The sequence below is a fragment of the Melanerpes formicivorus genome, unplaced genomic scaffold (genome assembly GCF_026170545.1).
Source record: "Melanerpes formicivorus ecotype bairdi unplaced genomic scaffold, bMelFor1.0.p_v2 SCAF_13, whole genome shotgun sequence".
Taxonomy (NCBI): Eukaryota; Metazoa; Chordata; class Aves; order Piciformes; family Picidae; genus Melanerpes; species Melanerpes formicivorus.
The window spans coordinates 15,506,553-15,650,731 of record NW_027142365.1 but is presented as its reverse complement, the minus strand read 5'-3'; the positions used below and the strand labels follow the sequence as shown (position 1 = coordinate 15,650,731).

Genomic DNA, 144,179 nt, shown 5'->3' with positions numbered 1-144,179 from the left:
TCTGCTAGGAAGAAAGACTGAGAGACCTGGAGCTGTCTAGCCGGGAGAAGAGAAGGCTGAGAGGAGATCTGATCAATGTTTATTAATATCTGAGGGGTGGGTGTCAGGATGAAGGTGCCAGGCTCTTTTGGGTCATGCCCAGTGATAGGAGAAGGAACAATAGGTACAAGCTGGAATGCAGAAGTTTCCACCTCAGCTTCTTTATAGTGAGGGTGCTGGAGCCCTGGAGCAGGCTGCCTAGAGAGGTTGTGGAGTTTCCTTCTCTGGAGACTTTCCAAACCCATCTGGATGTGTTCCTGTGTGACCTGCCCTAGGTGATCCTGCTTTGGCAGGGGGTTGGACTGGATGATCTCTGGAGAACCCTTCCAACCCTGAGCATTTTATGATTCTGTGAATCTCTATTTAATTCTCAAGAAGACTACAACTAAATCAGTCTATTTTGCAGAAACAAAACTACAAGAATATAACTGAGAGATAGTTTATGAAAAATTAAAATCTATTGATTTCTTTGCAAACAGATGGTTTGTGGCTGTCTTCAGTTCTCTTTAATCTGTGGTGGGTTTTGGCCCTCACTGTTGGTCACTGCTTTTACCCTGGATTACAACTGGTCCTTTGACACTCTGTCCATCTGCTTCATTATCTACACTATAGCAAGGAACTACCTCCAGCTCCTTAAACTCTACTTTCTTCTGGGTGAGAAGCCGTGAATGAGCTACTGAAGAAAATGAACTTGAACTCAACAACCTGGTGGCTTGGTTGTTCCAACAGCCTCAGATGGAACAAGGTTTTATTATTTTTGCTGTGGAATGTTCCCAGGGTCTATCATAAGGCTGCTCCTCCTCGTGCTTCCATCAATAAGTTGTACTGAATATAGCAGGCAACTAGTCTTAAAAATGAGTCACAGAGGATATCACTGCTCACTACCAGATTCAGGAATGCTATTTTTGGACTGTCAGTCACACTGACAAATCACAGCTCCCCAGTCTCTCTTTTCTACTGCATTTTCATATCACTGCTTTTCCCGTGTAATTCATAAATCCATACTTTCTGGTAAGTCTTTTATGTGACACCTTATCAAGTGCCATTTTATAAGGCTGATAATATAACTGATATCTTTTACCTCTCTTCTGTCAGGGGAGAAGAGTATTTATTTATTTATTTGTGAAATAAATATATGGGGATTTGAACTCAAGCTTCGGTTTTGTTCTAGAAGTATTCTTGTTGTTGTCGTCATTTTGAGGCATCACTTAAGTCGTACCACTCAGAATTCTTCAGGGCTCTCTGCAGAGAACACCAACATGACTGTTCTCTCCTTTTGAAGATAGAAATTTGTTGCAAAGTCAATAGTGAAAGCAGATACTAGTTTGAAAAGAGAAATATCCAGCTGAGGCAAGTGTGAAGGGGGAGAGACAGACAACTGTAAGGAAACAAAACTGAGTAACAAAGCCTGGAGAGAGGACTTGGAAAGGAAAAAGAAACAAACAAAAAAAGAAGCCTGAGAAAAAGAGGTTTTGCTGGCAATGCTGACTCAATTTCAGATATTTTTACTAGTTTATGTGATGCCTCTCCTCTGTTGGGAGTGCTAAGGCAGCAACAACGTTTTGGGATCTTTCTGATGATAACAAATAGGGTAGTTTGAAAGAGAAAGGCAATTAAACAAAGACATGCTTGTTTATATTAATACAACTGTTCTCCTTGTCAAATCATCTTACTTAAGTCAGCTAAATGATTTCACAGCTGTTCATTGGCTCTTTGGAAGAAAATAGAATTGAGAAAGCCTGCTTCTTAAAATTAATGCAGCTAACAATCAATATCTTTGGCTGAAGCCAGGCAAATTGCCAGTAGGCACTGCATAAATTTTTCTGAGTTCTCCCAGGAAGGTCTCTAATTTGTAACAGGCCTGGTTTTCAGGTGGTGATCTCTGCAGGCTGCTAATCATGCTGTATCACAGGCATGCAGACATCCTCAGGCTGCCTGCAAGACACCTTTACAGAAGCAGCATAGCCCTAGTGTGGTTACAAAGGCAGACTGAGACCACAGGTGGTCAGAAGCAGTTTTCTGCTCTGTGTAGAGCTGCACCAAGAAGAGGGGAGGAAAAACATTGTGGTGAGTAAAAAATGCAAGTGAAATTTGCCACGGAGGCCAATGGCATCCTGGGGTGTATTAGGAGTGTGGTGAGTAGGTTGAGAGAGGTTCTCCCCCTCTACTCTGTGCTGGTGAGGCCCCATCTGGCATATTGTGTCCAGTTCTGGGCCCCTCAATTCAAGAAGAATCTCAGGAAACTGCTTGAAGGAGCACAGAGCCACAAAGATGGTGAAGGCTGTGGAACACCTCCCTGTGAGGAGAGGCTGAGGGAGCTGGAGCTCTTTAACTTGGAGCAGAGGAGCCTGAGGGGTGACTTTCATGTTGATAAAGATGTGCAGGGCACTGCAGGGAGGACAGAGCCAGGCTCTGCTCAGGGATGTCCAATGACAGCACAAGGGGCACTGGGTGCAAGCTGGAGCAGAAGAGATGCCATGGGAACAGAAGGGAAAACTTTTTTCCCTGTGAGGGTGCCAGAGCCCTGGAGCAGGCTGCCCAGAGAGGTTGTGGAGTCCTCTTCTCTGGAGACATTCAAAACCTGCCTGGATGTAGTCTTGTGTGGCTTGCCCTGGGTGATCCTGCTCTGGCAGGGGGGTTGGACTGGATGATCTTTTGAGGTTGCTTCCAGCCCCTAACATTCTGTAATTCTGTGAAAACAAAGTGACTGCAAGCTGCCACTGAAGAGGACCACCTTTACTTTTACTGTGTCATTGCAGTCACACTGTAACAGAAACAAGGCACCTCACCACCTTCCCGGTGTGCAGCAGAGCAGCAGTCAACAACGTCAGCACCCGCTCTGGGTTGTTGGTCCTGGCATCCAAACCTCCCTGCTATTTAAGTTCTCACAGATTGCTTTACCCACAATGCCAAACCATTTCAATTCAATAACTGTTGCAATATGGCATTAGCCAGAGAGAGTGAGGGCAGAACAAGTGGCTCCTAACTAGTTTGCAGCCAGCATGAAGGAAATGCCACAGGCATACCAACTGCAAGCGCTTTCTGAAAGGTCTGTAGAGCGTGGCCTCAAACATGACAGAAGCCCCTAAGTGTTCTCAAGACATTTCTTTGGGAGGAAAGACTACAAGCAGCCTTTGGTGGTTCTTAGTCCAGCGGCAGCACCAGAAGGAAAACTAGCTTCCCTGAAAAACATTCCCCCTTACACCAGCTCTGAATATTAGATTGTGGGGAGAAAGACTTTCATTTTCCTTCTTGTTAAGAGACCAAAAAAAAAGACTGAGGAAAAAAAAGAGAGAAAAGGTAGCAAAAGAGAATAAGCAATTTGACCAATATGCAAAAATAGTCAAGTTGATGAGCTTCCAGGCTCGTCCCTGTACCCTCAGCTAAGTATGATTTTACAGCCACATTACAAAGACCCTGACAATAGGGCCTAACAAGGACAATGCATACAAAACCCTACCCATGGCAGCTTGACTGGCATTTCAGCCCTGCTGTATGCACCTGAGAGCCTTCCAATCAGCCAGAACAGTGGGATCCACCGAGGAATCATGATCGAGCAGCTATTAGGCCAAACGGTATTGTCAGAATTCCTCAATTTATGCAGCTTCTTTCAGAGAGCTGAGTCCTGAAGCTTCCAAATATCAAAAGGGTTCAGTATCGAATAGAACATGTATTTAAGGAAAATTGGGCCCCAAATTACTATGCTATTGTCATTTGTTCTCTTCCAGTTCACTTAAAGGGTAAAGTGGAGACTATTTTTAAAATTCAATATGGAAAAGAAAAAAAAAAAAAATTACAACTGAAGTTTCTTTAGGGGGAGAAGAAAAAAAAAAGTCCATTTAACCAGCTGCATCTCTCTTTTGTACTCTGCTCAGATGTTAACTGGAATTATAGCTTCCATGTAGCTCATGCTTTTTTGTTGTCTGTCATTTACGTTTTGGAAAACTTAGCCCAATTTGGGGTTTGAACTGATTTACTCTCCTCTGGCCAAGCCTGAGGGCCTCCAAACTCTTCTGGAAAAGTACCACATTCACAATCACTCTGGCAAAGGTCTGCCTGGATTCCTTTCAAGTACCACAAAAGCTGTGCGGCGTTGTTATTTAATGCTTTATCCTTTTCACATTGAAGTCTACCGCAGAGCTCCAATTGACTTTGCTGGGAGCGGAAAAGAACCCCGAATGCCAAAGCCATTTGGCTGCTTCTTTAATAAGGGGATTTTGCAGCATGCAGTATAATCCATCTTTGTACAAGCTCACGCACTCTGATGGGCTGCTTGTCTCTTGTTCAGCTGGCCCATGCTTGCTGGCCAGCACATCCAGGAGGATGTCAACACTTAGTTTCTCTGTCTGCAGCGCTGCAAGTGCTTTGGACCAGAGTGAGGAAAAGGCTCTTGGATCCCAGAAAGACAACAATGTCTAATGTGAGAGTAAATGAGCATCCCACACACAAGGGTTGCGTTTCTCATCTGGGCACTCACATAGAAGCTGGTCACGATCTGCTGCTTGAATATTAAAGGACAAGAACTGAGCAGGCTTTACAATCCAAGTTACAAACCGTATGGTACAAACTGCAGCTTTATTTGGCAGAGTTATAAGCTGCTCGTGACACAATCTGTATTTTGTTTCATGAAGTGACTGTATCTACAGGAACAGGAAGGTGAAAGGACTACATCTAGGGAGGGTAGAAGCTGCATTTTTCACATTTTGATAGCTTGCCCTGGAACTTCATTTTCCCACCAGGAAACAGGTCTGGAAAGGTAGAAGCTGGTTCCCTTCTTGCACAGATCCATTTCTGTCTGTGTGAACATGAGTGCTAGTGAAAGTAGAAAGCCTGAGAATCAGGCAAGTTGATAGCAGAGCTGAGCTGGAGCCTTTTCTCCCCCCCAACTACAAGCCTTCAACATAAGGCACATTCATTCTTGACAGCCCCACTAAGGCTAGATAGGCCTGCTGCAATAGAGCTGTGAGATAAAGACACTCAGGAAACAACAATGACCTCTTCAATGGTCAGTTGGCTAAAAGGAGGAAAATCAGTTAAATTTTGGACTTCTCACAATGGAAAACTAAAATGTACACATGAAAATAAGCAATACTATTAAAGAAATAAAATGAAAGCCAAACATTTCCCATGTGTGGAGGTCACTTTTACAGCCTATTTCTATGCTGTGACAAAGTCACTGTGTTCTGGCTTCCCAGATGTATTGTCACCATTAAACAATAAGAGCAACCGTGGTCTCACACAGATTCTCACTCTTACTAATGAAACAACTCTGATTTCTCTAAGAGAAGTGAAACCATACAATTCCTTTCCAGACAGATTCAACCATTCATTCAGATAATCCTTGCCCACACACATATTGAAGCAGAGAATTGTTTGGGTTGGAAAAGCCCTCTAAGATCATCAAGTCCAACCATCAGCCCAACACAACCATGGCCATTAAACCACGTCCCCAAATGCCATGTATGCATGTTTCTTGAACACCTCCAGGGATGGGGACTCCACCACCTCCTTGGGCAGCCTGTTCCAATGCCTCACTGCTCCTCTGTAAAGGATTTTTTCCTAACATCCATTCTAAACCTCCCCTAGCACAGTTTCAGGCTATTTCCTCTTATCACCTGATATCAGGGAGAAGAGACCTCCCTTCAGGTAGTTGTAGAGAGCAATGCAATGATTGTCAATGATGCAGCTTTACTGAATGTTGCCAAGACTCCCAAATGCTGTAAAAATGTTACATTAAGTCAGAGTAACAATTAATAATTGTATTGGTGAAGCACTGTTCCTCTAAAATGAATGACCATTGGGGTGCTGTAAGGCATATTTCCAAAATTGGACTTAAAATTAGTCAGATTGCTTCTGCAAGGGAAGTCCAGTGGAACATTCCCATCTCCCCAGGCCAGGGAATGTGCCAATAACAGTCCACACTCTAGGGCTGCCAAGATTTCCGCTCCTGGGGGGGAAATTAAGAACGAAGACAAAGACAAAAAGCAGCTTTTTGCACCTTTTCACCAAAATAAAAGAAGCCAGAGAGGAATCCTGGTTGAAAAGCAATTCCAGGTGGAAAAATCACTTATTTTATTGGCCATTACTATAGAGATGTGTACAAAGCAGTTGAAGATAACGTCTCCCAAAACTATCACAAAAGAGGTATGACTTCCAATGGTAAGTTAATGTATTGCAGCACTGTGGTCATGAAGGTTATGCCATCAGTTAGCAGTTATCTTGTCTGCAGAGGGTATTATATCAATTGTCTGCTTTTCTTTATTAGCCTCATGCAAATATGAAATCAGAGAGCGCTGATCCAGAGCTTCAAAGGCCCATCACTTTCCCTAATGTGCAATAAAACCTACTTTAATTAATTTTACTATCTGTCTCCTAGAGACAGGCTGACAGGGGTAGAAAAATGTGGGCACCTTCAGTTAAAGAGGCATTTGCATGTATACAGGGAGCAACACAAGCTGGTAACTGCTGCCTCAGTGAGCCTGAATCAGCTGTAAACTGTTGTGCTTGCCCACACTGCTGCAACCCCTACTAAGTGGTGACAGTGGAAATAAGTGTCAGACACAGGTCACTCACTGGGAAAGAGCTGGTGACAGTGGAAAAGAGTGACAGACACAGGTCACTCACTGGGAAGGAGCAAAAGTAGCCTATGGATTTGGGATCCACTTACTATGTTTTAAAGTAATCATGCTTCAATGAAGAGATCATCTTCAAAATAATCCTCCCTTCAGTGTGGTTCTCTTTGTCTTCCAGTGAAGACAGCAGCGGATGGTAAATTTTTGGGGAACAATTTTGGTCTATTAACAAACAGAAGGAAGAAGAAAAGAGAAATGATAAAGCCAGTTTGCACAGGCTGTGCCACTGGTCACAACTTCTTTGCAAGAGGAGTGATGAAACAACAGATCCTCAAACAGAGCTGCATTGACTTCAAGAGAACTAACAGCTAAGGAGCTGGGTGAAAAAGTCCTGCTTTCTCTCCATTTTCATGAATATGATATTATTCAGTGTTTATTTTTGCCTTTGAATGGTCCCTTCCAAGAATATCACCTGTAAATAGATTTATCACACTGCTGAAACATTAGAGGATACAAAGATTAAAGGGGGATACCAAACAAGGGTCACAACAAGGTCATTGTGTGCTGTTAGATTGGTCCACCCTTGTTCTTGTGACTTGCTCCAGTAATTCCACTGAAAATACATGTGAAGGCAGAAATACAACTGAGTATCTTCAAGAACTGCAAAGGATGTCATGTAGTGATTAGAAACAATCTTTCCTATCTCCAATTAGCCAGATCCAATTTTTTAGCATGCTCTGAACGGGACTGAATCTGGCAATGTGCACAGCCTGTTTGAAATGCCTCAACAAGTCTCCAGTACAGAGCCTGAGAGATGATAAAAATCTCCCACAAAATTATTTATCTGTACTGCACAGACTGAAGAAAGCTTTGTCCTTTTTATTTGGGACAGTTTAATCAGATGTCTTTGAATATGCTGGATAGAATAAAATGAGCTTAATAAACATGCACTGGCTGAAAACTTCTTTGCAAAAGCTTGGTATTTGTTTCCCTTTCTTTTCATAATGCCTTTGAAAGAAAGCATTTGAAGCTCTGTGGTGTCTGAACTTCTTCTGCACTGAAGTGCACATAGAGATGAGAAGAAAAGCCAAGCTATTGTGATCATGCTTTTCTTTTTGGCTTGAGAGATAAGGCTCCACAGAAATCTGCCATGTGGTACTGAATTTAAGAAGATGAGCAAAGCAATGGCACGAAGCTTCAGGCTTTGAATAATGCTGCTATATTTATATGAAGATACAATAATAGCAAGGAAAAAAAAGGCTCTGTCCCAGTAAAAAATAAAGGAACTAATCCTGCACCACTGAGTACAATGGGAGTTTTGTTATTTACCTCATCAGAATCAGAATATAGCACAGAGAATTCTGTCCTATAGTAAGTTCAGTGCACTTGGATATGAAGGTTAAAAATAGCCTCTGTAAAAATGCCTCTAAGACTCACAGATTGAGATGCAGCAGGTTTTTATAGCACTTTTTCCTTTATCTCTACAGTTTAAACATCTAAACTAAGCAAAAATAGTTGCACCTTGTAGTTTTATTTTTATCAAATGAACCAGATTCTGATTCTGCTTTCATTTGGTAAGCCAGTCCCAAGAATTACTTCCCTAAAGTAACCTGTTTTACTGACACCTTCAAAAAAGCCTAACGTTGCATAGAGGCACATTTATACATTGACTTTTTATATTTGTAGTTCTCTACCTGCCCATCAGCTGCACAGGAAAACTGAAACTGTTTTACACATTGCCCACCTTTCAAGGCTTTTAACCTGTGAGACAGTCATGGGCAATGTTTTTGAAATACACATGTTCCAGCTAGCAGAAGATGTTTGTTTCTGGATCCCAGATTTGTGGAGGCTGCATATGTAGAAAAATGGGTTCTAAAATAAACTTGCTTTTATATCACCTGCAGAGGGATATAAGATTTCATTTTGCTTAAAGGAGGTATTAGAAGGTCGTTGAGATGTTTGTGCAAAAGCCACATGTAGTGTACATGAAACTAATGCAAATAGGAACTGAATGCACGGCTTCAAAATGTGAACAAAATCAGACTGGATCTCTGCGGCCTGCTGACAGATTTCTTGTCTGTCTGGATTTGTTCTCCATCACCTCTCCAAGAAGCTTTGTAGTTTTCATCAATCATGCAAATATAGTTGGATTTCTGGAAGTCAAACCAAACCTTAACCTGTAAATGGTCCCATTACTAAATATCATTAGCAGAGCATAAGGTTCTACGAACATCTATGATATAGTCTGAAGGTCTGGCACAGAGTCAATGATCTGTAATCCTGGCAGGGTTTGTTGCAGAATCACATATGGGTGTAGGTTTTATCTCTGTTAAGAGTGAGCAGAAGATTGTGCCTGTTAAATTAGCCAGATCTCATAGAACCAGACTTTATGGTCATGTTATGTTCTTTGTGGAACAACAAACAGTACTTGATTTGCCACAGAGTTATAGCAGTATGGATGGACGATCACACTTAACCTCACCCACCTTGCTCTGATAAAAAGCAAATATTTTCTTGTTAACAGCTGAATACACTGAACTCTTACCATGTGAGTGCTCATGCAGTTACCTGTGTTATTCCTGGACTCTAAAATGGTATTTATTTCACTGCTGAGCACCAGCCTGTTTGCAAGCTGCCAGTACAAAACAGCCAGAGTGGACACTGCTGCCCAAGGAGAAGACGATGAAAGCTGGAGACCAAAGACAGGCTGAGGTGTACCTTCAGTGACCATTTCAAATGACCAATCAAGCTACTATCTTGATGGGGTGCTTGGTGCCATGGCTTAGTTGATCAGATGGTGTTGGATGATGGGTTGGACATGATAATCTCAAAGGTCTCTTCCAACCTGGTCTATTCTATTTTATTCTATTCTATTCTGTTCTGTTCTGTTCTGTTCTATTCTGTCTTAACCCTGCCCATGTCTCATGACCCATTTCAGTCCTCCAGCTCCCACAGCATCTCCTAAGCAGGCAGATGTTCCACTGCCTTTATCATGAGGTATATATTGAATACACAACTTCAGCATCTCAAGCTCTGTCTCTGCTGACAGGATTCTTTTCTGTATCTGCAGAGAAAGACAGTGTATTTTGACTGCCAAGATATGTAAGATGTTCAGTACATAAGGAATATTTTTTTACCTCCATGCATGCTGGCATCTTACACATGGAAGTTCTGGAACAAGGCTCCTTTTTAAAAGGGAATATCCAATGAATATTTGCAAGGAAAAGATAACATTTGCTAATCTTGTTTTCCAATGTTTTTAATAAGGCTACCTAAACTACTCATGTTTTCAGTGAGGTGGTACACAGAATTTATAAACACTGAAAACCATCAGGAAATTCAAAACTGAAAGAAACATCCCTTTTATCCTTTTTTCTTTTCTATTTTTTTTTTCACAGATGATGCTAAAAAAAAGTAAGCCTTAGGCATGTTTCTAATACCCTCTGATGGAAGCAGGAAGCATTACAACTGCTTCACAGCACCTCCTTAACTGTAAAGACAGTTACAGGTACCTTTTGTAACTATATACACAGCTCAAACAAACAAACAAACAAATTCTTAGCCAATAGAATAACCTCTTCTTTGGAATCATAGAATTGTTAGGGTTGGAAGGAACCTCAAAGATCATTTCTTTCCAACCCCCCTGCTATGGGCAGGGACACCTCACACTAGATCAGGTTGCTCAGAGCTGCATCCAGCCTGGAGAGGTGCTCCAGCCCTTTAATTTAGGTCTAGTTTCCTCAAGTAACAATAATATGATTTCAAAACAAGCCACAATTTGAGTTCTTTCCAGATAATCAGGGAGAAACCTTCCTAAAGATACAGTTTTGGTCTATTGGCTTGACACTACAGCAGGCTTTAGTTCTGTTTCACAAGAATTAGAAAATCCATGGTATTTTTAACATTCTGCTCATTGGGTTACCTATCAGTATTCATCCCTTTTGTTCAGATAGATCATTAATATCTGTCATAGGTCAAGACTAGAGATTGTCATAGAATCATGGACTCCTAGAATGACTGAAGTTGGAAGTGACCTCAGAGATCATCTCCTCCAACCTCCCCACCACGGGCAGGGATGCCTCTCAACTAGACTTGGCTGCTCAAGGCCTGATCCAACCTGACCTTCAACACTTCCAGGGAGGAGGAATCTACAACCTTCCTGGACAACTATTCCATAGTCTCATTGTTGTCAAGGAATTTTTAAGAAAATGTAAATTAAAACTATCAGACAATTAGCTTGAACAATCTGTACTGCTTTTAAGGTTTGCAGTATCAGAGCAAACACACCATCATTTGGTGTTTTTTTCCTTGTCACTGACTCATGAACCACTTCAAAATGAACTTTCATCACTAACTGGCAGGTCACTGGTGAAGTATTTTATGTACTGACATCAGCAGGGGGGCTGGTCTCTTCTCCCAGGCAACCAGCACCAGAACAAGAGGACACAGTCTCAAGCTGTGCCAGTGAGGGTTCAGATTGGATGTTAGGATGAAATTCTTCACAGAAAGAGAGATTGGCCATTGGAATGTGCTGCCCAGGGAGGTGGTGGAGTCACCATCCCTGGAGGTGTTTAGGAGGAGTTTGGGTGGGGTGCTTGGTTGCATGGTTTAGTTGATTAGGTGGTGTTGGATGATGGGTTGGACATGATGATCTTGAAGGTCTCTTCCAACCTGGTCTGGTCTATTCTATTCTATTCTATTCTATTCTATTCTATTCTATTCTATTCTATTCTATTCTATTCTATTCTATTCTATTCCATTCCATTCCATTCCATTCCATTCCATTCCATTCCATTCCATTCCATTCCATTCCATCTTTGACTAAAACTCCACTCCAATGCTTAGCAAAGCTTTCATTAAGAGAAACAGCCAGCAAACGATTCTCACCAGATCATGGCTGATGGGCCCTGTTCTACAAAGCATTCAAGCTGCTGGCTAAGTCTGTTTTCTCTAGGAAAATATCATAAACTGATGACTAAAGATCAATAAACCACTGACAGTTATGAGAAATAGAAACTTTAAACCTATTCCATTTGTGGTGGAATTAGGAACTTGCTATGTTTACAGCAAACAATAAATACCTGATTCTTTTAAAATCCAAGACTAGAGCAAAGGAAATTCACTTTTAATTTGAGCTCATACCTCTTCCAAAAAGCATTGTTATAGTTTTTTCATTGGGAAATCTATGTCTATTTAACCACCAGACACTGAGAGAAAGAAAAAAAATACCTATTTCACACAGATTCACATGTTTCAGCTTCATGGTGGGCAATCACTTGAGTTGAAAGAGTGGTTTTTATATTACCAGTTGTCAGCCTTTAGGGTGAGGCTTCAAATAAACTGAAGATAACAGTTTTACTGTTGTGGCTACAACCACAGCATGGGGCCCGGATGTGCCTCCTACTCTTGCCTGAAAAATAATGAAGAAAATCTACAGCAGGATTGACTTAACGGTCTTCATTGGATTACCAAGATGATTTCCTAGCTCACCAGTTTAGTACAGCAATTTGGCTGATCTCTAAGTAAGAATTTATACCAAAATGACTGCTTTTAAATCGCCATATGTTGGTTTTCTGCTCCTAGGGAACAGACTCAGCTCTCCCAGGAATCTGACAAGCACCAGGAATGGCACGAGGGAAAGGCTGTTCTTAAGAGTAGGAGACTAGCTAAGCACTAGCACAAGAGTGAGCTGCTAGGTCAGCCAAAACACACTATTAAATTCACCCTAAGAGAGAATTGCCCATCAGCATATATTCACCTCCATGTTTATATTGCAAAGATTACACTGCAAGATCCATGAGAGGAAAGATCAATCAAAATATACATCCTACATGCTCACCTAATCCAATTGGAGGTCAGCAGAAAAAAGGGAAAGGCACTGAAGATTTACTTCATGTGATTAAGCAGGGTTCCATGAAAAATACTGTGGCAGAAAATAAAGAAGTAGGTGAGTGATCAAGTTCCTTAGGAAGTGGTCAGCAAAACTGCATTAACAGGAACAGCTCTAGCAGAATTAGTGAAAATGGAGTATGCAGAAATCCTGAGAGCTCTGGAGTTCCTGGAAAAGGTAGAACTGTGACTTTATTCAGTCAAGATCAAGTAATTTAATCTTGGTTAGGAGTTCATCACCATAAAATGTATATGTCTGGGAAATTAAATGAAGTAGATACATTGCCTGTGGAAGGGCTTGCAAAGATCTTAGCAGAGCTACCCCACTGAGATCTGAGTATAAACATTTGGAAAGGCTCAGCATTTTCAGTGATATGATAGGCATGGAAGAAAAGGGGTTCCTATATTGAAATACCATTAGTGTGCATTCCCACTTTTTCTTGGACTGGGTATGCTGCCATAACTGGCATCCTTCAGTTACTACTACAAATTGCTCACATTGCGAGGGACCATCTACTCCAACATCACTGCCATGGGCACGGACACCTCTCAACTAGACTTGGCTAATCAAGGTCTTATCCAACCTGGCCTTCAACACCCCCAGGGAGGAGGTAGACACAGCCTCCCTGGGCAGCCTATTCCAGAGTTTCACCACCCTTCTACAGAAGAACTTCTTCCACAGATCCAGTCTAACCCTGCTCTCCCTCAGCTTCAAACCATTCCCCCTTCTCCGGTCTCTAGACACCTTTATGGAAAATCCCTCTGCAGCCTTCCTGTAGGCTCCCTTCAGGTATTGGAAGGCAGCTCTAAGGTCTTCCTTAGAGTCTTCTCTTCTCTAGGCTGAACAACCCCAGCTCCTTCAGCCCACCCTCATAGCAGAGGTGTTTCAGCCCTTGGATCAGCTTTGTGGCCTCCTCTGGACTGGCTCCAACAGCTCTGTGTTATTATGCTGGGGACAGTAGAACTGGAGGCAGTTTTGGAGGTGGATTCTCATCAGAGCAGTGTCAAGGGCTCACCTAGCTGCCTTCTGGGCTGCATGGGAGCACTGATGGGTCATGGTGAGTTTCTCATCAATCAATACACCCAAGTCTCATGATAAATAGAAGAAGGCACTGTCACAGTCAGTGAAAAAGGAAGAGAGAGGAAACGATTACTTATGGCTAAGAGGAAAGAACTCATTGACATAATAGGTACAAAGCTGGATCATAAAACATTTTCAGGGTTTTGGTGTTTTTCAAAAGACATGGTGAAAAAAGAGAATCAGGCTTTCACAGGTTTATAACCTACTTACAAAGTTGTACAAATAATACACTAAGAACTGGAATCAAGGGAAGCTGGAAGATTTGAGTATGTTTGTGTTCGTACAGTGAAGAGAAGACTACCCAGCAGATAAAAACATTGGATGTCACATTCTGACTGAAATACAAAGGTGTGCACTAGTCTCTCACCAGAAATAGTTTATGAATAAGAGAAGGAAATAACATAAAACAAAGGGAAGATTGACAGTTTGGAACAGAATCAAAGCATCAAAGCATGAAAAAAAAATAAAGTATACTTTCTTCAGCCATTAATCTGACTTTCTAGTAAGCAGAATAATGAGATTCTGTGTAGCATTATGTTTGGATCTTTCAGAAATCCAGTCAGTGCTTAACAAGAAGATGGCAAAAGTCAGGTCTCCAAATCACAAAGGAATATTACTAAAATAATCTCTGCAGCAGCATTCACCCTTATAAACATCTAAAAGCAATCAGCATCATATTTGGATTGCAGAGTTCTGGAGGTGCCTGGATATAGGACTCCACAGATGCTGACACCACCCATGACTGCAGCCAGCTGCTGGAAGTAATGGTGTAAGCCTTTTGTGGATAAGATTTATGAAATATTCCTTCTGGTCTGTGAAAAACTAGTGGGAGAAAACCTATTGTTTTCCTTATACAGGTTCAAGATCTTCAAGAAAGTAGTCAGCAGGTTACATTTTCTGAAGGCAAGTTTTAAAGTCAATATAGCAAAAAGTGGATCCTTTTGTACCTGGTTTTCCTGACAATGTACAGAGCAGAACTATCTTTGGGCTCTTTCCCTGCTCTATAAAAAGCCCTCAAAGGCAAGACTGAACTGCATCTCCCTTTTAGCACAAGATGGGCATAAGGCAGGGAAAGCAACATTTGTAGGCTTCATCTATACCAGTAAACTGAGCAAGACCAGAACAGGAATGCATGGAGGGGTCATCATCAGTAGTTTAAAACTGCCAGCATGCTCCCTGGCTCAGCCTTAGCCTTCACTAACTGGAGTTCTACAAGGCAAACCATGGACATGTCATGAAAGAGAAATCACAAACAGATAACTCTGTAGCTTGGTGGTCTGTGGAGACAGATGATTCTCACTCATTCATTGTTTTAGTTGTTGCTTTTAACCTGATATGACAGGCATAAAAACTAGATAAGCACCAAAAGCAGAGAACACCATGAAGTTGCTTGCACTATTCAAGAGATTGCTTTCCATTGGTAGCAAAATCTTTTGATGTGTGGAGCATCAGTCAGATCCCAGAGTTACTCTTTTCTTTCCAGCACTAGAAATGGAATCAAGTGTCTTACTGACCTCCTGAAACAGATGTGAAATGGATCTCTGACAACTTATTTATGTTGCATTAAATAAGGTACTCTGGAGCTAGGCTGCTAGAAGGGAAACTGAATGAAGTTTCCTATAGCATGGCAAATATATCAGAATCCACTGGATCACAGAAGAAACCTACACAGATTAACAAGAGAACTACAAAGACAACACATGTTCCAGAAAGAGACAGCTAAGAATACTTCTCTGATTCATACACTCAACACCTTTGTTGTTCTTCAAACTCATGGGGAGCACATTAGATTAGCCTGGTGGGTATGGTCCCCTTGTGTGACTGGCATATAGGAAGCAACTAATCCAAGTCACTTAGTTTTCCCTCCACTGAAGTGCTGATAAACTCTCCATTAGGATTGTAAGCCCCTCCAGGCTCTGTCAGTCTCATTGTGATTTAATCCTAAATGCAGTATGTCTTATCAATTCATTCCATGCCATGACCTTGGTCAAGGTTAGATGAGGGTCCAGCTATAAAAAAGCAAAAAGAATCAAAAAGTGTTGGTTTTCCTTGACCAACTAGGACAGCAGTGATGTGCACAGAGGTAAAAATTCTTCACTGCAAAAACATCTCCCCCAAATATATTCCATTTGCTCACTAGAAGAATATTTTCATTCTTCAATGACATTTTAAAATGCTGGAAGATCAGAGTAGGCTTTACCGTTCCTCTACTTCTTGCAGATGAGATTAAGGCAAGGGTTTGAAATATTTTAAAGACTATTTTTTATAGGAAATCCTGTTTATGGGAAATCCATGTAAGTGAATGCCACTCTTTTTACAGAGGTCCCTTAGAGTCAGAGAGGAATTAAAAAAAGTGAATCACATGATAAAATCACCCTGCATGCTACTAGGAGATGAGGCAGCCCTCCTGCTGTTTGCTGGTGCATCTGTGTGGTGAAGAGGGGGGGAAAAGAACACAGAGAAAAAAATCCCTATGTTGGGGGAACTGATTAAATCACACCTGTTTGTAAAAAACCAAGAGCCAGATAAAAATTACTTCCTGGGAGGTGTGTAACGGTGCTGCAGCCCCACTATGAGCTCTTCCCTGTGGCTATGAAAGTCCAAGCCCGTTGCACTTGCTGATTAACCAGCCATCAGGTGGAACAAACCACCCACTGTACTTGTGACCACCTGTGAAGTAGAATAAGGCCAGGAAAGTACTAAACTGTTGCAACTTCTAAGGACCTTCTCACTTTCTGCTACAGGGAGAAAACAGCAACACATTTTATTTCATAGAGCTCCAGGCTAAATTGCCCCTTGAAAGCTGCGGGATTGTGATCAAAGGTGTCAGCAGGATTTTACCAAGGCTACCCACTTCGTGTGAGGCTGCTTTGTGCAGCTTTGCTGACTTGTGCAACCAAACAGAGAACACAATCAAAGCTGCCTTCAGGTGATGTCCAGCATTACTAGAATCAAGGCTGCCAGTTATAAAGTCTCAGCTTAACCCTCATTACTATGAGGGAAACTTGACAGCTGGATTTATACCTAGTACAAGCTTCAGCTTGTTGGTTGGATGTGGCCAGCAATTTAGTTTATACCATGGTCCTAAGTGACAAAACTCTGTTAACAAGAGACCTAAAAAGAGAGAGGTCATGCTGGGAAAACTATCTGAAATGAATGTTTTCCCAAAGCACTTAGTCAGTTTGGACAACTACATCGTTTACAACCTTTATCTTAGCTGTCCTGGCAATGTCTTGCTATCATGAACAAGTGGAAAATGATATCAGAATCAGAGCCCTGTGAATCAACCAGACTTCCCAGTAAAGCAAAGCTTGCTACAGTCTGGCATTTAGACACCAAGTAGCTCATAAAATTAACTGTTCTGAAAAAAAAGGTGGAAAAGTTTTGAGGGGAAAACAAATCTAAATCAGCAGGGGTCATGGTAGCTGATTCATTAGATCCTTGCACTTCAAAAATATCAATTGTCAGCATCAAAACAACTATGCTTTGTGTTGGGCCTGTGATTGACAGAAGCCCATGACATTCTTCTTAGGGAGTCTGGATCAAGTTATAACTCCTTGTCCTCTGTTCTCTTTCCTTCTTCAATCCTTATTTATGAAGCCAACCAGATTTTGCCCCAAGAAAGGCTCTTTGACCAGCTACTTTACAAACAGGGCATGGAAGATCTATTTAAGTTTATTCCAATGGTAGATTCCTATCCATGAGCTCCTAATACTAGTTTTTTTGTGAATAAATTTGATGAAATCCCAGTTGTACAATGGAGCTTTGGGCACCTGAACGATATCTATGCCATGGAATGAAGCAGTGGAAAGATGTGCACTGTTATGACCAGAAGGTGCAACACAGCTTTGGGTAGGCTCAACCAATCTAAGCCATGAAAACCAACAAGTACCATTCACACAATGGTCTGTGAACACTTTGTTGGAGTGCAACAACTAGATCATGAGAAGGGAATGCCAGGGAGGAAACACTGGAGAAGGAGACTCCTCTTTAATGGTCTGTCAAGAAATCTTCATGTAGCATGAGGGAGCTGGGATTGTCTAGCCTGGAAAAGAGGAGGCTGAAGGGAGGTTGTAGCCAGGAGGGAGTTGGTCTCTTCTCCCAGGCAATCAGCACCAGAACAAGAGGACGCAGTCTCAAGATGCACCAGGGGAAGTTTAGGCTTGAGGTGAGAAGAAAGTTCTTCACAGAGAGAGTTATTAGCCATTGGAATGTGCTGCCCAGGGGGATGGTGGAGTCACTGTCCCTGCAGGTGTTCAAGAGAGGATAGGACGTGGCACTTGGTGCTATGGTTTAGTAGGCATGAGGTCTTGGGTGACAGATTGGACTTGATGATCTTTGAGGTCTTTTCCAATCTTATTGATTCTATGATTCTATGATTTGGGAAAATAACTTTCTGTAACAACACACCACAGGACAGGTAAGGCTCAGAGCTCAGCAATCCTATAAATTCTGCATAAAGCAGAATAAAAACCAAGAGGAGAACTGGCAGTAGAGCAGTTGAATGCAGATAAACACTTGCTCTGTATATTGATTTATTGCAGGGGATTCCTCCATGCATCAGAGACAGTCAGTCTAAGGGAGTCCCAGGAGTGGCAGAGCCAGTGGGCTTGAAGGGTGTGAAGGAAGAGGAGCAGCATTGTCAAGACTCAGTAATGGATTTTCCTTCTACTTATCTGTCAGTGGTTTTATAAGACCCTCATTTACTCCAATAATTAAAAATAGTAATTGAAACACTGGAAGAAAAAATATAAAATAAAGGGGGGGGGGAGGGGGGAATGACTCATTAATGAGAAGTGAATTTTCAATCCAGAGCAGGTTTGATGCTGTGCAGTATCATTGCATGATGAAAATATCAAAGCTGGTTTTGATAGAGAAAGAAAATGTAAATGATTCCATCTCAGCTCTTCAAACACAAAGGCATTTAGAAAGCTGTAGAGGAATGCCTGTGCTATGCAGAAGACAGCAGCAATAGCAAGTCTGCTACTATCAGTTTCTTCTTTTAATGATTTGGTACAGTTGTTATTAAATCAGGAGAAGAAAATCTCTTTCCCCTCTCTTTTGTTTATAAAGCATGTAGGTCTCTTTCACAACATTTCACTCAGAATATTCTCTTTCAAACTTCCCCAGTGTTGGATAGTGACATGAAAATCTTTTGCAAACATAATTAAATGGACTCAAATGCTTGGAAAATAATTGTTTTGAAGAAAAAAACTAAAAAGCTACAAGCATCTGAGGGTCATAGCAATGTTCTGCCTTTTTGCTACTTCATCAAAACTAAGATCTACTGGAGGATAACCCTGCTTGCTGCAGGGGGGCTGGACTAGTTGACATTGGAATGGGCTGCCCAGAGAGGTGGTGGAGTCACCATCCCTGGAGGTCTTCAAGAGGGGATTGGAGGTGGCACTTGGTGCCATGGTTTAGTCATGAGGTCTGTGGTGACAGGTTGGACTTGATAATCTTTGAGGTCTCTTCCAACCTTGGTGATTCTGTGATTCTGTGTGATTCTGTGACTTCCAACCTAAACCATTAAGCCTAGAGAAAAGACTGGGGGACCTTAGAGCTGCCTTCCAATACTTGAAGGGATCCTACAGGAAGGCTGCAGAGGGACTTTTTCATAAGATAGCAATAAGAGAAAGGGGAATGGTTTGAAGCTGAGGGAGAGTAGGGTTAAACTGGATCTCTTCTCCCAGGCAGCCAGTACCAGAACAAGAGGACACAGTCTCAGGCTGCACCAGGGGAGGTTTAGGTTGGATGTTAGGAAGAAGTTTTATACAGAGAGAGTGATTGCCCATTGGAATGGGCTGCCCGGGGAGGTGGTGGAGTCACCATCATTGGAGGTGTTCAGGAGGAGACTTGATGGGGTGCTTGGTGCCATGGGTTAGTTGTTTAGGTGGGTTGCATTGGTTGATGGGTTGGATGCAATGATCTTGAAGGTCTCTTCCAACCTGGTTTATTCTGTTCTATTTCAGGAGGTTCTTTTGTGTTTGATGGTGAGATTCTGGAATAGGTTGCCCAAGGAGGCTGCGGCTGCCTCCTGCCTGGGGGTGTTGAAGGCCAGGTTGGATGAGGGCTTGAGCAGCTGAGTCTAGTTGAGAGGTGTCCCTGCCCATAGTGGAGAGGTTGGAGTGGATGAGCTCTGAGGTTCCTTTCAACCTGAACCATTCTAGGATTCCACAATTATATTCTATGATTATTTCCCTTGAAAGCAGCTGTGCCCATGGTAGGCACACACAGAGCAGTAAGAACTGTTATAGACAATACTTGCTGAGCCACAGGTGGGCCCATTTCTCCAGCTAGCTGCCTGATTTATTCACGGAAGCTTTGGATGTGCATATATAATTGATATCACATGAGAAACTACATTACTTCATGCAAATGGATATCAATCTGAGTGAAATAACATGGTGAGACTACAAACAATGTTTATTCTATTTTAACACACAAAGTAGCTCTCTCTAAGGGCAAAGATGTTGATTTACTAGAAACAGAAACCCAACACTGCTTCTTTGTCTTTTAATCATCCAGCATTACACAAGGGAAGAGCTAACTCTGTGTGCATATCTCTGTGTGTATATGTATATAATTAATATTTAATAGCATGAAAGATGAACTCTAGTGACTCTTGTTGCAACAGTTTTAGAAATTACCACTCATGTCTGCTCCAAAGCCCTCCTGGAGGATACTACCCTTATTGCAGAATAGTCAGAAGAAAATACGCGTCTGAGCTGCAGGAGCTCTAGTCAGACTCATTGGTTCAATCCCACCTTTATCAACAAAGTTGATCCAGGGACTGAAACACCTCTGCTACGAGGACAGGCTGAGGGAGCTGGGATTGTTCAGCCTGGAGAAGACTCCAGGGTGACCTTAGAGCTGCCTTCCAATACCTTAAGGGATCCTACAGGAAGACTGCAGAGGGATTTTTTGTGAGGGTATCTAAAGACAGGACAAAGGGGAATGGCTTGAAGCTGAGGGAGAGCAGGGTTAGACTGAATCTGTGGAAGAATAAACTTTATTAGAATAAACCAAACCAGGTTGGAAGAGACCTTCAAGATCATCGTGTCCAACCCATCAACCAATCCAACCCACCCAAACAGCTAACCCATGGCACCAAGCACCCCATCAAGTCTCCTCCTGAACACCTCCAATGATGGCGACTCCACCACCTCCTTGGGCAGCCCATTCCAATGGGCAATCACTCTTTCTGTACAGAACTTCTTCCTAATATCCAACCTGAACCTCCCCTGGCGCAGCCTGAGACTGTGTCCTCTTGTTCTGGTACTGGTTGCCTGGGAGAAGAGACCATCATCCGCCTGTCTAAACCTCCCTTCAGGTAGTTGTAGAGAGTGATAAGGTCACCCCTGAGTCTCCTCTTCTCCAGGCTGAGCAACCCCAGCTCCCTCAGCCTCTCCTCATAGGGCTTGTTCTTGAGTAGGAGGGTGATGAGACTCTGGGATAGTCTGCCAGGGAGGTTGTGCATGACTCCACTCTGGGGATGTCGAAGGTCAGGTTGGATGAGTCCTTGAGCAGCTGAGTCTAGCTGGGAGGTGTCCCTGCCCATGGCGGGGAGGTTGGAGTAGATAAGCTCAGCAGTGACAGAAAGACTAACAACTGCAAAGTCCCTGCTGGACTTCAGGAATTCTTCAGAACATCTTTCCTGGAGTTGTAACTCTGCTTAGGGAACACAGCTTTTGTGTTACAGCATGTGTGTGAATAGAAAGAGAGGATTTCCAGCTACAGAATATAATTTTTTGTTGTTTAAGCTTTATCTGATCTTCTGCTTTCAGTGGGGTTTGGCTCCAGCTCTCTTTGATCCCGTAGAGAAAGTAGTTAATTAAAAGAACTCCGAGTACAAATAGGTTCAAAGTATTCTATCAGAAGTCAATGACTACAGCTTATGGCTGATCCTTAATCATCTGCATTTCCTGCTTAATGAAATAGGGCACAGTGTGAATTCCAAAATAGCTAAAGACTCATTTTTTACAGTTCTGGAAATGAATGTTTTCAATTATTGACCAAAGCCATAACAATTTACATATTTCTGATTTTTTATTTTGATATACATGTCTCAAAGGATTTTTCATCTAGATAAGTTATTCACAAATGAAAAATGAGTGGCACTCAGTCATACTCAGTTCTTTGAAAGAGAATTTAGTCATGCACATTAGCATCTCTGTATTCCTTGTCACTCACAGGCATTAAAGGCAAACCTACTTCTACTTAGAATTCATGGATGGAAAACTCTTGCTCATCCAGTCTCTGCAGTTTCCAACCAGTAACCATTATGTGGAGTTATGCTTTTGCTCTTCATCTTGCTCTCGGGATACACACACACACACCTTTATTAGAATAAACCTTTATTAGAATAGAATAAACCAAACCAGGTCGGAAGAGACCTTCAAGATCATCGTGTCCAACCCATCAACCAATCCAACCCACCCAAACAACTAACCCATGGCACCAAGCACCCCATCAAGTCTCCTTCTGAACACCTTCATTGACGGCGACTCCACCACCTCCCCGGGCAACCCATTCCATAGTGCAATCACTCTTTCTGTATAGAACTTCTTCCTAACATCCAACTTGAACCTCCCCTGGTGCAGCCTGAGACTGTGTCCTCTTGTTCTGGTGCTGGCTGCCTGGGAGAAGAGACCATCATCAGCCTGTCTACAACCTCCCTTCAGGTAGTTGTAGAGAGTGATAAGGTCACCCCTGAGTCTCCTCTTCTCCAGGCTAAGCAACCCCAGCTCCCTCAGCCTCTCCTCATAGGGCTTGTGTTCCAAACCCCTCACCAACTTTGTTGCTCTCCTCTGGACTCGTTCCAGCAAGTCAACATCCTTCCTAAACTGAGGGGCCCAGAACTGGACTCAGTACTCGAGGTGTGGCCTAACCAGTGAAGTGTACAGGGGCAGAATCACCTCCCTGCTCCTGCTGGCCACACTGTTCTTGATGCAGGCCAGGATGCCATTGGCCCTCTTGGCTGCCTGGGCACACATACTGGTCACTCACTGCTCAGGTCTGAGGTCTAGAGTGACACTTGCCATCCTTCTGAGATGCCCATATAAAGAGTGTAATTTTCAAGATCTCCAAAAGAAATTACTTGAAGATGTAGGCTGTGCTCAGGAGACACTCTTCCTGAAAACTGATGATTAGAAGAGTTACTTCATCAGCTTAGAAATTACAAAAGTGCATTGCTTTTTGGATTGAGCTCCTAAAGAACCCTCTGTGCACTTGTCTTTGAGATGTTTCCAAATGACTGACCCAGTGGGCCAAGAACAAAAAGGGGAATGTTAGGATAAAGAATCAAAAACTGTCATCTGCCTTCAGTAAGACGCCTAACCCCTGAATGGTAAAACCCACCAGTCTCATACCATTTCCACCCAAAAAGTCAACTGCAGGGAGGATGCTAACTGTGTAATCAGCACATGCTGGCATTTAAAAGAAGTAGCTGAAAAAGGCTTCATTGTTATACCCTTCATAATGAAATCATGGAAAGGCACTAGTCCAAAAATGATTACAACCAAGCCTTGCTGAACCACTGTAGGTACAGGGTTGAGTGTATGGAGAGATTAAAGCCTTGTGCAATCACTGCCTAGAGCCTGCATGTCATTTCACATCAATTGGCATGATGAATCTTTTACATAATGTGAATCACAGCCTAATTGTGAGTTTGATTGCATCTACTGTTGTTCTGATCACATAACCTCAGCACACAGAGGCGAGCAGGGAACTGAGCTATTGTGCAGAGTTAAAGGAAGAAAGAGAAGCTGTGTAGCATGAAATGAAAGTGACATCTTACAGGATATATATTACTAAAAGTTGCTGAGCAATTTAACAGCTACATGGAATATATATATTGACATCATCAAAAAAAGGCAATTAGGGGAGCATCTCTTCCACCAATAGAAATACATCATCTCTGAAATCAGCAGGCTGCTGCCAGGAAACTCAGACTGGAAGCCTTGTTGCCAGTGAAGATGCATGTAAGACAATAAACTCTCCATTAGCTGCAATACAGGGAGAATGTAACTAACTCAGGACTCTTATAAGAGATGGCAGGGGCAAAAAAATGGTACAATATGCTTCAAAGATATTTCTAAAGATCAGGCTCAGTCCTGGATTTGTCATATTGCAAAATAATGCCAAAATCTGTGGAAATTTTATTGCTTCTATTACCACGGGAGCTGAGACATACAAAATCTGTAAGGCATGCATTTCCCAATACCATTACAAGTATTGCCTTCACTTTATTAAAGTAAAATAGAATATCAGTTAAATAAGGAACTTGTCCCAGACACTACAGGAAATCTACAGAATAGCAATCCAGATGGCCAGGTAGAAATCCATCGCTCTAGTTTTAGTCCTCTAACTTCAGCCCCTACTTGCTTGTCTGTGAACCACCTGGATATAGGTTACAGGACACTGTTACACTCAATACAGAACCATTCTACTTCTCAGTCTGGCAGAAAGAGGATCTACCACCCAGTACTACCTGCCTGATGGCACAGATATCAAGCACCAGCTTGATTAATGTGGTATAGAGATATGAAAGAAATGTGATTAAGGTGGAAAACATTGGTGGTAATGTGGACTTCATCAGGCCAGCAGCATTTCTCCTCAATAATTTAATTGCTGCTGTCTTGTAAGGAATCAGTATCTTGATAAGAACTGAAAGCACAGTCTTTTATCAGGACCAGAACATAGAATAGGCTAATAGGTGGCACAAAAATACAGGCCTGCCAAAAGCAACCACCTGAACTTCTGAATTTTAAGAAAGCTTAAACTTCCCCAAAGAAGTCACTCTCCTCACATTCATGAAAACCTTCCCCACAAAAGGCTCAAGGAATAACACAGCTATACCCTACAGTCTTAGCAGACAAAAAGGCCTTTTCTACAACAGACATTACTCCTTCCAAGTGCCATTTGACTTCTCAGGTATTGAAGGGAGATTCACACCTCCAGCTGTAAACAGAGGGCACTCATTAATTAGTTTCCCAACACAAAACCACAATGAGATGCAGACTCGAGTCAGTGGCTCATGCCAAATGCACAGGTAACAAATCAAAGAACTGAGCACATCTTGAACCATTATTGTTGACATAAAAGCCAGGGAGCCCCTGAGAGGCAGCCAGTCAACCTAGACAGACTCATTACTGCAAGTAGCATTAAATTAAATGGTAGCTTAAAGAGTCACACGATATCTCAAACTCTTAACACATTGATAAGCTGATTACTTAAGCAAAATCCCAGAGAGGGCTGTGTGTGCCAGTGTACATGCATTTAAAGGGCCATACATGCACAGGTCACTCAGATACTGCATTAAATTCAATAAATTAAACATGAATCGTTGGGCACGTTAAATGAATTGCAACCCATAATCATCTAAGTAGCAACAAGGCATTCATTCAAACTGACCTAGATGGATTGTATAAAGAGTTATTAAATATAATGGGAATACAAATTACAAGTTAGAATCCCTGGAACTCTTTTCTGGTTGAAGGGATTTTTATATGAAGCCAGTAACTGAAACTATGCATGTGCCTGATGCTTTGGGACCTCCTCCACTAGGCACTGGTTTATTGGGTAGTCTATATGCAAATAAGACAACGTGAGACTGCAAATAATGTACCTGTCTGATGGTCCACTCTGAAATCCTGTGCCTTCTCTGGGATAGTAGGGTGGTAGAATACAGAACAGCGTAGAAGAGGAGTGTACAAAATGGTCAGCTGAGTCAAGCAGCTGCAGAATTTCTATGCAGGCATATTTGGCATAAGTATGTGAGGAGGAAAAGGTTTATTTGAACTTATTCTGGAATGCACCACAGTTAGTTAGATTTGCTTTATCTTCTTATTCAGAATGATTTCATGGTCCAGAGAGAAAACCATGGCTACTTTAGTCAAAAGATTTAAGGTGGAATGCATCTGACTGAATGCAGAGGCTTGCTCTTAATCTGAGCTGCCCCAGTCTTCACCTATCATCAGTAGAAGTCTACTCACCGGAGATTATGAAGTGAAGACAGGATTCCTCTAATTCTAAAGCAGACATTCCCAATACATCAGACAAATTGAATCCTAAAAAGGCCTATTTCTGCACACCAAATACAGGGGGAGGTTCAGAAATAGCTGTCGATGTTACATCTGTCTAAGGAAGATGAGGGGACTCCTGTTCCAAGGATCTGCTCTTGGCTTTCCTGCTAACCTGCTCTATGGCTCTGGAAGTCTAACAGCTATTAAAAATAAACCCAAACATCAAGCATGCTATTTGAGAATCACAGAATCAACCAGGTTGGAAAAGACCTGAGAGATCATCAAGTCCAACCTATTACCTAACATCTCATGACAACTAAACCATGGCTTCAAGTGCCATGGCCAATCATTTTTTGGACACAAGGATTGGATGTGGCATTTCAGATTTTATTACTCTATTGATGACATTTATTAGGCATTATGTGTACCTTTTAGACATATGTGTTTACTCACAGTGATTCTCTCACCTCTTTGAACTTCTACCTAGCCTCTCATTCTGTGTGGTTTGGATTCTGTCTGTGTTGCCTTTAAACAAGAACTGGCATTTTTGCATGCAAGATGTAACAGGACAGAACCTCAGTATCAGATGTGTCTCATACAGATAGCTAATACTGAATCATTTTTGGCATCATCTGAGGTTAGAGAAATGTAAGTGTATTTGTAGAATTCATCCTCCCCTTCCACGGGCTATCTACCACTAGACCAGACTTCTTGAAACCCCATCCAATGTGGCCTTGAACACTTCCAGGGAGGGGACATCCACAACTTCTCTGGGCAGCCTGTTCCAGTGTCTCATCATCCTCAGAGTGAAGAACTTCCTAATATCTCATCTAAATCTACCCTCTTTCATTTTAAAACATTACCCCTCATCCTATCACTACAGACCCTGGTAAAAAGCCTCTCTCCATCTTTCCTCTAAGCCCCTTCTAAGTGCTGGAAGGCTGCAATAAGGTGCCCCCAGAACCTTCTCTTGTTTAATATTAGAGAATACTGTAAAGACAAGGTATTCAGAAGGGTCACCAAAACCAAGCATGGTGGCAGAAGAAATGCTGTGGCAGTAACTGTAATGTTGCACATTCAAGGCAAGAATAACTTTTGACTGTTTCATTGTGCTATAAATCATTACTGAACAGAAATCAGCCAGAGTAATGACCTACGTGCCACTGCATGACCTTAGTCAAGTTCAATGTCCCTGCAAGCAAATCAAGCAATATTGCACCATTAAAAAAGAAATGATGATTATTACAACGTTATTATAGGTGCCAGGACTTCACCAGCTGAATTCATTCTAGATCACTAGTGCTAATGGATGAGGAATACATGCTTTGCCCACCCAGGTTGTGTAGCACAGCTTGGTAAACAGCTTGGTTACCAAATAACATCCCATTTAAGTCACTATTAAAACTTGTATTACCCAAAGCAAATTACTGCAAGGCTCCGAAATAGCCTATACCATGTAGTCCCCCTTCATGGTAGGGTATTATTTGGAGCTACATTCTATATTGCTGTGAAATTAGATTGGACTTAGGGAAATTGGATAGTTTAAAACTATCTTGGGTGTCTTTTTACTACAGTATAGTCATCCTGAGGGGTACAGCTCACAAATTCAGGCATCTAAATTTAGACGTTCCAATGCAAGCTAAGCTCCCATTACAATCAACAGAGCCCTAATCAGTTCAATTTAGTGAAACCTAACCCTGAAACACACAGTTACTTCTGGATAATTATTTTAGGCCCTCCACAGAATGGATGTTTAGCACCACCAGTCCCTGTGGAGCACCGCTCCTTACTTGTCTCCACTTAGACATTGAGCCATTGACCATTATTCTTTGAGTGTGATCACCAAGCCAGCTCCTTATGCACCGTGTGGCCCACCCATAAAATCCACGTCTTTCCAGTTTAGAGAGCAGGATGTCATGAGGGACACTGCCTAGGCAATCCACATCCATTTGCAACACTTAGGGCTGCTTTTCCCTGTTAATGTGTTCCTTCAGCAGGACAAAAGATACAAAGCTGAAATGAGAAACTGAACAGGAAACAGTGACTGAGCAATTCATACAGGCTTGCAGCATTTAGGAGCAGTGAATGCCTGTCCATATTGATTTTGGAAGAAAATAATTTCATTCCAATGAATGCATTAACTCTTTAATAAGATCAGTTTTAAAGAAAACCAATTCTAACAGCAGTTTTGAAGGCTGCTGGAACCAAATGACCCAAATCTATTTTCAATAAGCATGGGGAAAAGAAATCTTGCTTTGCTAGAATTTCTGCCTACATATTACAAGAAAATTAGCTGAAGAAGTGACAAGTTATCATGTGATTATAAGTTAGCAGGTGATTATCAGGTGAAGAGTTTTACCCAGTTAAGTTCAATGCACATTGCTCTGATTGCATTGGAGGCAGCATATTGTGCCTGTGATTGCCTGCCAATGATTCCACTGGCAGAAGGATCAAGTCCTAATTTGTTTCAGAAGGCTGCCAACAGCATGACAATCCAGCCTTGTGTTTTAGCATTGACTAGAAGATTAGCCTGCCACCAGAGAAAGGTATTTGACTTGCTAGGTACAAATCATTTACAATGCATTTTGAGCCACCTTTATATATACATTATACACTTTATCTCCCTGATTCATTCCTCCAGTTTCTCCTTGTTTGAAGTCATGGCAGCATTTTGCCTCCATCAGGGAGAGCAGGTGAACAGCTCCAGCCATTCTATGCACCTGCATTAATGCTAAATCAGCTCTCATGAATTGTGCATGAGATCCAATATGTTATAGTCATTAACTCTGGCACAAGGTAAGAAAGCTTCTTTAGGCGAGACTTTCCTTTACCATGTCAGGCCAGAAGTAAAAACTACAGAAGGTAGCAAATCAGACCCTAAAGATTGTTTTTTTCCCCTTTTACTTGCATTGAAGAAGGAACATGTTTAAATTAGGAAACATCAGTTGCAGAAGAAAGGAAGAAAAGATGAAACCATGACATGCAAGAATTACCTGTGCTTAGCTTAATATATAATTTGCTCCCTTGTGCATGATCCATACCAGTAACTGAAGATTTAGAGTAAATTTATGCCCATTACAGAAAGAATCACAGAGTTCTACAATGCCCCACCATGGGCAGGGACTCCTCTCAACTAGACTCAGCTGCTCAAGGCTTCATCCAACCTGGCATTCAACACCCCCAGGGAGGAGGCAGCCACAACCTCCCTGGGCAGCCTATTCCAGAGTCTCACCACCCTCCTGCTGAAGAACTTCTTCCTAAGATCCAGTCTAACCCTGCTCTCCCTGAGCTTCAAACCATTCCCTCTTCTCCTGTCTCTAGACACCCTTAAGAAAAGTCCCTCTGCAGCCTTCCTGTAGGATCCTTCCAGCTATTGGAAGACAGCTCTAAGGTCTTAGAGTCTTCTCTTCTCCAGGCTGAACAATGCCAGCTCCCTCAGCCTGTCCTCATAGCAGAGGTGCTCCAGCCCTTAGATCGTCTTTGTGGCCTCCTTTGGCCTCACTCCAACAGCTCTGTGCCCTTATGCTGGGGACACCAGAACTAGAGGCAGTATTCAAGGTGGGGTCTCAGCAGAGCAGAGCAAAGGGGCAGAATCACTTCTTTTTATCTACTGGCTACACTCTTCTTGATGCAGCCAGGATCCATATCAGTAATTGAAGTTTTGGAGTCAATTGATACCCATTATAGGCTTCATAATCTACATCCATTTCCTTAGTCCACTAATTGTATTTTGTCCCCGAGAAGATTTAAATCCTCATTAAATGAAGGAGTCCATCAGCAGGGCGGCAGCGCTTCTTTCGCTCCAGCGCCGTCGCCGGCTCCAGCCTAGTGCAGTGCTGCCATCTAGTGGCCACCTGCATTGCTTACACCATTCGCAAGCAGTGGGGATGAAGCGATTCCGGTTTCAGAGGGGTTCCGCTCATTTCACTGAGTGTCGAAGACTCAGGTTCGACAGTAAAGATAACAGGGCAAGCTTCATAGATTAAATTCTTCACCCACCAAATTGTAATGTAATATATATATATTTCCCTTCTTATATATTCGGTTTTGTATCAAAATGTAACCACTATTAATCTCCTTGATTTTTAAAACAATTTTTCTTTTAAAAAACAAAATGCCACACTCCATTTTATTTTAGTGATTCCAGCTACACTGGTGACATCTTCTCCATTAACCTTCCTGTAGGTCCCCTTCAGATATTATGACTACATTTCAATATCTGAAAGGGGACCTACAGGAAGGCTGGGGAGGGACAATCTAGAAGGGCCTGTGGTGATAGGATGAGGGACAATGGTTTGAAACTGGAGCAGGGCAGGTTTAGGCTGGACATCAGGAGGAAGTTCTGCACAATGAGAGTGGTGAGACACTGGATCAGGTTGCCCAGAGAAGTGGTGGAGGCCCTGTCCCCAGAGACATTCAAAATCAGACTTGATGTGGCTCTGGGCAGTCTGATCTAGTTGGAGGTGTCCCTGCTGACTACAGGGGAGTTGGGCATTTGAGGGTCCCTTCCAACCCCATGCAGCCTGTGAATCTGTGAATCCTTCTACATCATGAGGTTATCTAATGTGAAGTTACAGATACAACAAACATCACATGCAACTTTATGCAGCACAGCTAAGCAGCCAGGTTATTAAACAGCCATGCTAACCGAAGCAGTGAACTGATTTTTATGTCTCCCCAGGCAAATCTGCACTGTCCACTTTCAGCAAAAAATAAACTCAACCTTGCTTCACTTTCTTGAATTGACCTAGAATGATTCATTTGGAGTCAATTACATAACAAAATGCCTTGCTCCACATTGGCACTTTGTTTCACCCGAATTAAAGCTGGAATTTCCATGTCCTTCTTTTTCCTGTGGTTATTTACATCTTCTAATGAACACTATGCAAGTGAGCTTGACATCTGTGTGCGTTATGTCAGCTGTCACTCTTCAGAAAGACTGGCCAGCAGAGCCAGCATGGAAGCACAATTTATAGCAGCTCAGAGGTAGCCTGCTGACAGAGCAGTGTAACTGAGCCACTGTATTCTGCAATTGTTTTCTTGAGTCAACTCAGAATTAAGTGCATTGGCTCAGTTCAACCACCTGAAAAATGTTCTGTTTCAGATCAAAAAAGTCAAAGCAAATTATCACACAGAATCCCAGAATGGCTCAGGTTGGAAGGGAACTCAGAGATCATCAACTCCAACCTCCCCACCATGGGCAGGGACACCTCTCAACTAGACTCAACTTCTCAGGGCCTCATCCAACCTGGCCTTCAACACCCACAGGGAGAAGGCAGCCACAGCCTCCCAGGGCAACCTGTTCCAGAATCTCACCATCCTCCTACTGAAGAACTTTCTGCTAAGCTCCAGTCTAACCCTGATCTCCCTCAGCTTCAAACCATTCCCTCTTGTCCTGTCTCTAGATACCCTCATGAAAAAGTCCCTCTGCAGCCTTCCCATAGGATCCCTTCTGCTATTGGAAGATAGCTCTAAGGTCCCCCTGGAGTCTTCTCTTCCCTAGGCTGAATAACTCCAGCTCTCTCAGCCTGTCCTCATAGCAGGTGTTTCAGCCCTTGGATTACCTTTGTGGCCCTCCTCCGGATTCACTTTAGAAAGCAGAACAGGATCTAGAAAATAAGACTTTCCCTAGCAGCCAGTTTCAACTGTGTGAAACACTGATTTTCAATTGCAAGCCTTGCTCTGGCAGAACATACTTATGCACTTCAACACTACAGGCCTCTTAGCAGACAGATATATTATGATCACTTTTGTGCTAATGATTATTTAGCCTCCTAGCAACTTCCAGCCAGCATACTGAGGTTCTTTAGATCATAGTGCTCCTTCATAGTCACAGTCTACAGATACCAAGTTTGTGATGGATGTATGTGTAGATGTGTGTGAGAGAAAGAGGGAAGCAATGGCTTTGAAAATCCAACTTGCCTTTAGGTAACAGATTTCTGTCTTATTGGCCTTTCCTGTTTCTTTGTGCACTTGTCTGGGAATTTTATTAAGTCAGTATTTTCCTGTACTTGCTGAAATAGCAAAGTTTCTGAGTTTCATAAAACACAAATGCTACTGCAACTGAAAAAATGGCAACAATGGGCACAGAAGGCAAGGAATTTCAAGTCCCAGTTCAAGTATGTAAGTTTTACCTGCTCAAGAGTATGATGCTGTGAGAAACAGAGGGAATAGGGGGAAAAGAGAGCTTACAACTGTGGAAAAAATTTTGCTTCTTAGTGATTCAGCTGAGTCTTAGAAAAAAACACTGCATGCTGAAGAGGATTCAGAAGAGATTTTCTTGCAGTTTCAGTTACCTTTATAACATTATCTTTCTATGCAAGGTGTACTAGATGAAGAGCTATAAAAAAAAACCTAGTGCTCCACTGCTCTGGATGTTCTTTTCTCTTTGTTTCTTCCTCAGTTCAAAGAACAAAGCTTATGTGACTGTCCTGTGGCAGTCCTTGGATAACTATTTCAAGCTAATTTCAGTTAATAAGGGAGAAGAGGCCTAAAAGTTATGAAGGACTTGCAAGCATTATTTAAAATAAAATAAATTAGTAGCTTGAAAAGGAAGAGAGAAAAAATTATCATCCCTGTAGAAGGAAAGACTTCTGTGCACAAGATGCATGAGATCATGAGCTTAGAATAAATCTTCAAACAATCCAAATGTGCATCTCAGAGCTACAAGCAAGATGCATGCTTAGACAGTGCCTGCCAACACAGCAGATACATGGGCAACAGGAGATACAGAAGAACCTGGAGGTACCAGAGAACATTGTCAAGAAAGAGAGAAGTGTCATGGAGCATCAGAGTAATTATGAAATAGAAAATGGTAAAGCTTGTCAAAGGTCATGTTTCCTTAAATCTGCTGCTCATGGATTGGCAATTTGCTAAATTCAGATGAAGGCTCAATGGAGGATCCAGATTCTGATGTCTTCATGGTGTTTTCTTAATGACAAGGATTGTTTTTCACAGTCTTGAGAGGAAATAGATTCATCAGCAATTACCCTTATTACTCTTTGTATGGAGCTCTGAAATTTCCTTCCCCCAGCAGTGCTCAGGCATCCAAGAACAGGACATAGCCTAAGAAGTATAGTTGCTCTAAAACTGAAAAGGACATAAGAGACAGAACTGTGTGGGGAGGAAGAAGAGGTCCAGTGGGGTGTAGAGTGGAGTAGAAGGCTATAGAGTGAGACAGGATTTGAGTTCCCTTCCCACATGACTTTGGACAAGTCAAAGTTTCCAAGTATCTATTTCCTTCAGAATGGCAGCTAGCTACACTAGATCTGAGCCATAATTAAGGTACCCATCCCTAAAATCAGAATGAAAGCATTTCTGTCACAGAAATTGTGTTTAAAAATGTGTGTTGATGACAACGAAGCAATCACACTGCTGTAATCAGTGCCTTCAATTGTATTTGGAATGGCTGATGCAGCCACTCCAGAGGCAAGCAACAAAGAAGTGTGAAAGATATTCTCCATATGAAATTACTATTTAAAGCTACCATTGGGCTTCCTCTGGCAGGAGGTGATCTGAGTCTTGGTCCTACACTACACCAGTTTCATGTTGCTAAGGTCTGATTTCTTACATCCCCTTCTCCTTGCCATAGCTCATGTAACCTAACTTTGGCTCTCTCAAGCTGTACTACATCCAGACAAATCAGCAGCTTTCTTCTGTGCTCCACTGGTACCTATGTGCCCAGAGTCTGGTCAGCTGCACTCAGAGCCCTGCACACATCAAGTGCCTGGCAAGCACACACGGTGGGTGCTCACCTGGTAGGCTAAGGAGGACATCAGCCATTCTCCCACCTTTTCTCACTGGGTATTATTGGTAATCTCTCTTGTCCTGTTTCTGAATTCCTAACCTTCAAGTTGAAATTCAAAAGTTAGTAAGGGAAGAGTCCTGTGGCCCAGCAGCCCCATAAATGTATCATTGTCATTGCTACTAACAGGATACAGGCCTTGAAATGGCTCTTTAAGGTCCCAGGACTGAGGCTCAGCAGACTTTGTTTGATCTCGGCCTGCCAGGACTTCTGTTTTAGCTTGTTTAGATGAAATAGCAACTTTTCAACGTGAACAGGTGGCTATGCCACTTACCTTTTGATGGTACAACCACAGCTCTTCTATTGACAGAGCAGCGAGTAATTCCCCTGTGCAGCATGCAAAATGTACCACTCCAGGATAATGATGTAGTGGTAGAGCAGCACAAGAATGTTATGCTAGTATTGTGAACACAGGATACAGTAGAGGGGACTACAGGTAGCAAGAAAGAGGCCACAGGGTAGCACTGGAGACCTTAGGGATGTAGACACTTCATCACTGGTCAGTTAAAGAAATAGACATGGAGCTGGACAAAACCAGTTTTAAAGGTCACAAAGAAAACAAAGACAAGGCATTTAACATCTACAAACCAGTCTGAATGCAAAGTGTGGATTTAATATGATATTGCAGGCATTAACAAAGGACAAGATGCAAACCTGGGCCAGAAAACATGAAAACAGCCCAAAGTGAACCCAGAATGAAGAAGAAACCATGAGTATTGTAATTCCCCAGCACAGGGAAAGAAACTCCACCACCACCATCTCTCCTCTCAGCAAAGAACAATGGGACACTGAATCCTTCTGCAACCCCTTGCTCCCTGCCTTCTTTATGGAGAGAGACTGGAGCCACTGATCCAGGGCACAGTGGATGGGTGTGCATAACAATTTAAAGCATATTATTACTAAGGAGACCTATTTGTAGTAATAGCTTGTTCTTTTTTTCCTTTCCCCCTTCTCCCCCCCAGCTTTCATTACTACAACAGTTCTTTTGATTATTCTGTTGATATTTCAATCACATTGACAATAAACTCCTGAGCTGACTTACAAGGTGTGTTTCTTTTTTGCATTACAAGCTGTGAATTTAGCAGAGTGACAAATAAGTGCAATGATTCCATGATCTCTTTCTTCAGAAGCCAGGTTTAGAATTTAAATCCAATTGTATCAACAGAGTGGAATGCCCTCAACAGTCTCTCTCTTGTCTTCTTTTTGTTGGTGGTTTCTTATTTTTCTTGATGCAACTCACTGCTACTGAGCAGAGGGCTGGAGCACCTCTCCTACGAGGACAGACTGAAGGAGTTGGGGCTGTTCAGTCCGGAGAAGAGAAGGCTCTGAGGTGACCTGATTGTGGCCTTCCAGTATCTGAAAGGGGCCTACAGGAAGGCTGGGGAGGGACTTCTCAGGATCTCAGGTAGTGATAGGACTAGGGGGAATGGAATGAAGCTGGAGGTGGGGAGATTCAGGATGGATGTGAGGGGGAGGTTCTTCACCATGAGAGTGGTGAAGCCCTGGAATGGGTTGTCCAGGGAGGTGGTTGAGGCCCCGTCCCTGGAGGTGTTTAAGCCCAGGCTGGATGAGGCTCTGTCCAGCCTGATCTAGTGTGGGGTGTCCCTGCCCATGGCAGGGGGGTTGGAACTAGATGATCCTTGTGGTCCCTTCCAACCCTCACTGATACTACTGTGATACTACTATGATATACTTAAGTCTTTTTGTCAAAAATTACAAAAGCTAAGCCTCCCTTCCACAGCATCAGTGTGGATACTTTCACATCCACAATCTTAAAGAGCAGCACTAATTCAGCAACAGAGTAAGAGGCTGGTAGGTTATTATACTTTATTTAAAACTGAATTAAGGGAGATTTCACAGTATCACAGTATCACTAAAGTTTGAAGAGACCTCGAGGATCATCAAGTCCAACCTGTCACCACAGACCTCATGACTAGACCATGGCACCAAGTGCCACGTCCAACCCCCTCTTGAACACCTCCAGGGATGGTGACTCCACCACCTCCCTGGGCAGCCCATTCCAATGACTAATGACTCTCTTGGTGAAGAACTTTTTCCTCACCTCCAGCCTAAACTTCCCCTGGTGCAGCTTGAGACTGTGTCCCCTTGTTCTGGTGCTGGTTTACTTCAGAATGTAGGAGAAACTTTCACATAAAAAGAATAGTTGAGATTGGAACAGGTTATATGTGGAGGCTGTAGAAAAGCTTTGTTATTTGAGCTTTTTAATTACAAGATCACCCACCTACCAGGAGGGAATAGTTCAAAGGGAGTTGAGCCTGAGCTGGGGCCAGGGGATGGAAGAGATGGCCTCAGCAATCTTCCTCCTTTATTTTCACACATGATTCTATACACAATGCATTACCACTTATATCCTAGCTCACACTTTTTTCCTTTGTTGTTACACGGAAAACTTGACTCCTCTGCAGTGCTAAACCCAAATATTGAGTCATAGTTTCATAGTTTCATTCAGGGTTGGAAGGGACCACAAGGATCATCTAGTTCCAACCCCCCTGCCATGGGCAGGGACACCCCACACTAGATCAGGCTGGACAGAGCCTCATCCAGCCTGCTCTTAAACACCCCCAGGGACGGGGCCTCGACCACCTCCAAAGTCCATCACAGATGGAATAAATGCGACCAATATACATTCTTAGGGTCTTCTAGGAAAACTGACCCTTAAAATGCAAGTTGTAGATTTTTAACCATTGCAACAGTTGCAAAAGTGGACCTGACCAGGGGGTAGATAAAGAGGCAGTTTTTATATTTCACTTATAGAACTGATAGCTTTTCTCTGAGACTTTTTTAATGCTACAAATTATATTTCCTCAGCATGACACCCTTTGTTGTTTTCTGTTATTTTCGATTTTTCTTAACTTTAAAAAGTTCTCTTGCAAGTTATATGCAAAACTGAAGTCCAGTATTCCACACTTTATGTTCCAGGCAACCTTTCTGTGAGAGCAAAACACACACCCAGCAACAAAAGACTGGTACAAGCAATGTGCATCACAAGGTATGAGGGGTCCCTCTGCTGGAATTTTACATCATTCCAGCCCTGAGACAAAATGCACACAAAAATGAGGGAAAACTAAGTTTTAATATCACATTAGATTAAAATCTATTTGATCTTTCTTATTGACTAGTGTGGTGGTGAGATTACAGATGTGGATTTATATCTATGTAGGACAGGGAGACCTTCTAGTGGCCTTGCAGAACCTCAGTGAAGCTGGGGAGGGACTTTTTACAAGAGTTTGTAGTGACAGGCTGAGATAGAATGGATTGAAGTTTGAGGAGGGGACATTTAGACTGGAGATTAGGAAGAAATTCTTTCCATTGAGGGTGGTGAGACACTGTAATGGGCTGCCCAGGGAGGCTGTAGATGCCTCCTCCCTGGAGGCATTCAAGAACAGGTTGGATGATGACTTGAGCAGCTAAGTCTAGTTGAGAAGCGTTCCTGCCCATAGCAGGGAGGTTGGAATTAGATGATATTTAAGGGCCCTTCCAACCCAAACTATTCTATGAATCTACCACAGAGGGGGTTGTACTAGATGACCTTTGGAGGCCACTTCCAACCCAGACCATTCTGTTATTCTATTATTTTCTTCAAATGGGAACAAGAGTACAGAAATGGGGAGGAAAAGGGTGTTGCTTCATCCCAGCTTCTTGTTCTAACATGGTTAGGGAACACATTAAGAGGTAATAGCAAGCAATTACTCTGAGGTGTTTGAACAGAGCCTAAGTGAAACAAGAGCAGAAGTTTCATGAAAAATGTCTCCATTTGAAGTATAGAACAGGCATGGTAAATACTAAAGCTTTTGCTTGCAAACTCAGTCACGTAGTTCTAGTTAATCTGAGGACCTTTACTGAAACACATAGGACATTGATATGTTTTTAATTCATTAAATACAAGAATATCCCTGCATGGTGAGATTCAAACTCTAATTCCCCAGACTCAAATATAAAAGAAAATTATTTCCTGGCTGACACTACTGAACCCTCACCTGGAATGCATATTCCACCTTTAGCATATTAAGAGAAGGGAAAACAGTGGTTACACAAAAGGGTACAACAGAGTAAATACTGGGAGCTGCAAGATGAGACAAGTATGAAGATGAATCATCAGGAATGTTGTGCTGAGCCTTTGTAGCTGTATTCCCATTGCACTCAAATGGCAAAAGCACAGTGACTATGGGATAGTTTCAGACTCTGGCTAGTTGCATTCGGAGTTAAGTGTTTGACCTCAGATTCTGTATTTCTCTCTGATTACAATGTTGGGTTTTCAGAGTCCCAAATCTTGGACTAAAATCTGTTTCTCCATGCTTTTGTAACTCATTCAAGTAATTTTAATATCTTAGCAAGTGATTTTAATATCTTAGCATGGCTTGTGACATGGTGCTCCAAGACTGGCTTTAGTCCAGTAGGTGAAATGCAGCTTTCATACACGGGCTGGAAGATGAGTTGTAAATTGGCTAGACAGGCTCAAAAGGTTGCAATCAACTGACTGCTGAATTTCCAATGCCATTCCTGAAGAATCTGTGCTGGAACCAGTGCTTTCAATGTCTCTTTTAATGACCTGAACAACAGAAGTGAATATGCAGGTTTGCAGAGAATATCAAACTGCGGGGAAAGGGTCACTGTACTGGAGTTAAATATGGTATTCCAGGACCAGAACTGAGTGCTTCTTTGCTCATCATTTGACAGAATGAGACCAAGAATAACCCCTCCAAAACTTCCATAGTGTAGATCTCCACTTCTCAGAATCATTTGTTTAGGTTCTACAGATTCAGTCCCTCTGCAGCCTTCTTTTAAGATCCTGTCAGGTATCAAAAAGCAGCTCTAAGGTCCCCCCTGTGAATCTTCTCTTCTCCAGGCTGAACACCCCCAGCTCCCTCAGCCTATCCTCATAGTAGAGGTGCTTCACTTCATTTTTTTTTTTATTCCAAAATTGGTGTGGATTGGTATGGTATGGATTAGCTCTCTTGGAAGTTAATTCTCTTCAGTTCATCCAACCTACAGTCCCTGATATTGAGTTGCTGGAATGTGTCCAGAGAAGGGCAACAAAGCTGGGGAGGGGTTTAGAGCACAAACCCTATGAGGTGAGGCTGAGGGAGCTGAGGTTGCTTAGCCTGGAGAAGAGGAGCTTCAGGGGAGACCTTATTGCTCTCTACAACTACCTGAAGGGAGGTTATATCCAGGTGGGGGTTGGTCTCTTCTCCCAGGCAACCAGCACCAGAACAAGAGGACACAGTCTCAAGCTGCACCAGGGGAGGTTTAGACTGGATATTAGGAAGAAGTTCTTCATGGAAAGAGTGATTGGCCCTTGGAATGTGCTGTCCAGGGAGGTGGTGGAGTCCCCATCACTGGAGGTGTTTAGGAAGGGACTTAGTGGGGCGTTTGGTGCCATGGTTTAGTTGATTAGTGTTGAGTGATAGGTTGGACTCGATGATCTCAAAGGTGTCTTCCAACCTGGTCTGGTCTGGTCTATTCTATTCTATTCTATTCTATTCTATTCTATTCTATTCTATTCTATTCTATTCTATTCTATTCTATTCTATTCTATTCCTTCCCAGTAGCTGGTGTAACTTGAGGAAGTGCCATGTCTATGTGTGACATGTACATACATGTGTGTGCATATGAGTTCGGATTTTTTTATTTGGAAGTAAATATAATACTTATAGAACTACAAACTCAAATGTTCACATAGAATGAGTCAAGTTCAATGTTTTAATTATGTTCAGTATTACTTACAGAAGTATAGGTCACACAGAATCCTTTCAGTTGGAAAAGAGCATTAGGACCACCAAATCCAGCCATTCTCTAACTCTACCAAGTCTGGTGCTAAGCCATGTCCTCAGCCTTTTAAACAATCCCACTGGGCCTTTCAAGCACCTCCAGAGATGGGGATTTAACCACCTCCCTGGGCAGCCTATTCCAGTGTTTGACAACCCTTTCAGTCAAGTTTCCTCTAATATCCAGTCTAAACCTCCCCTGGTGCAACTTGAGGGGCCATTTCCTCTCATTCTGTCACTTGTTACTTGGGAGAAGAAACCTGGGTCCAACCTCCTTTCAGGTACTTGTAGAGAGAGCACTGAGCTGTCCCCTCAGCCTCCTTTCCCCCAGATTAAACAACCGCAGTTCCCACAGCTCTTGCTCACCAGCCCTGTTCTCCAGACCCTTCACCAGCTTTATTGCCCTTCTCTGGACCCACTCCAGCACCTCAATGTCCTCCGTGTGGTGAGGGGCCCAAAACTGAACCCACCTGAACTCAAGGTGTGCCTCACCAGCGCTGAGTACAGAAGGACCATCACTTCTCTGGTCCTACTGGCCAGACTATTGCTGATACAGACTGGGATACTGTTGGCTTTCTTGGTCATCTGGGCACACACTGGCTTATATGTGGAGTATGTCAGATGCATTTCTACATGCATACTGTAACTGGTGAAAATGGTATTTGCTTGTATTGAAGAACAGCATGGTTTATATTTTATCACCTGCATTTACAAACTATAAAGTTGTATAATACAGTAAAATAAGCAGTAAGCTTCTGTTCTACAGACTTCAGCCATTCAGCTTCACTCTGTTTAAATGAAAACTTTAAAATGTGTTCTCTGTGCCACCCACATATAGCTTCCCTATAGCCTGGAAATCAACACACCTGAAGTGATGGAATGCTGAAAGAAAGAAGTTTCACTCTGCATCATCTGCTGAGAGGAAGTAGTCAGAGGTTTGCAGAAGTGGGAGAGGAGCATTTAAAAGGGAATGAGACAGCTGACAGAAGGGTACCCCAGGAGCCCTACCCAAGTGCACAGCCAGGAACTAAACATTATCCACAAGGGAGGCTTGTTTGATTTTATTGCTGCTTTTTCCAGATTAATTTATTTGTTTCCTTTTTTACTTTATTGCTTTATGACAACAATATCTGACTAAAATATAACCTCACATTTTGAAGCAATTGTTTTAAGTCCTGTTATGAGTTGGAGGTAAGAAGCTCACAGGTATCTCTACACAGAAAAATGCTGGGGAAAAAATAATTTCTTTTAAGCTCATTACTTAGCAGGTAATAATTTATACTTAGTCAAAATTACTACAGCAAATAATGCCAGTTTTTGAGCATGCCTAGCCACATAGAAGCAGTGGGAAGATAAGTATGGTGTGACTTCACAAAACTGTAAAAGCATCCTGCTCCTATTAAGCCATTTGTCTTCTGATCGTCCCAGAACTAGACAATGTATTGCACCTGGAGCTGCTTCTGCCTCTTAACTCTTTGCCTTATTGCTACATCCTTTGGCAATCACCAAAGCAACAGCCACCAACGCTTTGAAAGCATGCAGTGGAATGAGCTTTTAAAGGAGACAGAAACTGGTAAGACCATGTGTAAAAATCTCTCACTGAGGTCATTTATTAGAATAAACCTTTATTAGAATAAACCAAACCAGGTTGGAAGAGACCTTCAAGATCATCGTGTCCAACCCATCAACCAATCCAACCCACCCAAACAGCTAACCCATGGCACCAAGCACCCCGTCAAGTCTCCTTCTGAACACCTTCAATGACGGCGACTCCACCACCTCCCCGGGCAACCCGTTCCATAGCGCAATCACTCTTTCTGTATAGAACTTCTTCCTAACATCCAACCTGAACCTCCCCTGGCGCAGCTTGAGACTGTGTCCTCTTGTTCTGGTACTGGGTGCCTGGGAGAAGAGACCATCATCCGCCTGTCTACAACCTCCCTTCAGGTAGTTGTAGAGAGTGATAAGGTCACCCCTAAGTCTCCTCTTCTCCAGGCTAAGCAGCCCCAGCTCCCTCAGCCTCTCCTCATAGGGCTTGTGTTCCAAACCCCTCACCAACTTTGTTGCTCTTCTCTGGACTCGTTCCAGCAAGTCAACATCCTTCCTAAACTGAGGGGCCCAGAACTGGACACAGTACTCGAGGTGTGGCCTAACCAGTGCAGTGTACAGGGGCAGAATGACCTCCCTGCTCCTGCTGGCCACACTGTTCTTGATGCAGGCCAGGATGCCATTGGCCCTCTTGGCTGCCTGGGCACACTGCAGGCTCATGTTAAGCCTACCATCAACCAGCACCCCCAGATCCCTCTCTGCCTGGCTGCTCTCTAGCCACTCTGACCCCAGCCTGTAGCACTGCATGGGGTTGTTGTGGCCAATGTGCAGAACCCGGCATTTGGATGTGTTAAATCTCATGCCGTTGGATTCTGCCCATCTGTCCAGCCTGTCCAGGTCTCTCTGCAGAGCCTCTCTACCCTCCAGCAGATCAACTCTTGCCCCCAGCTTGGTGTCGTCAGCAAATTTACTGATGATGGACTCAATGCCCTCATCCAGATCATCAATAAAGATGTTAAAGAGCACAGGGCCCAGCACTGATCCTTGGGGCACACCACTAGTGACTGGTTGCCAGCTGGATGTGGCACCATTCACCACCACTCTCTGGGCTCGGCCCTCCAGCCAGTTCCTAACCCATCGCAGTGTGCTCCCGTCCAAGCCATGGGCTGACAGCTTGGCCAGCAGTTTGCTATGGGGGACGGTGTCAAAGGCCTTGCTGAGGTCCAGGTAGACTACATCAACAGGCCTCCCCACATCCACCAGGCGGGTCACCTGATCATAGAAGGAGATCAGGTTGGTCAGGCAGGACCTGCCCTTCCTAAATCCATGCTGGCTAGGCCTATAAATTTTTTTTTTTAAAAAAAAAAAAAATTCCAGTTTTTAATTCATTCCTTTGAGGGCTGGAGAAGCATTCTTATGCAAGGCTTGATGTTAAGGTGAGGCATGCCAATGGCTTTATCAGAATTTATATCTTAACATGCCCTCAGCTAATCATTTTACAAGGTACCTGGCTTATTCTGATAACTTCTGGAAGGTCTGATCTTTCTTTACATTTGGTGTATAGTAATTCACAGCAGAATCACAGAATGGTAGGGGTTGGAAGGGACCTCAAAAGATTATCCAGTCCAACCCCGCTGCCAGGGCAGGATCTCCTAGGGCAAGTCACACATGAACACAGCCAGGTGTGTTTTGAATGTCTCCAGAGAAGGAGACTCCACAACCTCTCTGGGCAGCCTGCTCCAGGACTCCAGCACCTTCACAGGGAAAAAGTTTTCCCTTCTGTTCCCATGGAACCTCCTCTGCTCCAGCTTGCACCCATTACCCCTTGTCCTATCATTGGACATCACCCAGCAGAGCCTGGCTCCATCCTCCCAACACTGCCTTTCACATTTTTATCAACATGAATGAGGTCACCCCTCAGGCTCCTCTGCTCCAAGCTAAAGAGCCCCAGCTCCCTCAGCCTCTCCTCAGCAGGGAGATGCTCCACTCCCTCACCATCTTTGTGGCTCTGTGCTGGAATTTTTCAAGCATTTCCCTGAACTGGAATTGCCTGATTACCTTTCTTTTTTTCCATCATTAAACAGATTCCAAGCCAGATATCCCTTCTCCACAAACCAAACCCCTTGAATTTAGATTTTTTTAACCCTAACTCACTTGTGTATCTTCTCAGGAAGAGGATTATGTCCTCTACACAGAAGTCACATACTTTAGAGTACAGTCATCTAGAATTCCTGCCAATTAGCATCAAGTCTAACCACAGTGCCATAGTTCAGTTTACCATGATATCATCCCGCTCAAACAAAAGGGCGTCCACAGCCACAAAGCTGCAGTGCAGACGCTCTCTGAAAGTGTGTGTGGAAATCAGCTATATGGGGAGCATGTTTCCTGTCCCAATTTGGCTTCTTTTGTGGCCTGTCCTTTTCTCAAAACCCTACAGACAGCTCCCTGTGACATTTGAGAACAGGTGAAACAGGCAACAGGCAGCTGTTTCTTGCATTTCAGATAGGCTTGGGAACACAAACCTCATGAGGTACAGTGTCTCTTGCTGATGCAGTCATTCATGTACTTTATTGTTAAAAGACCAACTGATAAGTGAATCCTTCTATCAAGTGTTTCCATAACAAACTTTAAGCTTAGAATTTCTACACTGTTTTCTTTAAGAACAAAAGAGGCTTCTCTTTGACATGCCAGGAAGTCAGCAATGAAGATTTGTGTTTCCCCAAACAGATGCTAAAAGCTGTAAGTAGAAAAAGATGTGTACTTGGCATTATCTCATTGTAACAGCTCTTCCTCACACAGACTTTTACATTAGGATGATGACATGCTGAATTACAGGTTCATAAGGCATAATATTGTTAGGTGTTTTTTTGTTAGCCCAGTGTTTAAAGTGGAAAATCAGTTGCAGGATACCGAACAGTATGCTGACTTCAGTTTCAGCCACAGGCAGACCCCATACAAGTTGTGCAGGGGTAATTTTACATACTACTCAGCACTTATGTATGTATTTTATGTGCCCAGTTCACTTTTAGTCCAGCTCTGCAATGCCACAGAATAAAATGGCACTCGGTTGAGAGAGTGCACCTGCATGGAAGCAATTCCTTCAGCCCACTTCCACCCCATTTCTCCAATAAAGCTTGGAAGATGCAGCCAAGGAACTGAAGGGGCTGAAGGCACGCTCAGCCTCTCCTGTATTTCCATCTTCGCGGAGACAGAGGGAGCTCCCCCCCATCGGATCCGTGCTCTGCTGGCGAGGAAAGAGCTTGCATGTTCACTCTGCTGTCTGAAGATCTGATTTTAACTCTTGGCTTCTCACTGACCATTCCTCCTACACAGAGAATAACCTAGAATACCAATGCAGTTCAAAAAATTCAAGATATATTTGCATTGCAAAATAGAGGTCCACCTTATGAAAGCAAAAGCTGCAACTGGCAATTGCAGATACAATTCCTGACTTTCAAATAAATACCACAATTGCAATGCCTATTACAGACCATCATTTTGTTGCTAAAAACTTCAGAAGAGCACAAAAATATGTTGAAAATTGTCTTAAGAACTTATGATAACTGAAGTCAGGCTGTTGAAAAACGTACCAGAAACTGAAACATAGGAGCACCTCTCCTATGAGGACAGATAGAAGGAGTTGGGGCTGTCCAGTCTGGAGAAGAGAAGGCTCCGAGGTGACCTAATTCTGAAGGGGGCCTTCCAGTATCTGAAGGGGGCCTACAAGAAGGCTGGGGAGGGACTTCTCAGGATCTCAGGTAGTGATAGGACTAAAGGGAATGGAATGAAGCTGGAGGTGGGGAGATTCAGGCTGGACGTGAGGAGGAAGTTCTTCACCATGAGAGTGGTGAAGTCCTGGAATGGGTTGTCCAGGGATGTGGTTGAGGCCCCGTCACTGGAGGTTTTTCAGACCAGGCTGGATGAGGCTCTGGCCAGGCTGATGTAGTGTGGGGTGTCCCTGCCCATGGCAGGGGGGTTGGAACTAGCTGATCCTTGTGGTCCCTTCCAACCCTGACTGATACTATGATACTGATACTATGATACTATGAAACTTCAGTGCAAACCTCAGAAACCAAATTTGCCTACATTTGTTTTTTTCTTTGCATGCCAGGTTGAATATGATGATGCAGCCATTGTTCATATACTGCACCCAAGTGCTGAGTTTTTCAAGAGAGCAGGCACTCCTTTGCAAAATAAGAACGTTTTTCTATGAGGAATGTAAGAAGCTCATGCTCAGCTCAAGACTTGTGTTAAGTAACTTTATTTGCACTGCTTGATATTCCAGTCCAACAATGATAGTCAATAAAACTGATAATACATCTTCTGAAACTGCTATTTAGAAAACATAAAGGCTGTCTTTTAAAACAATGCCACCTAAAACATCTGTATGCAAGTAATGGCAGGCATCTTTCAGCACTTATACTGACTTTTAAATTCATACATATATATATTTCTGGGCTTCTTGTGATGTGTGATGCCTAAAAATGTAGCTAAGCCAGTATTTAACTTGTTTCCCCTTAAAGAGTACACTAGTTCTACTATGAAATAGTTACTATTCCAAGTATCAACTTCATGTGCTTTTCTTGACTTCCTTCAAGACAACCTAACACAAAGAACTACATGCAAATTGCATGCAAAACATTTCAAGAAAGCATTTAGTCCTGCACTCAGCCTATTTCAGCTGAGTAAACATGTGCAAATAGCTAATTCAGTTGGAGTCACCTTATGAAATACCTGCAGAGGACAAAGCCTCGGTTGCCTTGCAATTAAAGCCTATGCCAGGCACAAGATTTGCTAACAAGCCTACAGAACAAAGGTGGGCATACAAATGTACATTGACCCCTAATCTCAACCCCTAGTTCCTAGACCAACCCCCTAACCCTAACCCCTAACCCTACCCCTCAGTTATTCTGATCTCAGTTTTCTTTCCTACACAGGACATAACAACAAAAGCAGTTATGGCAGGGAACATGCCCATGCCCCTCACTTGGAGCATTGCTATGTTAATTTCCTGGTCTCTTTGCAGACCTAGCAAGCTTGCAACACCGCCTCTGACATTAACACATTCAGCAAGCTGGCATATGACAGAAGCATTGCAATGTTCTTAGTCATACCCACGTCTATCAGAAGGTAATGTTTTACTGAGTCATGTTGAACTTTCACTTGTCACAGCTCAGACCAACTTTTGATCCTTTTCCATTATAATAACAGCTGAAGAACAGCTATAGTGAAAGACTGTCTCAAAAGAATGGAGACACTTGTGGCCATGGTAAGTTGGCTGCTTCCTCCACCTCATTTTAAAGAACTTTAAAGCTACAGACCTGCTTCTTATCCAAGCACTCTCCTCGTTATTGCAGCTCTACCACTCTGTGGAATTGTGTCACATTACCAAGCTCTACAGATTTTCACTGGCATAAAATCTTTTGGTCCACATCCAATTCAAGATCAATGCATGAATGCTTTTAAGAAACACATTTAATTTTAATTCAGCACCAAAACCCATAGCAGTCTGTGCCTTTTTAGAAACTCTTGACATTCCATAGAATCACAGAATGCCTCAGGTTGGAAGGGAACTCAGAGATCATCTACTCCAACCTCCCCACCATAGGCCAGGAACACCTCTCAGCCAGACTTGGCTGCTCAAGGCCTCATCCAACCTGGCCTTCAACACCCCCAGGGTGGCAGACACAGCCTCCCTGGACAATCTATTCCAAGTCTCACTACCCTCCTACTGAAGAATTTCTTCATAAGATCCAGTCTAACCCTGTCCTCCCTCAGCTTCAAACCATTCCCCCTTGTCCTGTCTCTGGACACCCACATGAAAACTCCCTCTGCAGCCTTCCCATAGGATCCCTTCAGCTATTGGAAGGTAGCTCTAAGGTCCCCCTAGAGCCTTCTCTTCTCCAGGCTGAACAACCCCAGCTCCCTCAGCCTATCATCATAGCAGAGGTGCTCTAGCCCTTCATCACCTTTGTGGCCTCCTCTGGACTCTGTCCACACCTCTGTGTCCATGCATGTAATGACATCTGTTTACCTGGAAAAACAATGATCATTTGACACACCAAAGAACATTTCAATCTTAACTACATTTTCTAAACTGATGTTTCATTTTTTAATTACATTTCTGTTGAATAAATGATTACCTGCCTTTCTCAAGGCACATTTTGCTTGCCACAATTATGGATGGATTTATTTTTTTACAAAATACCTAACAAATACCTAGCCTGGAGAAGAGGAGGCTCAGGGGAGACTTTATTGCTGTTACACCATATGTCTCATTTTCTTACCATTCTTAAATTCTAGTTTAATTTAGTTTAGTTGTTTTTTGAATCTAGTTCAAGTCCTCCCAGACAGCCTAGCACCTCACTTCAGTATGACTTTCCCAAGTCCCCAAGACTCCCTTGGTAATCCTTTTAAACATTACTTGGGGGGAAAAAAATAATTAAACACTTTTACATTGAAAAGTTAGAATAATCAGATAATCAGTACCAGATCTACCACTTTTCACCAAGCTTAAGAACAAACACAGTTTTGAGGTTTTGATCACTTTTCATGGCACTTCTTGCTGTCTTATTCATACATTTTCTGAACTAGAAGCTGTTCACTCAGCTGAGAGCAGCATCACAGATCAATGGGCAGAGAGAGGGTAGGCAGTGTTCCAGTGAAAAAACAATCACCCCTTGAAGTCAGAAAGTTATCAATACAAGAATCAAGCTTCTTCAATGAATAAATTCAACTAAGCCAAACAATAAATAAAAATAATGAACAAAATCTCCACATCTTTGAACTGTGTGAAGCATTGTTAGCAGCAGAGACATGCAGCATTAAAGGAACACTGCCTTCCAGGAAGGGAAATGATGAGCCTAAAATAACTGACTGTAAGCTTTAAACATTAAACATGCTCCATCTATGTTTGACCACAACAACTACCATGTATTTATCATATACTGATTATTTTCACATAATGATCCTGATGGTATTACTCAAACATCATAAAAGGACTTTGGTCACTTGCATAAGCAATCAAAGAAATGAGTATTTTCTTTATCAGATTTCTAAGGAACTCCATGGAATTCTAATGGAAGCACAGAAAAACTCAACAGTAAGCAGGAAGATACATACAATATGTTCTTAGTACTAGCCCATACTCTTAAATACTACATTCTATATAAAGTTTACAACATTACAACTCTGTAAACAAAAGTCAAACCAAACTGTTGGGTTTTCTTATTTCCTCATCTCTGTTCCACAGCTTCAATGTGTTTCTTAACTTGTCGGCTCTGCCTGTCCAAGTGTTTCCAAACTGCAAGTTCTGGTATATGCAATATGGTTTTTGTTTGAGTTGGGATTATTTGCTCCTACAGAATGTGAGATAAAGAATCACAAAACCACAGAACATTAGGGGTTGGAAGGGACCTCGAAAGATCATCCAGTCCAACTCCCCTGCCCAGGGCAGGTCACAGAGGAACACATCCAGGCTGGTTTTGAATGTCTACAGAGCAGGAGACTCCACAATCTCTCTGGGCAGCCTGCTCCAGGGCTCTGGCACCGTCAAAGGCAAAAAGTTTTTCCTTATGTTCATTTGTTAGACATTTCATTGTGTCTAGACATTTCATTGTGTCATCCTGAGCAAAAGATGCAAACTGAATTTTTACAAGAAATCAATATTAAATGCATCTCTGCTGACTATTTAAATTCCATGGACCAGGTGAAATGAGAAGATGTTATTAATTCCTTTCTCAGGAAGAAAACACAACACATTGCATAAGGCACCCAGACTGGCTTCTCACAAATTAAAATGATTCTTAAAGTCATTAGAGTCTATTTATGTTTTTTATTCCCCTAATGTAAGGATTCCGTATTTTTCATCATAAGGTATGACCTCAAATCAATGTCTAAGGAGTGTTTAGAAGCAAGAATATGACATTTATATCAGTCAACTGGTGTAACTGGCTCCAGTTAACTGGTATAATCAGTTAACTAAAACTATCAATGGGAGTGAAAAAAGTCCTGAAATCTTTATCTTCAGTGTTAAAAGAAAGGAAGAAGGAGATGGGAAGGAAGTTGCAAGTAGTGGTTGCAAGAAGTGGTTGAAAAATTCATGAAAGGAAGAAAAAGAGGGCTGGAGTGGAAGGAAATGGTGAGATAGCAAGGGCATGCTAGGAAATAAGAGCTACTGACTGGCCAGGAAACAGTGTAAGTGACAAGCAGCATGGCCTCTTGAAGAAACAAACATTGCTGTTATATATCATTCATTACACCACAACAGCATAAAAGAACAACAAAAAAGTCAAAGGTAAAGACTGATTCTTGAAGTGTAAATTATTTGAACCCAATAACTAACTTTATTGCTGTATCTAAATACTTGTAACCTCTCTCAGAGACTTCTGGCTGCTAGCACAGAAGCTCTAATGATGGCCCTGCTATCTGCTTCACTATCAAAATTGTTTTTCTAGTCTCCTCAGTCCTGCAGAAAGACAACTTTCTGGCACTATACTCCCCAGATACTTGGTTGAGGACACAAAAATGGCTTGTACACTCTGAAATACCTTACCTTTTGACCAGTTATGCTCTTTCCCCAACTCACAATCCCCTAAACAAATGTTTCCATGAGGTTCAGGCATTTTGAATACCAAATCCTCATGAGTAAGACACCACAATGAATAATAAGAGCCACTGAAGCCTACGGTCTCAGCAGTCACAATAAAAAGTCCAGTCAGGTATCATTCTGTATATCTGAGCAATGTAGCACTAATGGCTGCCTGAATAACCACCTAGATTATTTTAAACTTTGCAGTACCATAAGAACTGCTGTATATTTGGGGGAACTGCTACCTAAGTAAATACTGGGGGGGACAGCACTTACCAGTAACTGTATAACTACATTTACCTTACTTTAGTTTTGCTATGAGGGTTTGGGGTTTTTTTGCTTTCTTTCCACATAATAATGATCCCCAAGGTCAGAAAATGGGAAGGAGGCTATTATTTTCTTAAGCATCCCTAAGCTACATAAATACATAAATTCTCCTCTCCTACTAAGAGAGACAGATAATATGACTCCTAGTTTTTTTTTTTTTCAGAACTTCTTCCTTTGCAATTATCTCCATCAGTTCTGCCATGGGAATAAATCAGTGACAGCTTCAGGCCAAACTGTCCATTTGGCCCCTGTCCACATATGCACTTAGTAGTCTTGCATTTGTGCCTTTTCAGAAATGAAAGGCTAAGTATCATTCCAACCAAACACTGCTGAGGGATGTGATACAACAAATCTTCAAAGAACTCTTTAATATCATCCACTATCCCCCACATAAAATTCCACAGTTCTCACCTTTTATGTAATGTAGCCTAACAATGACACTGTATGAGCAGAAAGTCATAGACTCACAGAATCACTCAGGTTGGAAGGGAACTCAGGGATCATCCACTCCAACCTCCCCAGCATGGCCAGGGACACCTAGCCAAGTCAGCTAGACTTGGCTGCTCAAGGCTTCATCCAATCTGGTCTTAAAGACCCCCAGGGAGGAGGCAGACACAGCCTCCCTGGACAACGTATTCCAGTGTCTTATCACCCTCCTACTGAAGAACTTCTTCCTAAGATCCAATCTAAACCTACTCTCCCTCAGCTTCAAGCCATTCCCCCTTGTCCTGCCTCTAGACACTCTCTGCAGCCTTTCTGTAGGATCCCTTCAGGTACTGGAAGACAGCTCTAAGGTCCCCCTGGAGCCTTCTCTTCTCCAGGCTGAACAACCCCAGCTTGCTCAGTCTATCCTCATAGCAGAGATGCCCCAGTCCTTAGATCATCTTTATGGCCCTCCTCTGGACTTGCTCCACCAGCTCTGTGCCCTCCTTATGTTGGGGATACCAGTCATCATTCTGAGGTCAGTTTTACCCAAGTTCATTGAAGCTTCCCTCTGCCATCTGCCTTACTGGTCAGGAAGGCATTTTTCTGGATGAGAACGCTCATGATACTCTTTTCAAAGTTGTTATAAGGATTCACTAACCCAGAATTACCATACAAAAGGAATACCAATCAAGCAGTTAGGGCACACATCCGTAAGAAAGAAGTTCTGATTCTGGACAAAGTTCTAAGATTGCTGTTTATTACTGAGCATTCACCAAACACAAGTCACATCACATCAATAGTTAAGAATTCTCCTTGGTATTTTCAGATCACATTCACTACTTAAGAAGTGCCACATTCTGAGAACACCATCAAGAGTCTATATCCTTTTAATGAGGACTCTGAACATGTACACATGGCCCTACCCATTTCCCAAAACATGGCATCACATACACCTTTTGTGGCTCATACTATGGCAAGCTTACAAATCATCCTGTGGTGCCAAACGATGGCTCACTGTGGAAGTTTTCTAGGTGAGAAAGAAAGGCTTAGGTCTTCTCCCCTCAACCAGGAGAAACCACTTATTCGATTTTATGAATCATTAAATGTTTAATTAGCACGATGTTTCTTTTTAATGAAGTGTCTTAGGCAAGATTTTTTCTGTTCTTGAGTTTTTAAAACCTCTGAACATTTATGATCCATGTATGACTAGCCCAGTTCAATTACTCCAAACTTAGTGTATCTGACACAAAAGATCTTTCACAATGACCCTAACTTTCTTTGATCTGCAAGATTTTTGAGTAGTGCTTAGCTCAGTCATAAATCTTCCTACCCAATAAAACAAGGAAGAAGTGGATCCAGGTCATGTAAAGCCACAGAAAAATGCACTTTTAGGGGCTCAGAGCTTTCCTTTTTTCTTTTTTTCAAGAATCAAAGTTTGAAAGTTAGATAACCTGGCAGGTTAGATAACCTGGAAATATATACTGTGGTGGTAATATTTGTATGATGGCAGCACTCAACAGTGAACTACTTAGCTGGAAGCAGGAGGGAGAAAAAAACAATGCCACTATTTAGCATAAATGAGAAAATTTTGTACCTGTCATTTAGGAAAGGATCCATGAATCTACCACGGAACAAATAACCATGAAGTGTAAAGACCACACTGACACGTTTCCCATATAACTATTTACAGAACATTCTTCATAAAAACATGGAAGCTTCAAAGTTAGTATGAGCTGAAAAATTCTTGGTTTGTTCTTCATATCTTTGTCAGCAACATGGGCAGTGGCATCGAGGGCACCTCAGCAAGGTTGCCAATGACACCAAGCTGTGTGGTGCACTGGACTCACTTGAGGGAAGGGATCCATCCAGAAGGATCTTGAGAGGCTTGAGAAGTGGATGAGTGCCATCTGCATAGGGTTCAACAAGTCAAAGTGTAGGGTCCTCCATCTAGGTTGAGACAAACACAGGCAAAAATCTAGGGTTGAGAGTAGCTCTGAAGAAAGAGACTTGGAGATGTTGATTGCTGAGAAGCTCACCATAAGACAGCAGTGCCTTCCTGCATCCCAGAAGGCAACTGTGTGCTGAGCTGCATCAAGAAGGGTGTGGCCAGCAGGGCAAGAGAGGGGATTCTGCCCCTTGACTCTGCTCTGCTGAGACCCCACCTTGAATGCTGTCCTCCAGTTCTGGTGTCCCCATTGTAGTAAGGACACAGAGCTGTTGGAGTGAGTCCAGAGGGTTGGACAAGGCCTTGAGCAGCCAAGACTAGTTGAGAGGCATCCCTGCCTACAGCAGGGAGGTTGGAGTAAATGATCTCTAAGGGCCCTTCCAACCTGAGCCATTCTAGGATTCTGTGATTCCCAACCAAAAATCTTTTGCAAGGAATTAATGTCCTGCTGCTTAATCACGATTTAGATTCTGAGATAAATAAAACCATTGTGGAGGAAGCAACTTCTAACAAAAGTACTGTTCAATCAGTGTCTTTTTTTTTTTTTTTTAAATAACACCCAGTTAATCAATACAGTCACCTGAACATAGGAATTAATTTGTGCTATTATTTTATACACAGCCTGATCCAAGCACCATTAAAAGTCTTGCCATTTGACCGCAGTAGAAATGCCGTTAATGCCTTAGATTAATACCTAGTCTCAACTGAAAAGTCAGGTACAGCAAATTCAAAGCCACAGCCATTTGACATTCAAGTTGTAGCTGATGTGACTTTCTTTCACAGAGAACATGGTGAGGTTTTACTTTACCATCCCTCACTAAGAAAATAATAAAGCACTCCTCATAGTTGACAACTACTCTGTTTCCCATGTCTTGCACTGATCTGGGCAGTTTAAATGGCTTATTACACTTAGTATGTTACTGAATACTTTTGCCCCTGTGTAAAATGGGCACATTCATAGACCAGTGATCCAGCTCCCTCTTTTAAAAGCTGATATTTACAGTGACTCAGGGTATTACCTATCTTTGCAGTGCAAATGATTTTTGATGCATTTTATGACTGCTGGGAAGCAAGAGATGAATACTTTCATTACCTTTTCCATAATGTCTGTATTGGTCAGAGTTTTAAGTAAATTCCTCTCCAAGGCTGTGTTAATTGTTGCTCTCTCCCTAATGAAATCTGTAGCAACTAGAGATGAAAATAGAAAAAAGTTTAGAAAATCTTGCTTGAATATTTATTAAGACCCACCTATTCTGGACAAATCATGTTCCCTTCTCTAATGTGTGTTAGCTTTCCATTGCCCTCAGCCCCCTCCTTCCCTTTCTCATCCAGTCATAACACCAAGTCCCTTCTTCAAATCTCTTGGAGATTTTCCTCTATCTCTTATTTCATACCAGTTCTAGATTTCCTCTCATTTACACCCTGTATTTCTAGCATAAAGAATGCCTTGTGTATAGTACTCTACCCAGGACTGGGAATATGCAAGAGAGAAATGAAAAAAAAACCCAGACAAAATGCAGTTTCTGTATTACACAATTTATGCTATTACAAAAACACAGCTGAAGGGTGAAAACAAATAGGAAAGAGGCTAATTAGTACAAGAGTTTATATGCAACATGTAGGGCCGGGGAATATTGTAGTATTAATGGATGAAAGCAGGCAGTTCTCGTAACGAAATGACTGTCACCATCTGCCCATAAATCATATCTTGATGACTTCCTCTTTCCTTCTTTGCATGCTAATCTGCACATTCCATGACTAAGCCTGTTTCATCTTTAAATGCTGGCATTTCTGTAAATCCTTCCATCTCATTCACTGTTCTCTGTTTGTTTATTAACAATATTATGAAGCAGACTATGCAAAAGTTAATTGATTATACGATTCATAAATCTTACTAAAAATTGACAGCTGGGGAGAAAAGACAGTTCCTATAAATGGCTCAGACAAACATGGTGTGGGCTCATGTGCCACCAGATGCCAGAGAATCCACATATGAAAGAAAGGTCTAGCTGTAGAAAATAGTTTCAGCTGCTGGGATCCATTTATTCAGCTCTGTCACCCATGCAATAACCTTGTTCTTTTTCAGGCACAACTTGCTATTCCTAGTTTAACTTAATTTCAGTGGAAGATGTGCCAAATGGAGCACTGGATGCACTGGTGATACTACATCCATGGTATTAACCGTTTTACAGCTCAAAGGCAGCACAAGTAATGACACTGGCACAGTTAGTTGTGGTGGATAGCATTCCAAAGCATATTTAAAGGGTCAACCAGGATTTCTTAGGTAGTGATAAGATTTAAAGGTGGGCAGATAGGCTTGAGGTAGATAGCACGTGGAACAGGCAATGGAAAAAGGATGCAGCAGGCCACCTACAATGGTCTACTTGGCAAAGAGTCAAAACCCACCTGTCCTCTCCCTGTCCTATGCAAAGTGAGGACAATTACAGTGCCTAATGTAGTGTGCAAATTGCCTGCTGAGGTTTTATTCAGATATGCAGTCCTTCACTATCACCTTGCAGATCTCAGAAGAGCCTATTCAGTATGATTTACACATGTACCTGGCTGCATTGCAACTATACCCCATGAGGTTAAATAAGACTGTTTCCCCTATCAGTCTTCAACACTTAAGCCAAGAATTCATTCCTTTTAAGATTATAGGCAATTGTATTGCTGGAAGATATTTAAGCATATCATGACAGTCTTCAGGAACAAACAGTTCCACATTCTTTCCTCTCCTCCCACCTCTACGTTAATGATTTGGCACAGACAAAACACAATTCTTTCCTGAGAGCTTTGCTGAATAACAATGAGTAGCTATAATAAATGATTAAAACAGTGGAATTGTAGGTAGCTTCCTAGTTAGGCAACGGTGAAAAAAATACATCACTTGCCAGTTCATGATGTGTCATAAGGCTATTGGAAACAAAATACTTTCAGAAAATAATAGCTCCTTAGCATCAAGGATGTATTTGGAAGCAAAAGGGACAAGTCTACTTGCAAAGTGTGAATGCTGTAGCTTCACTGAATAAAAAAAGGTTAGAATGTCTGCACCAAACCAACCAACCAACTGAAAGCTTTTGCAAAGTGATACTCAGATGTCAAACTATCATTGGTCCAATTGGTCTTACAGTAGTCATAGTATTTCATACTAGCCAAAGGCCTTCCAACTGACTTAACAGGTTTGGATAAAGCACCGAGTCACTCAGAAGACCTTTATTTGGCTTCTGCAGAGCTTCTCTCCAAGAAACTAATGTGACTGCAATTCAAACCAGAAGCCTTTGAACAGAGTTGGACTTTATAGGAATTTACTTATTTCTGTAACAAAAGTTCACCTTTATTACAATCTACAACTCAGAACTCTCTTCAGATTCAGGAAAGAATACAGTAAATTCCCTGCAGAACCACTATTGTTTGTGGTTTACAAAGCATTTGGCAATGTGTCTTTTCCACTGTCAACTCGCACTCATTTCAGCTTCTGAGTAGATTTGCAAATGTGAGCTGCCCAAAGACTAATATAGATATCTATTTACAAGTATAATTTATTCAAATATAGATCCATGAGCAACTTTGACTGGACTACTCAAGTGACTGTACCTCTGCATGTGTGTGCGTGGAAGGTGACTGGATGAGCATGTGGATTTCTACATGAGTTGCAATGAAGATGTTGAATAAGACCAGTAATTATTACAGCAACTAAAACATAAAACTTTATGTTTAGTCAGTATTTGTCCTGGTCATGGCTCTCCCTGACTCGGCTTTATAATTTTGGGCAAGCAACTTCGGACCTGATTCTGCTATTTACTTATATGCATTTACTTATGCTAAGTATCACAGAGAACTTTTATATGGGGTAATACAGCTTTATTTGCTTAAATTATTGTAATTGGGGTCTTGAATTGTTTCTGTGACTACACACAGTTACAGAATTATTCTGCTGTACACCAACGCAGGTATTCTGATACAGCCAGTTTAAGAGACTGCCTCTCCTCCAGTACTAATCACTCCTCAAGACGCATCAGTGCACAATAGGGCAATAAAAGGGAAGGCAGAAAGACTGGGATGGCTACCTACAGTAATTTCTTACAGCTGCTTTACCACTGCTGGTCCCTTAGACTCAACCTTTGTCTCTGCACTCAAAATGTTTAAAGGAAGTAATTTCCTTTTCCTAACACCTGCTACGGTTTGGGGCTGGCAGAGCAGCAACACACCCGAGAGGGGATGTGAGGCAAAAAGTGAAGGAACAAAGCTCTACACCTTTGGATTTCCTTGCCTGGTAAGACGTGGACCAGGCCCCGTGACACAAACTCTGCCAGACGACGCAGAAGTAACTCTTCGCTTTACTCCGCACTCACAGCAGGCGCTGTGCGCCTCGCTCACTGATGGCAGTCTTCTGAGTAAGAGATGAGCCTGAGGGCAGGGCCAAGCCGCCTGGCAAGAATGAGCCATGAGCACCCCACAGGCTGGAGGCAGACATCCCACTCGAGCCTCTGGAGGAGACGGATGAGCGCTGCACTCGGGCACCTGCAGCCACCCGCCAGGCCTGTAGCTGGGCTCACTCAGGACTGCTCACGACCAGCGTAAAGCACGCCCACGCTCACGCCGTGGAGCTCAGCCTCACATCACGGCACTCTGACGGCCGCCTCAGGAAGGCTCTTGCCTCCGGATAGCTCCCGTGAACGGGGATGCCTGGGTAGCCGGCTCCCGCAGCACTACAGGCAACAATGAGGCCTCAGCCGCTCCCGTGACAGAGCCGAAGCTGCGTCTCGGCCCGCCAAGCTGCCGGCCATCTTGGCCCCTCACCCCCACCCCGCCGTCGCAGGGACTCGCGCCCCCTCCTCCCGAGCACCTGCCGGCGCCCTCCGAACGTAACCTCCCGCCCACGACGGCAATGCTCCTCCTCATTGGCTGCCTGGCCTGCTCGTCAGCCCGCGCTCCTGAAGGGGCGTAGGAGGGCGGTGCTGGCCTGCGTAGAGTTGTCAGGGGTGGTGGGGAGAGGAAGCGGCCGCGGGCGCAGCGGGTGAGGAGGTGGTTGGGCGCAGCGGGTGAAGAGGCGGTTGGCTGCGTGACTGGCTGCGATGTGAGGAGTAGTTATCTGTTCCGCACACCCTTACCTGTGCTGTTCCCCCTGTCTTTCCTTCCGTGGGATTTTTCGTTCAGTCGCTCCCTCCCCTCGTTTTTATTTTTCTGTAGAAATATACCTGTTGGTAAATACACATCTACGCCGTTTCTTTACGGGTTCTTTTTCCGCAGAGGCCAAATAGTCAACGGAGTGTGCACCTCGAGTAACAGGGCAGAGCCCCGCGGCCGGTGCTGCCGCGCAGCGCCATGGATCACCAACCGAAGTTCTTCGAGAACCTCTCGGGCACCGGGAAGGCCATCGGAGTGCTGACCAGCGGCGGCGATGCCCAAGGTAGCTGCTCACGCCGTTCATCCGGAGCGGCGCGGGGGAAGTGGGGAGAGAAGAGGCAGAAGGCTGAGGGAGTGTGTATGGGGGGAACTGCAGATACGGTGGGGAATGGGGGCAGCCGGAAGGTGAGGTAGGGAGCCCCGCAGGGAATGGTGTGAGGGATGCTGGAGCGCTGAGGGCCTCCCAAGCAGTCAGGGCGTCCATGCTGGAGGCTGTGAGGGAGCCGCCGGCTGTGGCTGCGCTGCGAGGTGTCGGAAGCATGGGTTGCCTGAGGGGTGGCGGCGGGAAGCCGCGCCGGTAGGGGCACGTGGAGGTAGTGGAGGCGTGGGGGGGGGGGGGCGTCTGGTAGTGGGGCAGGCGGGATTGCCGCGGTTCTTGGCTTTCGTGTGCTGGCCTTCGTGCCGTCTCCTTACTAAGAATGTTTAAAAAGATAACACAATTTTTGTGCGGCCTGGGCGCCTGAGCTGCGAACACGCCCTCATCCTTCCTCCTCCCGAAGAATCACGGTTCCTCCGAGCCTGCCTTGGCAAGGAAAACGGTAGACAGGCTTCTAGTAACTTTCAAAATGTCTTCGTTCCTCGGGAGATGGTGGGGAGAGGAGAGTGAGGAGGGAGAGTGGATGGCTGATGTTGAGCGGGGGAAGGAGGTCGTGCTGTCTTGCACGGCGGGTGGGAGGCTGGCTGCGCTGTTGGGGCTCTGCCAGCCCTCGCCTCATCTGCTTTTCAGATTGGCACCAGAAACACATATGTTCCTGCTCATGATGTCGAACGCTCAGATGGTAGTTTACTCTCTAGCCTCGTAGGAGTAGGTTGGAAATGTTTCACCTCCTTAAATGTACCTCTTTAATGGAGAGGTAGTCCTAGCTGCGGGACAGGGTGAACAAAAGACCTATAGACGTTGAGACGGAAGGGGGAGAAAAGGAGGAGAGATACTTATTCAGGAAGTTGTGTTTTCCTACACTTTCGTTTCCCCTTCTCTACCAGGAAATAATTAACAAAGTTTTAGAAAATAAAAAATATTTCAAATGTGCCTTGCTTCATGCTGTTTCAGAAGACTGTGTCTCTGCTTTTGTGACGATTGCTTTTAGCTCCTTCCCTTAAATGACAATTGCTTTCTTTTGCCGGGAGTGTCTCGGAAGTACTTTCACTTAAAGAAGACTGGGCAAGCTTAGTCGGGTGTATGAGGAGAATGGGGGGAGAGGGGAAAGCCCGGCTTTCCGTTTTGTGTGGGCTCGTAGTTCAGTGGGCAGTTTCCCCAGCCTTTTACTGGAGGCCCTGCGGGCCCAGCCCACACCCGCGGCTGGGTTGTTCGGTCCGGTGTCCCCGGGCGGCAGCGGGTGCCGGCAGCCGCTTCTCCGCCCCTCGCTTTCTCAGCGCGCCCAAGAGCTGGAAGCTGGCGGGGACCGGCGTCTCCGCACTCCCTCCCCGCCGCCGGTGTGTACGTGATCCGTGGCGAGTCGCTGCAGATTCCGCCTCTTTGCGTCATCTGGGCTGCGAGAAGCATCCTCCCTCCCGCTGCCCGCAGTAATAACGGGAAGCCCCCGGGTTTACCTGACACACTAATCGGGGGTGGAAGGAATTTGATGCCAATCGGGAGAGGAAAAGGCTCTTCCACATAAAAAAAAAACACAAATAAAGCAAATTGATCTCCTTGCTGAGCTTCTTTTCTCGCCCTCAGTGCAGGTTACACTTGTTTGAGTTTTACACACAGCTTGCACTCGGTCTCATCAGTTTTACCTCTAAATGATTCTAGGAGGGACTGTGAATCAAAGCACTTGTTTTAGTGGTCTGGTCACCAAATCTCCATTTTAATCTTAGTGTGACAGGGCATTGCATCAAGCTGTAGTAGTATGTTCGGCAGGAGGCTGAGCCCTGCCTTGCATCCATGTGGCTGGAAATTATATAATGCAGCAGCAGATGCATCTCTTATAAAGTATTAATCTGCACTTGCCACTATGCAAACTAAAGCGTTTAAGGGAATTGCAGAACTCAAGGGGAGCATCTAGGCTTTGTTTTCTGGCAGATTGCGACAGCAGCACATTTGTATAGAGGGACAAAAAGTTAGAGCCTGTGAAAATTGCTGTCTGAAAAGTGAGGTTGTCCCACAGACCAAATGAATTAACTGAATGTCTTCCAAGTCGTTTTGTAGGCAGCATTGTCCCAATGTGGAACAAAGGGAAAAAATCAGAACTTGATTTTTCAAGCCAATCACACCATACAGTTGAGGTTCATAATCTTTACTATCATGGTAATGGTTTAGATGTGTAAAATATGCAACCTCAAGTCTGCTTCTTAGGTTAGGAGTCAAACAAGTGACAGAATGAGTCATGCCCTCTCAAGGTCATTTGCCCTCTGTAGGGCAAACTTGTGAGAAGTGAAATATAAGCAGAAGGAAATAGGCTGCCATTACAGCAGAGCTGTTTGAAAATACCTGTTCAAGAAAAACTGTAGGTGAGGCAAAGCAACTAACACTGAAGCGGGCAAAAAAAAGTACTAGTACATAAAGTCCCAGTTTCATGTGTTGGGCAGTTTGTTTTGGGGTGTTTTTTGTTGTGTTTTTTTTTTTAGGATTTGTTAGGCACTAGAAATCTTAAGAATATCTGAAACTTAACAGAAATTGAGTGGAAAGAACATCCATTGACACTGCAGTGAACACTGTAATCTTTGTATCAATAAGTGCCTTGATTTAGATCAGACTGTGAATCTTAGCCTAGAACAAAATAGGCTTGAAATAATTTTGAAATAGAAGTAAATACCTCTGCTGTTATTGTACTTTTTAATAATTTAGAAGTGGCATTAGGTAAATCAAGCCTTTTTATTTATAGGGCATGTTAAGGTTTAAATTACTTCCCCACATTTGTGGTATGTCCTTGTAAAGCTTTTTTGTTTGTCCTTTTTACTATCTGTAGAATATTAAGGACTAGAGGATGTGTATATGTCATACTGAGACTTACGGTTTAGTCACTGTATTTTAAACACAGGTATATTACTTAGTTTCCTGGAGTTAAAAGCATTTATTAGTGATTTGTTTCACAGGAAAAACAAAGATGTATAATTTGTACAACTACGGTTTGAAAGTACCAAACTTTGTAGTCCATCCCTTTAGCTAGCCAGCTTTTAAATTTTGAACTAAATCAAGTACTTTCCACTCTAATCACAAGTACCTTGAGAGGGAAAAGAAATTTTGACAACTGATACTCAAAATTCAAGTATTGGTTCTGTTTCTGGGCTGTTTCTATATTGCAGCTTATAAAGGTGGACTAACATAACTTTTAAGTCATGCTTCTGTTTTTGCCTTTGTGGGACTCTGCTCATGGTCTGCTTCAGGTCACGAAGTAACAGTGGCTGTGTTTGATGCTGGCTGTTGGTGACTGCCACAGATGGTTTTGGCTGCCGTAGGTCACTTGTGTTTGTGCAACCTCCAGCCAGACTGCTTATTTTAGGATGGTGATAGGACGGTGGTAGGTAGGGCTCAGCAGCAGGAACAATGTCATCTGAAAGCTCCTGACAGAAAGTGATTGTGTAGCGTTGGGGAAAGTGACGTGTTTGTGACTACTTTGCTGTTGCCCAATTTACTGGCTCAAGATTATTGTCTCTGCATGTGACTGTGTTGTTTTTGAGATAAGCTAAAGATTGAGTTTTGTGGAAGACAGCACAAGTAAGGGATTTATGGATTACATTGTGATGGTCTGGAGTATCATACACCGTGACTGCCGAAGTAGAGATCTTCCCATCATGTTGTTGGAAGCATTACCCACTTCACAGTGCTTCAAGGCATATTTGATACTCTAGTGCAGATGTACTGCTCTTGTCCTAGTAGTTTATGTTGGAAGAAGAAATGTTGCCACTGAAAAAAATGAAAAAACTCCTTTGGCAAATGCTGAACTTCAAAATGGCTAAGAAAAGCCCTCTAGCCTCTTGGGTTCCAGAGGTTTTGAATACCACAGGCCATGACTCTAAGCAAAGAGCTACAGAATTCTCTTCTTGAAGCATTGCAGGCTTCCAAGGAACATCACAAGATGTATTTAATATGGTAGCATGGATGTATTTATCTTATCCTGGTAGCACAAAATGGAAAAAAATTTGACACTGACAAATAAACCAACCAACAAAACCTACAAAAAAGCCCTAGAACCAAAGACACATAAACAAAACTCCCAAACAAAAACCCTACCAACAATAAAACCAAAACAAAACCCTTCCAAAGCAAAGAAACCTACATGCCTTTCATGTCCTCTGAATTACAAGTTATTTAACACTTCTGCAATTTGAAGATAGTCACAAGAAATATATGAATTCTAGCCCCGCCCCCCAAACCCATCTTTTTCTAGCAAGTAGATGTGTGTACATGTATGCATTTTCTATACAGTGCTGTGTCTGTATCCATAATACAAATACAGTTTGTAAAATTAAGGAGTGTAGTCATTAATGAACTATTTCAGTGCACTTAGTATGTTGGACAAACTGCATCTGTAATTAGTGAATTTGTGATTAAAAAGTTCTGAAGTGTTTAAAATTTTGAAGGAGATATGTATGGAGATGTTCTGCTGCTGTATTTTTTGTGCAGTGGGATGTTCTAACACAGTTAATGTTCAGAAAAACTGTATTTTCTTCAGGAATCTAGAATCACTCTTGTGTGCTATGTAATCTGTTATGTAAATGGGCCAAACTCTTAATAATTTCTTCATTTGTGTTTGCTGCTTCTCATCTTTCCTTTTGAGGATGATAGGCTCTTGCCTCATTACTGGTAGATCCCTCTACATACTTGAGTAAAGTCATAACGTTTGGCAATGTTCAGACGTTTTCCTTAATTGTGTGGTTTTGCTATTCAGTCTTTTTAAGCCTAGGTCTTTACTCGGGGTGGCAGTTAGTGCATATGTTTAAATCATTAAACATGCATTAAAGCCAATGTTTACCTTTAAAATTGGTGGTACTTAAGTATCACTTGATGCTTGTCCAAGATGCATAGTTCTTACTTTTCTTCTATATGGTTAGTATTACAGTTATTTAAAGGCCTGTCTAGCTGTCGAAATTGAAGAAAACTTGGCTTAAACACAAAATAGTGTTTTAATTTTAGTCAAACTCCTCTGCTGTTGTGGTGCATATGTAAGCAGAACAGGATGTAGGCACAGGAGGGGAGTACACTTTGGGGGAAGAGTGTGCCGTTAAAACAATTTAAAGATTTGTGCAGTACTGTTTATAACCTTGCTATGAATAGACAGTAGCAAGAAGGACAGTAAATTATTGACTCTTTAATTAAATTCAGACATTATATAAAGCCATGTAAGTAGTTGCAGATTACTTAATCTTTGCTGATTCCAAAAAGGAAAATGAATATCTTTTTTTTCTGTCGAAGGCTTTCATGTAAAAGCAAGTGGTTTTTCAGAAAGACTTTAAATAATTCTTAAATTACAAGAAAAATGCTGGTTTACCTCATGGCTGTCTTTTGAAGCTGCTATTCTAATCCTATATCTTTATAAGGCTATATTTATTATTCAGGACTAAATCCATGTTTAACATGGCAAATCTTCTTCACTAATAAGCATATAATTGCATGTCATAGTTGTTACGGGGATTCACAAGTACTATTGTAAGGCTCCGCAAATAGTCAAATACCACAACATTTTGTTTGACGAGTTCTTCAGAGACTTATTAAATATATTTTGCTGCTGAAATTACTGTGCTTTAGCTTGTGTGGATCACAGATGCTGGTTTTTTTGGTTTTGTTTGTTTTGTTTGTTTTTAATTCTGATTGGATATTTGGAATACAGAGACTACTGCTGAATTAAATACTAGAGTTGTTATAACTGAATACAGGAAATGGACCTGAAACCACCTTAGTGTTTCTTCTGAGGTGCCAAATAGGAGAGGTGACTAAGTTGGACCTCAAAACCAGAACTTTCTGAGTAGTCCTCATATAATGAGGATGAACTTTTTCCCTTCAGAAAAGGAACCTTTTGACCTCTCTGCTAAAGTTCTGCAGGCAAGTGGATAATGTATAAAAAAAGTTGGTCTCACTTCTAAGAAACACTCCCCCACAAACAATGACAACATTTCCCCCTCCAGAAATATCCAACAGACTTCACCCAAACTACCAAAAAAGCTCCCTACCAGTCAACAACAAAAATAAATACGACATACTATGTTTTAATAGGAGCAAGCTGTAGACTTTGAAGGGAGCAGCTTGTGCTTATGTCTTTCCTGTTTCTGGAAAATGGCAGTGCTGTGAGGAACTGTCAGTTCTAGAAAGTTAATTGTCTGTGTCCCCATTTTCCAGGGGAAATTGTGTGCGAGGGGGGTGGGGGTGTCCTTCTTGGCATGAAAACTGTTTCACTTTGGAGAACTTGGGGCTGCATGGTAAATCTGTTTTGATCTGAGGCTTAGCATGCTAACTTTCAGTCCAGCTGCTTTTCTTTGGCATCACCCAGTTCATCGTCCAAAGCTGTGCTTTTAGCTGGCTTGGCATTTGAGAACTTTTTCCAGCTCTGCTGTAAGGCTGACTCTGGCTGAGAAAATTCTTGCTTGTATTTCCTAATACAGACTTGATGTGAAAACAGTTACTCATTATTTTAATCTTAAGGCTGAGACATCTATATGAACAGCAAAACAACTCTAGATTGTGGCAAGCCTGATTTTTTTTTGTTTTGGATTGGGCAACTTTCTGGTATGTTCTTAAGTAACAAATCTTTGTGAAAATCTCAGTCCCGTCTTTTATTCAGATAGGTTAGCTTTCATAGCCCGGTGTTTTTTACAATAGTGGTAGAAGTTGTAGGCTTACCGTGTTGTGGGTTTATCATAGAATCATTAAGGTTGAGTCCACCCCTCCTTACTTCAGTGCACAGGTGGTGTGGGTGCTGATTTTTTACATCTACAGATAGGTGAATGCTTAACATCTACGTCGAGTATCAGATGCTGACCTAGTACTGTGCTCTTTAAGTATTAAGTATTTGCCATGGGTTAGTTGTTTAGGTGGGTTGGATTGGTTGATGGGTTGGACGTGATGATCTTGAAGGTCTCTTCCAACCTGGTTTGGTTTATTCTAAATAAGTATAACAGATTTGGAGATTCAGTGCCCAGTATTTTGGCTTGCCATGTTTCTGGTATCCCTTTTTAACTGATGTGCTGAGGCTATTTCATTGTAGCCTAGCTACTGCTTGTGTCCTCTTGTCATTATTTTAAGTAGTATGGAAGTAATTAGTTTATGACTTTTGGAAACTTCCTGAATAATGGGTAAGGCAACCCAATATGGGAAGAGATGAGTTAAGACATAACTCTTTGACCCTTGTGGGAGCATCATTGGAACTGAAACTGTTGCTCCGAAGGTTAAGACCATTGGATTTAAATAGAAGATTATGCATTAGTGTAATTTGTCAGATGTTTGTGAGCAGAGAATTCCAACATGAACTTGCTGTCCTGGGAAGCAAAGCTGCATTTAGGCACTTTCCTGTTGAATGAGTCCATGTAGCATTTAATTCCAAGCACAAGTATAGGCTGGGAAGGGAGTCACCTGAGAGCAGTTGCGAGAAGGACTTGGTGGTGTTATTTGATGAAAAACTCAGTGTGAGCTGGCAATGGTTACTGGCAGCTCTGAAGGCAGCTTTGTGCTGGGCTGCATCCAGAGCAGGGAGAGCAGTAGGACAGGGAGGAAATTCTGCCCCTTTACTCTGCTGAGACCCCACCTGGAACACTGCATCCAGTTCTGGTGACTCTAGCATAAAAGGGACATGAAACTGCTGGAGTGGGTCCAGAGGAGGCCATGAAGATCATCAGAGGGCTGGAGAGCCTCCTGTATGGGGACAAACTGAGGGAGTTGGGGCTGTTCAGATCGGAGAAGGGAAGGCCCCAGGGAGATGTTAGAGCAGCCTTCCAGTACCTGAAAGGGCCTGCAAGAAAGCTGGAAAGATAAGTTTTACAAGGGTATGTAGTGATGGGATGAAAGGGAATGGATTTAAGCTTGAGGAGGGCAGGCTTAGGCTGAGTATTAGTAAGAAATTCTTTACAGTGAGGATGGTGAGACACTGGAACAGGTTACCCACTGTGGTTGTGGATGCCCTCTCCCTGGAGGTGTTCAAGGTTGTGCTGGGTGAGGCCTCGAACAACCTCATCTAGTGGAAGGTGTCCCTGTCCATGGCAGGGGTGTTGGAACTAGATGATCTTTAAGATCCCTTCCAACCCAAACCATTCTATGAACCTATGAATCTTGTGTTAATTTATTGCTGCCTGTATCTCTTGGAACTCTGCCAGTGCACCTTCCTCTTCCCCACCCCTACCCCAAATTCTGTGTACAGAACTGTGTAACTTTGCAAAGCTCAGGAAGAACAACTGTTGCAATGGAATTTTGTCTTCGAAGAAACTAAGTTTTAACTGCCTGAGTGTTTTGCATTTCAGATGGAAAACCAATTCTTGACGAACCAATTTACTCTGTTTCCGGTTTGGCAGCTGTTCCTTTTACAATGCTGTTTTACAATCAGCATCAGCAATTTAATCTCTGATTAACACACATACTGGCATCTGCATAATTATTGTTACAAAGCAAATAGTTCTGCACTCTTCATATTCATGGACTGATTGCACTGTCATTAAGCAAATTTCTGTTTTAATAGATGCTGATCACTGTCTTTCTTTAGGAATGAATTAATGTTGTCCTTTTTTTTTAAACAGACTGAAAATGTAGAGTACACACAAAATACTGGATAGGCTCTAACAATGTAATTTTTGCTTTTTCTTTCCAGGTATGAATGCTGCAGTGCGTGCGGTAGTACGCATGGGAATCTATGTAAAAGCCAAAGTCTATTTTGTTTATGAGGTTAGTTTTTGTTTTATTCATTCTGTATTTGTCTTCTGATTATACTTAAGGTTTTGTGGAAACCTCATGGAGAGTGAATAGTATAAATAACGCTTGTAGGTGTCAGTCCTTTTTACCGTATCAGTGATTCATTTCATGTTTGAGCAATGTGATGTAGTGCCAATGGTGGAGGGGTTGTAACTAAATGTTCTTTATGTCTCTTCCAACCCAAACCATTCTATGATGCTGCATTTTTAATTTTTGTAGAAAGTACTTTTTGCAAGTATATGCTACAAATACTGCATTTAAAAGTATTTTAATGGAATTCTGCATGTGACACCAGAAGCTTGAAAATACTGAGAAAACCAGAGATGCTTGTCACCCAGCTGTGAGCTGTGTATTTGTGTACTTGTTAGATGCTTGGCCCCAAATATACTTTATAAGTATCTTCCTAAGCCTGATTGAACTACTGTTTCTTAAGCATTTGAATTTTCTAGTCCATTGTTTCTGGGATATAGTAAGGATGTGACATTGCCCACATCTCACAGATTACACAACTTAGTTTCCAGTTAGAATATTGTCAGGCTGGTGGCTTACAGGTGGACAGTTGTAGTTGAAAAAACTCCAACCAACAAACAGCAAGAACTCCATGAAAACACTTGCACTGTCAGCAGTGTCCAAATACCAGAATGCTGTGGTTGAAGCTCATGATTGCATGTGCATGAAGATTGTTAATTTCTGTAACCATTATTTGAGATAAAAAAGCAATGAGATGAGTTGAATGTAAATGCCAAAATAATACTCTATGTGTCTTAATGGAAGTCTAAGTTATCCTCAGATGTCTGCCTGAAGGACACTTTCAATTTTCAGTAGAATTTGAGTGTTGAAGCAATGCAGTAAATACATTTAGCAAAACGCCATTCTGTTCACACTGGAATTCCTTCTTGTACAACTACTTAGAAATTTGAGGTGATTACAAAAGATAATAAACATTTTATACCGGGCAAAACTTGGTAGGCAGTGTTCATAGCAAAATGTCATTTTAATGCATCATATAAAAATATGGAGTACTGGAATTCATACAAGTGCTAGGAAAGTACTCTGGGGTTTAGTTCTGTGTGTGCAAAATCCCTAATTTAACTTTACAAGTTAGCTCTTAATCTATTTTCTTTGTCTGCTTATTCCTATAGTTCATTTACTAAAGAGATGTGAAGTACATTGAAATGCAAATAAGCAGGGCGCTGTGCTCCAAAATTCTTTTGTACTACAGTGCCACAGCAAGTAGGTCTGAATACTTGGTGTGTGCTAATTACATGGCCCATCGCTAGACTTCCTTCAGTGTTCAGCTGTTTTGAGGCTTGCTGAAATGGGTCAGATACTTTTGTGGCAGTAAGGAGGGATTTTTGATGTCTTTAAAGACCAAGTCTTGGAAATCTTGGTTTGTTTTTTTTAAAGTATGTTTAAGTTAAGAAGTTAGTATGCTAACTTTGTCACCTTTTAAAAACTAGCTTGTATCACAAAGTCCGTTCAATGATAAATTTCCAGAGAAATTTGGAGATGCCTGTTGTTCTGAATTTAGCAAAATTGCACTAATTAAGTTAAAATACTCCTCTGTTAATTGCTAGAGTGGCAACAGTGTGAAATGACAGATAATTCTGAATGAAAAGCGATTGTGAAAATCAAGTCAGTGGAGTTTTCAGTTTCCATTTTATATTGTCATCCTATTGTCATTGTAACCACGTGGTCTGGAAGAAAATGGATGGGTAATAGCTCTGCAAGCTTTGCTTTTAGATTAGTCCATTGTTGTGTGTTTCAGCTAGTACTGAATGTCAAGCTTTTTTCTTCTCTGTCTCCATTAATAAAAACATGAAGTCAGTGTTCTTTCACAACACATGTATTGTTGCAAGCATTGCAGTGCTTTGAAACAGGAAACAGATGCAGGTGACAAATGTAGTGGAAGGTAAAAATCTTAAGTAAGACTTGCTAGTAATGATTCCTGTTATAAGCCTTCGCATGGTGTGTACTTCTGTAAGTATGTGAAATTGAGTATATTTAGTGAGGTCCTTCTGTGTTGCAGTTTATCAAATGCAGCCTTCAGTGTATTAAGCAATGAGAATAGTATATTTTTAGCCTACATTTTGAGTAGGCCTTTTAACTAGATAGACATTTTCAAAGTGAAGTGGTACTTCTGTTGAAGCTGCTCTGAAAAAGTGAAGAAAAACCTGGAGTGCCAACACCCAAAAGGTGAAAACTATTTTCTTATTTGGAGCCAAAAATAGAGTTCAAGTTCTTGACTTGTTCAAGCCTTCTTTGTTATAATTATTATATGATGGTTTTCTCCTGTAACTTCTTCCATCATAAGAACCTTTTTTACACTGTAAACCCATCTGTCTTCTACAGTTGTAGTCACAACTAGCTTCATATTCTAAGCAAAACAACAACTCTTACTTTCCTTTTGTTTCCTAACTCTATTTCACTTTGTTTTGGGATGAGAGAGAGAGATTACCGCAGCAAATTAAAATTGGCAGTGATCCAAGTACAGGTAGTTGTCTAGCCTTTTTTCAGTTAGGTTTACCAAAGCCCAAAGAAACAGATACTGGCTTTATGGGCTGTTTGGACGAAGTTTGATTCACAAACACAAAAAAACCCAAACAAAAAACCCAAACAACTAATGAGGAAACAAAACCTGAAGAATAACATATCAAAACTATAGTGTCTTATACCCGATTGATTTAGTTAATGTGAAATTATATTTTATAACTGTAAAAATTCAACCCTTGTATCTTAAATTACTGACGTTGGCACAGTTTGAAAACTTGGCTATGAATTGGTAGAAACACACTTACTCTATACAGTTACTCTAGTGTCATATTTTACTATGTTAACATTTTTTATCATTTAAGTATCCAAACAGTCTGCAGTCCCCCTCACTGTCTAGCATCACATTATTACTCAAGTCTATACCAACTGCAGTTAAAATTTGAATACTCATGGACTTTCTTCACTCATACTGTGAAAATCAAGGAGACAGAGCTACATGTCAAAGTACCAGGCTGCTCTAGGAAGCTAGTTTTAAATTCCTTCACTAACCAGAAGTGATTTAAGTTGGTATTGTGTTGGGTTTTGGAGTTTTTTATTAAATGAGAAGAAAAACCAATGCCTCCTGTTTGTGGGAATTCATTTTGAGGTCTGAAATATTTGTACAAATAACCTGCCCTTTTTCCAGGATTGAAGCACATAGTTCCCAGTGGATGCGTGCTCTTACTACTAAGCTATGGGATTTTAGATTCTTCATCTTGCTTGAGAGTCTTTTTCTCAAGAGGCCAGCATTGGAATTGCAATGGTACGGCAGTCACGGATTTCCATGAGGAAAGCTTCCTCTCTGTTCTGTGTGGTTTGTGTACTCCATGATGCTGGTATTTTACCTTCTCGGGCAGTAGTTAAGAAAGCTTATTAAGTAAAATTCACTGTTCAGCCCAAATGTCTCACATGTAACAGACTGGAAGATGGCTTTTGTTTTTAGAGGTAAGATTGGAGCAAGTTGTGCTGTCTCTGCCACTTTCAGCAGGAGTTGTGCATGTGCTATGTGAGTGTATGTCCCACAGAGATTTCCTCTTGCTTATGTTTGAGTACTCAGATTTTGGGTAGAGGAAGGAATAAATACAAAATGGGGTTGATCTTCAAGCATAATGTTTGCTGTATTATTTTAACAGTTTACTTCCTCCCCCCCCCCCCCGCCATGTCCCCCTTCTTGCTCAGTGCCCAGACTGCTATATTCAGAATCTAAGAAAGCTTGATTTCAAAATGTAAATTAATGGGTTCCTAATCGTCATTAAAGTCTTTGTTCACACATGCCAGTAATTTTCAGTAACCAGACAACTATAGCAGTGTTGTTGAACTGTTTGATAAAATATTTCAAATTAAATTCCACCTTTAAAATGGATCACCCAGCCCTCAAGTTAGCATGATAAATGGGAATCATTATAATTAGTATTTCAATTATACTTAGACTTTTTTTGTATATATAGATGTTCTAGAAAGCTGTTTTAGTTCTATGACTTTTTCAGTCTCTTAATGGTGTAGAAGAACAGCATGGAAACTTTGGCTACGTTGTTCACAGCTAGCTTACATATAATCCCTGACATGCTGAACTGAGTCAGGAAGAGCTAAAGCAATGTTCAAGTGGAAAAGGCCTGTTCCAAAAGCAATTTACCTTTACCTTGTACTGGGAGGAGTTGTTCTTACAGCTTCTCACTTCACTTGTCTAAACAGAGAAAGTAGAACTGATGCAGACCCCTACCCAGAATGCCTGAGTTCTTTCTACTTTAAAGATGGGTGGTCCAGCAGTCACAGCTCATCCTTAGCCTGCCTGTAAGGTGTTCCAGCTCTTACAGACATTTTCAAAGAGTAGTTTGTCCATTTGATTCCCCCTATGTTTTAGATTTGTTAATAAAATCCAAGTAAGTATCATCTGTAAGCCTTATGCTGTGTCAGTAATGTACTATTTGTCATGCTTGCTTGCACTTTATTTTTCCTCCCAAGTGAAAATGGAAGGTGAATGATTGGTACAGATACATGATCTGTATATCATTTTTGTGAGCTTGTAGTGCAACTTTCTGTAGTCAGTCTTACAAGTTGAGTTAGAGTGCAACCTCACATGATTCTTTTAGGATTTGCTGCCTAAAAGATTCAGTCTTTGTGTTACTATAGTTGCGAATTGGAACACTGATAGGAAAGGCTATCAGTCTGTTACTGAGTGATACAAGAACATGATACTTCTTGCTTTGAAAAAACAACAAACCTGTGATATGTCAACTTGGTAATTGACCAGCCTTCATCAAGCTCGGTTGTATCCACGGGAATGTTTCTGTCTGAAGATGTCTGGACTTTAATCTGAGAATTAATTTTTTAAAGCTGATATGTAGCATTACTACTTTTCTAACTTGCTCTGATTTTTGAAGGAATTGTGCCAATTGTGTTAGCTTCAGGTCATTTATATACATTAGAATACAAGACAATATATGTATATGTTAAATACCTAACAAAGTTACCTGGAGAGGGTACAGAATATTCAATGACAGAAATTAGAGCCATAGATTGTTTTCATCCAGATAGTTCTTTACTATAGCATGATCATCTTACATGTAAATTTGTTAGTCAAGTCTCACTGAGCAGAAACTTTGATGTTTTCCCCTTAGAATCTGTACTAGGGTCCTAGAAAGCTTAATTTGAGTAACTTCTGCTAAGTCCAGATTGTCTGTATTCTTATCCTGTGATGCTAGCGAGGGACTCCCAATTATGCTGGAGTATTCATCTAATCCTGAGGGCTTTTTAAACCAGTGTAGTCATAGCATTTCCATGTTACTGCTCACTGGAGAAAACCTGCACATACTCTTGTGCCAAAGTGTGTGTCTCCAGTTTATGATGTCACCTAAACTTTCAGTTCTACCTGGTTTATTCCTGAGAACCCTAAAACTAAAATATGTACAATATTGGAAGAGCTGCATACAGCAGAAAGGATAACTGCTCCTCAGCACAACCATCCATATATACACATCATCTGAAAATGGAGACATAAACATGCTTATGTTTATTTTTCTTCAGTGGTTTTTTGTTTGTTTTCTTTAGCATATTTTTGTTTTCCCTTTGGATTTGAATAAATGTCACAAATGGTTGAACGGTAACTCCAATTATATCCTGGTATCTCTCTCAGTTTTCCAGGTTAGACTTTTGCTGTATTTTCTTTTTCTTTAAAAAGCTAAAACCCACAACAAACACTATTCACTATTGCCAATATCACCTAGTGGAAAAGAGTCTCTAATTGTGGCTGTCTTTCTGTGAGTATTTATGCAGGGAGTTAATGAAGCCAGGCATAACAAACCCTTTCATTTCCTCACTGGCTACTTTCCCTTCTTTCAGCTAGGTGTAGTTCTTTCTGTATTACAGTACACATTGGTTTCCAATGACCATTTCAGTTAAGATATTAAGGGTTTCTTAAGTTTATCACTACAAATTGTATTTTTCTACTAAGTTTCTTTCATCTACTTCTGTAACTATTTGTGTCTTTTGTGCGAAAAAAGCATGGAAGTTCTGTGACCTGATTTTTCCTTAGTTTATGGAATGTTTTTTGGTCATTGCTCTATCTTTTCTTGTGCTTATACCTCCCTTGAGGGGAAAAGTATACAAAGCGTTCCAAAGGTAGATTTTTGTTGTGGTTTGTTTTGTTTTGTGTTTTTTCCCTAGGAGTGTGACCTCAGACTGAAGTTATGTTTTTAGGAAGCACATTTTATAATGCTTTTCAGAGTTCTTCCATCTTTGTCACTTTTCCAAAAAGCACTGAATTTAATTCCTATGAAAGGAGAGTTTAGAAGCTGTGTAATCTGTGTAAAAGTATTGCTGCATCTTGAAGTTGTTTATGGAACTGATGTTGTAGAAAGAGGGTTTCTTTGGCTTTATTTTCCCCTGATGTGTGATACCTGCTTGGATGGTTTTAATTTAAGTTGATATTTATTTATTTTTTGGTATTTAGTGGTTTTAGTTTCTTTTAAAGTTTCCATTAGAGTGTGGAAGGTGAGTATTACTGCAGTGGAGATGTTAAAATTTTCTTTAAATCAGGCTTCTTGAAATACTTTTTCTCTTGCAGGGTTACCAGGGAATGGTTGATGGAGGTGATAACATTGTGGAAGTTTCATGGGAAAGTGTTTCAAGTATCCTGCAAGTGGTGAGTTTTAAGGGATGGGACCTGAATCCCCTCTCTTTAAAGAGAGAACTGTAATTCTAGGATACAGGCAACCACAGTAACTGTGGATTTGAATCCTGTGATGACTTGAGTGACCAGTATATACCACTTTTAGCAGAGTCTGATTTTTACAGCGTGGATGTTTGACATGCTAAAAATCTCTGTGTGGTCTTGTGTTCAGTGCACAGAAAGAATCTGGAAACCTTTGTCCTAGATTTTCAACAGTACATCTCTTTAGCCTCCTAAAGCCATGTTGACAAATCTGTATTTAATAAAAAAGACATCACAGAGCTAAAATACGAAATGGGAGTGTTTTGTAAGGCAAGTGCTTTCTGATGAAACCCTCTTGGCTTTTTGTGTGGATTTAGAATTACAGTAATGGGAGTAATTACAGTCCAGTTCCCCAGAGCTCAGATAATACCAGTGACTTGGTGTATTTATATTACAACCTTCTGCAAGGTGGCTGATTGGATCTCCTTACACTTTTCCTCAGCTTGGTAATGTTGTTACCTCTTCCACAGCAGATGCTATGTTTGGCAAAGAGGCCTTACTGCTTGCCAAGCTTTCTGAAAACTACCTCCAGGTGAAGCATGGGTTTCTTTGGAGCTGTCTGTAAAGCCAACATAGTAAACATGAAGCAGTTAGCAAAGAGGAAAACATTTTTTTTGTTTGTTTGTTTTAAAAAATACTGTGAGATATTTTTGGTCCACATATGTTTGGGTTTTTGCTTGTTTTGTTGTGTGGTGGTTTTTTGTTTGTTTTTTTTTAAATCCCCTGTCTTGTAGAATCTGTAATCATAGAATCAGAATATCTCAACTTAGATGGAACACAGGTACAGGATGCCTACATCCTGCTCCTGCCTGTGCTCCTATATATCCTTAGCCGTGACATCTCAATATTCTCTTAATCATGAAATGGGTCTGGATGATGCTCTTAGAGTCACATGGTTAGTTTTACACAGCCCTTCAGGGAACAGGAATTTGGCCTTGAGCCATACAGGAGCACAGGCAGGAGCAGGACGTAAGCATCCTGTACATGTATATAGCATGTATGCTATGGACCTTTCTGAGCTTGATTGCTAGGAATTCAGCAGACCAACAGTGAAGTTTAGGATGCATCTTAAAGGATGTGCTTAGTTGCTTTGATTAAAGATTTTTTTCAGCCCAATGTACATTTGTGTTTAATCCAAACAAGCTTGTTTAAATAGTCTCTTTTCCCTGTACTGTGTTCTCCTGAGTATGAAAATAACTAGTTTCAATATGTTTTTAGTCCAGGTTGTTATTTCTAGAACCTCCCCATGTGTCTGCTCTGCTGTTTTGTCTGTGGAGAAAGCTGAGCTGCTTCTATTCCACTGTTTGGGTTTTTTGTGGTTGTTGGTGGTTTTGTGGTGTTTTTTTATTTTTCTATTTGTTGTTTTTTATTCCAGTAGCAGCTGTTGTGGGTTACAGTGCAGGTGGTAGAATAGTACCTAGGTACTGGCTTGTGAGCTGAAACCCCCATTGATAGGGCAGATCATTTCAGTAGTCTACAGATGAGAAGCTCAAATTCAGATTGGCATGACTGATCTGTTACAAATGAAAGTGAAGGTACTGATTCTGCAAAAGTTGAGGGAATTGCCTCCAGATTTGTTTTACTGTGACAATAAAAAAGGCAAAAATTAAACTTTTACTGAGTGACTGAACATAAACACAGATGTGTAAGTAACTTGTTTTCAGCAAGATGCCCAGCAGTTTACATGACAGAACTTCAGTCTTGACTGAAAATAATTACTTCCATTTCTGGAGGAAGGTGTTCATATCCTATTAATAAAGCACTACATGTGGATGCAGTTCTCTGCTTCATTCTGTGAGTGACAACAAATGCTGGTTTTGAGCTTTAAGTATACATCTTTTCTGTTACTGTTTATTTCATATTGGGGGGGAAAATGTAATGCTTTGAAGCAAACATCTAAGTGCTTAACTATTTAGTGTCTTAGCACTTTCACTGTTGTCATCACATACAGGCAACAATTAGAGAATTTACTGGAATGCTACTGAAATTAATCCCAAACCATTCAACATTCTCCTTCAAGAGCAGCCCTTTTTCAGTCATTTTTGAGTACTTTTTTCCTTTCCCTGGGGTTTATATCTGCTTTTGAGAATGTAATTTCCCACAGGTTTGATAATTCTTTGTTTTTCATTACTTTTTATTTGCTGTAAAATTAGAGATAGAGGTTAGGCTACAAAATAAACATTAATCATTTATCTATCTTCAAACAAACAAAACAAATAAAGGAAGGATTATAAATGAAAACCTGTTCTATTTCCTTTTTCTAGGGAGGTACAGTTATTGGCAGTGCACGCTGTAAATCCTTTCGTACCCGGGAGGGCCGCCTGCAGGCAGCCTACAACTTGGTTCAGAGAGGAATCACTAATCTCTGTGTGATTGGTGGTGATGGTAGCTTGACTGGCGCCAATCTGTTCCGTGAAGAATGGAGTGGACTTCTAGAAGAACTGGCACAGAAAGGTAAGTTTGTGTTTAAACCCTTCGTCTGATATCCTGTAAGTTGTGTGGTAACTTTCTCTACGCAGCAGGTATCCAGAAGATCTCTCCTGTTCAGAAATCAGATACATGCATTCTAAGTAATTACACTGTCCTTCATGAAGTGACAGTTTTTACTTCCTGTACATCCTCTCTTATATATCATAAAGGCTCAAAAAGGCCAAATAAGTTACTGGGCAACAGTTTGTGTGGCTTTTATCCCTCATAATGAGTCATTTTCAAACATCTGCTTGAAAAGCCCTTTGCTCTCAGATCCAAACTGAGATGGTAATTCCTCTTTTATATCAAGCTGCACACTAGATTGATACTAAATTAAGATGCTTTCCTGCCTATGTATCACTGTTTAAGATGAGAGCATTAAGTGGCTGTTGCTAAAAGTGCCTCCAGCCCAGTAGCTGTCCTTGATAGCATCCAGAAGAAGGTATAGGGAACTCTAAAAGGGCAAGCCCAAAAAATGCGGAGTTGATGCTTTATATTGTTCATAGTGTATCAATACTGAGAGGTTCCATCTGTTTCTGACTTCAGGACTTCCTGAACCAGGTGCTGATAGCAGTCCTTAATGAATTTCTCTTCCATGAATGTATACAGCCTCCTTGAAAGCACAGAGACTTTTCCTGAAAACATTGTGTAGCAAGGAGTTTCTGCAGCTTCGTTGAGTGAAGATGATGAAGAATCTTCTCCTGTTTATTTTAATCCTATTGACTTCTAGTATCATTTGATGTCCTATGATTTTTGTGTGACAACAAACAGTGAATGATCAATCCTGCTTCCTCTCTGCATGCCACTTGAGATTTTACAGCTGTCTTATTTTCCTTTCATCATCTCTTTTTCTAGATGAAAGAGTCCTAGTTTGCTTAGTTGTTCCTCACATGTAAGTTCTATACCTTTGATCATCTTTGTTGCCCTTCTCTGAACCTTTTCCAGTTCTACCATGTCCTTTTTGAGGTGGGGAGGACCAGAACTGCACCCAGTATTCAAGATGAGGGCAAACCATGGATCTACACAGTAGTATAATGATCTTTGTTTTGTTCTCTATCCTTTTCCTAATATTTTCTAATATTTGGATTATTTTTTGACTGCTATTGAGCACTGAGGCTGATTTATTAATGAAAACAGCTTTATTATTGTGCTGAAAAGAGCATTCTTTTGTGATCTAAGGGTACATTTTTCATATATGTGAGTTCACATTTATCTATGATGAATTCCATCTGATACTTTACAGCTCACTGTGTCTTGCTAGTCTTCCTCATTTTTTCTCAGACACTCCATACCTTTAGAACTCAAATAATTCAATGTGTAAACTTTGGCACTTCACTGCTCATTCCCTTCTCTAGGTTATTGCTGAGTGTGTTGAGCAGCGCAGATCCCTGTAGAACTCCATTGGTTAAATTTCTTCAGAAAACCACTGCCCTCCTTCCTGTTTCTTTTTTGTTTTACTCTCTGTTTCACATTGTTTATTCTACGCAAAAGCCTTCTCTCTTATGCTATGGCTACTTAGTTTCCTTAAAATCCTTTGGCAACAGACCTTGTCAACGGCTTTTTGGAAATCTAAGTAGAATGTCAACCCCTTATTCATGGGACTGTTAAATGACCTTTGGAACTCTAGAAAAGGTTTGTAATGCATGGTATACATTCATTTAAAACATTGTTTATCAGAGTGCTGTTTTTATCTACGGACATGAGTTACATTTTTCTATTGTGGTTTCTACTATTTTCTCTCGCTTAGACATTAAACATGCCAACACGTAATTCTTGAATCTCATGTTAAAAATTTGCATTATATTTACTACCATCCCATCCACAGATGCTAAAGTAGTTTTAAGTGCTGAAGCAGCTCAGGTATTTCATCCCAGAGATCCTTTAGAACTCTTGGATGATTGAGCTTTTTCATTGATGCCATGGGAGATGCAGACCAAGACTTAGAATAGGAGCTGTTCTGTTCTATTTGCTTATTAATCATGAAATCAGAGCCTTTCAGTGGTGCAAAAGAGAAGTCTAAAGAAGTTTAATGCTGGTTCTTGACTCTTTACATATGCCTGTAATCACATTCAGTTTGCTTTCTTCTTCATTGCATGTCCTACACTGAGACTACAATTTGATTGCTACTGTTTAAGTCCAAACCATCAATTTTAAGGCTGTTTACAAAACCTGATAATCTGTTGTCACTTTGATACGGACTGAAAAGCTCTTGTTTCCTTCCTTACTGTAAGGAGTTCTATGCAGGATTCTTTTGTTTGGTTGTTTGATTGGCTTTTGCTTGTAGTTTTGACTAACCTTGTTACCTAGAATATCTAAACATAATTTGATGTTTGGATATGATTAATTTGCAAAAGTAGAGTGTCCAAGCAGTGTGTCTAAAATGTTTAAAAGAAAGTAAACCATTTTACAGCTCTTTCTGTGGATACTTCTTTACAGGGAAGATTGATGAAGAGGCTGTTAAGAAGTATGCTTACCTTAACATCGTGGGAATGGTTGGATCCATAGACAATGACTTCTGTGGCACTGATATGACCATAGGTACTGACTCAGCCTTGCACAGAATCATTGAAGTCGTGGACGCCATCATGACCACTGCTCAAAGGTATGGAAAACTCTGACAAATATACAGTGATTCATGCTTCAAATCTTAAGCTCTCCCTAGGTAAAAGTTAAGACATTAAATTATTTTAACTTTTAATGCAGCTTTATCATTACTGTTTTTAACTTTGGGTCTGCATTGTTTGCGTTTCTAGTAAACGTTCACCTCTTTTAACTGCCCTTTGATGTTTTTAAAGGAAAATAGTAGTGAAAATGAATTGTGTGTTGGAAGAGAGCTAATTTCAAATACACTGTTTAATACAGCACCTAGGTTTGCTAATGCCTTCTGTGTTTGGTGAACATTGTAAACACGAGCTCTGGCCTGATACCAGGTTCTGATTTCAAGAACTTGGACTGGATTTCTGAGCTGCAGTATTACAGTTACTGTATTTTCTTTCTTTTACAGCCATCAGAGGACATTTGTTCTGGAGGTTATGGGGAGACATTGTGGGTATGTATTGTCTTCAGCAGCTGGTGTCTTACACAGGTATCATTATGAACGATAAAGAAATCTGAACTATAGATGTCTAATTGTTTGTTCTGTTTACCAGGTATCTAGCTCTTGTTAGTGCCTTAGCCTGTGGTGCAGACTGGGTGTTTATTCCTGAATACCCACCAGAAGAAGGATGGGAAGATTCAATGTGTGTCAAGCTTTCAGAGGTAACCGTTACTATGTTTGGGATTCCCTGACCTCTTGGAGATGTTTTTTTATAAACAATGATTTTAAAATGTGATCAGGACTTCCAGCAAGTCTTTGCTTCTGGTATCACAGCTAGTGCTGTTTGATCTTAAGCATTTTTTTAATTCACACCACAATTATTTGGAAGAAGTGTATGACCTACTCTAGGGATTACTTAAAACAACTCCTATATAGGCATTGTGTCTACGTTTCTGCTCCTCAATTTGGTACACATCACTTCATCACTGAAAAGTCGTGTCTGAAGATAAAATGTGTGAGAACTTTGCGGTGATTGAGTGCAAGAAATACTTCTTCAAACCCTAGCATCTTAATGGACAGCAACTGCTTACAAAACTGTGCTGTACATTTCTTTCACTTTTTAAACTCTACTCATGTGCTGCTGTTTTCATTATAGAATCGTGCACGAAAGAAAAGGCTGAATATTATTATTGTAGCTGAAGGAGCTATCGACTGCCACAACAAACCTATAACATCAGAGAAGGTTAAGGATGTAAGTGTAACATGATACACTTTCTGCTTTGTTACATTGTGCTGTTTCTGTGTTGTATTTGTACTTGGAATCCAATAGTCCGCTTACAGGGCAATTATTTCAGTGGCTCTTAATGAGAACCTTTTCTCTTTGTAATATAAGACAGTAGTCCAAAACACCTACTTAATTGATAAGGTCAGAAATCAGCTCCAAGCAGTAATTATAACCCTGTTTTGTTTGTAAAGTGTTAATCCTGTCCTATCTCACAGTGAAATAGTGTTTTGAACAAGGTCTTCTCAGTTTTTCCTGAATGGTTGCCTTGCCAAAAGTTGTGGTTTGATGTGTAAGTTTAAGGAAAACTTTTGAGCTGCAATTACTCTGCTTTTCCTGGAAAAGTGCCCTTGGAAGAAGTTGAAACAGAGTTGTTGGCAGTTTGACTTTCCTTGGGATTTATGCAGAGGAAAACTTGTGTGGCTCGTTGGTCTAGGGGTATGATTCTCGCTTAGGGTGCGAGAGGTCCCGGGTTCAAATCCCGGACGAGCCCAGGCTTATTTTGGTTAAGAGGGCCAGTGTTGTCCTGGGGTGCATTAAGAAGTGTTGCCAGGATGTTCTCCTGCTCCCCTACTCTGCCCCAGCTGGGTCTCATCTGGAGTTTTGTGTCCAGTTCTGAGCTTCCCAGTTCAACAGAGGGAAGTACTTCAAGAGAAGTCCAACAGAGGGCCACAAAGATACTTGAGGGGAGTGGAACATCTCTCATACCAGGAAAGGCTGAGAGACCTGGGGCTGTTTAGCCTGGTGAAGAGAAGGCTTGAGAGGGGATCTTACTAATGCTTACAAATGTGGAGCCTCCTTCTCTGTAGTCTTTCAAAACCCTCCTGGATTTGTTCCTGTGAGAGCTGCTCTAGACAATCCTGCTTTGGCACAGGGGTTGGACTGGATGATCTTTCGAAGTCCCTTCCAACTCCTACCATACCGTGATTCTGTGACTAAAGTTTTGTTTCTGTAGCTGAGAGGAATATCTGGTTCTTAACTCAGAATTGCAGTTTCACTATGGAAAGTGTTAAAGTGTAGGTGCAGTAGATAGCTATTTTGTATTTATGGAAGAAGCATTACTTGCTACAATTTTCATCCAAAACCTACAAATGCAAGGGATAGTAGATTTTGCAAGTAATTCTGCCAGCACATAGAGCAGAGAGCAGTGCTAACACATCTATGGCAAACAATGATGATGATAAAACCCACTGCATTTTGAAACTCTCCACAGCTTGTGGTTCAGCGGCTTGGATTTGACACCCGAGTAACTATCCTGGGTCATGTGCAGAGAGGTGGAACCCCTTCAGCTTTTGACAGAATTTTGGTGAGTTGAACATAAAATCTTTACTCATGGCACCACATAGTAAAACTACACTTTGATTATTTGGGCGTGGGGATGTTTTCTACTTGATGAACTTCACAAATCCAATTACTTCATTAACTGTCTTGAATAGCTCAAATTCAGAATAGTGAAGCACTCTATGTGAAAGAATCTTTATAGGATTAAAAAGCAAAGCTGAAAGAGCAGTTGTCTATACTTAAGGGTATTAAACAGCCTATGACATTTTCACTTACCAGGGAATAATTGTTTTCAGCTTCAGTTACAGAGAAATCCTAACCATTTCTGTGATTGGAAGCCTTGTGCTTGCTTGAACACTCAAATGTTATTTGTTTCCAGGCAAGTCGTATGGGTGTGGAAGCTGTGCTTGCCCTTTTAGAAGCTACTCCAGCTACCCCTGCCTGTGTCGTGTCCCTGTCTGGAAACCAAGCAGTCCGTCTGCCTTTGATGGAGTGTGTGCAGATGGTGAGTGTCTGGCAAAAAGCCAATTTATAGTTTTTCATTAACTACAACAGGCTACTGTGTGCAGTAATTGTCTGTTGTCATTAAAGCACTGATGGGAACATGTGCAGAACTTTCCCACATCTGGGACTAATGAACTTCATGTGTTCACATTCTCTGTGTTATTACTTGTGAACTACCTGCAAACAAGAAATATACATATATTTGTTTAATTTACTATAAAACTTCATCTCAGACCTTTTCTTATTGCTGCAACAGATTCCTCAGATGCTTGCATCCATTTGCACAACATAGCAGTCAACTTTCTGCAGGAAAACTGTTCAGCTTAAAGTGAATACAAAATAGATACAGAGGGTTTTGTTGTTCCTTGTTCATTGGTGGTGGTTTGGTTTTGTCCTAGGAAGGCCTTCAGTATCTGCTTCTATTTTGTTCTTCTCTCCACTGTAATTTATGCAATGATAAGAGGTAGCTCAAAAATTAATCAAATGTTAGCATTTCTTTTTCTTTACTTTGGAAAGCTATTTCAGAACGATTTATTTACTGAAGTATATTAATCCACTTACTTAGTTTTTTAAAGATAGTGAATAATCAATTTGGGTGTTTCTTTTGTTTTTCAAGACTCAAGAAGTCCAGAAAGCCATGGATGAGGGAAGATTTGTTGAAGCTGTGAGGCTTCGTGGAAGGTATAGTCAATAACGTGCATCAGTTCCTTAATTCTAGGAAAGCTGAATTGCTTTGCTGTTCTGCTGGCTCTTCATATTTTATGTTAAATAATTTCTGTATGTTTTTATATTTCTGTATGTTTTTTGAGAGTGGCAGAGGAAACAGAAGAGTGGATTAAACAGAATAATTGAAATTCATACCTGCCTAAAAACATCCCAAGCATAGAAAGCTAGTTCAGTACTACACCAGACTAGTGACTGATAGCAGGCTGAACAGTTACAAAGAGAAGAGCTTCTGTGTTGTATGAGCAGACTGGAAGCAACCCTATGTTTGTTCAGCTAAGACTTTTAGGCCAGCCCCCTGAGCTTGTTCATAAGTAGCTGGTAATTTTCCAACAGTAATGTTGAAAATGCTCTGTTCCATGTCACTTGAAAAGAAAATGTTTTCTTCCTGATCTTTAAGGTTAACTGACCAGCTATATAGTTATTTTATTGATCTCATTTTTTTGTGTGTTGTCTTTATTTAGGAGCTTTGAAAACAACCTTAACACCTACAAATTGCTGTCACAAAAAAAGCCAGATGCTGAGCTTCCAAAGGTAAGGGTGCAAGTGTGTCTGCTTGGGTTATCTTAACAGTTGTCTTGGGCCAATCCCAGGCACAAATCCAGGCTGGGTGCAGAGTGAGTTTGAGAGTAGCTCTAATGAAAGAGACTTGGGGGTATTGATTGAGAAGTTCCCCAGGAACCAGCCCGGCCCTTCTGCAGCCCAAAAGGCAGCCACGTACTTGTCTGCATCAAGAGGAGTGTGGTCAGCAGCGCAAGAGAAGGGATTCCGTCCCTTGGCTCTGCTCTGCTGAGACCCCATGTCGAATCCTGCCTTCAGTTCAGGTGTCCCCAGCATAAGAGCACAGAGCTGTTGGAGTGAATCCAGAGGAGTCCATAAAGATGATCCAATGGCTGGAGCACCTCTGCTATGAGGACAGGCTGAGGGAGCTGGGTTTGTTCAGCTTAGAGAAGACTCCAGGGGGACCTTAGAGCTGCCTTCTAGTACCTGAAAGGATCCTACAGGAAGGCTGCCGAAGGACTTTTCATAAGGGTGTCTAACAATAGGATAAGGGGGAATGGTTTGAAGCTGAGGGAGGGTAGGATTAGACTGGATCTTAGGAAAAAGTTCTTCTATACAAAAACAGAACTGAAGTTTCAACCTCAGGAGCTAAAAGAACTTGGAAATTTTTTTGGTGGATAGTCAGCATTGATTTGCCAGATCAGGTATCTGTTGACTTGTTTTATTTAATCTACCAGTGCAAGTTTAGCACTGTTAGCGTTGGGATATTTTGTTCTACAGTAGTTTTGCCCTGTCTTTCTGTGATGGATGCAATTAGAAGGAAATGTAGGCCTCTTGTGATTATTGACTGCATAATCACACTAGCCAAATCTGTGTGCTTCAGTAAAAGGGGTTGGATGGGAATTGAAAAGTGGATGAAATGTGCATGTCAGAGGAGCTGAGGAGAAGCTTATGTATGTATTATTTAGTTACCTTTGAATTTTGGATGCTTTTAGGGGCTTTGAAAATTCCTTTCCTACATTCTAATAGCAGCTGTCTGTAACAGACAAATTAGCCATGCTATAGAAATTAAAGTACTGACAAGTTTTTTTTTCTCTTGCAGACTAATTTTAATGTGGCAGTTTTAAATGTTGGTGCCCCTGCAGCTGGCATGAATGCTGCAGTGAGGGCTGCAGTGAGAGTTGGCATTACTGAAGGCCATAAAATGTTTGCTGTCATTGATGGATTTGAAGGCTTTGCTAGAGGCAAGGTCAGTATTACAGATGTGAATCACAGAGTGGTATGTTCTTCATCCCACACCACCACCTTCATGTTCTGTCATAATTCTTATGGGAACTAGTTCTATAAGCTCTTTTATTTCACAGATCTATAATGCCCAGATAGTAACTGTAGTTCTCAACTCTTTAAGTTTACAGATTCATTTATCTTAAATATTGCTAGTCCCATGCTGCAGAGCTACAGAATTATTTCAGATGGATCCTACCTTCATAGTTTAGTCAGTGTTTAGCACATTGGAAGTTCTTCATGGAACAGAATTGGTGATTCTGTGTGATGGGTTGTTGCATCTGTGCTCCTTTGCTGCAAGAAATTCTGCAGTGGTACTTTTTGAGCAGTTTTCTTATTCCCCAGATGAATCAGATTTTCCTTGTCCCTTGTAGTAAATGGTAGGCATTGACTGGTATACTGAGGAGAAAATGGATATGAGACTAACAGTTTTGACACATAGCTGGTCCCCAAACTACCTTGCCATACTAGTTTTAGATGTTTCACATTGAGTAGGAGAGGATGTGAAAAGAGGATCATGACACAAAACAAGGAAACATGGTCTGGAGGAAGAAAGAGCAAATAGAGTGGAAAAGGATTAGTAAGAATTCGAGAGAAGCTAACTTTCTGTGACAAATTTCAGTTCTGGTGCCCAACAACTTCTTCCAGCAGTTTTCCACTAGGTAGCACCTGCTGTTTGCTGCATGTCGAGAGAGGTACTGAGCTGAATCTCCTTTCTTACTTTTATTCATAGATAAAGGAAATCAGCTGGGGAGATGTTGGAGGCTGGACGGGACAAGGAGGATCAATTCTTGGTACAAAACGGTAACAGCAGCTATTTGCCAACAATTATGATGAACTCTGGTACTTTAACCATTCTGTGATGCCTTGCTCTTTTCCTTCCACAGAAGGTTTTAAGTCCTCTATTACTATTTTTTAAATACTTTCCAACTTGAGTATCTTTATAATACTGTACCAGCTCTGAATAGAGGATGAAAATGGGCTTTGAGACTTAAAAACTGGGGCTTCAAACTTGTAAATTGCTTTGTTTGGCCTAATTACTTACTGGCTGTCAGAAAGAGTTGTTTGTATGGATAGATATGTAAAAAAAAAAGACTGCATTACCTTCTCAGTTTATCTTAGTTGTTAGTCCATGTTGCTGCAGAGTCTGTAAACTGTTTTTATTTTTCTTTTGGTTTAATAATTTTTAGTACCCTTCCTGCAAAATATTTGGAGAAGATTGCTGACCAGATGCGCACTAACAGCATTAACGCCCTTATGGTTATTGGTGGATTTGAGGTACACTGAAATGACTAATTCTGCCTAAGTAGAGTAGAATGGCTAGCAAAACAAATAGACCATTCTGATTCTTGCTCCATCTTCATGTAAAGTCTATTTGGTTGTAACTGTATTTGATCTACAGCACATAGTGTTTAGAATGAGGAGCATTGTCATTCACTGATGAGTTAACATTCCAGACAGTGACTAGGAGCTACACACCAGAATGTGCTAAATGGATACATTGAGATAGCAGGACAGTATTTGTGTGTTTAGAAAAAACCCTCCCAACTTAATGACTTCAGCAGTGCAAGCTGTAGTCTGTGCTCTATCAGTACTTACAACATGCTTGCAGAAGTTGTTGACCTTTGACACTAATTGCACTGTCATTCCTTATTTAATCCATTCTTTCTCACACAGTGCATTTCAAGGTCTGTATTCGATCTGCACAAGTATTTTCTCTTTTCCTGTATTTCATATTAATTTCATTTTACTAAAGTAATCAAGTTTTGAAATCTTGATCCAGGAGAGCATTTTACCAACTCTTAACCAGAGAAGAACATGCTTAGTAAGGAATGAATCATCATCATTTTTATCAGGCCTCAGTTAGGAATTTTAAGGTTTTAAATGAGAAGAAACAGTGCCTGAAGATTGGAGAACTAGTTTGCAGCATGTTTGTGTAGTACAAAGCACTTTGTCTAAACTATGTATTTCCTTGAAAATGAGTGTTCTGTTTATTGTTTGTTTTCAAATGTATGCCTGGTTTTAATTCTTTCTTTTCCCCCATGTCTGTTAGATTTTAGTGGTTCCTTGATGCTTTGACTTGCTTGAGTGTGCTGTGGTAGAAATGGCATTCCCATGGCCCTTTCCATTTTATTGCTCCCACTTTGCCCTTATCTTATTCATCCTAATCTTTCACCCAATGCCTGTGCCCAACAGGCGTACCTCGGACTCCTGGAATTGTCAGCTGCCCGAGAGAAATATGACGAGTTCTGTGTTCCCATGGTTATGGTTCCTGCAACTGTATCCAACAATGTACCGGGTTCAGATTTCAGCATTGGTGCAGATACTGCTCTGAACACTATCACTGATGTAAGTCTATCCTGGTGTGTGCGCTTACTAACCAAGCACTTCTGGTGCAAACTGACTCAATTGGCTAGAAATGGATATTTTTATAGACCAGAACTTTGGAAACGGCATCTGGAGGACAGTTTTCACGTATCTACAGGCATGAGACCTTGAGCAGCTGAGTCTAGTTGAGAGGTGTCCCTCCCCATGGTGGGGTGGTTGTAGGAGATGATCTTTGAGGTCCCTTCCAACCTGAGCCATTCTAGGATTCTATGATATGTATGCCCTAAAAAAAAGGGAAGGTTTTAGGATCCCAAATGCTTCCATGGTTTCCTCTGAAACTATAATAACCTGTAAATTTATAAACTATATGATAATATATGGACAAAAGAATCCTGAAGCTAAGGCTTGATGATTATACACTGCACTGTAGAGGAAAAAAATCCTCATTATATGCAGATATGTAACATCTTTATTCCTTCAAACACAGAATGTAAGAATCCCCAATCCTCTAATTGTAGGAATTACCTGTATTTAGGTGTTAGGCTCTTCTGTCTAGTAGTATGTGATAGAACAAGAGGAAATGGCCAGGGGAGGTTTAGACTGGATCTTAAAACAAATTCCTTTACTGAAAGGGTGGTGAGGCATTGGAACAGTCTGCACAGCAAGGTGGTGGAGTCACCATCCCTGGAGCTGTTCAAAAAACACAGACAGGGCACTTCAGGACATGGCTCATGGTGGCATTTGGTGACAGATGGACTTGATCTTAGAGGTTATACCCAACTGAAATAATTCTGTGATTCTAAAAAGAGTTTAGATGTATTATGAAGTGTTTGTCAGAAGATCAAATCCAGTAATACAATATAAATTGAAAATGGATTAGTTAATACTGAACTCAGTTGAACAGAAGGAATTGCCAAACACCATGCAAATGAAACAGTCAGGCATGCCCTTACCCTTCATGAAGTAAGCATTAATCCATCACACCTCTTCTAAGATCCATTCACTTTCTGTACATAATTCTGACATAATTTTAGTTGCGAGACAGTGGCAGTAATACTGCACTTCGGTTTTCTTTTCAGCATAATGAGCTGACACATACTGCAAATGTAGTTGCAAATTATATCCAGTTTGTTTAAAGCACAGCAAAGACAATAACAACAGAGCAGTTGTCTCCAAAATCATGTTTAAATTTTCAGGTACAAAGAAGAACTAGAATGACTTTGTGGTTTAGACAATTACAATTAATTGCCATATGATAGGACAAGTTCCCCTTTTGATTTCGTTTCCAACCATGTTGGAGGCAGAACATGGATTTTTTTTCACTGATTGTACCTATTCAGCTACATTCTAAAATGTGAATAATAACTTAACAACTGGCATAGTGCTCATGTCAAGTGGGAAAAGAATTTTAAGTTGCCTTTAAAACTTGAAAGTTCAGTTCTTCTGTCATTTAGATGTAGTTGGAAATGTTCTTTTCATAAAATTGAAGTATTTCTCCAATGGTATCAACTACGAAAGCACTAGCCAAATTTTCACTTGTTTTGGTTTTGGTTTGCTTTTTACCATGCCAGCATAACCATTTTTCTCTTCACCAAAATAAACTTCAGTTAGAAAATGTCAGTTTCTCTCACTACTGCCTTTAATGAGGCTGCAAGCTTAGTTAAATCGATCTTGAGAGTGTTCTTTAGAGACAGGTTATAAATGCTGATATTGTTTCCAGTTCTGGTAAATAAAAATATCCCTTCAAATCCATTGATCACAATTTCAGGTGAGTAAAATGTTTGTGCATAACACCTACTTTGCTTCTGTTCTTTTCTTCATAAGCTTTGTTTACCTAACTGACTTCTTTTTATAGGTTTTGTAGGAGATGTATTCATATTCATTTGGTGTGTCTCTCCTTGTTGCTGTGTTGCTTTATATTTAGGTTTCTAGATACCTTTCCCTGTCAGTAGATAATATAATGTCAGTATCTCCATATTTTCCAAGTCAAAGTCTCCAAATGAGTTTATTTTTTTTTCACTAATAGCTTCTGTCCTGATTTTGCCTTTGATTTTTGCCCAGATTTTTCTCTGAAATCAGTATGAAGTGCTACAACTTTGCAAGATTTAGATTCATTCCAATGGAAAATTCACTTTTGTTTGTTCTTTGGGGGAAGCAGACTTTTGTGTTGGGGAAGCATTTCTGCTTGGTATCTTCTCAGATTTCTGCTCTGATTGTTAAAATGTAATTCACTAAAGCTGATGATGAAAAATGTGTCCTTTCATTCCTGTGTTGTAGTGGTGATGCCCCCTATTAAATGTGACTGAAGAGCTCCACATGAGTCATACAATGCTAAATGAAAGTAAAGATGGACATGATTGTCCTTGATATCTAGTCTATAGATACATGCCTAGAGTAGTACCTCTCATGAACACTAAAAATGCCATGACACTTAGTTTTTCTGTGCTGCTGTTCTTCTGCTCTTGACAGCTTTTAGTAAGGTAAGTGCATTCCTGCTGAGTAACGCAGGCCTTAGTGTTTAGCATTTCTAGACAGTCATCAGTGTTGGGGTGTTTGGAGCATGGCAGGCCATGGAATTGATGGTACCTTGAAACATTTGCAGCTAAAACTTCTTCAGATGCTGCATTTAAAAAGAAAAAACAGTAAACCTCAGACCAATAGATAGATAACTTGTGGAGGAGAGGTCAAGCATGTGGGGTTTTTTGTCCCCAAGTCAGACAGTGGATGGTACATTTCTCATTAGATTCTTAGATTCTTTAAACAGTTCTGTGAACCTCTTAAAAATGTTTTGCTTTTTTCAATTTCTGTTTTAAAATACCAGCTTTTATTCAGTGAAATGATAGAATGTGTTTTGGCTTTTGAAGAGTTTCAGGTTTATGATAATCCTGTATTTTTCACTTCACTTTTCAGAATATTAGTGAGAACTCAGTATTAAATAGCTGCGGAAAGCTGGCTGTTTCTGTACCTGAAAAGGATATACCCAAGGCTTGTAGATGTATACAAAATACATTGTTGAGGATTGCAGGGTAAGAAAATGAACTTGGAGTTTTCTGAGAAAAGAAGCATCAGGAAAATAACTGGCATCATAAAAATACCTTTATCCTCAACTTCACTTTGCTAATCCAATACTATTTCAGGTAGTAGTTCTCTGAAATTTGAAATCAATGAGGTGTCAGATTTTTGTCCTACTTTACCAGGAAGGGCAGAAATGCAGTTTTAAATGAAACTTGCAATACTTAATATTGATGAAAAAGAGGCATTAGCAATATATTTTCAGGTGGACTAAAAGGCAGGAACCTACTTTGTAATTAAACAGAAAGAATAGAGTTAGACTCTTTCAGCTGCAGAACATGGGAAGAGTGGAAAGGTTGAAAATACAATTTGAAAGCAAAGCCTACTTACAGGCTAGAGGATACTGATGGAAAGAGTAAACCAGAACAAGGTGTGGAAGCATATTCTTTAGATTTAGGAGGTGTAGAAGTAAAGAAAGGAAAAGAAAAAGGTACCAGCTAAATGGAGAAAAATGGAACCTGCAAAAAAGAGGGTGTCCTTTGACAGTGTGACTTCTCCTTTCATCACAGGGAAGGGGATACGGGTTGACTAACTGGTTTTGTGAGAAAAAGAGTAGCGGACAACCCCTGAGTAGTAAAGATAGCTACAGTAGGATTGCTGTAATGCAGTCTCCATACACTTCCCTTGGAAATCAGACTGCTGGACCCTCCCAGTGCTGTTACTAGCATGCGTGGCTCCACATTAACCTGAACTAGGAAGCTGAAAATTAGCCTGACCCATGCTAGTGTTAACCAATTAAAATCTCATCTACTTCAGTTCTAACAACAGCTGGATGTGGAGCTAGAGCTGTAAATCCATCCCTTTCAATGGCCATTTGCATTTAGATCCACATAAAGTTAACAAACCACAGTCTTTGCTTGACTGCGTCTATTTAATCCTTGGTTCTGGCAGTGCCCTTTCTAATAACACAGAGACAATAAAAAGGTGTCTGATTATTAAAGCACATTACACAGTACAGCATCCCTCTAACATCTTTAGTTTTTATTTTTAAAAAAACCCATTTCTCCAGCAGTCATGAAAGCCACCCATCACTTGTTTACCATTTATAACTACTGAGTGACCAGTTATTAAAAGTATTTTCACATTTTGCTGCAGTGATGCGAAGATGTTGCATACAGTCGTCTAATGCTCATGCTTGGTGAAGGGACAGTCTTGGGATATGTTTGCTGAGCTCACTTGCATCAAATAAAACCACAATATTTAATGCAAGGAAAACATATCTTAACTGCATCTTAACATACAATAAATGCAGACTAACCAGTTGTATTAGTTAGTGCTCTGTAAATCTTGTCAAAGAAGCTGATGGTTTGCAGATCTCCAGGAAGCTGAGTGATGGCTGTGTCAAACACCACTGACACTCAGTGTACCTCCATATCTGTCAGTAGAAACATTTCAAAGCAGCCTGACTCAGCTGAGTTGCGCCAGGCAATCACTGACACTTTCTCAGTGAAGTTTCCTCCACTCCAAAAAAAGAAGAGAATAAAATGAAATAAAAAGTCCCATTTGTCACTCTTCTGGCTGCCCTGCTCCTCAGAACTACAGGTGTGGCTGTGCAGTGCTTTGGATTGGACTTAAACTGGCAATGCATTCTAGCACTGAGCTTAATAGAATGTTGTACTTCTGAAAATCTATGAGTAGAGCTAGACTTTGGAAAGCAAATTTGCACTTGTGCACCTACCAGTGTGTCCTCTCCTCTCACTGACCAGCACCTGCTCTGCCAAAAACCCACAGAGCAGAACTCTCAGAGGTGAAGTTTTTTACAAACATTTTCTCCTGAGTTACTGCCTAAATCAGTCACTGCATAGATCCTTGTGGAGATGACTGGATAGCTAGCTAATTCTGATCTGCAGTGGTTTGCTTCTCTGATTTGACAAATTGAAGAGATGAGAGTTCTGTGACCATCAGTCCCTTCTGGGAGAAAGAGATGGAGAGAAATGCGACGTTGTGTGTTATCAGAGAGGCATCATACAGGCAGTTGGAAACATTGCCACACATCCTAAGAGATGCTGATTAGCTTAGAAAGAATTGGAATCATGTCACTAACAAATTTGTTTACTGACTTAAGCCAGCTGCAAACTCTTAACCTTCAAGTATTATTTTGAGATCTTCAGGAACACCTTAATCCTTTTCAAGTGTGTGGAATCTCTCTGAGGAGCTACAGCTGCTTTTCAAAGAGTCTTTGAATTCTACGTGCAAACTTTCATCAACTCATCCATGTGCATGGTTCTGCATTTTTCTGGGCCTGTGCCCAGTCTACATGCATAGGGGCAGAGGTGTGATGTTGATAGAATCTTGGGAGGCATAGGCAAACCTTTTTCTTCCTTTTTCTTGGTGGAAATAGATGTGTCTTGACTTTATAGGATAACATAGTTTTTAAAACCCAGCTTTCCTTAAGCAATTCTTCAAGTTGTAGGTATTTTCCTAGATAACTTTCTGAACTCCTTAACATATATCAAACTTTGTTCTTTAAGTGGTTTCTTGTGGAATGATTTCCAGTCTCCCTGTATGCCATCTTTTTCTGCCCACCTGCTTCAGACCTCTGTGCTGTGCGCACTTCACGTTCGCTCTGCATTAGCTTGCACTAATCTTCTGCATCTCTTCAAAGAGCATTGTGCCAATGCAACCCCAGTGCACTGTTGTGGTATGTCCAGATTATTCCCCCCACCAAACAACTCACAAGTTGCATTTACCTGGGCCAATGGACAGCCAAATTTACCATCACACACAAGGAGCCACTAGCAGAGCACTCTAAAGCCAAGCAATGTATCACTCACACTTGTACCACTGCTCCAGGCCTATGAAAGTTGTCTGCAGCTCCACGAGGCCCGTTCCCGCTTTGAGGAGTTCTGTGTTCCTATCTGTGTGTTGCCTGCTACTATTAGCAACAATGTGCCAGGCACAGACTTTAGCATTGGTGCTGACACTGCCTTGAATGCTATTGTGGAGGTAAGACTGCCTATCTTTTAAGCAAGTAAAATGCATAAAATGAAGATCTGTAAAGACCTTAAAATGTCTGTTACTGTAGCTTTTAATGGTTTATTGTTTTCCAAGACATCAAAGGTTAACCTTGTAACAATTAATGATGTTGTATGCTTAAATTTTTGGGGATTGTGTTTAGTTACCCAGGACTGCTGCAGTAGTGTTTAGGGTATTTGCTTGTCTCAGGATTGTAGACTCCTGGAATGGCTCCACTTGAGCCTGCTGGAGTCACAGCAAAGGTCTAATAAAAACAAATGAGTAAACTTCTGAACAGCTCTAGGTTTTACCAAAACCCTCATTATCAGTCCATGTAAATAATTATGAAGTGATTGGCCAAGCAAGTCAGATGAGAGATTCAGCATTTGATAACTACTGTTTCCCTGGTAGACTCCTGGAACGGCTCAAGTTGAGTCTGCTGGAGTCACAATGACTTTTAACTGCAGTTTTCACAGCTTCCTGGTTGTATCAATTGAATTTTATTTTGGTTAGAATGTTTTATGTTAAAAATGGAACACTGTTGATTTGGTGAAGTGTTAAATGTCAGATTTCTCATGAAGCTGTCTCTGTTCATGTGAAAGCTCATCTAGCAATGTCTTCCACGTTTGAAAACTCTCAAACTTGCACCAGGTGTTTGAGCTGTGGCCTTTCCAGCCCAGGGAGTAGGACATGAATGAGTGATTCTTTAAAATCCAGCTGTGCCATTTTTGTGTTGGATTATTTCTGTCACAGCCATTCTGAGAGAGCAAGAATACTAGAAAGGTTCAGCTATGTCTCTTGCATAGTCAGAGGCAGAAATCCTTCTAAATAAACTTGAAGTGGCTAATCTTAAAAGCAGCTAAGGATTTACATCCTTGCTTTAGCACTTGGAGCTTCTCAAGAGGCAGAAAATTTCATTCACCTACCAGCAGCTGAAAAACTGGTTTAGAGAACTTGGAGTTTACAAATGGTTTAGGTCTCTCAAAATGAAGGAAATGTTGTGTTGTATTGATTTTTCAGCCAATGTGTTTTTAACTTTTAACTATTGTAATTCAGGTTTCAAGATGATGAACTTCTCAGGTACTTTAATCTCTCATTTTCACTCAACAGAATTGGTGTAGGAAGGTACAGCAGTTTCACAGAACTCTTCTTGTCACCCTGTGTGGGATGACTTACTGATTTTGAAGACAAAGAAGGAAATAGTGTCTATTGCTTTCATTTGCTTTCTGGAAAGAAAATACCTTGCCTGATGACTTGAAAACAAGTGTGGATGCTGATTTACGAGACTGACTTTATTTGGTCTTTATTACAGTCAAACTGGTTCATGCTACTTTGGTATTTGTAAACATGTATTTTTAATACCTTTATATGCTTCTACCTGTGAGTAACCCAAAGTTGCATGACATAAAACTATAAACCCTGAGGCTTTTCTTACTTAAACTGACAATCTCTTGTCTTTGGTCAGACCTGTGATCGCATCAAGCAGTCAGCCAGTGGTACCAAGCGTCGAGTGTTCATCATTGAGACCATGGGTGGCTACTGTGGTTACCTGGCTAACATGGGGGCCCTTGCAGCAGGAGCTGATGCTGCTTACATCTTTGAAGAACAGTTTGATATTCGAGAGCTCCAGGTATACAGCACTAGAAATATCCTCCTTTTTAAGGAGATGCTGAAGTTGTACATTTCATGTGTGCTTTTGAAGGTTTGTAGCACCAGTTTGTATCTAAAAGCTGCCCTTGCCAGCAGTGCTTTGATATAATGCCAGTTCTTAGGCCAGGTTACATAAGGGAACATACAGCCAGTTATTCTTGGCATCGAGTTAAATGACCTCATTATTGTCATTTCTAGTCATTAAACACTACCAGTAGATTGATTTGTATTCTATTGTGTTGCATTTTATTATTAATGCAATTTATTACTAATATAAATGTAATTTTATTGAATTGTATTTACCTGCAAGTCCAACTGCATGTGAATAGCAGTTTTGAAAGAAAAAACATAATGGAAAAGAAACCAAAACAAACCCAGAAGCAGAGTAACTTTTTCCCATTACGATTTTCCTCAGCTTCTTGTGTTAGAAAGCTGTTCAGGGCAGGAGCTGAGCAGCATGGGAAGTGTCGGAGATATTGACTGATACCAGAGCTCTTCAGAGCATGTGTAGATGAGTGACTAAAATAAAGGTTGCAGGCTTTAAGGATTAGAGATTACGCTGTAATCTGGAATTGGTCTACCATGAGGATTTCACTCTTCTCAGGTATTCGGTGCTAGCACAGTCATGGACCAATACAAAGCTAAAAAGGCAGAAATTTCCTGGAAGGAAAAGAGATAGGAAGTGAACTTTAATTCCTCCCCACTCATCTCTCACTGCTGTGGGCTCTCCTTGTCATTTATGGCAGCACCAGCACAGCAGTGCTGCATAACAGGACTCTTGCAGGGACTGTGAGTAAGTTCAGGCAGTAATCACAGAATATTAGGGGTTGAAAGGGAGCTCAGAAGATGATCCAGTCCAGCATGGTGCTGTGCCAGGACAGCACACAACCCCAGCCTTGTCTTGCTATTCACATGAGTTAGTGGCAATGCAGAGGAAGGAGTTAGTTTTAACCTCAGCTGGATAGGCACACCCAGGGTGTTATCCTGGCTCTCCAAACTCCTGCTCTGTGAATCTGCTCGCAATACTTTGTGTGGAATACTTGACAGAAGTTCTCAGGATAGACAGGTTTGTGACAGTTGTTTATTAAGAGTTTTGGGTGGCTCATTAAAAACACTTTTGTTGTTTCTAGGCTAATGTGGAACACTTGACTGAAAAAATGAAAACCAGCATCCAGCGTGGGCTAGTGCTGAGGTAGGCAAACAATGGATGGCATCAGTGCTGCTGAACATTGCCAGCCAGGTAGACTGGCCACTTGCAAAGACACTCCAAGATTGCTCTTTGAGTATTCCTTTAGCATGAGACTTTTAGTATAGCTGTTGCTCCAGAAGGCAATTCTGGGGCCTGTCAGGAAGCTTGAGTCCCAAACTTCCTTCTTCCTATGTAAATGTATTTCTTTTATAATCCAGCATTTTATCCTTTCAATGGCCTATTTTATTATCAGCTTTACCTTTTATTGTAGATTCTTAGTAAAGACAGTGGCAAAACAAGCATACAGGTGTCCACACAGAAACATCTCTTTCAAAACATTTAAAATACATTGGTTAGTATGTTGTGCAATTACAGCTTCTTACCTGGATGAGGCTGTAGCTGCTTTCTTGAGCATTTATTTTCAGTCTGTCAAACAGCAAAGGGCTGCTCAGTGAATGGCAGAATAACTTGTGTGCGAAAATGATGCTTGGTCAGAGTCTACCAGGGTGAAAAAACTCCTAATGTTTGCAGTGGCAGTAAGGAAGAGCCTAAGGGCCTATTCATTATCCATGATTTTATAAAAGAGAAAATGATGAGATTGGATGCAGATGGCTTCTTGTTTCAACACAGGTTTTCCTCTGCATAATGAATTTACCAGACCTAAAATATTGGTATTTTTACTACTTTACTTAACAGTAAATTTCAAGTGACATGCCAGTGTAAAAGTAATGTAGGCTTCAAAATCATCAGCATCTTACATCACAGTGAACTTGTAACTACTGGCATCAACAAAATGGGAAACCATTTGTCATTCAATAGCTGTAAAGACAGTACATTTGCTGACTGTATGTGGCCTTAATTGTGACAGAAATGAGAACTGCAATGAGAACTACACCACAGACTTCATTTACCAGCTGTACTCCGAAGAAGGGAAAGGGGTCTTTGACTGTCGGAAGAATGTGCTGGGCCACATGCAGCAGGTAAAAGTGACCTTCCCAGCTTTGTCAGTGTACACTGCTCAAGCTAGGCTCACTCAAGGGTGAAGAAAAGCAGGGGGAGTTTTGTTTGTAGGTTTTTGTTAGCATTGTATTTTATTGTGATTTCTTCTTCAAATCTAGGGAAAGATGCATCAGATCTGTAGGGTTATCAGTTTTATGTCCCTCCTGTCTATACTAATAAGCAGTGACACTTACTAGGTAATATAGGTCGTTTATTATTGGAATAGAATAGAATAGAATAAACCAGGTTGGAAGAGACCTTTGAGATCATCGCGTCCAACCTATCATCCAACACCACCTAATCAACTAACCCATGGCACCAAGCACCTGGTCAAGTCTCCTCCTGAGCACCTCCAGTGATGGCGACTCCACCACCTCCCGGGGCAGCCCATTCCAAGTGGGCAATCACTCTCACCTCCAGCCTGAACCTCCCCTGGCACAGCCTGAGACTGTGTCCTCTCATGCATCTTTAGAGCACACTTTCCTGTGCATGCATGAAGTATCTGACTTCTGAACCCTGGGAGAGAAGAGATTTCACTGAGAAAACAGTTGCAGGTAGATTGTTCTTGTAGAAGAGAGAGTAGTGAGCTGCTACTTGTGGTCGCTGAACCTTGTGTCCCTTTATTTCATTATATTCCTCATCAGTGGGCAACTAATTAGTTTCTAATTTGTCTACCCCAATCACCAAGACTGAGGGAGAGTTAAAAAAACAGAGGCAGATTTCTGAGCACTAGTAGGGAAACAGCTGCCTCTGCTTTTCAGCTATGTCATGTTGTATTGTCCTTATTCCTGTGGCTTTAGACTGAGCTTGCCACTTCCTGTGTAGTATTTAGCAAAGGTGACTTTGAAGGCCACCAGCATTAGTCGGGCTGCTTGGAGCTAGTGGTAGGTACCTCACATAGGATTTCAGTCCAGTCCCACCTGCTGCACTGAAAATGGACAGAAGAGGTAGGCAGGCTCTATGTAATGCAGACAGAGGATTTGAAAACAACCCCAAAACAAGGCTTCTGTTCCCAGAACTACTTAAAGACTGCTGTAATACTTGGAGTGGAAGCACACATCCACCCACCCCCAAGAAAGTGATTGTTAGTCTGGGAAGTCCTGATGGGGTTTTGTCAGTCTAGTACTGCATGCAGGACATTTTGTCCTCCCTCATTTTAGCTGTCCTAGAGAGAGCTGCTTCCCAGGCTACTTAGATGTCAGAGTCAGCACTTGAGTTTCTTAGGCTCCTTCCAACACCCCTTCCTCAACAGCTTCCTGGGTTCTGTTGTGGTGAAATGAGGCTGCCCCATAGCTCGGCAGTGCTTGGTGATCAGCACTGCAGGGAGGTGAAAATCAGCACTGAGTCAGAGCTCTGCAGGTGCCTCCCACAGCCTTTGAATGTACTATAGTGACCTGTGTGCTTGGTGGGGTTTGTGGTTTGTGTTGGGGGGTAAGGGGAAGCAAGAGGTGGTGGAGATGGTTGATGGAATACAAAGCTAAGCACTGGTGCACAGACAGCTGAGCTAACTCACACTCGGTTTTCCTGCAGGGTGGTGCTCCTTCACCGTTTGACAGGAACTTTGGCACAAAGATTTCTGCCAAAGCTATGCAGTGGATCTCCAAAAAACTGAGAGAGACCTACAGAAAAGGTGCAGAAACCCAGGGGGGCTCTCCTGGGGCTGTCTGTGATTAGCTGTCAGCATGTGAGGCTGTTCTGCAAGCAGGAGTTTTAGATTAGTTCCTTCTTTCCCTCCTGTGTTTTTACTGTTGTCTTTCTGCTGTAAGATGTCCCCTCCAGTGCAGTCAGTCATTCAGGTAGCTGCTGCCTTGTCTGTCTTTCAAACAATGTTAGTGTGATTGCAGTTTGTCATGCATGCAGGAATTGATGGTTAAATAGTTACATCTGTTCTTCCTTTTTGTTTCATGGTGGCTACATGGGAGACAGAAGAAGGTAATGATGATGTCTTCTTTGGGGATTTTCATAAAGCACTTTTTACTAAAATCTAATGTAAATTTGGATGTTAAAAATCAATCTTCCCCTTCTTTAATTACACTCTTTTCATTGGTAATCACCACAGCTTAAGTTAAGAAGTGAAGGTTTCCTAACCCTATTAAAGTACTAATTGATGTTTTATCATTGCATCAAACATCCAATAACTGAAATTAAGCTACTCTAAGCTTCCCATTCCATTTAATGACAGCAAAAGGGGTTTCACCCTTACAAGTGAGAGTGGAAAAAAAAGATCCTGAATGGTTTCTTTCTTTTTAGGAAAAGTCTTTGCCAACACAGATGACTCAGTTTGCTTGCTGGGGATGCGGAGGCGCAACCTGGTATTCCAGCCCGTGGCTGAGCTCAAGACTGAGACAGACTTTGTGTATGTACATGCTGCTTACATCTTAAACACCTCAGCACAGCCTTCAAGTCAATCCTCCATACTGCTGACACACAGCTTTGCCAGCTGTTATGCTCCACCTTTGTCTTTGGCCTACATTTAGGCAGTACTTTGCCATAATTGTTCACTTGGGGTTTTATAACAGCTCCCTTCATGCTTTCTCTTCATTCTCCTTATGCCTGGAGGTCTCTTGTGAATTCTGGGACTTCATTCTCCTTCCTAGAATGTCTTCACTTCTGGCAGTTCAGTGGGGCAGCATTTTTTGTGTGCCAGATTTGGTATTACTCTTAACTATAAGGAATCATAGAATTGTCAAGGTTGGAAGGGACCTCAAGGATCATCCAGTTCCAACCCCCCTGCCATGGGTATAGACCCCTCACACTAGATCAGGTTTCCCAGAGCCACATCCAACATGGCCTTAAAAACCTCCAGGGATGAGGCTTCCACCCCCTCCCTGGGAACATCTTCAGTAAAATCCCTTCCTTCCTTCCTTCAGTATTCCGTCCTTATTTCTCCCCATTTTGGGTCAGTGTTGACAGAAAAACCTAGAATGACTTAGGTTCAACCTCAGAGCTCATCTACTCCCAACCTCCCTGCCATGGGTGAGGATGCCTCTCAACTAGGCTGCTCAAAGCCTCATCCAACCTAGCTTTCCACATCCCCAGGCAGGAGGCAGCCACAACCTCACTCTTCCCCCTCCTACTGAAGAAAGCCTTCCCCAGATACAGTCTAACCCTGCTCTCCTTCAGCTTCAAACCATTCCCCTCTGTCCTGTCTCTAGACACCCTCATGGAAAGTCCCTCTGCAGCCTTCCTGTAGGATCCCTTCAGGTAGTGGGAGGCAGCTCTAAGGTCACTCCCCAGAGTCTTCTCCAGGCTGAACAACCCCAGCTCCCTCAGCCTGTCCTCACCCCACCATAAATGTCAGTGTCTGAGCCCATTTTTAAGGGAGCCCATTACTGCTGGTGGTGTGAAACATGTCTAAGCCATTATCTAAATCACTTTCTTTTTTCCCCACCCCACTTGTGACACAGGCACAGGATTCCCAAGGAGCAGTGGTGGCTGAAGCTGCGACCCCTCATGAAAATCCTGGCCAAGTACAAGACAAGTTATGACGTGTCAGATTCAGGCCAGCTGGAGCACGTGGCCATGCACAGCACAAAGGAGGCAGAAACTGGAGCCATCTAAGCCATCACTTGTTTGTATTGTTGTAGTAGGTGCACACTGAGTAACAATGCTTTAGGATTGTTAGAGCTTTGGTTTGTAACATTTAAATTATTGTACCAGCACTTTATGTGACCCAAGACCTTCAGCTGTCACAGTTCCTGTTCTGTTTTTGTGTTCTGTTTGGAAACAACCCTAGCATCTGATACTGTCAGTAAATGGGCTCACCTACCCCTTAAGAGCAAGTGCAGCACCCTTCTATGCACTCTAAGTTACTCATCTACTGCACTGTGAGTACTTACACCCAAAACTGAAGTGTAGGTGGCTAGCTTTGTGTTGAGTTACAGGATATGCTTAATGTATCTGAAGTGAAATAAAATACTGTTGCAACCACCACTATGCTCCCCTGTGTGGATAATGGGGGAGAACAAGGCTTTAGGGAGGAGTCTCTGTGCACAGCAGTGAAGGGGAGAAGCACCTGCCCTCCTTCCCTAAGGGTGCAGGAAGTAGACAGAATCATTGAGGCTGGAGAAAATCCCTAAGATCATTGAGTCCAGCTGCAACCCAACTACCCTGACCACTAAACTGTCTTAAAGCTACATCTTCTTGAACACCTGCAGGGATAGGGATTCTACCACTTCCCCAAGCTGCCTGTTCTAACCCCTCACCATGCTCTCAGTAAAGAAAGTTTTCCTAATGTCTAACCTAAACCACCCAACAACTTCTGCTCTTGCTCACCTCCTATTGCTGCTTGCTTAGAAGAGACCAACCCCAGCCCCACTCCAGCCTCTTTTCAGGCAGCTGTTGAGAGCTATGAGAAGGCAACTGAGGTTCCTCTGGAGCTGTCTTGCCAGGGGCAACAACCCCTGTTCCCTCAGTCTAGCCTCAGAGCAGAGGTGCTCCAGCCCTTGGATCATCTTTGTGGCCTCCTCTGGATTCACTCCAACAGCTCTGTGTCCTCCTTACGCTGGGGCCAGCTGAACTGGAGGCAGTATTGGAGGCAAGGTCTCAGCAGAGCAGAGTCCAGGAGCAGAATCCCCTCTCCTCTAGCTGCAGCCCAGCACATGGCTACCTTCTGGGCTGCATGAGGGCAGTGCTGGCTCGGGGAGCTTCTCAGCAACCAGCACCCCCAAGGCTTTCTCCTCAGGGCTGCTCTCACCCCACATACAGGCAGTCTGGCTCTGTGCAAAGGCCCAGTTGAACACAACAGCTGTTGATCAGTGGTTTGACCACTGCAGTTCACCACAGCACAGAGTCCCTCTAGCTGTCAGTCTTAAGCAAAGGAAGCTGCAATCATTACACCAAAGAGAAATGTGTCAGTAGGAGAAAAGCTCTTTATACATTCAAGAGCAGCCCCTTCAAACACACCATGTAAAACTCTGGAGTTCTGCATATACAAAAATATTTACTTTATGCTCTATTCATTATGTGGGGGGGAGTCAGGCTTCAGGAAAGTGTTAGCATCAGTCTTTGCCATACAGAGCTCAAGTAGGGCTAGATGGAACATCTTGCACAATAGGTCTCACCAGGACAGCTTTCAACTGGTCTGTTGGACACTGTTAAAAGCAGCAAGGAAGACTGAAGTTGCACCACAGCAGTGTTAAAAGTTACTACAAACCCCTCATGATAGTCACACAGATTGGCTTGGATGGGCAGCAGCAATTCATCGCTTGACCCAGGAGGGATCTTTGGTGAGATCTGCATTTTCTGGGCCAAGCACAGCTTGCCCACGAGTGCTCTTCCCAACTGCCAGATACCTGCAAGGAAAGACCAGAAGTGAGAAGCTGCTGCATGCAGTTAGGTAAGTTAAAGATAGTCTCTCAGGAAAGAGTTTCTCAGTGGGGTTTGTTCCCCACTCATCACAACAGGATAGTCTCCAAAGGCTAACCAGCCTGTCTAGCTCCTTAACCTTGCATTATTCAGGAGTGGAATCCTTTGGGCCAGAAGAACCAGCTCCTCCAGCCAACAGGTGCATGGCTGAGTGTGCTCTCTCCAGCCACTTTCTAGACTCTTCAAAAGTATCAGTATCAGTATCACTAAGGTTGGAAGAGACCTCAAAGATCATCGAGTCCAACCTCTCACCACAGACCTCATGACTAGAGTAGGGAGGCCACTACTGCCCACTGCAGGCTTGAATTCACGACCTTCCCATTAAGAGTCTTATGCACTACCAACTGAGCCACATCTGCCTGTCAATCTACCAAAAATTCAGAACACAGGAGGAAGTAAAGTTCCAGCTGCTGGAATGCAGCCAGCAGGCCATCATTAACATCTCTCCTGCTAGGTTACTAAAGCAAACTGAAAAGTGTCACCAAAGGGCAAGAGAAGAAATCCAAGAACATTACAACAGCTTCTGCAAACTACCCTTCTTCAGATGAGGTTTCTGTTCGCATTCTCCTAAGTGCAGCACAGACTTACTTGTTTGCTGCATCAATCAGGTTATCACTGCTGACTGCAAAGAGTTGTTCTCGGTGTGTCTGCTTCATGGCGTCTGAAATCCCATACAAGAAATGATCCATTCCTAGTGAAGACAAAACCACAGCCCTGTTGGTGCCCTGGGATCTCAGCTACAGCTAAAGGCATGAGTGAATGCTAGAAAGGAGGAATGGAGACCACTGTTCTGAGACAACACCCAAGGTCAGAACTAGGGAGTCATGTTCTGAGGTAGAGAGTTTCCTCTTCAGGAAAAAGGATACTTCATGTCCTGTTCTGACAAGTGGCCAAGGAGGCCAGTAGCATCCTGGGGTGGGTGAGAAGAGCTGTGGTGAGTGGGTCCAGAGAGGTTCTCCTTCCCCTCTACTCTGTCCTGGTGAGGCCCCATCTGGAATAGTGGGCCCCTCAGGTCAAGAAGGACCTCAGGGAACTTCTTGAGAGAGGCTATCAGAGCCACAAAGCTGAAGGCAGTGGAACATCTCCCTGGGAGGACAGGCTGAGGGAGCTGGGGCTCATGAGCTTGGATCAGAGGAGCCTGAGGGGTGATCTCATTCATGTTAATAAAGATGTGCAGGGCAGTGTGAGAAGGATGGAGACAGACTCTGCTCAGGGATGTCCAATGACAGCACAAGGGGCACTGGGTGCAAGCTGGAGCAGAAGAGATGCCATGGGAACAGAAAGGAAAACTTTTTCCCTGTGAGGGTGCCAGAGCCCTGGAGCAGGCTGCCCAGAGAGGTTGTGGAGTCTCCTTTTTTTTGAATCAGGAGACCAAACTTTTTATTTGCTTGCACTGAATGTCCCTTCAAGCCTGGAATTGTTTCTTTAATCCACCTCCACCTCCTAGCTGTATTCACCTGACATCAGGGAGCACTTTGAGTGTGAAAACTGCAGTAGTGGTGGTTCTTAAAAGGCAGCACCAGGACTTGAGTGCTTGGTTGAAGCTGTCTTACCTCTGCCAAGTACAAATTGTACCAGGTGATGCAGTTGAGCAAACTAAGCATTTTCTTCCCTTTACAGTTAGGACATAAATAAATAAATATAGTGACAGCTCTGAGGCTGCAGAGAACAGACCTTTATCTGAAGGAGCTATTGGTGCATCTACAGCAGCAAAAACTGCTAGCTTGGCTTCATCGATGTCTTGTTGGGTGAATTCTCCACGTCTGGCCCATTCCACTGCTCTTTCAAAGGTTTTCAAGGTGGTTAATGAGTTTGGGTCTCTTGGAAGAGAAAAAATGAGAGTCTAATTAATACAATTAATTACTTCACCCTTACAAAATGAAAGCCTGCAGCTGCTCTGTTGTCACATCACTCACAGTTTACTATGCACCACACAAACATACAGAGGTGAAGATTAAACCAAAAGATAAACTTCCTTTTTTCTGTGACAAAGAAGGTTCAGTTGCCTAGAAGCAGTTGCAAGAGAGCATGCAGAGAACTGGAGCTAGGAGATGGTAACCCAGCAGTGTTTGCTGCGAGGGCTTAGCAAGCATCACTGCCAGGAGTACAGCAGCAGTGTTACTGATCTGCTGTATCTCCACCAAGCTGGTCTTCTGCTACACCTGGCTTTGCTCTCTGTAACAGGTTAACAACTACTGACCTGCTAACCAGGACAAGTCCTACCATGTTGAAGCTCCATTCTCTATGAATCAAGGCAAGGCTGCCCAAATTGTAGCTGGGAATCCCCAACAAGCACTCTGCTAGTCTGCTGCTGCTCTAGGAAAACGATGTCAGCCAAGACTCCAACAAGTCAACGTGCGGGGTCCTGCATCTGAGTCAGAAGTAGTTCTTCAGCATGCCGGTGGTGAGATTCTGGAATAGGCTGCCCAGGAAGGCTGTGGCTGCCTCCCTGGGGTGTTGAAGGCTAGGTTGGATGAGGCCTTGAGCAGCCAAGTCTAGTTGAGAAGTGTTCCTGCCCATGGCAGAGAAGTTGGGAGTAGAGGATCTCTGAGGTCCCTTCCATCCTGAGCCATTCTAGGATTCTACCCACAGGACACTTTCAGCAAGGATTATATCTAATCATTAACACCTCCAATTCAAATGAATTCAAAATGCTTTGGCAAGACCAGTGCAAGGTTCTGGATTGGCACAAAATGAGGAAAACAAAATGAGAAAGCCCTTCTAGCTCATCAGCAGCAATGCTTTCTGCTAAACCTCTGACAACTCCAGGCAATCACCTAAGGAAGCTGCACATGTCCAAGCTCAGGACCTCGGGGAGCAGCATCATTCTTCTTCCTAGTCTCAAATTTAGAGTAGGCTTGAATTCTCAGGGCTTTGCAGCCCAGTAAAAAACAAGAGGCAGGCAGTTTTACTGAACTCTGGTACTAAGATTTAAGTGCAGAGTCACAACAAGCAGAGATAACAGAGGCTTTCTCAAGGATAGAGAAAGTGAGGAAGGGTTCATGATATTCATTCAGCAATTAATCTTTACATCAGCAGCCCTGAATCACTTCCTGGTTATTTCATCTTTCTTTCACTTCATCTTGAAAGAGAGCTCCAGCTAAACCAAGGCACATGCAAGTGGTCACCTCTCAGGCAGGGAACAAACCAACCCACCTGTAGGAGTAGAAAGTGAAGATGCCATTGTGGCTCAGTTTAGCACCTCCACCATAAGCTCCTCCTTTCTCCCTGATTTCTCTGTGCAGGAATTTAGCTGTCATCAGCCGTGCAAGAACTCGAAGGCTGCAATGAGAGAAACACCAACAGCAAAGATGGGAAATGGACAATAGCAAGAGCCTCAACTTCCTCTGAAGTTTGCCCATTTGCAATGCACTGTCTCTTGTAATCTACAACAAGAGCAGTACTCAGTATTGACTAAAAGCTGAGTGATGAGGCAGCACTGGCAAAATGGCACTGCCTTGGAACATTCCCTGACTATTTCCCTTTCTTTCACTCTAATGCAATGTGAGAGCAGACTGCCAAGCTTTGTTACATGCAGTAACATTGTCAGAGGCATCCAAGCAGGCAGGGCTGTTTCATCTGGAAGTTAGGAGACAGCAGCCCCTGCTTACCTGATCTCAGCCTTTATTAAAACAGGTCCCTAGCCACACACAATTACTCCATAAGGATTTTGTGACAGCTGCACTGCAAAGCATTCTCTACCAACATTCCACTTTCTGTGCTCAGCCCAACACTTCTCATTCGGTTTTCTGCTATGCAGCACATGCAAAAGCTCCCTGCTGGCTCTGCTTCCCACCTTGCATAGTCTGCAGCCGTGTAGGGAACTGTTCGAACGCACTCCCCAACGTAGTTCACTGGGAAGGGAAGGACAAAATGGGTCTTCATTGGGCATGGCTTGAAAGTAGGATCCTAAGAGAAAAATGAATGCATTATGGTCACAGTTAGCAGAGGTGAGACAATTTACCCACTGGAGAGCTCTGGCTTCTTTGAGAACTATGAAATTCTGCCAAGCGTACAGACAAACAAATGCTAAAGCTCTGCTTGACCTACACTGCAGCCAGGGACACTTCACTCTTGCCCCTATCACCAATCCAGCACACAGAATCCAGCAAGCTAAAGAACAGACACTGGACATCAGCTCCCTATCCTTGCACAGCAGCTTCTCAGTTGTGCAGAAGCTGTATTAGTACCAAAGACTTGCTATGGTGTTACTTGGATTGAAACAACTCTCCACAACTCTCCCCCTTACGTGGCCTCACAAGTCCATGGTCACCACACCACGTTTCAATCCATCTACTCCATTGCAGATACACAGAAACCAAAACCCACCAAGAGATGCAAACTAGTCATGAACAGCAGCAGCTATGTGCATCAGCTCAGACATCCCCTTGCAATAAACTCTCTTCTTCCCTACAACCCCACCTCAGAACTCTTCATGTCCCCAGGCCCCTGCAGCACCTGCTGCTTCACCTCTCTCATGCGTGCACCTGCTTGTGCACTTCCTCAAGCACCCCCAGGAGCTTTTATGGCTACATTTCAATACTCCCAAGCTTCTGGTAACTGCAGAGACCAATTCCCCAGCCCTTCACATAGCTCCAGCTGATGGGCCAAGCACAGCAGCATCCACATCACTAATCAGCAAGCAAACCTATGGGCTGAACTCTCCCTGCCTTCCTCTCAAAGGAAAGCTCAGGGTGTGCCAGGTGGTTTTCCAAATACAGGTTTTCATTTTTACTTCATTGTCACTGATGCTCTAGTGCCAGGTGTCACTCCAATTCAGAATCATTTAGGGAGGAGTGAAAAGGAAGGAATGGACAAACTGGAAGTGACAGCACATGAGCCTGGTTCTGAAGGAAACCCAAGTTAAAACCCAAATAAGCCTCACTCCCAGGAGGCAGCACAAGAGAGCGTTTGCCTGCATTTGTGGACACAGCTGCCCAGAACCAAAGGGAAGGTGACAAACGGGATGACACAGAGGGATCAAGAAGTTTGGTGGCTAGTTCAAGGGAACAATCCAGTCAGAGGGTAGAATTGAAGGGCACATTATGTTCAGTGCTGTGCTCCTAAGTAGTAAAGGAATCTGTAAGAGCTGGAGATGGACCATTAGTACCAGCTAGCGCCCGGGAACACCAGTATCCCCAACCAGTTATGTACTTACATTAACTAGTTTCCTTGTGATCTGCAAATCAGGAAGCATTTCACTTCCCACAGGTCTGGCTTCTGAAGATTTCTACAAGAGACCCAAGCCCTCCAGTTAACAATTTGTGGCAAGGACACTACAAATGCAACCTGTGGCCTCAAACCCCTTCAAACTGTTCCCAGACTGTGTCTTCACAAACATAAGCAAGCTACTCAATTACTTCTTTATACTTGAAATTCTAAGCAAATGCCAAATGCATTTTCTTCCAGGAGAAGACTGGCACTGAAAGACACCAAAATAGGGATTAAATGAGCCCCAGTAAGCTTCAGACTAACATCATGGGTAGGGAACTGGGAGCTTCTTGCAGTCTCATCAAAAATGAAGACTGATCTGCATATTGACAGAGCAGATCCTTTGTCCATTTCATTGAATCAAGCACAATTTGTGCCAAATGTCCTGAGCACCCAGATGACAAAACACATTCCTAAAAGCTGTGGAGCTGCATGTCATGCCCTATTTCCTTTTGGCCAACATTTCAGTAAAGCTCAGCTAAAGAAGAAATTCTCATTGTATGCAACAGAGAAAGAAAGAATTTCTTTTTCCACATCCCAGGCAAAAGCAGCGAGGCCAGGGGGAGGCCTGGCAGCTGATCCAGAGCATCATCACTGTCTGCTTTCTTGTGCTGAAGGCAGCCTCTGTGGCAAAACACACAGCAGCTGATCACAGAGCTGGCTCCTGCAAAGCTATCTTTGTGTGGACACAGGACCTGAGTTTAAAACCATGCCCTGACACAATGGCCTTTACACATGATCCAAGTGACTGTGCCTGATGCCCCAGCCACGACTGAACTCATCTCTTACCTCAATCACATGGGGACGAACAGGTTTTCTCTCTTTCTTACTTCTAGCTATGCCCTTTATAAACTTCTCTACTTCTTTAGATGCCTCTGATATTTGCTGAGGTGCTGCATTCACTGAACACCTGTTAAAAACATATACTGAGTTGCAGTAACTTTTTGTCTTTTCAGATAGCCTTCTGTGATTGGCAGCACTGCTTTGGGGTGCACAGCACTGCTTTGGGGTGCACAGCACTGCTTTGTGGTGCAAAGCATTTTCTAGTAAATCATCAGTCTAGCTGAGAGGTGTCCCTGCCCCTCCAGACGGTGGGGAGCTTTGAGGAGATGATCTCTGAGGTTCCCTCCAACCTGAGCCACTCGAGGAGTCTATGACCTCCCATTTGACACAACCCCAGTACTCTCAGAAATGCAGATTCATAGCCCATGGTATCTCTTTAGCCCAAATGCTCCTTGTCTTTCAGCTGGAGCTCACCTGATGTTGTCACTGTTCAGCAAATACTTCTTAATGCGGGGCAGTTTGCGGAGGACTGGTTTCATATCAGCCATTTCTGCTATTCTCTTCATCAGCTTCACCTGGAGGGGAAGGGAGGCAGAAAGAATAGAGACTGAGCCAAGAGAAAGAATTAGCAAAGGCAAGCAATGCAATTCCAATCTTGAGGAACTGGGCCTCACTGAAGGATGCCATTCATTTCTCACCTGATCCATGCCACCAAACATTTCTTCCAGCTCCCCAGAGGGTGTCAGGTTTTTGCTGGCTCTGATAGAGGCGTACAAATGCCCAGAGTCTGGAACCCCATTGGACAGCTCCTGAGCGCTCGTCTTAACCAGCACTCTGAAATGTTCTTCCTCCTCAAATCGGGGGCTGGAGAAGAGCAGGAGCAGGTCTTTAGGTCCCAAGTGAAAGCACAGCAATGGAATTCGTAATACTGCATTAAAGTAACACTGGAATGGCTCAGAGATCATCCAACCTCCCCACCATGGGCCGGGATGCCTCTCAACTGGACTCAGCTGCTCAAGACCACATCCAACTTGGCCTTCAACACCCCCAAGCAGGAGGTAGCCACAACCTCCCTGGGCAGCCTATTCCAGAGTCTCACGACCCTCCTACTCAAGAACTTCTTCCTCAGATCCAGTCTAACCCTGCTCTCCCTCAGCTTCAAACCATTCCCCCTTGTCCTGTATTTAGACACCCTCATGAAAAGTCCCTCTGCAGCCTTCCTGGAGGATGCCTTCAGCTATTGGAAGGCAGCTCTAAGGTCCCCCAGAGTCTCCTCTTCTCCAGGCTGAACAGCCCCAGCTCCCTTAGCCTATCCTCATAGAAGAGGTGCTCCAGCCCTTGGATCATCTTTGTGGCCCTCCTCTGGACTCACTTCAACAGCTCTAGGTCCTTCTTATGATGGGGACAGCCAAGTTCAACAAAGAGCTTTTAAACTGTTAGTTCTCCACTTTATCCACTCTACAGCCATGCAAATGATGGAACGATTAGGAACTGAGAGCCTCTAAAGTCACAGCTATGAAAAGCAATCCCAAAGTAGGGTCTCTACGAAGAAGAGAAGGAAAGTGAAAACCCCAAACACATGCAAAAATAGAAAGGAACTCGATGTACTGTACTTGTTAAATATTTCACTCCACAAATGCATCATGTCTGGCAGATTTCTATCCAAGCACAGAGATGAAAAGAGCACACCCTGAAGAAAAAAAACAAAACAAAACACAAAGACCCCTTTCACAAAAGGCAGCCAAAGCAATGGCTTGGAAATGCACAACTACTGCTTATGAAAGAGATGCACTGATGCCAAGCCAAAGCTATCACAAACCCACTTTAATGCAGGCTGTGCTACTCCAGTCAGAGCAGACATGAAATGTGATTTTCTTCACACAAAGCAAGCCTGGCAAGCCATAGATTCACAGAATGGGTTGGGTTGGAAGGGACCTTAAAGATCATCTAGTTCCACCCTCCCTAGCCATAGGCAGTGACACCTCCCACTAGATGAGGTCACTCAAGGACTCATCCAACATGGCCTCATGCAACCATCCCTCTCCAGCCTTCCTGTAGGATCTTTTCAGGTACTGTAAGGCAGTTCTTGGGTTTCCCCAGAGTCTCCTGCAGGCTGAACAAGCCCAGCTGCAAGTTTTCAATGCACATCAGCTGCCCCTCTGCCTGGAAGCCTTGCCTGCCCCTGGCCTGCAGAGCTGCTGCTGCAAGCATAACGTGCTTCTGAAGCTTGTGATGGATTTACCTGTTCGTACACATCCAGGTGGGAATCATCTGGAATGATGTGTGGGCTGACATACATCCCACCTGTTTTTAGTTCTATTTTCTGGGCTTGTTCCCTGTAATCAAGGGCTCCACATCCCATCCTGTGAAAGACAAGACAGGCTCATCACCCTTTCCAGTGTATACCAAAAGCAGGCTTTGCAAAGTGGACTGTTGAAGCCAATACTAAGGTAGCAACTGGACAGCTCGAGGCATTATAGAGCAAACAAATACTTCACACCTTATAAAAGCTGCACACCAAACCTTTCACTGAGAGCTTCCTGTTCCTTCAAATGGTGTATTAAAGAGTATGTTTTATGCCCAGCCTTGCTACCATCATCTGTGTGGAACTGCATTAATGAGCATAACCTAAGCAGTTCTCACCAACAAAAAGAATTGATTCCTCCCAGCTCAGGCCATTTGTTCTGCTCTGTGCCACTCCTTGCCCTGAAATGGGCTCAGCATTTCTGTGACCACACAGTGAAACCAGACCAAAAATCTATCCAAGTGAAAAGTTTCATTTCTGCTGGGCTGCTTTTCATTTATATGAACTTTGCAGTCTGCTCAGAGACTGCCTGTGATGGGGCCGGGGAACGAGGCAACGCGGAGGCCACCTGAGAAGGGAAAAGGAGTTGGCAACTACATGGGGAAGAGGGAAGGCCATTGCTTGTGCAGAACATAAACTTAGCAGCATTTCTCTTCTGCAACAAGAGATGCTGAAGACCACTAAGAGCAATGTTCATTCAGTAATGCTGTACTATGCAAGAAGCAAACCTCTCACTTGGTAATGACGTTGCAGAAGAGCGGCACGTATGGTTTGAGCTCCTCAGGAAGCGTGTTCAGGCTGGAAACGGCTCGGAAATAAACCACCCCATTGGTTGGCTGAGCACAGTACTGGACAGGAACATCATCAGCTAAGAAGTGGAAAAAAAACCACAACAAAAAAAACCCAAAAGCAAAGAATAACCAACAACTTCCTGCTACAAACACAAAAGCAAAACAATTTCTTACAAGCTCTTCCCGTTCAGAGTTACTCCCTGTTAGCGCTTCAGTGCCACTTCTCGTTTAAACTTTGCACACTGCAGGGAGGCTGGGCTCAGGGGGTTTGGTTGTTTCTCTTCAAGGCAAGGACAATACACCTGGACAATCTGAAGAGATACTGTTGACAGAGCTCACATTCAGATAAATGAATGGTAGTTTTTATTTCTGAACAAGTCAAGAAGTTTTTCCTCCCTTATTCTTTGCCTCCATCTCCTCAAAAGGGTGCTGGAACAAGTTGCCAAGGGAAGTAAGTTGAGGCCCCATCCCTGAAGATATTCAAGGTCAGCCTCAACAAGGCTCTGAGCAACCTGATCTAGTGGAGGATGTCCCTGAGGACTGTAGGGGGTTGGATTAGATATGGTTTGAATTCCCTTCCAATCCAAACCATTCTAGGATTCTGTTCTATGAGGCTGTACAGTCTGCAGAAGAGAAGGCTCCGAGGAGACCTAATTGTCGCCTTCCAGTATCTGAAGGGGGCCTACAGGAAGGCTGGGGAAGGACTTCTCAGGATATCAGGTAGTGGTAGGACTAGGGGGAATGGAATGAAGCTGGAGGTGGGGAGATTCAGGCTAGATGTGAGGAGGAGGTTCTTCACCATGAGAGTGGTGAAACCCTGGAATGGGTTGTCCAGGGAGGTGGTCGAGGCCCCGTCCCTGGGGGTGTTTAAGAGCAGGCTGGATGAGGCTCTGTCCAGCCTGATCTAGTGTGGGGTGTCCCTGCCCATGGCAGGGGGGTTGGAACTAGATGATCCTTGTGGTCCCTTCCAACCCTGAATGAAACTATGAAACTATGAAACTATGAACTGACCTAGAGCATTAGAGCAAACACATCAGAATTTTCACAAAACCAGGTCATTTCAGCATCAAAATGATGAAGTACTTGACACCTGCTGGTGACTTTCACAGTTAGAAATATAAGAGAGAGTAGGATTACCTGCAAGATTTTGACAGAACTCTAACAAAACTGAGACCTAACTTCTCGTTTCCTATCAACCCACGGGGCAGCCACCAGCAAAGCAGGCAGAAACTTGCACTGGAGTTAGGAACAATACTAATTTTTAATTGTTTTTTTTTCTCCCCCATGGCTCCTGCACATCATATTCTGTAAAAAATGAGCAGGGAGAGAGAGCAGTAAGGAAGGCTTGCTGCACAATGTACCTGCCCTGGAAAAGTGGTGAGATTGCTCAAGAGCAGAGGAGTGCACTGCCTGGGGGCAGGGCAGGCAGCAAGGAGATCACATCAGCAGCACTACAGCCTGGACTGGGACTGCTGAAGGCAGTAGAACATCTCCCTGCTGAGGGCAGGCTGAGGGAGCTGCGGCTCTTTAGCTTGAAGCAGAGGAGGCTGAGGGGTGACCTCATTCACATTGATAAAGATGTGAAGGGCTGTGTGGGGAGGACAGAGCCAGGCTCTGCTCAGTGATGTCCAGTGAGAGGACAAGGGGCAATGGGTGCAAGCTGGAGCAGAGGAGGTGCCATGGGAACAGAAGGGAAAATTTTCTCACTGGGGGTGCTGGAGCCCTGAAGCAGGCTGCCCACAGAGGTTGCAGAGCTTCCTTCTCCGGAGACATTCAAAACCTGCCTGGATGTGTTCCTGTGTGACCTGCCCTGGGTGATCCTCTAGCAGGAGGGTTGGACTGGATGAACTTTTGAGGTCCCTTCCAACCCCTAACATTCTGTGGCTCAGTGAAGGGCGAGTGGCTGATTGGAGCTGAGAACAGCCCCATGCTGCCCCTCAGAGGCGACAGCCAGAAGCACCTGCAGAGCCACTGCATGCTGCCTGCTGCAGAGCTGGTGGACTAGAGAAAAAGGACCATAACTGGGGACAGCAAACAGAGAGGAAATGTTGCTCTGTTTTCCTCTTTGCAAAGCAAACATCTGGGCAAACAGCAGGGTAACAAGCCAACAGTACCCTGAGTCCTTTGAGGATGAAATTGTCATTACACCAACCTGTGAGCCTTGTCTCCAGCACTGTGAATGGGATTCTGGGCTCGATGTCGGTCACTTTTAGAAGCGGAAGACAAGAGGTGTCATCAGGCTTGCTTTGAAAAGCAATTAATTCCAGACCTTGCAAGGAGAGCAGAACACCAGCTTGTCATTGTCAGCTTTTAGCAAAAGTGCTATAAAAACCCACTGAGCTGATGCAGAGAGCAGAAAAACACAGGAGTTTGAGGTTTGGAATTTTCTGTCTACAGCTCATTCAGACATCACAGAAATTCTGCAGGTTCTCACCTTGCAACAGCAAACAGAACACTCCACAGTTCTAAATTCTCTTTCCAACTCCTCTTCACATCCTGTTTACAGTAGCATGCAATTTAAACCCTGAAGAAGTGGTATCTGCCAGCCTGTCCTGTCACCCACCTCTGCAAACACCAACCCAGAACTTGCAGATTAGAAGCTAGCTCTTACTAGCTGGAAGGTAAGAACCCAGCTCTTGCACTGATGCAGCTAAACTGTTGTTTCATTTTACATTTCAGCCTTTCAGATTCTGGTTGGTCACCCCAAAGTACTTCACCAATTTATCTTCTTAAGTAGAAAGTCTCATCTGATTTTCTGCTCCTCTATCCTCTGTTAGTATCAAAGCTTCAGAAGATGAACATCACTCTTTGGAGGGTATCTGTGACTGTGTTTTACAAAATTAGATGACTGACTAGGGTTTCTAACTTGAAGTTATTGTCCAGAGTACAGTGAACACATTATTTTTAAGCTGACTTTTAAAGTAGGCAAGAAATAACATTACAAACTAGAAGTTTGATAGAGGCATGGAGCAGATCTCTATGTTCAAAAGCAAACAGCTTCAAAGTAAATATTGGAATTCATCCTGTACCTAGTGCAAGTTAATGTGGGAAAGAATAATTAAATCAGTAGTTTAAAACAGTTTCCTTACTTCAGCCCTACTAGAGACATTGAGAAGTCTATTTCTGGGCATAAAAGCTTACAGATAATATCAATCACACACTGGAGTGTAAACACTACATTGCACAGGGACACAAATACTTAAACTTCCAACAAAAGAACCATGCTGGAGAGTGCATGAGAACTTAAGATATTCCACAGAACACCACTGAAAAAAAGATAAAGGGCTGTGATTTTAAGAAGTTCAAAAACACAGCAAAGCATCTTAACCTTTTTCAAAGATTTGGGATTTTTCTTCTTCAGAAAGAGCATTGACCTTTTTTCCCAGCTTTTCTGCTTCCATTTTAGCTTGTTTATCATGGTAGTCTTCCTCTGGACTCATTGACAGAGTCAGTCTGTGTGGGTTGTCCTGCAGAAACATATCCCAAAAGAAGGCATTTTTCATTGTGAGGGCAGCTTCCTCCTGTTTTGCCTCAGATTATTGCTGCAGCAGCAGATAAAAACAGTCTGTGCATCACTGGGCTCACACACTATCAAAACCATCACAAACAGGCAATGTGAACTCTTCATTTCATCCTGAGCAGAGTGATGCAAGGGTGGGGAACGGAGGCGGCTCACCACAAGAACAAGCACGAGCAACTTTCTGTTAGATTTAGAGAGAGTCAGATTCCCTACAGCCAGCACTCCTCATTACTCATTAATTAAAACAAGATTCAACAGCTGTACATAAGGCTGTAAAGCAGCATGACACAAGTTTTATCTGGAGAATGCTCTAAGATGGAGAATCTGCTTAAATGCAAGAGGGTTTCATTAAATCCCTTCTTCAACCTGCCCAAGCTTGAGTGCACTCAGATCCCCTATGATGATGCAAAACATGCCTGCCTTAGCCTGCTCAAAAATGTTCCAGCTCAGTCTTGCAGCCCAGAGAGCTCCATGCATTAAGCAACTGTCACAACTGCTGTTGGATTTCTCTTTGTTTGTATCAGACTATGGAATTCCAGCACCAAAATTCCTCAAGCATTTAAAATTAGCATGTTTCAATCAGAAGTGCTGCTGGCATTCTACACCTAAAATTAGGCAGTATGGTTGTGAAGCCTTCTGTTTAATTCTAATTACAAGGCTGTGATTTAAAAATTAATACTGAAGGGTATTTTTTTCCCCATCAGTTTGCCTACCTTAAAATAGGTTTTAACTTTTTCCTGCAGAAATGTGGGATTTTCTTTAAGGCACTGCCTGAACCGGGAGACTTTATCTGCAATCTTCAGCAGCTCCACTGGATCTCCATCTTGATTCCAGCAGGAAGATATATACTGAATGGGAAAGAGTAGTTGGGTAAGCAAGATGATCCATCTGCACAGCCACCTCTGTGGCCACCTATTGAGACCCCACAGTTTGTAAAGACAGGCATCAGATTTCTTTGCTCCTAAAAACACATCACAGAGGAGCACACAAACAAACTTACTGATGTCAGGGCAAGTCCAAAACTTGTAGACTGATGCTTCATCTGGATTTCAATTTTGTGAAGTAGAGCTTCAATCCTATCTTCCTCAAATCCTTTCCTTTGGGAAGGGGTGATGAGAGAAGGAGACCACATCCATTAACACTGATCATTTTGAGTGAAGTTATGGAAAGGAGTTACACCATGGATAAAGCAAGCATCACAACATCATGGCTTCCACACTCCATTCAAACTGGTATGAAGTCAACTTTCTAGGATGTGTCATTTAGCAAAACTAGTATCACTAAAGGAGAAGCTGAAGGGAACTGGGGTTGAAGAGGAGGCTAAAGGGAAACCCCATCACCCTTTACAACTACCACAAAGGAGGCTGGAGTGAGGTGGGGCTCTGTCTCTTTTCTCACTTGTTGCATGTGAGGAGTCCAAACAGAGAGCTACAAGAATGACTGAGGAACGTGAACATCTCTGCTAGGAAGAAAAACTGAGAGACCTGGGGTTGTTTAGTCTGGAGAAGAGAAGGCTGAGAGGGGACCTTATCAATGTCTGTATCTGATGGATGGGTGTCAAGATGAAGGTGCCAGGCTCTTTTCAGTGGTGCCCAGTGATAGGACAAGGAACAACAGGTACAAGTTGGAACAAAGGAGGTTCCACCTCAAATGACAGATGCCTGGAGCAGGCTGCCCAGAGAAGTTGTGGAGTCTCCTTTTCTGGAGACTTTCAAAACCCATCTGGATGTGTTCCTGTGTGACCTGTGCTAGGTGATCCTGCTCTGGCAGAGTGGGTGGACTGGATGATCTCTGGAGGTCCCTTCCTACCCCTGACATTCTGTGATTCTTGAAAATTAGGTACTACTCACACAATAACTTCATCCACTGTTCTAGAAATAATCTCTTTCACAGTATCAATGTCTCTTTCAGCAATACCCTGTAGACCCACGCTGAAATAAGCTTCTCTTGTTGAGCCATTAAACCTAGAATGAAAAGATATTAGTCTCAGTGATAAGTATCAGAACTTAAGCAATAAACTTGCCAGGGGAGGCAGAAGGGGAAGAAAAGCACTTGTCACCAAAGAAGCAAAGGTAAGAGTGCAGAGAAGAGCTAGCAAACTCCTCTGAACAGCCAAGATGAAAACCTCAGCTAAATCAGGGCACTGCAGCTGGACCATATTTTTATCTACCCATTCTTCTTGTTCACTGCTTCAAAAAATACAGCTTTAACTTCTAGTGAATTGTTTTGACAAGCTCAAAATCACACTTAGAATGCTTTAAAGTTCATCAGGAGAAACTCTTAGCAAGTTTGACTATTAAAATAAGGTTATTGTGGCATAAATTGCCAGTATGAGAGACGACTTCTCCCAACTTAGTAGTGAGTGGTTTGGACTTTTAAACATGAGCCAGCAGTGTGCCCAAGTGGCCAAGAAGGCCAATGGCATCCTGGCCTGCATTAGCAATAGTGTGGCCAGCAGGAGCAGGGAAGGCATTCTGCCCCTGTACTCAGCACTGGTTAGGCCATACCTTGAGTACTGTGTCCAGTTCTGGGCCCCTCAGTTTAGGAAGGACATCGAGACACTTGAATGTTTCCAGAGGAGGGCAACAAGGCTGGGGAGAGGCCTTGAGCACAGCCCTGTAGGGAGAGGCCGAGGGAGCTAGGATTGTTTAGCCTGGAGAAGAGAAGGCTCAGGGGAGACCTTATTGCTTTCTACAACTACCTGAAAGGTGGGTGTAGCCAGGAAGGGGTCAGTCTCCTCTCTCTAGCAACCAGCACCAGAACAAGAGGACACAGTCTCAAGCTGTGCCAGGGGAAGTTTAGGCTCAGGGTAAGGAGAAAGTTCTTCACCGAGAGAGTCATTCGTCATTGGAATGTGCTGCCCAGGGAGGTGGTGGAGTCACCATCCCTGGAGGTGTTCAAGAGGGGATTGGACGTGGCACTTGGTGCCATGGTCTAGTCATGAGGTCTGTGATGACAGGTTGGACTTGATGATCTTTGAGGTCTCTTCCAACCTTGGTGATACTGTGATACTGTGATATTGCTATAGTGTTGAAACAAAGTGCAGCACTTACCCAACAGCAGGAGAAAAATCTGTACCAACCCCAGACTCAATTAAGGCTTTGTAAAAAGGAGAATTTGGCCCATCAACCAAGAGTGAAGACAGCAGGCTTAGTGTGAATGTTTCAAAAGTGTCTGTAATGCTGAAAAAGAAAAATGAATACTTAAAAATTAACCTACAAACATGCAGTACCAAGTTAATTTCAGAGGAACTGCCCCTATGAAACAACACAGAGGAAGCAGGGAAGAAATAATTGTCTGCTATGAGCACTGCAGCACACCTTAGGGAACTAAGAGAGTTCTGTGTCTTTCATGAGTAATAGCTAGCATTAAAGCAAGTTAAATTAGGCTACAAGGGTAGATAAAATTAGTAGTAAGGTCATAAAGACCTGCACATGGCAAGAAGCTGAAAAGACTGGAAGCCAATGTTTCCATTGAGCAGCTCTGCAAGACAATGGTTGATTTTTCCTTACAGCTGCTAAAGACAAAAAAATCTGCTTAACAATTAAACTTTCATTTACTAAAGCAGGATTTGTCCAGCTTTCCCATGGCACTGTTTACCCTAAAGGTACTGGGGGACACAGCATATGCCTGCAGCTTGCTTAGATTTCTAAACTGAGCCTTTGATTCTGAATCTCATTTTGATATACTTACTCTGTCAACAAGTAGCTAACACTGACAGTTGTCTGCTTGGAAGGGTCAGCAGCAAGTGAGTCTGAGCCACATGTTATGCTGTGTTCTCTCTGTAAAGGAAAATAAATACATTGGATGCAGACTAAACTCAGATAAAGGGTTGCAAGACAAAAATTGACTGCTTGCATCTTCATAGCAGCTGAACAAACAAATAAATAATTCCATCTGTCTGGCCTAAACCATTACCCTGCTACACGCAGTTTCTCCAGTTCCAAGCCTGGATGCAGAGTTTCTTTTTGTTTGTATCATTTTATCTTTTTATTCTTTTTACTTACAGGCTTTTCCCAGAGTTGCTGTTTTGGGATGTCAGTGTTTGATTCGATTCTTTCAAACCTCACCAACGCTTCCTCGTGTATTTGCTTCAAATGTTGCTCCAGTGGGAAATTACCATAGGTGAAAAATCTGCATTTCAAATCAATAATGAGGAGTTACCACCAGGTTTGACAAGAAACTTACAGTGACAGCTTTTACCAAATTATGAATTCCCTGTGTTTTCCAGTCAGGTACATCTAGAAAGGAGCATGCTTTTAAGGCCCCCTAGGTTAAAGTCCCACCAGTCTGCATAAAACCCACAGATCTCCTGGTAAAATCCCCACATTGTTCACCTTCTGGTTTATGCTTTAGAGGCGACAACAAGCTAGAATTGGATTAGCTGCAGCAATTTCTTATGCTCCTCACATACAATGTGTTAAATCTGATGACCTGTCTGGGTTTTGCAGGTCAGTCAACCAAGCACATTCCCATAACTACAAGAAGCATTGATGACTTCCAATGGATTAAATATGAGCACAAAGTATCTAATCTTAATCCCACATTAGAATTCAAACACAGCTAGAGCAGAATACCTTGGATCATGAGAAAAAACAAAGGACACAAGCTGATGTTCCATAAGTGAATGAATCAGACTAACCAACTGACCACAAATTGACATATCACTTTCAAATGGACTTTTGGCTCAAATACTCTATTAGTGCCATCAGAACTAGCATTCAGCAAATGAATACCCATTACCTAGAACCTGACACAGCAATGTGTGACTCTGGAGCAAATGAACAGCCATGCATTTGTGGCTTCTTTTTATAACTTCTTTTGATTTCCAAAAGGACCCCTAGTCTAATCTAGATTATTTGTAGCATGCTCCCTAATATTGGCACCAAATAATTGTGCTTCATTTCCCCCTAACTCCAACCAGTTCAAGGTGAAACACCTGTAAACAAAAAAACCCACAATAAATGCTCATCATGAAGCAGGCAGACACACTGTAGAGTATCCACCAGCTCTCCTTCCTGCTTCCAACTCACCCTTCACTCTCTTCCTACAGCAAATTTCCTGGCTTCAATGTTGCCCTCACTGCTGCAGAGCACAGGTTGTCTAAGCTGCTGGCCATGGGAAGGGAAACTTTTATTGATGCTCTTCCCCTCTCAGAAATACCAGTAGAATGCTAACAGGCTATATCATGCAGAGTCAGTCAACAACTTCAGGTACCTGGAATTGCTTGGATGATAATGTGTGGCATGGAACTCTTTAAGCTGCTCCCATGTAAGATCAGGAATACATAATGGATCTCCACCAGATATTACACCGTAAGTGTGATCAGGAAGGATTTTACTCTGCAGGTGCTGCATGAATAACCTCTGGTTATCTGTCTTCAGAGGAAAACACCAGTTTTCAGTAAAAGTCAGCAAAACACATTTTACAAACAACAGCTGTTCAGAAAGACCTCAAACTCTAACTTACACAAGAACTGCTCCACGCATCAGCACTGGTCTGTTGTACTTTAATAAAACTACACTATCATAGGATGGCTCAGGTTGGAAGGGACCTCAGAGATCATCTATTCCAACCTGCCCACCATGGACAGGGTCAACTAGACTTGGCTGATCAAGGCCCCATCCAACCTGACCTTCAACACTCCCAGGCAGGAGGAAGCCACAACCTCCCTGAGCAGCCTATTCCAGAGTCTCACCATCCTCATACTGAAGAGCCTCTTCCTCAAATCCAGTCTAACCCTGCGCTCCCTCAGCTTCAAACCATTCCCCCTTGTCCTGTCTTTAGACAGCCTCATGAAAAGTCCCTCTGCAGCCTTCCTCTAGGATCCCTTCAGGTATTGGAAGGCAGCTCTAAGGTCTCCCCAGAAGCCTTCTCTTCTCTAGGCTGAAAAGCCCAGCTCCCTCAGCCCCTCCTCACAGCACAGGTCAATTTAATCATGTCCCTTTAAAAGAAAATCCTACAATAAAATCCATTAAAAAGGATCTCTTTTTTTGACATGTAAGCAAACTTTTGACAGGCTACTGTTACTATCCATGTAAATTTCACTAAGGAGGAATGCTGCAATGATGCCACTGATAAACCTGCAGCTTAAGCCATTTCACCCTCTAGAAGACCTTAAACCAGTCACAAAACTTACAAATGCCCCTTTCATTTCGTTAAAAACAACTCCTTTGAAGACCAGAGGTGTCTGAGGATCAGATGGGTTCTCATGTTCTAACCTCCAACCTTCTTGCCTGAAAAAGTTAGTAACAGGAAATGTGAGGAGTCTGAAGGTTTGGGGTTAGTTTTTCTTAAGTTAAGGCTTGCATACCTTAAGCTGCCCACATCTTACCAGAAATCCAGCTGCCGCAAACATGGAAAGAAAGCTGCATCCAAGTAGACCGACAGGAGATTCTGAAAATCCTTGGGGTTTTGGGTGGAAAATGGATAGAGTGTGTAATCACTAGCTGTGTATAAAGAAACATTAGAAGAACAGAATTTTAGCGAGTCTGAGATGCATTTTGCCCCCATTTATTTTTAATCTCTCCTCTGTGTAACAGCCAGAAGTGAAGGCACTCAGTAAACAGGCATTTTTCCAGAGGAATACTGTCTAATGCTGCTATTATTTTATCATCCAAACTTTGCTCCTGCCATCTATTTAAGTAATTAAATGCTTTGTTGCATACTATAAAGATCCACTTCTACTGGGACTTCAGAACTGCCAAATGAACAACGTAGATTTTGTTGCCTTGCCTGCTTAGCTTTTTTTTTCATCTCTCATTCAGAATCTTCAGACTTCCCTCTCTGAAAGGAAACTGAAGAGAGCAGGCAGCTCTGCTGCAATAAACCCTCACACATTTCAAGCGGTATCATTTCCTTTGGGCTCACCTGTGAATGCATTCATGAAAGTGGACAGTGATCTGTTTAACATTTTGAAGAAGGGATCTCTGCAGGGATACTTTTGGGAACCACACAGCACAGTGTGCTCGAGGATATGAGGGACTCCGGTGCTGTCCAGCGGAGTGGTCCGGAATTGGATACTGCAAGACAGAGAGCAGCCAGAGGAATGCAGCTGTGGGTGATGAAAAGTCCACTCACCTCCTCTCAGCAGCTGTCATTTATGGCAACATTACCCCTGCCTAGGAACTATCATGACAGACAGCAGGGCAGAGTCTGTGAGTGCTGAAGATGCTTGAGTGCTCAGCCACCTCTCCCAGAGGGTCTACAACCTCTGCACTTCTATTTCTGGGGGCGGTACAGAAGCTTGCAGCACATAACTAAACATATTTCTTTTTTACCCAGAAGGTTTAAAAAAAACCCAAAACCAAAACAAACAAAACCCAACCAACCAACCAAAATAAAAAAAGAACCAAAAAACACCCAAACAAAACACTTTCTGGAAGCTTATAGAAAAAGGAAGTGGTTTACATCTTGCAACTACAAGGCAGTTTAGCAAAAGTCTAGCTTTCAGCTCACTAATTGAAAAGAGGTGATAATAAATTTAAAGTAGTTTAGTGGAGAGCCATAAAGATGGCTGAAGACATGCCCTGGAAAAAGGGGCTGAGAAAATTTAGCTCCTTTAGCCTGGAGAAGGCCAGGCACAAGAGGACTCAATAGCTGCCCTCTAACATCTACAAGGAGGTTAATGATGAAGACAGGTTCTTTGCATAGATATGCATGATTGAAGACATGAGACAATGCTGAGAAACTGAAGCAAGGGAGGCTCCAGTCTGACATTAAAGAACATGCATGGTCAGACACCTAGAGCCTTGCCCAAAGAAGCTTCATAATCTCTGTCTTTGGAAGCTTCCGAGGCCCACCTGGAAACATATTTGAGTAACTGCAGCTGAATTAAGGGCTGACCCTGCTTTTGAGCAGCGTACTGAACAGATATGACATCTGTTTGAACATGAACAACTAAAGGCATCCCAAGGAGGGGCTACTACCCTTTGTTATCACAGAAAAATGCATCATGAAGCTGGGTTATAATTTAGGAACCACCAGGAGATACTAAGATGAAATGTGCCATACATATATCAATGGCTTACCTGAACAGATTATTGGAGTCCTCCCGAGCCACATGTAAATACCTGGCTCCTGTGGTGTCATGACTAAGCTTCACTGCAGTCAGGAAGAGCTCAGGAACAGCTGTCACCTGCATCAGAAGAAAACATCTTCATTAGAGTGTGACTGTAACCAGGTCAAATAAATCACAGATGATAGAGCAATGATCATTTATTGATCCTGTATCTTATATTGCCATACACAGTATTAAATAAATCCTTTGTTCCTGAGGTTTCAGTTGGGGGGTGTGTGGATTAAGTCTGTGAATGGCAAGGTTTAAAAGAAACCCAACAATTTAAATACACTTCAACCAAAGCAGTGAAATCTCCTGGCACAGATATTAATACCAGAAGAATATGATTAGAAATACAACAAAAAGGCACACACTGAAACACCAGTAGTTATGGCAGCAAAAGAAAAATCAAGGATTTCAGCTGTACCAATTTCACCAGCCAGCAGCCAGTGAGGGTCACACTGAATGCTCCACACATACAGCAGATGCACAAACTTCCAGCTACGTTATTTACTCTACAAGAGTTACCTCCCTGGAGAAACGCGTGTCACCCGGAGAACTGGGTCACAGAGAGGTAACCACAAGTAACTACTGCAGCTTTTTTTTTCCCCACTGACAGCCCAGAGCACCCACAGAAATACTTGGTGCGCAGACTCTTGGCCTCAGTGAGGTCTTTCCAGCCAAAGGCAGGTATCTATACAGGCACCGGAGTAACCCAGGCGATGCTCACCTGCTTCACAGTGAACCCGTGGATTTGCTCGCCCACCCGGTACTGCAGCGCTCTTTCACTAGCGGAGAGGCTCTTCCACCTCCACGACCTGCCATTCAAACACCTGGAACAACAGTCCCCCAGTCAGAACCGACAGCCCCCCAATCGGAACCAAGAGGTTCGCCCCGGCGGCGCCGCGGCAGCAGCGAAGGAGCTCTCTATCACCCCTCAGCCCCGCGCTGAGGGACAGCGCCGACGGCAGACCAGAGACAACTGCCCAGCCCCTGGGTCTCGCCGGCCTCCACCGAGGCGCTGCCCTTGGGACGCGGGCACCCCCAGCCTGCCCGCACCAGGCCTCCTGGACTCTGCCAGGGACACGCTGCGTCGTTCCCCGTCCTTCGGCCGAGACGGACGAAGCCAAATGCGGCACGGACCTCGCCCAGGCCCGCAGCGGGGCCCAGGACAGCGAAGGTAGGGCCGCCTGTTCCACGGGAGCGCACAGCAGAGGGGCTGGGCAAGGCAGGGGAAGGACGACTGGCAGGGCCCCACCACCCGCTCCCTTCGACTGGCCCCCGATCCTCACCGGCCGTGGCCCAGCAGCCCAGCCGCCGCCCGGTAGCGGCTCCACATGTCTCAGCACCTCGGCAGCGGGACAGGCCGGGCCGCACAGCACCGCACCACAGAGCCCCGGCGGCGCAGGCGCCCTGGTCCCGGCCGCATTGGCGGCGGCGGGAGGCCCCGCCCGGGAGGCTGCGTCCGGGTTGCCGCCGGCCCGCCCCCGCCGTAGCGGTCGCGGTAGCAGCGGAACGCTGGTACGGTCGTCCTCAGCTGCTCCCGAGTCCTCCAGCAGAGCTCGGGGAGCCGGTTTGGCGGCGGCGAGTGCTTGACCCGCGTAGGGGAGAGGCGTGGGGGAGGGTGGGCCCCGAAGCGGGACGGAGGGGCATCGAGGCGTAGTAGAGGAGGAACACAACCGGGGAAGTTTAGGGTTGTTTTGTTTTGTTTTGTTTTGTTTTGTTTTGTTTTGTTTTGTTTTGTTTTGTTTTGTTTTGTTTTTTTGGGGGGATTGACCTCGGTGGGGAAAAGCTCCTGGAATTGCCTTTGACAGTTCAGGAAGATCTCCGGATAACCAAAGGCTGTGTGGGTGGTAAAGGTTGGTGGACCTCTGAGTCGAGTGTTCCAAGGGCAGTACCTCTCCTTGCCCAGGTGTTGACAATGCATCTTAGTATTTTAATGCAAAAAGTCTGTGAGGAAAACGAGCAAAGTAAGCAGGATTAGGAAACTGAGGCAAACTTTTGGTCCTGTGTTTGCAGGGCCTTTACCTGCTGCACAAGGCCTTTTGTGCAAGGGCTGCGGGGTTTAGGTGCACCAGGAGAGATGTTCTCCCAGTCAGTGTCATAACAGGGAGCTCAGTGAAGCTGCACAGGATGTCCTTGTACCTGCCAGGAAAGTGCTGGGCCATGCCTACACTGCTATTCCTTCCCTTTTCCAAACTACTAAGATTTCTAGATCACAGAATCACAGACTCAAAGAATTTCAGGGGCTGGAAGGGACCTCTAAAGATCATCTAGTCCAGCCCCCCTGCCAGCGCAGGATCACCTACACCAGAGTACACATCCAGGTGAGTTCTGAGTATCTCCAGAGAGAGAGACTCCACAACCCCCCTGGGCAGCCTGTTCCAGTGCTCTGTCACCCTCACAGTGAAAAAGAATTTCCTCATATTTGCATGAAACTTCTTATGCCTCAACTTCCACCATTGCCCCTTGTGCTGTCTGTCACTGGGCACAACTGAGATAGATGGAAAGCTGATAACTGATTTCACATCCCATGTTCAGGCGGGTTCCCAGACAGCCAATAATTGTGACATGTGGCCACTGAATTACAAGTGCCTAGTTTCTGAATGTAAAGGTCTGATTATCTGTGTGGCTGTAAGAGGCCTGATGCCACAAGAGGAGGCTGTGTGGGGTTTCAAACAAAACCAGGGCAAAGAACAGGTGTTTGGCACATTCCATGCTGCTCATCTTTAGTTCTGTGGCTATGATGGTAACTGAGACGGTTGGAATTTAAAGTATCCTGGGAATTTTGGTCTTTGCTATCTCTGACCTTTTCCTCCGCTTCAGTGTCTGGCATGCAGTTGTTTGCCTTCTACTGATGCCTGTGGTCATTCACGTTGGGGATTTTATTGCCCTTTGAAGCCCTTCTCCCCTCCCCGCCCTGCCCTGGCCTCCATCTCCCCACCAGCTGGACGGCTCCTGTGCACTCGGTGCCGTTCATTTCCTCTGCTTTTCTCATCTGTATTTTCTATGTCATTTTCCCATTTCATTAATTTTTAAATTAAATTAAAAAGCCAATAGCTTGCTGTAGTTAAAGTCTGGATGTTGTGCAGTATCCTATAGACCCTGCCATCTATCCTAATTACGCATCTTTCTCATCCTTTTTTAAGGCTAGTGAAAAGATCCATTAACTTTGATGTAAAGCTTGGATGCGGCATGCAAGTGAGTGCAGTTTGTTTGCTCCCTATTTTCATGATACTAATTTCCTCCTGGCCTCCTACCATTTCACCTCTTGTTGGTTTTGTCCTTTTTTCCTGTATTTGTTAGAGATTAGGTTCAACTCACACCACTTCAGCCTCTCAGTTCAGGAAGGACCTCAGAGAACTCTTTGAAAGAGTCCAGTGCAGAGCCACAAAGATGCTGAAGAGAGTGGAACACCTCCCTGCTGAGGACAGGCTGAGAGAGCTGGGGCTTTTTCGCTTGGAGCAGAGGAGCCTGAGGGGCGCCCTCATTCCCATTAATAAAGGTGTGCAGGGCAGTGTGGGGAGGACAGACCCAGGCTCTGCTCAGGGATGTCCAGTGATAGGACAAGGGGCCATGGGTGCAAGCTGGAAGAGAGTGGCTTCCATGGGAACAGAATGGAAAACTTTACCCCTGTGTGGATGCCAGAGCCTGGAGCAGGCTGCCTAGAGAAGTTGTGGAGTCTCCTTCTCTGGAGACATTTCAAGCCTGCCTGTATATGTTCCTGTGTGACCTGTCCTGGGTGCTCCTGCTCTAGCAGGGAGGTTGGACTGGATAATTTTTCGAGGTCCATCCCAACCCCTAGTATTCTGTGATTCTGTGTGATTCTTGGTTTTACTACCAGTTTCCTCCTTTGACCATAAGCTACTGTCTGTTTTTACAAATTTCTTGCCACCAACACTTCGTTTGCTTCATGGTTTATAACATTCATCTTAATGGACCATCGAGCTGGCATTCTGCTGCAGAGATTTATTTATTCTTTACTGATGTTTATACTGGAAGGATGAGTTACTGGCTGACTGTTTTCATATCACTGACATAGCATTTGACAGGCAGCTTTTCACAAACTTCACCCATCTAAGTGGGCAGAGTTTCAGAATACATCAAACATCATTCCTAAACTGAAGTTTAATCACAAAATGGAAATCTTTTATACTGTCCCTTAGACAACCTAAAAATGTTGTTTTGTTTCTCCTGCTGTTGTCTTTGATGTATTTTGAACATCAGAGATTTTCTTCTGGGAAACAGAAAAGAAAGTGATCTGTTACAGTATTTTTTCTTCATTTGCTTGTTGTGTGAGATTGCTGCTGCTCTGGTGATGTAAGAGCAGAGCATTACATTGTGAATGTACATTTGGGTAGGCATAAGGAAGGAACTCTTTACAATGAGAGTAGTAAAATACTGGAACAGGCTGTCCAGGGATGTGGTTGAAGCCTCATCCCTAGAGACATTCAAGATCAGACTTGATGTGGCCCTGGGCAGCCTGATCTAGTTGGAGATGTCCCTGATGACTGAAGGGGAAATAGACAAGATGACCTTGGAGGGTCCCTTCCAACTCAATGCAGTCTGTGAATCTGTAATTTTGCAAACAAGACTTTTGCACCTTAAGAAAAGGATAATTCAGAAAACCCTCACTGCCATGTGAAAGCATAACAAGTATAAAATTCTCTTGGCCAACTTAATAAATCACATAAAAACATTTGATTTACCATGACTAGGTCTTGCTTTCAATTATTAGTGCCAGATTCTGCGTAACTTCAGTTGCTTCAAGGAGCTTTTCCATTGGTGAAAATGAGAGCACAGTTCAATCCTCAGTGTTTGATTAGAGAGATACATTTACATTGCTCTCTGCAACTACCTGAAGGGAGGTTGTAGACAGGAGGGGGCTTCTCCCAGGCAACCAGCGCCAGAACAAGAGGACACAGTCTCAAGCTGCACCAGGGGAGGTTTAGGCTGGATGTTAGGAAGAAGTTCTTCATAGAGAGAGAGATTGCCCATTGAAATGGGCTGCCCAGGGAGATGGTGGAGTCACCATCATTGGATGTGCTTAGAAGGATGCTTGATAGGGTGCTTGGTGCCACGGTTTAGTTTAGTATTCAGTATTCCTAAGGTTGGAAGGGACCTCAAAGATCATCAAGTCCAACCTGTCACCCCAGACCTCATGACTAGAGTAGGGAGGACACTACTGCCCACTGCAGGCTTTGAACTCACAACCTTCCCATTAAGGGTCTGATGCACTACCAACTGAGCCACTTAGAGCCATAATTGATTAGGTGGTGTTGGATAATAGGTTGGACACGATGATCTTGAAGGTCTCTTCCAACCTGGTCAGGCCTATTCTGTTCTGTTCTATTCTATTCTATTCTATTCTAACTATTCTTTTCCTTCAATAATTTTGTTTTCAGTCACCTACAAGTTTATCTAAATTAAATATTGGTGCTGAAGAGTCCTGTGATTGCACAGGTTCTTTCTTTAAAAAAATTCAACTAGAACTATTTTGTGTTTAACAAGAAGTTTCATTCCTTATCCTTTGTGGCAGAAGTTGGTCCCTCCCACTTGTCCTGTGCATCTTTTCTTATCTTCACAGACAAAAGGCTCAAATTTTGCCATGTTAAAATCTCTAGATGCTTTTTTACAGCTGGAAACTGTATTTTCTATCTTGTCCCCTACCAAGCACGCTTGGATCTTAACATTTCTCTTTGCACAGAGCGCAGACTGAGCCTGCACCTTTGTGACAGTTTCAGGCTATGCCTTTAAAAGTTAACTGCAGATTTTTGAGCAGAAGAGTGAAGACGTGTAAACAAATCCACAGTTGGGTGTAAAAAGGAAAACAAGAGGATATTCTAAATGAATTTCGTTGGTCAGATATGTGGGATGTATTCTAGCAATCTCACATTCCACTTCATTCCTTTCTTTCTCTTCTGGCTGCCTGGCTGCTTTGCTGGAAGGGATCTTACCTAACAACCTTGAGATAAGCACACTGACTCTCTAACATCTCTTTTCTCTTTTCTTCTAATTAGATGAAAAGGGGCAGGGGGGGTAGGTTAGGGGGAAAGCAGAGCAGTTGCCCCTGCTCTTTTTGGTGAGCCCATCAGGGGCTCAGGGGAGGTTCCATGCTGTTTTCTGCCTGTAAATACCTGTATAATGTTGTAAATACCTGTATAATATTGTAAATACTGTATATTTGTACATATTCATTGCATCCCATGGTAGAGTGCAGTTGTTGCTTGTAAATATAGCTTCCATTTGCTTTTCCGACTGAGTGAGCCGAGTTTTTGTTAACGTGGTGGTAAAGTTCCAAGCCATCACATTACAACCTTGCTTCGAGGTTTTTCTCAGGCTAAATTTAGCAAAAATGTATTTTGTCTGTGACTGCTCCACCCTCCCAGGGGAGAGAACAGTGATCTTCTGCCCAGCTCTGTGTTAAATGTTGACAGAAGCAATGTAAAATTCCCTATGAAAGTCAGCAAAAGTTAAAGGAAAAAAGGCTACACAGAAGAGCTACTGAAAGCAATTCAAAGGGGATGCACTTGGTAAGTCAGAGGTTGTGCTTTGTCAGTGGACAAAATAAAGAGGCTATCAGCCTGTCAGTTCTTTTCTGAAAGCCACAAGTAAAGACATTGTGAGGGGAGTTCATGACAACAGTGTGGCAGCTGGTGAGTTGAGAAGAGTGAACCAGATGCCAGCCCTTCTCCTCCCTAGGTCCCTGTGGTCACCACTCATCACCTCCCTGAGAGAGGGTCTGGTAAGAGTAGGTCTTTGTGAGGACACAAGCACAGCCCAGCTTCAGATGTGTCTTGAACGTCATTGAACCCTTCTAGTACCAGATACACATCTAGCTCAGATTCAGGCCAAAGGGTAGTTTGTGTGTGTGGGAAGAATAATGTCGGCATCAGCAGCTCGTGGACTTCAGAGTCCAAGATTAAATTTAAGTGATCTCACTGCCCATATCTGCCAAACCACATGCTGGATCCTGTGGAGCTGCAGTAATGGAAGAAAACATGAAATGTATGCCTTGGGTTAGGAGAAGTGAAATGCAATGGAGAAGGGGTGGGATCTAGTCCATGTCTGATGCTGTCCAGAGCTGTTGGAAAATCACTCTGCATCTGTTTACATTTCAGCTGCCACATGCTGGAGAGAATGTTTTCATTTTATCTCTTCCCTTTATTTTGAGGGAAGGAAAAGAAATATTTAACCTTCCAATTTCTTGTGGTTTTACGGTTTTTCTTATTTTACACACTTAAGTGTCAGACTTGCAGGGTATCCTCATGGAAAAAAAAAAAGAAGAAAAGAAAAGAAAAAGAATCTTTAACTGAAAAGCCAGACATGATTAATGCAAATTAAAGTCCAGAATTTGCCCTTGTTCTCCTCTGGTGTTTCTGTAGCCCTTAGACATAGATGAGAGGATGGAAATTTTAGTTGAAATTAGTTGGAATAGTGAGAGAGCTGTAATGCGGCTTATTAGGGCAGTAATTTTATAATAGAAAACTGCAGTATTCCTCTGTGTGTGGGAAAAGGACCTTGAAGAAATCTGAAGTTTGAAGTCCCAGGACTATCATAGAACCTATGATCCTGTGGTTGTGTAAGGTGATGGCAGCCTAACCCAGTAAAGTCTTCTTTCAACTGACTTTTAGAAGAGGTCTTTGAGCAAACTTATGTCCATAATCTTAGCAGCTTTTGTTTCAGGACTAGGTTATCTACTCCAAAAGGAGAGCCTGAGACTGATCTAATGTGATGTGATCTGAACCACCAGGGAATGGTGTAGCTAGGGTCTATATTCCAATAGCCAGAGGAGCAGTTCTATACTAATCTTTGCCTTTCCTTATTTGAATGCTTGTTTGAACACTTGGATGGATTCTGCTATGCTGGAATAGCTGTGACAGTAATAATGTCACATGCCTCTGTGACTACACTAGGTATTGGAAGTTTATGTGAAGCAGTAGGTGTTTAGACAAGTTGTCCCATGACCAACAGCTATAACCAAATATTCATTCTTGTTGGCTGCATCCATTATGTTGAAGTAAAGCAATTCCCTGTTGTCTGTCCCCATATTGCAATGCCCTCAGGAACCTCTCATCCCTGCTGTGATTTTGCATTGCCTATGCTAGCAGTGTAAAATCACTTGCTGCTGCTGATTTGGAGTGATGCATGGACAGATTGCTTAGCAAACTGAACATAAAATGGATGGGCTCTTCCTGATTGTCCCTCATTTGGGCACTTAAGTTTTTCTGCTGCTCATCTGTCTCTTTCAAGAAAAGATGGAATTGAATATCCCTGAGATGTCTGCTCTCCTCAGGTTCCATTGCAATTAGTCAGTTGGTGGAGGAGAGGGGAACTCAATGACAGACAGGAAAAGCATGAGCTGCAAGTCTAATTTTCTTAGAAACTCAAGATGTACAAATGCTATCAAGTTAATCAAAACATTCTCCAGTCCACTGACTGCTTCTGAGCAAATCAGTGGTCTATTTTCAGTTGTACTTGGGTTTAGATTTTGGACTGGCTGTTACACAGCTGTTTAAAATGCAGCACAAAATGCAACTCTGCTTACACTTTTTTTTATTACAAACAAATGCTAAGCAGAAGCCATCTGTATCTTCCACTCTTCATGTGGTGCTGCAGTTGGCCAGCTCCTATAATCACATCCTAGACATTGTAAGTCCTGTTCAATGTCTGTGTTTTGTGCCAACATTTTGTACCATTGAAGCTAACCTTCAAAATGGGGGTCATTGTTCTGAGCATTTGTACTCAATGCAATTCAGAAATGTTGAAGACAGAGCATCAATTTTTCATTTGCTCAACAGCCTTGTTTGCAGTTAATCTTCAAGTCTCATGGGTCAAACAGTTTCTGCTAACTTCCATATCATATCCTGGGCTGCATCCAAAGGAGTGTGGCCAGGAGGGCAAGAGAGGGGATTCTGCTCCTTGACTGTGCTCTGCTGAGACCCCGCCTCAAATACTGCCTCCAGTTCTGATGTACCCTGCATAAGGAGGACACAGAACTGTTGGAGTGAGTCCAAAGGAGGTCTCAAAGATGATCCAAGGGCTGGAGCACCTCTGCTATGAGGATAGGATGAGGGATCTGTGTTTCTTTAGCCTGGAGATGAGAAGACTGTGGGGGGACCTTAAAGCTGCCTCCCAATATCTGAAGGCATCCTACAGGAAGGCTGCAGAGGCACTTTTCATGAGGGTGTCTAGAGACAGAACAAGGGGGAATAGTTTGAAGCTGAGGGAGGGCAGGTTTGGACTGAAGAAGTTCTTCAGTAGGAGGGTGGTGATACTCTGGAGTAGGTTGCCCAGGAGGTTGTGGCTGCCTCCTCCATGGGAGTGTTGAAGGCTTTGAGCAGCTGAGTCTAGTTGAGAGGTGTCCCTGTCCATGGCTTGGAGGTTGGAGTAGATGATCTCTGAGGTCCCTTCCAACCTGAGCCATTCTAGGATTCTATGACTCTGTGTGCTGCAGTCAGTCTCACTGAAGTAATCAGCATTTCATGGAGCAGACACTAGTGAGGTGTCTCCCCATGGTTTTTGTTCTTGATGGTGCTGTCTACTTATCTGTAGTGACAGCTGTCTGGAAGGGGAGGTGCACAATTATTGCTAGCACCACTCTGCACTCACAGAAAGGCAGATAAGCCTGCTGAGGGGCAGCTGCAGCTTGTGTAGCCCTTGCATGCTGGCCAGGGTATGTGCAGCTCTCATCCCTGCAGCAGTGCCTTTCTGCTGTGTGTCACTGGGAGATTTACCTAAGGAAGGCTGCGGAACTGAGCCAGGGTTTTTATCACACAGATTTTACTTTTACTTAGTTTTCAGGACATGTAAGTCTCTTTCCTTTGAATAATACATAAAGTCTTCAAACAGGCAATGTGACCTAATCTGCTGAATGATCTCATGCTTTGTCAGATGTAAAATATTATCCAAAGTGAATGAAATGTGGTGGTTTGAAGTTCTGAAAAGATGTCTTCGGAATGTATGAACATATTTGTTTCATCTTCCACATGTAACCCAAATAAAGAGCCCATTATGATGTACTCCACATAGTATACAGTTCATTATGTTCAGCAACATGTCTCTCCCTTCTTGTATTAAAGCAAAGTATTCTCTTTCATCTCTGTTCCTGATAAAGACCTGCCACCTTTTACTGCTTAATAATTGAAGGCAACCTACTACAGAAGCTTAGTGTTGGATGGCTGCCTGCACCAATGATACGAAAAAGAATCAAGTGATTATTTTTGATGGCTTTAGAAGTTATTAAACTGAAGACTCTGTGTCAGGACTTCAGGAATCTTTTAACTCTGCCACTGACTTACAAAAAGAAACCCTGGCCCTTGCTAAGCTTAATAGTGACTTCTACGTCGCTATAAGCTCTACTTCAGTCATCAAGTCTCTCACAGTTTCTCAAGGAAACAATAAGATAAGATTGCTATTATTTTCTGCTTTGCAGATAAGCTAATGTAATGTCATTAATCAGTCAATGGAACTACAGAACAAGATCAATTTCTTTGTCAGAATCACATAGCACCTTTCTGTTGACACACATAGGTGAAGCTTCCTCTGCAGTTCCTCTAGAACTGGCACACTTTTGGCAGTTATGCAAATGTGATTATATAGGTTTGAAATTCAGATGTGTGCTTATCTTAATCCTTCATTATGAATTTCCAAACAGGGCAATTTTCAGAAGTATTTATTTCACATAAATGGATTTTCTGAACAAGTGGATTTAGTTTGAACAAAGATTTGCCACCTCCAACCCTGGTGTCCCCATCATAAGGGCACAGAGCTGTTGCCCTCTGGGCTGCATGAGGGCACTGCCAGCTCATGGTGAGCTTCTCATCAGTCAGTGCCCTCAAGTCTCTTTCTTCAGAGATACTCTCAACCCTGGATTTGTGCCTGGGATGGTCCCAACCCAGACTCTACTGAACCTCATGCAGTAGGCACTTGCCCGCTTCTCAAGCCTCTCAGGATCCTTCTGGATGGATCCCTTCCCTCAAGTGAGTCCAGTGCACCACACAGCTTGGTGTCATCAGCAAACTTGCTGAGGTGTCCTCGATGCCACTGCCCATGTTACTGACAAAAATGTTTTTCTCTCAGCAGTTTATCTGTTGATAACAGAGCTCACTGAACACAAGTTTTTCCTGCTGATCACCATGTCAGGTTAAGATAAAACATTTGCCTGTGTGCTGTTAAGGTACATATATATGTGCAAAGTATTAAGGTGAAATACCAGACATGCAGCTAGCACATAAAGTTCTAAATTGTAGATTCTGCTGTCCTCTTGTTGGCCCCAAACCTTCCTCTGGTACATCAGCAGTTTTCAGAAGGAGGTTTGGTGCAATTGCATCACAAAAATAAGGGTTGCATTTATCATTACTCTGACCCTGCTTAACACGTTGTTCAAGCCAGAAGGTATTAGCTCCGACTAGGAAATCAAATATGTTTTGGTTTCAAAAAGTAACAATTTTACACAAATAGGCTTTGGGTTAATATCTCTTGGGTAAGCTTGTTTTCAGAGAAGATTAATTGCAGAATTACATAACGTTGTTAGTAAGCAATTAAAATTCAACTGAGCCTTAAAATTTAGGCCTTAGGGAGCCCTGGTCGAATTTGCACATATTTCAAGAACAAAAGTACCAACTGCTTCCAAAGTGCCATTCTATGCCATGCATATTTAAAAGTTTTCCCCTAAATGATCCATTTAACCTTGCTTTGGGGATTTTGGGAATCCTGTTGTAGCTTACTGACTTTGGAAATAGCAAAGAAATGCTTTGTCCTCCACAGCCAGCCTTAGGTTTTATTACGCTCAGCGCATTCCTCCAAGGGCACATTTTCCTTTCTTCACGCCTAGTAATGGCTCCCATCTTCCACACCTTCTGTGACTGTAGAGAAGCAGAAGGAAAATTATGGAGTGCAAAGTAGGTGGAGACTTGTAGCAGCCATGGGGAGGTTAAAGTTGGCCAGAGAAGGGGCAAGAGAGAAGTGGTAAGATGAGGCTATGCCTTGGGAAAGGGTGATAACATCAGTTTTAAGTGAGATTGAGGAGCATGGCAAGGAACGGTATTGGAAAGTGACACTGCTCTGATTTGTTCCAGGAAAGTTGCAGTCTGCAAGTTTATAGCTCCAAAAACCTCTGAGTCATCTTCCAGAGAGCTTTGTGTTTAGACCAATAACAAATTTTCCTCTGATAGCTTTTGGCAAAGTGCATCATGTTCAGTCTGGCTTCTCTACAGCTCAGGGAGCCCAGCAGGGCTGATGTCCAGGGAGGAGGGATTGATGCAGAGGGAATTTTGGTAACTTGAAGTGTTCCACACCATTCACAAGGTACAATAAGGGGTCTGGAAGTTTGATAGCTAGAGCTGGCTGTTGGCCATTGATCTGCAGGGGGTGAGTGCTCCCTGTTGTACCTGTCCACCTCTGTGGAGCAGGGTCTGTCCTGTGGTACAGTAATGCTTTTTCTCTCATCCCCATTAAACTGCTGTTATTACCCTTTCTTTTGGCAAAGCCTCATCTTAACCCTTGTGTTCTTGGCCACACTGCTGGTTTTAGCTTCCTTCCTTTACCAGTCAGATTACCATAACTGATTGTGTTGCTGTCCAAAAGGAGCTCTCTGTTGACACAGCTGGCAGCAAGACAAGCTGTGCCTTTATATCTCTAATTAGAGAAGTGGGATTATAATCCAACACAAAAATCTGACACTGCAGCAACTTGATAAACTTCCTCCAATGCTACTCACTGTGGTCTCGGTCTGAAGACTGAGTGCAGTTATTGCATGTTCAAGTTGTAATTTGCTGAGTTGAGATGTGGATTTCCATAGAAAACAGGCAAAATCTGTAATATGTGGTCTAGGCTGGGGGTTTATTGCCAATCTCACTACAAAAGTGGCCATGTCATGGCAGAGATTAACCTGAAACAAAGCAAAATCTGGTGGGTCTGCAAATGGAACCAGAGGGAACTGTACTTTGAAGTGCCATAAAAATGCTGACTACTGTTAAAAATCCAGCAGAATCTATTTCAAGATAAGAACAAAAAAGGATAGGTGTTTGTTTTCTAAATCAAGAGAACAATGTCTACATCTTCACAGCACAGTGAAGATAAGGCTGTTTGGGTGATAGAAGACAACACAGATGCAGATTATTCTGACAGCTTCCAGTAGTTTAGTAAGGCTGAACAGCAAAGTGTATTGTGATATTTTTCTTATGTATCATGGACTGTAGATTGGAGGAACTGAAGAGAATTAACTTCCAAGAGAGCTAATCCATACCAAATTCCAAAACAAAAAAGAAAGAAGTGGAGCACCTCTGCTATGAGGATAGGATGAGGGAACTGGAGTTGTTCAGCCTAGAGAAGACAAGGCTCCAGGGGGACCTTAGAGCTGCCTTCCAATACCTGAATGGATCCTACAGGAAGGCTGCAGAGGGATTTTCCATGAGAGTGTCTAGAGACAGGACAAGGGGGAATGGTTTGAAGCTGAGTGAGAGTAGGGTTAGATTGGATCTGAGGAAGAAGCTCTTCAGTAGGAGGGTGGTGAGGCCCAGGGAGGTTGTGGCTGCCTCCTGCCTGGGCATGTTGAAGGCCAGGTTGGATGAGGCCTTGATCAGCCAAGTCTAGTTGAGAGGTGTCCCTGCCCATGGTGGTGAGGTTGGAGCAGGTGATCTCTAAGGTCCCTTCCAACCTGAACCATTCTAGGATTCTGTGGTTGTGGTTGAAAGGAATGAACTTTTTTGTCCATTGCACCCCACAGAAGAAGGCAACACTAATTGTCACAGCCAGCTAGGTTTTCCCATGTCACATTCAAGCACTTCCAGATCTACACAGAACTAATTTACAGTTAAATATATATATATATAGTATATATACACATATATAAATACATAGGTTACATATAAATATATGTAAACTATGTATTTATGAATTGTAGTTTGTAGTTGTGGCTAAAGGCCATGATTAAAGATCAATATCTTCTTGCCTGAAGGACTTCACATGAAAATGAAAGGACAGTTTTTGTCCACAGACCGGCCGAGTGAAATCCAATTAAAACATTTCCCCATCATGAACTATGATTAAGGAATGCCTTGAAATAAACTTAATGAAAACATCCTCCATCATTTCCAATTGTGTTTTTCCAATTAAATCAGGACATAACCTATTTGACAATTAACATGCAGTGACGTCTGTCCCTAGTGGGAAATAAATACCAGTTTGACTTTGGTATGATAAAAGCTTTTATTTTTTAGCCATTCAGGCATGCACGTGTTCAGAACCAGGCTGATACCAGGCTGAATGGAAATCTGGGGTGGGATGTTTTCTGTGGGCAAAGCTCAATACAAAGGAAAAGGGGACAATGGACAATGTTTTCAAGGGGATTGAGATGCACAGGAAATACTTCACGTGTTAGCAACTGAAATCGCAAGGCAGAGTGCTGAATGACACAGGGTGGCAGCACAGCTCAGCAGTACTGGTTTCTGCCCGTTGTAAGAATAATCAACACCCTGTTCTTGCAGAAATTTCTGATTGTTTTTGTTTGAGCTATTTTATTCATGCTTTATTGTCACCATATGATCATTTTCCTTGAAGGTTCTTCACCTTAAGATGGATCGCAGTCGAGCTAATCTCCTATGGCTCAGTCTAGCTCTAAATGAAATCTTAAGTGGGTGAAGAAAGAAGCTCCTAGAGAATGCCTGTTCTGGAGTGGGTAAAGTTAGATGTCTCAGGTAAAATCCTGATATTGTTGAAATCAAATGAGTGGTTTATGACTGACTTTAATGGGACCTGGATTTCAATGCCAGGCTGGGATTTTCAGGAGATCAAGGGAAAGGACTCTAAGATTCAGGCCTTTAAATAATTTAGTGATGTGTGTGAAGAAAGAGTTGCAGAGGGGTAATATACCTTGCTTGAAAATCCTAATCCCAAATCCACAGTTAACCACTTGCCTGACTGACCTGGTTTGTAGGGGGGTTTGCCTGTTTTCAGGACCTGTTCATTTGAGGGTACAGTCTCAAGCTGCACCAGGGGAGGTTTAGGCTGGATGTTAGGACAACGTTCTTCACAGAAAGAGAAATTGGCCATTGGAATGTGCTGCCCAGGGAGGTGGTGGAGTCACCATCATGGAAGTGTTTAAGAAGAGGCTGGATGGGGTGCTTGATGCCATGGTTTAGTTGGTTACATGGTGTTGGGTGGTAGGTTGGACAGGATGATCTTGAAGGTCTTTTCCATCCTGGTCTGGTCTATTCTATTCTATTCTATTCTATTCTATTCTATTCTATTCTATTCTATTCTATTCTATTCTATTCTAATGCAAATACATTGGGCAATTGTGTAACTTTCCCTGTAGCCAACATTATTATTTGACTTTCAGTACTTTAAAGGATTTCAGTTTACAAATTTGATATATTCTTCTCATCTGCTTCTATTTCTCTTGTGTAATGATATCCACAAGATAAAATTAAGATATCTTTTCCAGCAGAAGTAAACTTAATATCTATTTCTCCCTAATGGTTAATTTCTGTATTCATATCAGCTGCCTCATGCCTCTGGGTTTCCATCCCACAAAGGCTTCTCAAGATTAAGGATGCCAGGTTTTCCTTGACAGTCACATGAAATTACATCCATGTTTAAGGTGCATATTAATAGGATCAAGGGCCTTAGGTAATGCACTGTGAGATATTTCTTTAAATTCTCTGACTCAGTGGGGTATGATCAAAGAATTATGACCTTGCAGTTTCTTGTCAGTACATCAGCATTGCTTTAATTTGATCTATTGTATTTATTTTCTCAGGAACAAAAATCTCATTTAATAGTAATCCCAACTTGGAGTAATAAAAATGGGGGATTCTTTCATTTGCTTAGTCACATGTTCTTCTATGTGCACTCAGCTCTTGTCCATTCTGAAAGAATCTATGGGAAGTGGAGATGCAATGAAATTATGACATCTCAAGAGAAAAGAGGCTGAAATCTGAACAAATGAGAGAAGAAAGGATTTTTAGCCACTCTTTTTTACCCATTTCGACTGAGATTTACTGAGCAGCGATGTCTACTAAACATTACACAAGGAAATAGATTTTACTTTCTTGATATAGCTAACACTGAAAATGGGTGCTTCCTTTTTACAGTTTCTATTTCTTGTCTTCTGAACTGAAAAACCAAAACACTTCCTCCATCCTTTAAATGCTGCAGTGAAGATAAAGGTCAAGTGCTTTATCTTCATATAAAGATGATTACAATAATCTCCTTACACATTCCCTTCAAAAAGCTGACTTTTCAGTGCCCTCCCTATCTTTCTTGCAGTCCTTCTTTGCTTCTGGATATCCTTGTTCCATTCTCCTTTACTGGGAATGCCTCTAAGCACCCTGCTTTGGTCCAAATGACTGCACATAGCACCTGCTGTCATTAGATACAGTGAAGATAATAAACAAAACCTCAGCTATAGCAGGAAGAATTTTGCAGTGAGTTGAGGCTTTCTGTGTCAATGTCAGAAGGAGGAAGGACAGTTAAGCAGCATACATTATGCAGCTCTAAACACTTTCTTGAATATACATTCTGAGCACATAGGCCTTATGATAGAGGTTGTAAGGGGATTTTTGACTTGTATTCCTCAGGGTCTCATCCTGCAATGCGGTGTTGAAAGGCTGCAACTCCTTCTGAAATCATGAAAGTGGTGGCAAAATATTAGCTAATTTAAATTAGTGTGGATCCATTGAAGTCCTTTTCCTGATTTAAGTAACAGTTTGCACCAGCAAAATTCCTCCTCCTTAGAAGAAAGATTTTAGCATTTCTGGAAACCCTCTGCAGGATGAGATCCAATTACAGAATCAGATTTCTACCCCTTTACTGTGCTCTTTTGAGACCCCCCACCTCCAATACTGCATCCAGTTCTGGTGTCCCCATCAGAAGAATGACACAGAGCTGTTGGAGCAAGTCTAGAGGAGGACTGAAGCACCTCTGCAATGAGAATAGGCTGAGGGAGCTGGGCTTGCTCAGTCTAGAGAAGAGAAGACTCCGGGGGAACCTTAGAGCTGCCTGCCAATACCTGTAGGGATCCTACAGGAAGGCTGCAGAGGGATTTTCCATGAGGGTGTCTAGAGACAGAACAAGGAGGAATGGTTTGAAGCTGAGGGAGAGAAGGGTTAGACTGGATGTAAGGAAGAAGTTCTTCAGTAGGAGGGTGGTGAGACTCTGGAACTGGCTGCCTGGGGAGGTTGTGGCTGCCTCCTGCCTGGGGTGTTGAAGGGCAGGTTGGATGAGACCTTGATCAGCTGAGTCTAATTGAGAGGTGTCCCTGTCCATGGTGGGGAGGTTGTAGTGGATGATCTCTGAGGCCCCATCCAACCTGTGTCATTCTACAATGTCATGATTCTATGATCATCAGACATCAAAAGCATGATGAGTCATATTCTCAAGGGACAGCTGAGATTCCATACATCTTGGACATCTGTAGGAATTCTGGTGCTAAGCAAGTGAGCTGCATAATTCGAAGAGAGGAAAAAACCTGAGGAATAATAAGGTGGCAACTGAATATCTGGAGGTCTAATCTTCTCATATTCTGATGTTCTCAGATTAGACAGTAGATGAATTTTTAAAGCAGCCAAAATAGCTAGGGCTAATTATATCTAATTTGTCCCCTTTTTCAGATTTTCTGTTACAGAATGGTTGATCATTAAAGAATTGCTCAAAATAGGTCCAGCTGTATTATCCTACCCCCAAGTAAAAGCAGCCAAGATGGTCCCAACAGCAGATTGCAGCACTGGGGATTTTTATGGAGATGTGAGGTATAATGGATAAATCTGACAAGTGTCACTGTTGCAGTTTGAGCACAACACCAAAATAGCTCCCTGCCTTCTGGAAAGTAACCCTACGTTTTGGAATAGCCTTGACTCAATTCATATCGATCCACCTAAAGAATAAGGACCAACTACACTGCTTCAGTAGAATTAATCCAATCTCTTTCTCTACTTCCCTTGTTGAACCCTCAAGAGAGAATTATAGATTTCTTATACTGTTGTGCTCATTCACTTACCATGTGGCAATGACCTACTTTCTGTTTAACACAGCGAACGCGGGACTCTGAATGTACCGACACAGAGCGTGAGGCTTGTGCATGCAGTGTTGTGATTGTCAGAGATAAAATCTGACAACCCATAAATCTTTGATCTTGAAAGGAAATGCTGCTTATTTGCATCTAAGTAGTTGCAAGCAATTGCAGGTAATCCAAATGGTGAATCAAAGCCGGAGAAGCTCCTTTTTTGTGGGTAATTACACATTTGAAAATTCCAGGCAAAAAGCAGCTCGGGTTTGATTTGCTCAGGGAGGCACCAGGGCTGAATTTGCCCAGGTTTACAGAAACAGCTTCTTTTTAGATCCCTGCGACCTTGCCTTTGGTTATTGCGAAAGAAATGCTAATTAATGGAGCATAAAGTGGTATTTATTTGTTCTTTCAAAGTCTCTTACTTGAGATGGATGCAACCAACCTGGAGGGCATGTTGCTATCAGTTATTATAAAAAGCAAATAACATGTCCCCTCAAATGCTACAGTCTGGCACAGGTACTGGAAAGAATGGAAAGGCAGGTAATGAATAACAGAAAGGTTTGGCTCAGAGGCTTGTGAACTGCAATGTAAACATCATACCTCAGAATTACAGGCACTGGAGTGATGTGCTTGACACATCTATGCTGTGCTTTGTGTCACAGCTGCTTTGGTATAGGGCAAAGCTGTGATAATCCTGTGTGGTTTTATGCCAAGAAGAAAATTTATTTGCTTGAAATGTGGAGAATTTGCTAATCCCAGTGTCAATGAATGATGTCACAGAATCACAGAGTGTTAGGGCTTGGAAGGGACCTCCAGATGTCCTTCATGTGAAGGCTGGAAGGATCAAAAAATAAACAACAATTACTTTTGAGATTGGAAAGTTCAGCTTGAAGACAAGAACATTTCAACTGCAAAACTTTTTTTGCAGGCAAACTTTTCACTGGATGATTATTCTTTCTTAAGTGTCATTCTGGCTTTTTGTAGGAAGGTTGCTTTAAAATTGTGGCCTTCCAGTATCTGAAGGGGGCCTACAAGAAGGCTGGGGAGGGACTTCTCAGGATGTCAGGTAGTGATAGGACTAGGGGGAATGGAATGAAGCTGGAGGTGGGGAGATTCAGGCTGGACATGAGGAAGAAGTTCTTCACCATGAGAGTGGTGAAGCCCTGCGATGGGTTGTCCAGGGAGGTGGTTGAGGCCCCATCACTGGAGGTGTTTAAGACCAGGCTGGATGAGGCTCTGGCCAGCCTGATCTAGTGTGAGGTGTCCCTGCCCATGGCAGGGGGGTTGGAACTAGATGATCCTTGTGGTCCCTTCCAACCCTGACTGATTCTAAAATTAAAATCAATATTTTGCTCAGAAGCACTGGGCAATACCTTGTGACACAAACAGGACTTGCTTTCAGTTTTCCCCTCATTGAAATTCCTCAAAAAGAACACGAACTCTGGGACCCACAGCTTTTGACTGTCTTCATATTGCAAGGTAGATTCTCATAGTTTTTCTTTTCAGTCAGCCATTCCTACAGTGTCTTCTTAGGATTTCTGGTGAAACTCTGTGCTGTTCACTACAGATAAAATAACCAGGCTGGCTTTAGGTGACTAATTAAGACTTACCTACATGAGAACATTTAGCCAAAGATAGAGTTTAACTACTTGTCCTGTGAGTGTCCTAGTTTTCTGCTGTTGGAAGCTTGTGAATCATGGCTGCTTGACTGTGGATGTCTACAAAAAATTGGTAAGTCAGAATTCCTTTTATTTTCTACTGCCATTGTTTGAGAAATGTAGCTCTTTATTGTTATTTTTTTTTAATCTATGAAAAAAAAAATAACTATGAAACTGAAAAGAAAACTAACTTTGGTTTTTAGACTATGGGAGGACCATGGAGCTGCCTTCCAATCCCCAAAGGGATCCTGTAGGAAGGTTGCAGAAGGATTTTTCATGATGGTGTCTAGAGACAGGACAAGGGGCAATGGTTTGAAGCTGAGGGAGTGTAGGGTTTGGCTGGATCTGAGGAAGAAGCACTTCAGTATGAAGATGGTAAGACTCTGGAATAGGCTGCCCAGGGAGATTGTGACTGCCTACTGCCTGGGAGAGTTGAAGGTCGGGTTGGATGTGGCCTTGAACAGCCTAGTCTAGTTGAGAAGTGTCCCTGCCCAGGGCGGGGAGGTTGGAGCAGATGATCTCTGAGGTCCCTTCCAACCTGAGCCATTCTAGGATTCTATGATAAACTTAAAATATCAACAAAAGCCTTACATCTTTACAGTTTCTGGAATATTTAAAAAATCAATATAATTTTCTTTAAGTTGCTGCTGCTTTTCTCAACCTTGGCAAAAATGAAGTTTTCTCTTGAAAGTAAAAAAAGCCTCCATAATAAATGAAATGCAATTCTGCCAAAAGACATTTTTGTTGACAGATCTTTAGATTTGCTTTTAATGTGCATATATGACAACACATTTTTAGAGCTTTGCCTCTGTAGATGCTACTTGCCCTATATTATTTGACAATCAAATCCTTCATACTGCATTCCAGGACACGATCAGTTGCCGTTACTGACATCCCAAGTCTCAAATACAACTTTATCTGGTTTTAGGGTGATATTTCTGGGGAAAAGGTGCTTCTATCATTGTTCTTCACAGTTTATAATCATAGAATGTTAGGGGTTGGAAGTGACCTTGAAAGATCATCCAGTCCAATGCCCTACCAGAGCAGGATCACCCATGGCAGGTCACGCAGGAACACATCCAGAAGGGTTTTGAATGTCTCCAGAGTAGGAAACTCCACAACCTCTCTGGGCAGCCTGCTCCAGGGCTCTGCCACCCTCACAGGGAAAACGTTTTCCCTTCTGTTGCTGTGGCACCTCCTCTGCTCCAGCTTGCACCCATGGCCCTTGTCCTGTCACTGGACATCACTGAGCAGGGCTCCATCCTCCCCACACTCCCTCTCACATTTTATCAGTATGAATAAGGGCACCCTTCAGGCCCCTCTTTTCCAGGCTAAAGAGCCCCAGCTCCCTCAGCCTTTCCTCAGCAGGGAGATGTTCCATTATCTTCAGAATCTTTTGGCTCTGCACTGGACTCATTCATGCAATTCCCTGAGGTCTTTTTTGACCTGAGGGCCCAGAACTGGACAAAATATTCCAGATGTGGCCTCACCAGTGCAAAAGCAGCATGCTATTCTGCCTTCTCATGATTCAAATACCTAACCAACTTTACTCTGTAAAAGTTAATTAGCAGTTATTGTAACATTCCTTTAACTTTCTGACAGGCTGTATGTATATAATTATAGTTTCACATCCTTTCATTCAGCACATTGCATCATCTGAACCTGCATGGGAAATGAGAATTATTGTCTCAGTGTTTTCCAGCGATATTAATGTTCAAAGCCACAGCAAAATGTCCTTCATATAAAGAAGTTTAATCCTAGAGTAATTAGGTTCTTCTTTCATCTACACTCACAAAGCAGAAAAGGGAGAAGAAAATTTCCAAGCCACTAAAATCACTCAGTCATTGCATAAGTCTTTCCATGACAACTGCGAGTGAACAGATAGACCACAAACTTTTTTGAAACAGTCAGAAAACCCCCAAACAACCAAGCAAACCCTTTCATGTGGTCTAGATGTCAGCAAATATGTTTGAAGGTATGTCATGTATGAAATGAATAATGTTGGAAGGGAGACTGCTCCACTCCAGCAGCTTTGTTCATAGCGCTTTCTAGGTTGATTGAAAACAATCAGCTGGAAAGACCTGAGTACACAGGGAAATGGCACAAGTGGCCCTTACTAAGATGTGTAATTTCCCTCTTATTATGTTAATTAAAGAAAATTGCCTTCAATACCACCAAATGATAGATCTATATTGGTTCAATTTAACTAATGTTCCATAGCTGCATAGGCAATCCATGAAAGCAAATAAAAATATATTCAGCTAGAATTTATGGGGAGAGTTCCAGCAAGTCTCCAAAAGGAGGGCTGAGGTTTATAGTTCCCCCACTATACATTCTGCTTTATGCTGGGCAAGAGATTTTTCCACCTTCTTGTTCTAATTTTGTAGTATAACAACTCTCTGATAAATCTGATTTGATGCAGACAACATTGCAAAGTGACAAATGCTGTTTTTCTTCTGTGACAAAGAGAAAGCCCATATTGGGTTTTGGTCATAGTTCTGTAATTCCACTTCCAAAGAACAAGGAGAAGTAAAAGAAAAATCTCTTTGGGTTTATCCCACATTACTCAAGATTCAGTAGGTATCTTTTAAGTTAACATTAATAGAATTTCGATCTAAGCTGCCTTAACCCTGATTTAAAGTGAGTAAAATATGCTGCAACTACATTATGCAATGTGGAAAATAAAAT

At 42.6% G+C, this 144,179-nt stretch overlaps 2 protein-coding genes and 1 non-coding gene across 8 annotated transcripts; 2 read left to right on the top strand and 1 right to left on the bottom strand.

The window, feature by feature from the left end:
- The first annotated feature begins 56,952 nt into the window (after window positions 1-56,952).
- PFKP (phosphofructokinase, platelet) lies at window positions 56,953-99,720 on the top strand. Of its 5 annotated transcripts, XM_068146294.1 has the most exons (24): window positions 57,003-57,110; window positions 57,284-57,443; window positions 66,172-66,245; window positions 72,868-72,945; window positions 75,279-75,468; window positions 77,920-78,085; window positions 78,488-78,532; window positions 78,633-78,741; window positions 79,176-79,271; window positions 80,515-80,607; window positions 80,962-81,087; window positions 81,703-81,767; window positions 82,274-82,343; window positions 83,413-83,559; window positions 84,328-84,398; window positions 84,785-84,872; window positions 85,791-85,943; window positions 91,788-91,940; window positions 93,415-93,579; window positions 94,730-94,791; window positions 95,657-95,768; window positions 97,318-97,417; window positions 98,038-98,143; window positions 99,195-99,720. In XM_068146294.1, the coding sequence occupies exons 2-24, from the start codon at window positions 57,359-57,361 to the stop codon at window positions 99,346-99,348; spliced, it is 2,508 nt and encodes an 835-aa protein (XP_068002395.1). In that variant the 5' UTR covers window positions 57,003-57,110; window positions 57,284-57,358; the 3' UTR covers window positions 99,349-99,720. The 5 variants fall into 5 exon arrangements, with proteins under 5 accessions (XP_068002392.1, XP_068002395.1, XP_068002394.1 ...); XM_068146291.1 differs by lacking the exon at window positions 91,788-91,940 and having other exon boundaries at window positions 56,953-57,050; XM_068146293.1 differs by lacking the exon at window positions 85,791-85,943.
- On the top strand, window positions 79,723-79,794 carry TRNAP-AGG (transfer RNA proline (anticodon AGG)). Its single transcript has one exon. It is a non-coding gene; the product is annotated as a tRNA-Pro (tRNA).
- Window positions 99,721-100,638: 918 nt separating the features above from the next.
- Window positions 100,639-123,203, bottom strand: PITRM1 (pitrilysin metallopeptidase 1). Of its 2 annotated transcripts, XM_068146287.1 has the most exons (27): window positions 123,116-123,203; window positions 122,554-122,656; window positions 121,795-121,901; window positions 120,635-120,786; window positions 120,099-120,213; window positions 119,904-120,000; window positions 118,982-119,142; window positions 117,772-117,898; window positions 117,458-117,546; window positions 116,818-116,946; window positions 115,615-115,728; window positions 114,765-114,861; window positions 114,478-114,612; window positions 113,573-113,711; window positions 112,397-112,513; window positions 110,189-110,321; window positions 109,391-109,511; window positions 108,762-108,838; window positions 107,847-108,012; window positions 107,623-107,723; window positions 107,155-107,275; window positions 106,313-106,384; window positions 104,951-105,063; window positions 104,311-104,436; window positions 102,829-102,974; window positions 101,743-101,845; window positions 100,639-101,081 (listed from the first exon to the last, which is right to left on the bottom strand). In XM_068146287.1, the coding sequence occupies exons 1-27, from the start codon at window positions 123,160-123,162 to the stop codon at window positions 100,988-100,990; spliced, it is 3,102 nt and encodes a 1,033-aa protein (XP_068002388.1). In that variant the 5' UTR covers window positions 123,163-123,203; the 3' UTR covers window positions 100,639-100,987. The 2 variants fall into 2 exon arrangements, with proteins under 2 accessions (XP_068002388.1, XP_068002389.1); XM_068146288.1 differs by lacking the exons at window positions 120,099-120,213; window positions 120,635-120,786; window positions 121,795-121,901; window positions 122,554-122,656; window positions 123,116-123,203 and having other exon boundaries at window positions 118,982-119,138; window positions 119,904-119,992.
- Window positions 123,204-144,179: the final 20,976 nt, after the last annotated feature.

Excerpts from the sequence above, each read along its gene's own strand:
- PFKP (XM_068146294.1), top strand. The coding sequence starts at position 57,359 with ATGGATCACCAACCGAAGTTCTTCGAGAACCTCTCGGGCACCGGGAAG. Across the intron at positions 72,946-75,278 it reads TTTCAAGTATCCTGCAAGTG|GGAGGTACAGTTATTGGCAG; the intron begins GTGAGTTTTAAG and ends TCCTTTTTCTAG. Across the intron at positions 94,792-95,656 it reads CAGCGTGGGCTAGTGCTGAG|AAATGAGAACTGCAATGAGA; the intron begins GTAGGCAAACAA and ends TAATTGTGACAG.
- PITRM1 (XM_068146287.1), bottom strand. The coding sequence starts at position 123,162 with ATGTGGAGCCGCTACCGGGCGGCGGCTGGGCTGCTGGGCCACGGCCG. Across the intron at positions 117,899-118,981 it reads TATCATCCAAGCAATTCCAG|ATTTTTCACCTATGGTAATT; the intron begins GTACCTGAAGTT and ends TTTGAAATGCAG. Across the intron at positions 109,512-110,188 it reads TTCTGCAACGTCATTACCAA|GATGGGATGTGGAGCCCTTG; the intron begins GTGAGAGGTTTG and ends TGTCTTTCACAG.